Source organism: Saccoglossus kowalevskii, chromosome 2 (genome assembly GCF_978046115.1).
Source record: "Saccoglossus kowalevskii chromosome 2, keSacKowa6.1, whole genome shotgun sequence".
NCBI lineage: Eukaryota > Metazoa > Hemichordata > Enteropneusta > Harrimaniidae > Saccoglossus > Saccoglossus kowalevskii.
The window spans coordinates 16,386,334-16,508,229 of record NC_140642.1 but is presented as its reverse complement, the minus strand read 5'-3'; the positions used below and the strand labels follow the sequence as shown (position 1 = coordinate 16,508,229).

The window sequence follows — 121,896 nt, the reverse complement described above, 5'->3', positions numbered from 1 at the left end:
TAGGGAAACAACTTGGTATACAAACGCTCCTTTGGGTCGCAATACTTTGGGCGAAATTATCAAAAAAATATCATGCATGAGTTGAGCATGCTGTACATTACAGCAAGTCTCAGAAGTAATGGGGCAGCCAATTTGGAAACTCGCTAGCGATTTGGCTAACTGCCTGGGTTTTGACCAATCTGATTAAAATCTGATGTAGTGTACGGGCTTTAATTATTTTGCCTATAAACTTATTTTAATTTTATTTTTGATTACTTTTGTTATTAATGCCCTTTTATTTTATTATTTTACTTTGATTTTGATTTTGTGATTTTTTTAATTCTGCCCTACCTACCTACATCTGATCCGACGCCTATGTAAGTCCCGTTCAAATCTCGCGTAAGTAACAGCCAATCACAGCCCCCCTTTTATACAGGCTGTCGGTTGCTTACTTTTCAGTGTAGCGATACTCTACGGGCAATCTTTCTGTACATTATATTTTGCCCACTTGAATAAACCATTAATAGAAAATTGCTAGTATATTTTTATTTGCAAAAGAAATTCCTCAGCATTTTACAATTTTTGTCATTACATTGAATATTTTTTTCACTTCCAACAAATGTGTACACTTCCAGATACATCTTCGCCAGCCAAGGTTCGTTCATTCAGTCATCGCTTCAATTTTACATCACTGAGCATAATTATCTAGAATGGAAGCAAAAAAATACGTAAATCGTAATGATTAGAACACTGTAAACAGCTATAGTAAACAATGCAAACTGATTTTAAATTGTATAACGGTCACCGGCCCACGGCATCGACGCAGAAAATTGGAGCAAACAAATATTTCCTGATCGATTGCGATGTGTTCCAAATAAAAAATATTTTATTCCAGTCCAAATCAGCTCAATTACTTTAATAAAGAGTTATTGTATAATGTACAAAATGTTGATACAATTTGATGAATATTTACAGCTACGGCTTCAATACCGTAGACGATGTTGGCCCGATCTTCAACAAAACATCACCCGTCTCCAGGGCAGGCGACTGGAAAAAGACACTGGTGTTCGGTCGAAACGATGGAAAAAAAATCGTCACTCCCAGAATAACTATGCAAAATAACGATCTAAAGTCGAACCATTCGAGCCACAATATTAACATAAAAATGACTTTCGTTGCATTTGACAATGATAAACTTACCGTAAAGCCGTGTTATTCTCGGTCGCTAACGTCGGTATAATCCGCTATTTTATTTGAGTTATAAATAAATAAACGCTGCTCAGACTGATAAGTATGATATATTGAAGATAATATTTGGTAATCGTAGTCCTAAATAACTATTAAAAATAGCTAGACACACTTGCTTCTATGCTATCCATAAAGAGTGGTACGTTATCACACTTGCTTCTATGTTATCGATAAAGAGCCATTGCTCGAAACGTCTAGCTATTTTTAATAGTTATTTAGAACTACGATTACCAAATATTATCTTCAATTTTATTTGAGTGTTTGCCACCCGACTCCGCCCGGTGACGTCATCATGTGCGCTATAGAAGGAGGTCTGTGATTCGTTGACTAAAATCGTCGATAGTGGGTCTCGTTGAAATCTCGTTACATAGGCATCGGCTCAGATGTAGGTAGGGCGGAATTAAAAAAATCACAAAATCAAAATCAAAGTAAAATAATAAAATAAAATAAAATAAAATAAAATAAAAGGGCATTAATAACAAAAGTAATAAAAAATAAAATTAAAATAAGTTTATAGCCAAAATAATTAAAGCCCGTACACTACATCAGATTTTAATCAGATTGGGTTTTGACTAAATAGTTGGGTTTCGAATCTCGCTGGCGCCGACTCGTGGTCCCGTCCACTCTGGGCTAGTCTATATTGCATTAGGGAACATAGAATGCTTTTGCGTAGCCCCAGTGCTACATGTCTGGATTCCCCTGAATGATTTGCTTTGCGAGGTGTGATAATGTGAAAGTAGTTTCCCTGGTCAGCCTGAGAATGGCCACAGTCAGCTGGCGTACAAGTGATAATATGATAAATGTTATTAATCCACCGATATTTACTATATGGGGGTAGCCATCTTGAACACTGGTTGAAACTTAATAAAGCGACCAGCTGAGAAATAGTTGCCTACATTAAACATTAAACCAACCTCTAATAAAATTCGACTTCATTCATCGTTTTTGCGTGGACAATCTCTTGTATACGAACACCTCATTACATGAAGAAAATATAACACTTTCCCTTGTATACTTGAAAGCGAAATCGCCATCCAACTAAGGTATGACGACCCCCTACTGTTATATAGATTCACCCAGAGTGGGCGTGACCACATGACGGCGCCAGCGAGAGATTCGAAAGCCAACCGTTCAGTCAAAACCAAAGCAGTTAGCCAATTCGCTAGCGAGTTTGCAAATTGGCTGCCCCAATACTTCTTAGAAAGCAACTACTATAAAATCATTGAACGACGCTAGAATATCAATACGGATAATCATGAATTTAAGTGGCCATCAGAATGAAGGAAGTATCAGGAGTTACTGTCGCGACAGTTCTAGTGAACAAAAACGTCAGTGTAGTGACATTTTAATGTCAAAAGTTAGTGTTCCTACCGTCGATGAGCGTGGTAACAATGACCTTCCGATGGCCCCCAGTTCCAGTGTCGTTCGGCCGTTAACATCGGGCATGGCTCAAGTAGTGTCAGAGAAATATCTCCACAAGTGAAACGGTATGCTCAAGCTCAGTCGCCACAGAAAATCTGTTCAAAACTGCAATTTATATTTCTCCAAAACCAAACTAAAATCCTCAAAAACGACAACTTGAAAAATGTCAAACCACCATGTTCAAATTTACCACTCTTAACATTTGTTAATGTACTATTCCGCGATATTTATAATGTCGATTCGTGTGTATATTTTTTCTGTTTTATATTTGTATCAACCTTTTCTATTTATTGACGATGTATTTTAAGTAATAAACTTGAACATTTGCAATTTTATAATAATCTGTTTCATCATTTTATCTTGGAATTACATGCCTGTGCGAACGTGTCTCGGAGTGATTTCTATTCTCGGGGCGGACATCCAGGCATTTTCACCGCATGGCAACCATCACGGTGAAACAAAGGTCGAAAACTCTCAGAAAACGGTACATTGGGATAGTTGTTGAGACTCCCTTGAACAGTCAAACAAGATTACCCCTGCTAGTGTAACGCATATAAATTTGATTGTTCGGGATTATTTCAAAGTTGAGTTCCTGTTGTTTTCTCAAATTTGCACCGGCTCTTCGCTCGGCGTTCCGCATTCCTCAGCGGCAGCGCGCGCAGAGCCCGTAGAAATACTTGGTACAGTGGTGCGCGTCTTAGCAACATGGGACGTCTTGCGACGTAGCTCCGCCCCGAGGATTGAAAGAGTGTATGACGAGGCCCCAGAACGTGGTTATTCATCCCTCGGTGATTATTTCCCGCCAAATATGCTAATTTTGCCCTGAGAGGTTTTATATCCGCTACCAAATACCCTCGCGTGCCGTTTACATCCTCTAATTATATCATGATGAAATTAAAAAGGGCATTTTACGTTTTTACAGGAAATAAAATGAAAGTTTCATTTACAGTGAAAAATAGGTTTTTACACTTTACAGAATCTTCGCCAGCCAAGGACCAATAATTCGGCCGAAGCCTCAACATTAACCCTTGGCAGATTTCACCACGATATACTGTATGTCGCACGACCTCAACGTGTTGCTAGCTTTTTCTCCACTGTGTTTCTAAGGGAACCGGAATTCTCCAATGGTGTGTTAGTTGCAACGAAGGCCGGATCGGACAAGTTGACATGTTATCTGTTTCGACAGTTTTGTCAGTTTACTAAAACACGGATTGCACAAATATTTAAACATTCCATAGTCTTCATTATCTTGCCCATAAACAATTTTCAACGTTGGAATAAACAAAATTGGAAATGTGTCAACGAACGTAGACCTGTTCTTGACTCCCGGTGAATCAGCGCATAGCGTGATTGGTGGCGCCAGCTCCTTGGCGCGCCCAATCAAATGACTCAATTTAACTGCAGTAAAATACAGCTTTTCCTAACACGATCACGCATGGGTTCGTGGGCCGGTTATGATTGGCCGTCCTTAGCGAAACCGTGCGATTCGTACGATGACTTTACAGATAAAGCAAACTTAATTTGTGTATAAGAATCAAAATTGAAAATTGCATATAAATTACGAAAATACTTTATACGCTTACAAAAAAATAAGATCTTTGTACAAATTACGAATAAATAAAATAATTGATTACATTTTACACCTTGTGTACGAATTCACGTTTTTGTATTTACACTCCTAGCAGCCGACCCTCACCACTGGGTGACTGCTTATAGTTCCATGGTGACTGGAACTGTTCTCACCAGGTCATGTAGACTACCCTCAATGAAACATGCTCTTTAAATATTTGAATAAATTTAAACAACGATAGATTAAGTGATGTTCAAGGACAACATGCTTGAGATAAGTTCATTTTGAGTTTGTAGATAACCTACGACCACTACCCTTCCTGTGTTTTTCGTTGTTTTCGTGTTTTCACTACTCGACCGGCCCGGCTTACTCATACCTGAACCAGATAAAACAAATAATTCTATAAATGTATTATAACTATTCCAAATCCATGCAGTATACCTAAATGTCACAGTGTAAGAAACAAACAGATGTCAACTTGAAACGATATCCGTATTTCACTTGACCTCGATCAACACGGCCTTGATGATTATCATACACGTAGCTCAGATACTTTTGTGCATGTTTCATCGGCAATTTGAAATTGAGTGTTTACGTATAAACTTAACTTACCTTGAATGAAAGTCGAGAAAATCGCATCAAATCAAACGAACAGCACGGTATGACTTGTCCGCTTTAAAAGAGCCGCGAGTACAGCTGGGCTAATGTTTACATAGCAACGCTTACCCGTTTTACGTTCGTCGCTAACGCTAACGTTTTACGTTCGTCGCTAGATTTGCATAATTTGTCAAAAAATAATATACTCATAAAAATTAGTATAATGTATAATTGAAAAAAGAAGGTCTATGTTGGTTGTTTGGCATATTTATTTACTATGTCGTAAATGCTGCTATTTTACGTCATTCACCTGCGCACAAACATGCGCAATCGACGACAACGATGAGTAGGCTAGTATTAAAGGCCAGATTTGCATGTAATATTGTATTTGTGCGGGTTTAGTAGTCGTGCACTCATTTAATTTGTGATTTGTACACAACATGTCGGCGGAGTGCTGCTGCATTGGTGTAGACGTCGGGTACACCAACACTGACGCCGTTATTCTGAGAGGGAACACGGTGATAGGATGGGCAAAGACCACCACTACTGAAGATGTTACAGGCGGTGTCGTCGCCGCCATAACTACGGCATTGCGGGACATGCAGTCACAAGGTACAATACATTTCGATTCAGATTTAGACTGAGAAATAACATAAGCGTATATCATCGTCGGAATTTACCTTAACCAAACAATAGCAAGGAAATATAGTAACTTGTTTACATCGTGTGTGAACATATTGTAAACTATAAATAACTCAGACAAGATGGTGTCCGGTTGGAAAGTGTCTTTATTGCGCATGTACAAAAATGAATACATATACATTACAAGTATAAACTGTAGCTGGCGCTATAACACTATGACATCCCCTGTTGTTTGAAGATAAATAAAAAGTGACTGACAGTTTAAGAGTCTTATTGTTTGATGTTTCATATAAAGTTTTCATATAGTTTTGGAATTCTTTGTATTTAAACTTGAACTCGAAATTTATAATTTTGGAAACATCTTAACTCTATCAACTTAATAATAAACTGGTCTATGTAGTAACACGTAATATGTTTAAACATGACTTGGAGATACGGGTAGACTGCCATTATGACTCCACGTGACTCAGTAAGGGATTATTCTGTCCTGTTATGACTAAGTCAACTTCTATTTTACAAAATCGTGATATTTTCTGTTTGGTTTCACAATTCTACCAGACTTAGTTATAATTGCCGGTTTTGCAATTTCTCTAGGACTGTGCTTCTGAACATTTATAGTGTTTCGATTGGGTTCAATATTTTCTTCTATGGGAACTGGTGGTAATTGTTCACTGCTCGTTTTCTCACTACTGTCTGGAATTTTATTAATGTGACTTCTGTTTCTCCTGAGTACTTTTCCATTGGGTGTTAGGATCTGGTATGATCTGGGTTGTTCTGCTGCTGCTACTACCTCTCCTGGTGTCCAGATTTTGTCATTTTGGACACGAACTTGGTCACCTGGTTTTAATGGTTGGTATGGCAACTGCTGGAATGATGGTCATGCATTTTCTTTATAATGTTTTTGCGATCTAGTAGTTTCTTGTGCACTATATCGCTATTTGGGTGTTTTGGTTGTAATTTCTCAGCGAGTATGGGTAGTTGTGATCTCAATCAGCGACCTAGGAGTAGTTGTGCTGGTGACTCTAAATCACTCTCACGAGGTGTGTCGCGGTATGTTAATAAAGCAAGATAGGGGTCCTGACCAGCCTCCTTAGCTTTCTTTAACAAATTCTTAACTGTTTGAACGGTTCTTTCAGCAAGACCGTTTGATCTTGGGTAGTTGGGACTTGACGTTTTATGGGTAAATGTCCACTTTCTACTAAAATCCTTGAATTTACGACTTGTAAATTGTGGACCGTTGTCTGTTAGGAGTGTTTCCGGGATACCGTGACGGGCAAATGACCGTTTATTGTGTTTTATGACGGTTTCTGAGCTTGTGTCTTCTAACATGTCGACTTTGAAAAAGCCTGAGTATGCATCTACTATTAACAAATAGTCTTTGCAATGAAAATAGAACAGATCACTGGCTGTATGTTGCCATGGTCTAGTTGGTGTTTCTTGGGGTTTCAATGGCTCTTTCTGTTGTTTTCGTGAGTATTTTTGACAAACTCCACATTTTGTTATCTTGTCGGTAAGATCGGTCAGTATGCCTGGCCAAAATAACAAACTTTTCGCTCAACGTTTGCACATTTCGATACCTAAGTGTCCCTGATGAACAATATCTATCATTTCAGATCTGCGAGATCGTGGTATGACGATGCGGTTTCCTTTGAATATCAGTCCCTCTGACTCGTGGTATTCGTCTTGATCTTGCCAGTATGGTCCTAGCAAACTATCAAGGTTTCGTCTATGTGATGGAAATCCGTTTCTAATTACATCCTTGAGTTTCTGTAGTTCAGTGTCTTGTTTTGTTGCGGTCTGAAGTTCTTTTAATTTCGCTTCAGATACTGCAAGTGAGCTTGTGAGTAAGTGTACTTGGCAGTTCACTTCCTTTTCCATGTCACTTTCCTCTTGGCTTGGAAGATTAGCTCTGGATAGCGCATCGGCAACAATGAGCTGTTTCCCTGGCACATGCACTAGTGTATTTCTGTACTTCTGTAGACGGAGTAGAAAGCGTTGTGTGCGTGGTGGCGCTTTGAAAAGTGGTTTCTTAGCAATTGTTTCTAATGGTTTGTGGTCCGATTCCAATCTGAAATCTCTCCCATACACGTACATATGAAATTTTTCACATGCAAAAGTGGCTGCCAAAGCTTCCTTTTCTATTTGCGCACAGTTTTGTTCACATGGGGTCAATGCCCTTGAAGCAAATGCAATCGGATGATTTTCTTGAAGTAATGCTGCTCCGATTCCGTCTTTGGACGCATCAGCTGTAACAGTTAACTCCTTGTGTGGATCATAATAACTAAGCACTGGTGTTTCTGTTAATTTTGTCTTGAGAATTTCTGTTGCTTTCTTTTGCGATTCATCCCAATGCCAACTCGTGTCTTTCTGTAGTAGTTCATGTAGTGGCGCGCTTATTTGAGACAAGTTTGGTATAAATTTGCCAAAATACTGTATCATGCCCATGAATCTCATTAGCGAATGTTTGTCTTGTGGGTGTGGCATTTTGATAATCACCTCCACCTTCGCTGGGTTGGGTTTGACGCCTTGTTGTGTTAGCAGTAGACCCACATACACTACTTCTGTTGTACCAACGACGCATTTCGTTCGTTTTAGACGTAATCCAATTTTACGAAGACGATCAAGAACTTTCCGAAGTCTCTTATTGTGTTCTTCCTTTGTTTTTGCATATACTAAGATATCATCTACTGAGTTGCAGCAACCTTCTAAATTTTGTGCTAACATTTTCTGGAAGACTTCTGAGGCACTTGAGATCCCAAATGGTAATCTGTTGAATCTATAACGACCAAAACAGGTGTTGAACGTAGTAAGCTTGGAACTTTCTATGTCCAGTTTTATTTGCCAAAATGAACTCGAGGCATCCAACACAGAGAAATATTGTGCACCTGCTAACTTTGCACTAATTTCATCTGCTGTTGGTTATTCGTAGTGTTCACGTTTTATTGCTTGATTAAGTTCTTTAGGATCTAGGCTGCCATCTGATTTGTCTACACACACAATTGGATTTACCCAGTCAGTGGGTTCATCCACACTACTAATGATGTCCTGTTGTTGCAATCTGGACAACTCATCCTTGAGATGCGGTTTCAATGATTCTGGCATTTTTCTAGGAGGATATATGATTGGTACTGCATTTTCTCTCACGTTAATATGATGATCTGGTGTTTTGAGACATCCAATCCCGTGAAATAGATCTTTATATTCATCAAGAATTGATTGTGATTCACTAGTGGGTTTTGTTTTACACCTAGGTTGTATGTCGTCATTTATGTTGTAAATACGCTTCAGTAGGCCTAAATCTACGCTAGATTTTGCACCTATAATAGCTTCTGTTTTCACATTGGCCACTATGAATTCTACTTTGGTAGTCACATGATTTATACGTAACTTGCAGCATACATTTTCCACAGACTTTGATTTCTGATCCATTATATGTTGATAACTTGATGTTGACCTTGGACAGTGGAGGAGTTTTACGTATTTTACGAAACATGTAGTATGGTATCACATTTGCTTGGGCTCCCGAATCTATTTTAAAAGAGATTTTGTCATGTTTGGGACCAATTGGTAATGTAACATTCCACTGTGAGTCTCCTACATTAATCGGTTCTGACTGTATTGTTCCAATAAAGAGTTGGTCAAGTTGTTGTATTTCATCATATTCGTCATCTTGTTCTACTGTGTGTACTTGCTTTTCACCTTTGGTCGTACTACTGCATTGTTTGTGGTTTGATGATCGGCAAACACGTTGATTCATTTTTACACATCCGTGACATTTTTTTCCATACGCTGGACATTGTTTTGCTGGGTGTTGCATCCCACAATTTCCACAGTTATTATGCTGATCAGAATTTGATGTATGTTTAGACCCTGTCGATTTGTTAGGCCTGGCTGCACGGTGATTGTTTACCCGATTCACATTTACAGCACTAGCACTGTCGCCTGTATTTATCATTGTCTCAAGATGCGACTTTGATAGCTCTGATGCACGGCAAATATCAATAGCTTTGTCTAAATCCAGGTTTCATTCTCTCAACAGTCTCTCTCTTATCTGATTTTACCTAATACCTTGTACTATACGGTCTTTGATCAACGAGTTAGACAGTGGCCCGTATTCATATGTTTTCACTTTGTTTCGTAAATTAACTAGTCAGTAAAATGAAATATATATTCTTGGGACTTACAGTGTATAACTCCGGTGTCGAAGCGACTAGGGGTCGAGGGGTCAGGGTGTTCAACTTGGGGTCGGTCAAGGTGTTCAACTCCAGGGTCGAACTAGACAGGGGTCGAGGTGACTTGATATCCTTCACCTGGACGCCTAATCTAAAAATTAAACATGCGACCTGAAGATGCTAACATGGAATTCTGAGATGCAGCAAGCAATTCTAAAATTTAAACACGCGATCCGACGATGTTAACTTGTAATTCTTAGATGCGAGCAAGTAATTATAAAATTTAAACATGCGATCTGACAATGTAAACATGGAATCCTGGGATGGTCAGTGGCTAATGCCAGCAAATTAAATTTCTAATATTTTCTAAATCAATTTTTTTTTTCGTAATCGATAAATGCCAGACATATGGCGACAACAATTTTATAGTCATCACATGTCAGACTAATATATTTGCCAAATTTATGCCAGGAAGTCACCCAAGTTTGCATCCTGATTTTACAATGTCGACATTGTCGTGACGTTGCACGGGTTGAATGCAATGCTATCTTGCTGCGCGTGGTTCTGAATACAAAGCGTTTTGTCTTCCATGATTGTGTTTTTATCAAAGTTTGACAGATCAAAATGTTTTAAAAAACACTTAATCTGTGTTAGAACTTCATACCACAGAAGAAATCTCCTTACTTTAAAGGTGAATATGACCCGTTAATGCATTTGGACATTAGATAGTTACCTGGATACTGAAGCATGCTCGGCACTCGCACGAAACGGGATCTTTATGGTAATAAATATCTGAGATAAACTATGCATTCAGCTAGTATGCAACAATGTGACAACATTCATTCCAAAAAACAATGTAAACGTGTAATCAATAGATCATTAACTATTAACTACTATAGTGTATCGAATATAGGACTCCTGTTATAATAATGGCATTCTTGACGGATAATACATGACATTAATTAGGTGCCATCGGGCACGTATGCTGCATTGTCTTGTTATTTTCGCAACACAAAATGTTGTCAACACAGACAAATGATTACAAGAAATAAAATGCCAATACGAATGGAGTATAATTTATGTTTAGCAGCAGAGTTACTAGATTAGTTCGGTGTGTACTACATGTTCCAATGCACAAATAAATTACTATATAAATACGACTCGATCAGACTCTGGTGCTGGAACTTTATAATTTCATAGATTATATTTGTACGCATACAACGCTTTGTATTAACATGTAATACCGTTTCAGTTGTAATTTCATGTTCTAAGTGGTGATCTCCGAATAAAAAAAACGTTTAGCAATCAACCATTTTATTGTAAATCATTGAAAAATTCCAATGAGAATTTCTTAAAATTGGGGTTTCCAGTAAGTATCTATTAATGTACATAAAGGTTAGGAATAATGTATTAAATTTATAGAGCATATATAATATGAATAATGAAGCGATATTTTATAGTCGAAGGAAATTCGCAAATTCAAGAACACAAAACAGATATTTGACAATCCACAATCATTCAAACAAACTGACAATCAATGAGGACAAATTCTCTTTAACTTAATGTAATTAACCGCTTGAAATGCGTGTTACTGCTAGCAAATCATTTCGTTTGACACTATACACCCCATTCTTATCCATTCCAAGCAAAGGTTTAAACCAACAAAAAGAGGAAATTGTAAATATACATTATAATCAATTATTAAAATAATCTTCTTTAAAATTTGTTGTTTTTAAAATAATGCAGATACTAATTATATGTTTTTATTTTGCTTAGTCTGTGTTTTGTTACATTTGCAGTCTAATATTTTAAATTATAAATCTGTATTTGCAGGTCATATGGATAGTATATCGCAGGTCAATATTGGCACGAACCAGTTTGAAAATGCTGTAATTAAAAGAAGAAATCTGGCTAAGGTATCAGTAATAAGATTATGTGGGCCGGCTTCAACCAGTTTACCACCATGCATTGACATGCCCGCAGATCTTCGCAAGGTAAATGCCTTCCCAACAAAATAAAATGCCCATGATACGAAATGGATGATCTGGTCAATATATTTGAAAGCTTTTTTTTTTAACTTCAACTAAATCCTTCTTCTTAAATATATTCTTAGATTAGATTAGGCACAACACATTTTCATCTATTTCTAGGAACAAATGCAAGCCGCAAATTATTTCACTGTCGTATTGCCCTAGGCTTAGCAGCAAGGTTCTACAAAACATTTTCAAAACAACAAACAATAATTGGTGGCTTTGAGATAATATGATTACGATAGTTCACTGTCATATTGCAATGGACATACTCTTGTTGTATTCAGGTAGTATGTGCTTCAACACATTTACTGCAAGGCGGAAATGAATACGACGGAACCGAGATAACATCTGTAGATATAGCGGAGGTCAAAGGTTGCATTCAACAGATCAAAGAAAAGGGAATCGAAAACGTGGTAGTCTGTGGAATATTTTCCCCGGTTAATTCAGCTCAAGAATTAGAGGTACATAATAATAATAATAATAATAATAATAATAATAATAATTCAGCATCACTGAATTATAAACACCCAATTATAAAGTTTGATCGTTATTTTTGAGTCAGTATTGTTTCATACTATATTCGGCAGTCATTTCGTCACATTCTAATCTGTAGGTTGCAGCGATTTTAAAAGAAGAGTACCCTGGCGTCAGTCTGACGTTGTCCCATACAGTGAGTGGCATTGGTTTACTGGAGAGAGAAAATGCAGCAGTATTGAATGAAAGTTTGAAACCGTACTTTTTAAAAACCACCAGTGACTTTGATATAGCCCTGCAGAGTCTTGGTCTTGATTGTTCTCTTTACCTTACGCAGAATGATGGTACAATTCTCAGGTAAAACAGTTCACATTGAATTTAAAAAACAATAATAAACCAAAAATATGGCGAAATTATTCTGCACCTATGATATAATAAGGGTAATAGTTGAGCTGGTATAATTAGCAAATGTGTTATATACTGAAACAAATTAGAATTTTGATATATCAAATATACCAGTGTATACTGGAACAGGAACTGTAGCAGTCATTGAGGAAAATAGAATGATGCTCCGTACAGCGTCCCTTTGTGCGTCGTGTACTATTAAGTATGTTTCTGGGTGGCACAAACAATATACAACCGTTACTTAGTGCAATATCTGTAACCTGTTTTTAAAAATACGCTGTATCAAATATATTCGCAACAAAATAGTTAATGTTTTAGACACCGTTATTCATTTACTGTTGTGTAGACTTGTTTTTAGACTTGTTTGAAAACCGATGGACAGAGATGGCGTAATAACGTTGACTTGCACAAAGTAGATGTGAAGTCACAAAGTAAATGTTCTGCCAACTGCTAACCCCCAGACCGTATTGTCAAATTCATTTCAATGCTTATAGATTATGTCCTACATGAGTTTGTATTGTACACTCGAAAAATGTAATTAATATTGCCGCGGGATTTGTACGTGTGTGATACAACTTTCATGGAATATTGAACGTAATATTTCACGTAGAATAATCGAAATCGCGTGTGAATCCCAAGAGACATCAAAGAAAACGATTACAGTTTCCTGTCCATGTATTCACTAGTGTCTGATCCTGTATGAAATATATATGTGCATCATTGTAAATAGACAAAAATATTTAAATCAACACTGTATTCACAACATAGTATTATTGTATGTGTATTTCTAGTAACAAACATATCAAATTCTTTCCATTCAGTGCTAAAGATTTTTTAGAATTTCCCGTGCGTACATTTGTATGTGGAACCTCTAACATTGTGAGAGGAGCATCACATTTAGCTTGCATCGAAGATGCTACAGTTATAGACATCGGTGGTACATATACTCATGTGTGTGGTATGGCAGGAGGATTTCCCAGGTTAACTTCATCTATCGTAGAGGTACATTGAAATAAAAAAATATATTCCAATTGAGGTTTGGTTGTGGTAATACCAGCAAACCATATCTTATGAGTTGGAATTAGATACTGGCTAAATAAAACCACTTTAGTAGTTACATTATATCGTATTGTCGATATTATTGTCTGCACGCGATCTGATGCAAGCAGCGGACAATACTTAGCTTAGTTTTGCAGCAGAATTTACATTACTATATGTTCGTGACATTGATCATTTATCTCAAGTATATTATTATAGTTTTTTTTATGAACTATATATATTAATATGTTGTGTATAACAAACACGATATTGTTACTATACTCTGATGTTCCAGACCTTATATATTATTATTGTTTTATTTAACTGTCTGACTACTACTGACGTATTCCAGAGATAGTGTAATAATCTCTAACATTACACTGTCAGTTTATTATTTATGCTTAATGTTAATATAAATACTTTTTAAGATGGGTGGAGTGAGAACCAGCCTCAGAATTCCTGCTGAGAAGAGAATATGTCTGGGCGGAGGATCGCATGTAAATTTTGTGCAACTTCCCGACGCCAAGGTAGGTTAAAATGTTATAGTACCTTACAACATTATAATAATTTGTGTATAACTTGTCTGAAAACCTGTATTGCTGTTAATTATCTGTAATTAATATTTCAATGTATTAACCACAATAGTTATCACCTTTTCCCACAAAGAAATCTGTAAAAGTCGGACCGTTGAGTTGTGGAAACAAGCTTACTATCCAAGGGATGGTTTTTGGTGAACTGGTTGAAAATCAGGTATTGACGGCGACGGACACTGCTGTTGCAGCAGGAGTAGCAAACGTAGGAAAACCTGAGAAAGCAAACCAATTAGACGAACAGTTATTTGCCTCTGCGGTTAAAGAAATGCGCTTGATGGTGGAGGCTGCACTTGACCAAGTTAAGGTGACAAGATATGCTTTAGATCATACCACAAAAAACAAAACTTGTTTAGATCATTATTTAACAAATTATTTCTGGTGTCTCAACTTTCACATCTTTAATCTGTTGTTTGCAGATGGAACCAAGAGACCAACCCGTAATATTACTTGGTGGCGGGAGTATTCTAATTGATGACAAACAGAAGCTACAAGGAGCATCCAGTGTCATCAGGCCACCACTCTTCGAGGTACGTTCCTTTCAGTTCACCAATACAACCAGTCAGCCTTCAGAGAATATTAAGGTTGATCAATACGGTTTCCCGAACTCTGGTGCTTCCGAAGTTGACGGGTTTTCACGCGAGATCACGTTTTATTCCCCATGTACTAGCATAGGGAAAACTACAGAAACTGTCGTAATAATAGTAGAAAAAGAAAGATAGTCACTATGCTTATCCCTAGCATAGGAAAACAGAAAGGTATAAAAGAAAAAAATGGATTGAAAACTGATACTGATTCGTTTGTATGAATTTTGTATGAATATCCCCAGCATTATTATGAATGAAACCAAATAAATGTATAATTTACACCATTGCAAACATTCCCCTGGGTTATTCTACTGTACTATATTATAGAGTAGTATAAGCATACCCTCTTATAATTGTCTACGATTACAATTGAGAAACCTATCCACTGTTATTTAAGGTTGCAAATGCCGTGGGAGCAGCTCTTGCACAGGTCGGTACCGAATATAGTAAGATAGTCAAAATGGACAAGAAGGTCAAACAAATAATACAAGAACACACTGCTGGAAAATCTGTATTTGATACTGGAGTGAGAGACGTCATACATATGACTATGAGTGATGTAGCTGATGAGAGCAAGGTGGGAGTGAATAGTGTTATTGTTATTCCAGTCACTGATGTCTAATAGGTTTAATATTGTAACTTTTTATTCAAATCTTTAAAATTATATATTTCTTTGTTTCGAGCTTATGTTTATGTTGATGACACGCTTACTCAATTCCATACATGCTATGGTAGACTCACATGTTATGTTCACAAGTGTATGCGGTTATACAGTAGTCATGGTAATTAATATTTATCAATTTGATGCAGTCATGAAGATACACAAAAATGTGCATTAGTATTTTGTCAAACAGTAAATAGTTGGCGGAAATATGTGATCTCCTGAAATATCTCATATCTTTCAAATTATTCAGCCATTTACCTCTTCCGTAAACTTTGGGAAAGTTTTCAGACAATCCATACATGGTGATGTATCTAAGAATGACATAAAAGGTATGTACTAAACAAAATGCCATCGCCAAACATTGCGTTTTTTTCAAACAGTTTGAAGTCCAAAAAACGAAATAAACCTGGGATAATCTATGTGTTGAGACGTAATTGCAGCTCAAAATGAGCTACGTGCAACATTGTGTGTTAGTGAATAAATAAAACAATAATTGGTGGCTTATCAAATATACAGACGGTATTATTTTGAATCAACAAGGATCTGTCAGTCAGACTGGTGGGGGTGTTTATAAAAGCAGGCAACGACTAGTGTGACTAATGTAGTTAGAGTAGTCAACATATATCATGTCTAGAATAATTCATGGATTACCTTTTTCTGACTTTCTGTAACATTTTGGATCATTTAACGACAAATTAAAACACTGTCACTATCCAATTGTCGAACTTCACTGATTTCCACTGTTACGAAGTGCAACTGAATCAAGAAAAAGACGGCATGTAGAGGAATTGTGTAAAAACTGTATATTTATTACTGACACTAAAATTTGCAATTGAACTTGCACACTCCCCGCCGATGTAAGACAGTGTGTTTGTTTCCTTGGCTCGAGTCACTACATACATTTATTCACAGTATTTACATAAACTGTTTCTAGATGCAGGTTTTAGCGATGCATCGGCAGAACAAGAACAAACCACAATGGGAGACATTGATGGCCAACCACGTATAGATACTTCAACAGGGGAATGGCTATTGTCAGAGTGGGACGTAGATTGTATTGCTCTCGGTGCTTCTATACTCGGCTGCGGTGGAGGGGGTGAGCCTTATTTACAGAAACTGCAATGCAAACTTATACTGCGAGATGGCAAGAAGATACGAATTATAACACCAGAAAGGTATGATTTTCTACTTTGCACAGTCATGCGTCTGTAGACTTGCTGATAATATTATTATTTTTCTAACAATTCTGTGTTTACTTTCAGTATTAACAATACTGGATTCGTTTCTTGTGTTGCCGCTTTGGGTGCACCATTGATTGAAATAGAAAAACCGGCTGTGGACACCATAATAGAACCTGTTGTATGCCTACAACAAATAATCACATCAAACAATATTCTGGATGAAGGTAAGACGTGCCTATTTCCCTTAGATTTGCATAAGCTTTGTAGATGATTGCCAGTACATATATCATATACAAAAATGATCTCAAATGCCATCAGTGTCATATAGAAACTACTTGATTGTTTCTCAGGATGGTATATGGCGGGTGCCACATGTAAAACAGGGTGGCTCACTCTTTTTGAAACACATTACATTCATTCATGTATAGCATGGAGTCCGAAACCTCTTTATTGTACTGAAACGACTATATGGTGTAGTTATTTTGTTTTGTTCTTGTGGATAATTTTGTCATTTCTTTTGTGTCCTTGGAATTGCCCTATTCAAATGTTGTTTTGGGGATCTAAGGTTGGCTATGTTATTTCCACTTTACAGTAAAAGAACGTATTCTTGATTTCTAAAAAGTCGTTTCGTAATTTCGTATTTGGCACATCCAGTTTAAAAGGATAATTAAAAAATATATGTTAATTTCTCCCCATCAACAGCAGTCGACATTGAAGAGGACTTAAATGGACTTAAATATATTGACGACTTTCATGGCCAATTGGTGAAAAACGTGGATACACCAGGATTGAGTGCTATAATGAGTGCTGAGATTGGTGGTGTAAATTCATTGATACCATTATATGTTGGTGGTCTCTTGGATCTCCCAGTTGTGGATGCAGATTTCATGGGCAGAGCTTTTCCGGAGTTCCAGGTTTGTACAAATCTTGTACAAATTCTTAAATTGATTTTATATTAATTGATATTTGCATTCAACAACACACAAGTCCATGTTTACCTTCAACACTCTATATGGCACCTGTAATCTATAATTACTACAGCTACTAGTAACTTCAAGCAGACATATCACTTTAGCCACGTTGTAAATTACAAAGTTTGTGACAATAAAGTAACTTCACAAACATTATCACAAACAGAATCAAAGAAAGCTTAGAAAGAACTCCCGTGTGCTGAGAGTATTGAAGACACATCAAAAATTAATTCAAAATTACTTGTACATGAGATATTGATGGAAAAGCTGAAAACTAATTATGTAAATCAGGTAACTAATATGAACAGAACAGAACAAAAAAATTATGAATTATTATGCTAATTAGAGAATTAATATTAATCAAAATTAATCAGGTCTGTCTATTGTCCTAGAGCATTTATGTACCAAATTTTATTCAAATGTGATGATCAGTAATTGAGATATCAGTGGAACATTATGCAAATTAGGTAATCAATATCCAATTAAAACTAATCAGGTGTCTGCATAATCCTAGAAGATCTATGTAGCAAGTCTCATTGAAATATGATGATTACTACTTGATAAATCAAAAGCTGAAAATTAATTAATTATGCAAATTAGGTAATCAATATGTACTCATATTACCCTAAAAACTATCAGATCTATGCAGTGTTCTATGACATCTATGTACCAAGTGTCATTGAAATATAATGATTACTACTTGAAATATCAAAAGCTGAAAATTAATTAATTATGCAAATTAGCTAATTAATATATACTGATATTACCCTAAAAACTATCAGGTCTGTGCAGTGCCCTATGACATCCATGTACCAAGTTTCATTGAAATGTTATGATTACTACTTGAAATATCAAAAGCTGAAAATTAATTAATTATGCAAATTAGCTAATTAATATATACTGATATTACCCTAAAAACTATCAGGTCTGTGCAGTGTCCTATGACATCTATGTACCAAATTTCATTGAAATGTGATGATTACTACTTGAAATATCAAAAGCTGAAAATTAATTAATTATGCAAATTAGCTAATTAATATATACTGATATTATCCTAAAAACTATCAGCTTTGTGCAGTGTCCTATGACATCTATGTACCAAGTTTTATTGAAATGTGATGATTAGTACTTGAGATATCAGTGGAAAAGCCGAAAATTGATTAATCATTATGCAAATTAGGTAATTAATATTGCATAGATTTTTACCCAAACTATTCAAATCTGCGCATTAGTTTGGAGCATCTATGTGCCAAGTTTCATCTAAATCCAATGAGTGATTCTTTAGATATCAGTGGAAGAGTCATGGAACAGCTAAAAATCAGCTAATTATCATGCAAATTAGGTAATTAATATGCATGGCTTTTTACCAAAACCTAATCAAATCTGCGCATTGGCCCAGAGCATCTATGCACAAAGTTTCATCAAAAACTGATGTATGGTTCTTAAGATATCAGTGGAACAGTCGGACACACATACACACACATACACCCACACACACACATACACCCACACACACACACACACACACACACAGACAGACACAGACACACTAACTGCAAAAACTCCCTTTTTGTGCTTCGTACACGGGAGTCGAAAATCATCCTCTGTTTGAATAATATGAGATTGTCACAAGATAAACCGCAAAATAGTCAAGTAGGCACAGCGTTCCCGAGCAGCAATACGACAATCGTATCGACTGATCCGATCTCGCACTGCACCAGTGTACACGCTGCGGTATTCTAATATTGTACTTATTTTTCCTGATTGTATTAATAATTTAAAGTGAGATAATATCCCCTCGTGTGTGTTTCTGTAACATGCTTCTGCGTTCGATGTTAGTTCTCATTTTCTCGTGATGGTTGCTAGTTAATGTTAAATTGTCCCCTGGTGAATTGGTTTCACGTGTGAGCTCATCTCATCTCAATTGACATTTCTGTTCACGCATTTCTATGTCCAATACGACACATAGTAGTAGCATGTCAATAGGACAACGCGTTTCTAGAATAGCGTGCCGTTTTGAATGAACCCATTCAAATTGTGAACTACATAGGTCAAATAGAACCACTCCATAATGAAATTGTTATGACTTCACGAGTAGTGCATAATAGATTCTTGACAGTGACGGTGATTTGCACAGTGATCACGTGATTACACGGCAATTTTTTGATGGGATGTTTTTTTCATATTATTTGAGAAATAAGCTTTTCAAAAGTATATAACGTGATGGGATTCGAAAAATATGTTACTTGAGAAATATGCAATATAATTACAATAGCAAAAACCTCTATAATTAAATCCTTAAGTGGACAGAATGTAGTGATTTCTCAGAATCCATTCTTTATTACAGTTGTCGAGTTTAATCGTCAAGTTCGTTCCCTGTATATTATCCCTGTATACAGTATATTAAATTGATTTTGCTGCTGTTTTAATATTCTGATTATTTACCATCTTCAGATGTGTATACCCAATATGTTTGATGTGCCAGCGTATCCGTGCTGCATGTCTGATGTCAAAGGAAGAAAAGCAGTAGTGTTGAAGGCGAAGAAGGCACAAGATATTGAAAATCACTTGCGAAAAGTTGCCCAAGAAATGGGGTAAATACTTTCCTGATACAGTCGGATATAATGCGCACATATATGCAAAGTCTGGGAAGTGAATTTATCAGATAATTACTCAATAAAATCATTTAAAACTCCCCAATTGCGAATACACCTATATAATTATTTTTCATATGAGCTACAGGTAATACTTATTTGTTGTATTGGCTTCTGTTGCCTAAATACAGGTTGTGCCCAAATAAACACTTCTAACTTTTCATCACAGGTGCCAAGCTGGACTTTGTTTTGGTTCGTACAGTAAATCGGATATCATGAACTATAGTGTGAAGTATACGTTCAGCAGAGTTTGGCGACTCGGTCAGGCTGTACTACAGGCAAGGCGTGGCAGGACAGATCCCATACAAGCAATACTACAATGGGAGAATGGAAAAACCCTGATTGTTGGAAAGGTATGGGTTATTATTACCTATATTCTGATACAGTACATAATAATAATATTGATATCAAATGGGTATGACTCATATGATATATAAACACATATTAATCTTGTTTTATTGTGGACGCAATTATCATTTTCGCTCACAAGTGCAATACTTATTTGAATATTTCATGTATAATATTAATACGCAGTACTTGCAATTAAAAATACGCAGTGGAAAAACAATGACTTGTTTATCCATACATTCCAAAGGGTTTTGTCTTAAAGAATACATTTTTTTTCTATCAGAATATAAATATTATTTTCAGTTATCTCGTTAATTATCAATGAGGTTCATTCACACATCGCTGGTAGAGTACATATGACACGCACATTAAATGGTAGTTGTATAATAAACATTATAAACCATGTTATTCATGTGGATTTAAATACTAAATGTGTTCACCCGAAACGAAATAATAGGGTTAACCATTAGACAAAAAAATGCCACTTGGTACTTGTATTAAAACAATTTTGAACCAAATTCCCACAGATATCGGATGTTAAAACGAAACTGTCAGGCGCATTCTCAAAAGCAAAAGTGATCATTGATGGTTATAACGCATATGCTGGTCAGTCACTTCGTGTCGAATGCCGGAACGAAAATCTGACTGCAACTCTTCACTGCATGACAGGAGAATCTAAGGTAAGATGGCAGTTTTTTGCTGTGAATGTGCATTACAAGTATTATAGTATTGCCATTACTGCCACCATAAGAAACTTGCATAGTTTCATTGCATCTGTACCTTAGCAAACATACAACTAACATACTACTGGTGTAACATCGTATTCAACTTAAATATTACTGTTATTTCCTCATATTCATTCGATTAAACATATCGCTACGTTAAATTACATTGTACTCATGCTTGTTCAATTGTCAACAGGTTGTAGCATGTGTTCCTGACTTGATCGCTATCGTTGACACTGACACTGGGGAGGCTATTCATTTTGATGAGTTACGAAATAATCTACGTGTCACTGTGCTTGTGTTCGCATCACCGCATATTCTAAGAACACCGACAGCATTGAAGGTCGTTGGTCCACAAGCGTTTGGATATCCAGAAGATGTTCAGTACCATCCTGTGGCGGATTACACAGAATATAAACCTGTTCATCAATGTGCAGCAAATAGTTTTTAAATATTATAATTATATTATAATAGCGTAGATTCGACTCTGAATCCAATATTACCCTGCTGGAGAATCATTATTTTTATTATGATATATAATTAATTTTTACATATATAGCGACCAGTTTTTAGAGAACTGCTGAAAATTGTAAATAATAATTAAAACGTGCATGTCGAGGTTTATTTTCTTTTAGATAGTAACGTACTAGATAGGACAGGGACTCGATAGTAAGTTCTGTATCCTTATTAAATATATAAGGCTAAAAGCCTGATGGCGTGTAGTAGCAGTGACGTAACTCATTGACCAAATATGGACAATGATATGCTATTAATTATAATATAGTATAATATAGTATAGTATGCTTAGTGAAACTGTTATACTACGGATATAATACTGTAGATATATACTACATACCCAGGATAAGTTATTCAGAATTTAAGATTTGCACCTCCAAGATGTTCAACATTCATAATGATAGCTCATGTATATAATATTAAAACAATTGATAAATGATGGATAGCATAACATAACTATTTTCCATACTAATAGCGTATGAATAAAGTAGTATTGGTCAAATGGCATATGGAAGTCAAATTTGTCTTGAGTGAGTGGTACTAGCTAGTAATTTGAAAGCCATAGATAATGTTGCATATGTGACTTGGGAGCTATTAATTATGAAACATTTCGATATGATTAAGGTTCTGCTAAAGTTTTTTTTTTTTATTTTACCAAATATACACACATGCGAGTATGTACAGGAATTTTGCTATTCAAACACACACAATTGTAATTTAGTATGAATCGCTATTAAAAGCATGGAGAGATGTTTCACAGCGGGTAATCTAAAGAAAAACAAGAACATACAACCTCAATTATACAATATTATAGACATTTGAACATGTACATTTTTTGTCGTGAATACTGATGGTTGTCGGTATAGATGTGTGTATCACATACATTCGTACCAATGTAACAAGAACCACTGAGTGGATTTGGATAAAGTTTAATACACATATACTTTGTAAGGTGCCCCAGCCCTGATTAGATTTTGTCCAAAATCCATACATAATAATTAGCTACTAATTAACTATTTTTAACATTTCTTATTAATATCCTAAAAACTGTTTTTCTTAATAAGTTAAAACTTGGCACATGTATACCGTGTATGTCGTTCAATGTCTTATACTATTAAGTATATAATCTACGGTAATTAATTTGCTAAAATGGGATAAAATTTGGTGAATTCATATTGTTAGTGCAGTTTAATGTCTAACACTACCCATTTCAGCATGTTCAATTGTCACCATGTCTAAATTAGCTAAAGCATCAAACGATAACGCAGCATGAGCATACTGGGGCAGAGAACTGTTGTATAACCAAGAATAATTAATTAACTTCACATGGGTGCACTTTTTAGAATATCAAACTGTCAATGCTATATTTATGGTAGTTATATTATTATATGGTATGTATTTATTTACAATATTTATGGTATGTGATAATGCACTATTCAATGAATTGTGAAGATGGTTAGAAAAAATACTTTACTTCGCGACCAGAAGCTTTATCTGTTTCGACAGCATGTTGGTTTTATAGGTAAAACTCAGTTTTATTTTCTCGTTCAGTTCATTAAAAACCTGGCACTAGAAAACTGGATTTAAATACAGGAACGATATGACCCGTTTTAAATGATAAAACACGCCAGATCGCACGTGTTTTGAAATACATACGTATAACTTTCTCAGGTCCTCAGTTGGGGTTTAAATTTCTTAAAACAGTTGTCACTGTCAACGGCAAGAAAAATACGATGTAACAATTTCCTCAAATTATTATTATAGCTAATCAAAAAACGTCAGAGGGTATTTGAGAACATTGAGAAACATGTGAAGAGTAAGGTGATTGAAGGTTTGGGAATGACCGTATTTCACTTATGTTGACAAGTGTGTTTTAAGAAGACGAGGAGTGTGGCAATAACAGATATTGAACATGTGCTGTATGATTGATCACAAAAGTTACAGTCGTCTAGGGTTGGTTTAACTTGGTATTGGATCGGACACATTTGGTATATTATCACAATAGTCTAGGAATGGCCTAGTTTAGTTTATGATTGGACACATTTGATATATGATTTATCACAATAGTCTAGGATTGGCCAAGTTTGGTTTATGATTTGGCACATTTGATATATGATTTATCACAATAGTCTAGGATTGGGCAAGTTTAGTTTATGATTTGGCACATTTGGTATATGATTTATCACAATAGTCTAGGATTGGCCAAGTTTAGTTCATGATTTGGCACATTCGGTATATGATTTATCACAATAGTCTAGGATTGGCCAAGTTTAGTTTATGATTTGGCACATTTGGTATATGATTTATCACAATAGTCTAGGATTGGCCAAGTTTAGTTTATGATTTGGCACATTTGGTATATGATTTATCACAATAGTCTAGGATTGGCCAAGTTTGGTTTATGATTTGGCACATTTGGTATATGATTTATCACAATAGTCTAGGATTGGCCAAGTTTGGTTTATTATTTGGTATATGATTTATCACAATAGTCTAGGATTGGCCAAGTTTAGTTCATGATTTGGCACATTCGGTATATGATTTATCACAATATTCTAGGATTGGCCAAGTTTGGTTTATTATTTGGCACATTCGGTATATGATTTATCACAATATTCTAGGATTGGCCAAGTTTGGTTTATTATTTGGCACATTTGGTATATGATTTATCACAATATTCTAGGATTGGCCAAGTTTGGTTTATTATTTGGCACATTTGGTATATGATTTATCACAATAGTCTAGGATTGGCCAAGTTTAGTTCATGATTTGGCACATTCGGTATATGATTTATCACAATAGTCTAGGATTGGCCAAGTTTAGTTTATGATTTGGCACATTCGGTATATGATTTATCATTATAGTCTTGGGTTGGCCAAGTTTAGTTTATGATTTGGCACATTTGGTATATGATTTATCACAATGGTCTACGAATGGTTAGGTTTGATATATGATTTATCACAATGGTCTAGGATTGGCTAAGTTTAGTAAATGATTGGAGATATTTGGTATATGAATTGGACTTGTAGGTCATTGTTAATTACCTAATAATGACTCACACCGCTAACCAGACCATGCAAGTTGATGGTGCACTACGGAGCTGGATGGTCCAACGACAGTCTGGGTTCTTTAAACGTTTTCAGTAATATCTTAAACATGTCTGCTTTTGAGTATTGTGCACTGCCACAATGCAATACAATACAACAATGTAGGTAAATATACACAACAATGACGTTTTGTAAAGCTTTAAGAGAATATGTACATCTAATAATTTCTTCTTCATTCCATGCATACTTCATTATTCTTTATTTATTGTCACACTTAGTTAACCTACCAATGTGACATTGTTCTATGTGGAGTAAATTAATCAAATACCGTTATAGTCCATAACCCAAATCTCTCATATAATGTTTGTATTTATTCTCCCATGAACCCATCTAATTATTGACACGTACAATTTGTGAACATTGTTCACCGTCACCACCATATTGTTGTGAACACCGCAACAGCAACATTGCCAGTTACTTTGCTGAGTAGTTCGCTATGTGCGACTGGACATTGTTGCGATTAAAATAATTTGGGTCAAACCAACCTCAAAAAGAGACGTCAAACTAACAGTGGGGGACTCGGACACGTCAAATATAAATAGAAGACCATGATCCGATTGCCTTTCAATTGGTTTTCATTTGATCACAGAATTTTTTATATAAAATATGTTATTCAAAAAAGTGTATGCACTGACACTATATGAAATGCAGGACACAGTCTATGGTGTGTCTTGTGCGTGTCCTAACGTAATAAATAAGCGCATTTAGCCAAATGGCGCACCCTTGGTTTGAACAAACCAGTTATAATCATGCAACGATCCTGAGACGCGCATAACAAACCAGTCAGCAACTTTGTTGGAAATCTTGCTGTTTTGGTGTTCAGAACAATATGGCTACGAGAGTAACCCTATTGAGCGCCATCGATATTTGTTCGCACCATCGACAAAATGATTGTTTACAGATTGATAAGAATTGACAAATATTTTGGTCCGAAACTTAAACAATATCTGAAACTGTCCATATGGAACAAAATGGAGATAAAATTGAGTGAAAATTTCTCAAAATGTGAAAATATTTGCAATGCATTTTGGATGGAAAAATAGCACTCAAAGAGTTTATTAAAATGTCTGCATATATCATATGTATTCATAATTATGCATTATTCATTGAAACGCTAATAAAAACATTAATAAAAAACATTCATAATAAAAACATTCTTGACTGTGAATTTAAATGTAAACATTGTGCGTCTCCATTGATCACTATTTACCAGACATCTCTCTTTCACAGAAGTTGTCAAAACACTTTAACCATATGTTGATTTATATTATCGACATGTGTGTGGTGTTAAATTGCAAAAGGAAAGATAGTGTAATTGTATTACTTGCAGCAGGGCATCACCTTCCGGTTGGTTTCCAGGGGGACCATTTATCTCTCCCTGAATTGTTATTATCTCGAGTCTGTTCGATTCGGCAAGTTTTGCGTTCTATAGTACAAAACACACATAGTGTACAATGTTTTGCACAGAATGGTAAAAGAAAATGCAATGAACCGTCACTTCCGCCATCATAGAAGTAGTGCCATGTCTGCCATTCTGTGTTGTGCATTTTCACTAAAATAAAATTATACAAAAAAACATGTTTTGATGTTAAAAGTGTCACATCTATTCAAACTTGTGTTGTCTAATGTTGTACACGCTATTGGAGCACAACATCAAAATATATAAAATTGGTTGACCAATATTTTAAACCCCAAAACATACCAGTAATATTAGGAATACAGTTCTTACTGCCTTCGTTCAAATTATAATACGAATTGGCAACTATTTCCTTATTTAAACCTATTTTTCTAGGATTTTTTTGTAATTCAGCATTCTGTTTTATAATGTGTCAGTTCAGATATGGAATCAAGTTCAGACCATGCCCATTACTTATATTTTGTCACGCAGTGAAAACGTTTCTATGACACACATGTTGTATTCGAGGTACATGTACAGAGTGTTTTTTCACCTTCCGGAATTGTGAAATTGCTTGTGAATTCTGATGTTGTTAGAGTGTTCTTATATTTTTTGTGAGTATTAAAAGATATGTATTAAAGATTCTCACACCAATTAAAGGGATATTATATATACCATGATATACAGTATATGATATTTACTGTATGAATAGGAACTACATTGGTGGTATTGGATCATAAGCAGAGCTGTCACACACTGGATGGTACTGTACTTCTTCTGAGTATCCAAATGCCTGTGGACCAATCACCTCTAATGCTGTAGGTGTTCTTAGAACATGCGCTGATGGTAACACAAGCACAGTGACACGTAGTCCATATCGTACTTCATCAGTGGGAATACACTCCCCAGTGTCGGTGTCAATGATAGTGATCAAGTCAGGAACACATGCTAAAACCTGTTGAGTGGAGGGATAATGCCATAATTATGTCAAATAAACATAATGAAGTAAATACTAAATTCACAGTGGGTTTGCTTACAGTGCAAAGAACGTATCTCAACATTTGATCAGAGCCAGTTAAAAGCTATTCATACTTTTACACAATTAAGTTTACCTTAGGTTTCTCCATCTCGCTGTGAAGAGTAGCAATCAGATTTTCATTCTGGAACTCAATATGAAGTGTCTTTCCAGCATTTTCATCGAATCCATCTATGATCACTTTCCCGGTATTGAACCCACGTTCTGTGGTCCTGGCAACATCTGATATCTGAGTGAATAGCAAAAACATTTACAGATAATCACAAATTTGCATTCACTATTATGTACATTTTAATGTGTTAGTTAAATACCGACATATGGACCTTTCCAAAGGGAAAATGTCATTGAAATACCATTAGCTCATCAAAATTGACTATCGCCAATTGTGCATAACACGATATTAAAATACGTTTGTCTAATCTCAAACAGTGTTTTGATAGATCTTTATTGCTATGAGCTTTGTTTGTTCTGTGTCTATGATTCACATATAATGCAGGATCTAAATTTTATTTTTATTATACAAGAGATAGTAAGCGTCCAAGACCTGTTTATTAATTTTTCTATATGTGTCATATCGTGTATTTTCATTTCTATATGCGTATCATGTTTGGAAAAAATTGTATGTGCATTTGTGTCACATTACACATATTATGGAGTTATATACTATGTTATAACCAATATAAATGGTCGTGTAAGAGACGCATGTTATTACAAATAATAAGAAACTCCAGTCAACCATCTTGAATAAAACTGTAAAACAAAAGTGTGACATGATCAGATTTATTTGTGTATGAACATGATTTCTTCTGGTAAAAGAGTGTTACCTTTCCATTAATTAAAAGTTTTCCATTTTCACACTTCAATATTGCTTGTATCGGGTCTGCCTTGATACTCTTAGCATGAATTACAGCTTGACCGAGACGCCAAGCTCTACTGATAGAATACTTCACACTGTGGGACATGATGTCTTCTTTATTGAATGTACAACAAGAAAGGGCTCCTTTGCATCTGTAAGAGAACATAGTGAATACGGACATCACTATACATTTCATACCTGACTTTATTTTGTATGCCATTTTGTATTGTCTGGGAGATGATATATGTTAGGAAAACTATTATCATCTCAAGTACAAGACAATCCATTTTAGTGTTAAAGAGTAGGTTAAAGTAAATAGAAAAACTACAAATAAAATTCATGTTGTTATTGTTTGATTCAAAATCAAATTGTATACTACTAAGCAGGGCACTATGTATATATGCATTGCATTATGGGAAAGTACTTTGCATTCCATATAATAGAAAATTACTATCACACTGAAAACTCACTATATTAAAAACCAATTTTTTTAAATGTTTTCATAATATCAATAATACATGACTTTTGTCATCTCATCTCACCAAGCAAAATGTAAAGATATGAAGGAATAATTTTACCATGAAAACTGGTGCAAGTATTTTTGAAATTCTGTTTCTTGAAAGTGACCTCAATTTTTGCTTACATTTTTGATATATTTAAAGCCAATAATAATGAAAAAGTAAGAAATAGATTACATACAATGTTTAACTTGGTCTGAACCTGACTAATTCAAGTAAAGAAACATATAAACACGAATTGAATTTAGCCATTTTGCCTCACTCATGTAGTCAGCATATATGCATGGTAAATTCATAACCATATTTACCCCATTTCTACCACAACTTTACGCATATAATCTTCAATATCTTTCGCAGTGTTTGCCTTTAACACAACAGCTCTTCTACCTTTCTCATCTGACAAGCAGCATGGATGCATAGGTAGACCACAAATATTTGGAACAAACATCTGAAAAAATAGAGCCCAAATATTATTGGGCTGAAATTTTATAACAGTAATTTACAGCATATTCTGCACCGACAGAAATCATGATACAGGTTGCAAACCCAAATGTAAGAAAGCTTCATTAGGGGTACCTGCATGTAAAATTAGAGGTTTTGACACTAAGTCTGAGAGATCCACAAAACATTTGTTTCACCAAATATTTATATACATTTTTATCATGATCTGGATCTGGATCAATGAATACAGAAGTGTTTTCTTTTATGCATTTCACTCTTAATGTGCTTTTACTGTTATTCATAGTATGGGATTTTTTTCACAAATTTCAGAGGTTTAAAGTGGAATCCATTTTACCCAGAGTACTGATGTTGATGATATCATTTTTTTACTAAAAACGATAACAATATTCTTCAAAGTTAGAAAATTGCTCACTTGCAGCAAGCAAGAAAGACTTTAGATAAGTATAGATGTTCTCAGGAGGGATATATGCAATTAATTTGAGTGGGCAATAGAAAGTGGTGTCAGGTTAGGATTAGAGGTAGGGGTACATTGGAAAGTCTTTCTAGCAAGCATGGTATTATGTTTACATTATTCCAACTAACAAGAGAAATATTAGATTGCTTTTTCACTTTGGATAATAAGCTGCTAGAGGTTTACATAATAAAATGTGTATAAATGCATACTTGTAACTCAGGAAATGCCCTTCCCATACCATCGGCATCTACAACTGGAATATCTAGAACACTGCCAACGTACAACGGTGCCATTGAATTAAGACCACCTATCTCAGCACTCATTAGAGCAGTCAAAGTATTTGTCGCATCCGGTTTCATTACTGATGTACAGTCACTGTGATAGTCATCAATATATCTGAGTCCATCTATCTCTTTGACATTAATTCCATCTGGGAGAAAGAATCATTAGGTTATTATATCTGTGACCATTTATCGTCTTCACCATTTCATCTAAATGTGAAATGCTGTTTTTAGGACAAAGTTTACCAAAACATTACAATATTCACTAAAATAATGAAGAAGAACCATCTCCCTGGAAAGAATCAGAGACATACAGTTATCATTTTTTCGGAGGAATTATAAAGTAGAGTACAAGCAAGTTAGGAATAGCTCCACTCTGTCAGGATGGCGCTAATATTCTCTTCTAAAAACATATTTTTATTTGGTAATTCCAATCAAGAAATTTATAAGGTTTGAACATGAAAAGGCAAAGCATATCAGAGATATAAATTCAGAACATCATTCTTTAAAATAAAATGGCCACCAATCACCTGTTTTTTAACTTGATCTGAAAAAACAAAAGACATGCATCAAGGTCCAATAATGTCTAATGCTTGAACTTGCAGAAAATCTGACCAAAATCTGGTTCCAGAATGGCAGAAGGACATAATTTTAATGATTATTTTAGCACAAAAATGGCCAATATACACCCATCTTGAAACCAAACGCAACAGGAAAAACATATATCCCAAGATATATAATATATGTGTGAAGTTTGAATGTGATAGGTATTTAAATGCAGCAATGTAATGTATGATCTCGAGAATAGAAATAAAGAAGCATTTTTGAATCGCACAATCTTTAAGTCTATTAAAAACTAAAAATGAATCAACTAAAATTGTTACTCAGGAGTGGACATCCATGCATTTTCACTGCCTGACAAACATCATCGTTGAAAACAAAGCCCCAAAACTCTCAAAAGAACTAACTTTTGGGTTAGTTGTTGAGGCTCTCTTGAACAGTTTAACAAGACCACTGCAACACATAACAGTTAATTGGGACGTTTTGGATTGTCTCTAAGTTGAGTTTGTTTTGTTTTCTCGACATTAGCTGTTTTTACTGGTTCTGAGACTACATGCTGTTCGACAGCAGCTCACACAGAGCCCATAAAAACCCATGGTACAGTGGTACATGTCCAAGCAACATAAAACATTCTGTGATATAGCTCTAGCTCAAGAATAAAACATAAACAGCAGTATTTATCACAGCCAAGGGAACACAGTGAGATAAAAAATCCAGATAAATTATCAGTAAATTGTTTCACCTTCATCCTGAATATAGCCATCACTGTAACCAGACTTCAGTATATTTTGCATGCATAAAACAGAGCCAACTAATTCACTATCGCAAGTCAGTTTTTCTATCGTTATCATCGGAGCTCCCATATAGGCAATACAAGAAACAATACCATTATCATTAATTCTGAAAGTAAAAACATGTACTTGCAATGAATATTATTGCAGAAGTACATATCTAGAGAAAGTTTTTAAAATATATAAAATAAATATAGAATACAATCATCTTTCAACTTGTGTAGAAACTTGTGTCTGAACCACAAGATTCTAATAACGAGTACGTGTGTACCCTCTAGCTACTTTATTAGATGAAAGGTCAAAACAATATTACAAGTACCTGATTAATACAACTTGGCTAAAAAGTTATATTCAATAAACTTATTTATGAAATCCATGAAAGCTTAAAGAGGGGGAGTTGTCATCTGCACATGTCTACCCATGAGCCTTTGTGTTTAAGCGTGTGTTGTTATGGTCGTTTGGGACTCAATTCTCGCGCATGTGTAGGTGACGACCCTCTCGCTTTAAATCAGTCTTATGCAGCCTTTCAGAAAACAAAAAGTGAAAACATTGTGTATAACTGGGGGAAATCAGACCATAAAATAAGAATTGTGGGGATAAGATGCTAGACAGTTTAATACAAAAAACCAATACTTTTTTTGAATTTTGATGTACCACATATTTTGAAGGGTCTCGCTAAAAGTAAAAATGACGGACATTTTAGATTGTGCAATGTATTCTGTGAAATATACTGTTTCCTTTGTGAGTTTAAAACAAGGTGAGCAAACTGAGACTACTAATTATTATATTGAGCTACCATACCTCTCAGGTGTTATAACTCTTATTCTTTTACCATCTTGAATTTGACGTTTGGTTTGCAGTTTTAAAAAATACGGATTCCCTCCTCCACCACATCCAAGAATAGTAGCACCTATAGAAATACAGTCGATGTCTCGCTCTGATAGCAACCATTCCCCTGTGACAGTATCAATGTGTGGATCATCACTGGCATTGTCTTTCGCCGCCAATGGTTCTACTGTCACTGATGCCTCTTCTGATGGTGCAGGTGCATTCCCTACTTTAAACAGATCACAAGCTGAAAATCAGAGATGCAATTGTTGTTACAAATGCAAATTGTTGACTAATAAGTGTTTTGAGTTCCATAGTTGCTATATATAATATTTTCACAAGTTAAATTTTGAAATAAATATGGTTCCATGGTCACTATCTTTCAGAAATATTGGATTCAATGTATATAAGGATACCAAGGTGTTATATTTTGTCCCATTTCAATGTGTGTGCATGAATGAATATTTGAATGATTACAAACTTTTATATATATATACATTTTAAGCAAAGCCCTATAGCTTTGTGTCTTTCACTGTAACACACACTGACTCAAATGACGTTGGACACAATGTAACCATTGAATATTATAAACATGGTTGATGGTAAATACTCTAAATGCAAGAAGTCACACTAGTCGTTGCCTGGTACTGATAAAAATGGCTAACCAGTTTGACTGATCCTTATTGATACAATATCATACCTCCTCTACTTTTAAGCTTCTATTTGTTTTAGTAAATCACCAAACAAAACATTACACACTGCTCATTTTGAACTGCTGAGCTGAATCAATTTCCACCATAATGTTGGCAGTTAAAAATAAGATTCTTCCATGCATTGAACCAAATTTGATAAAATAGTAGGTGACTATTTTCAAAGCATCAATAATAATTTGTGATTTTCTTTTATTCTTATGGTCTTGGGGCAGTACTAGCAGGCCCATCATCATCATCACCATCATCATCATCATCACAAAATAAAAGTTTGGTTAGGAGCTCAGATAACAGTACTGAGTCAATTGAAAGAGTTACAGTGTAACGGACTGCTCACTGTACATACTAACCTTGACTTTGTAATACTTCCTGAGGAGCTTCATCTTTCTCTGGTTGCTTGACAACCACATCAACAGTAGCAGAATGACTTTGTTGATCAGTTAACTTGAGAGATCCTATGGCCTGTACTTTGTATCTCACTGCATTACCAGTCAGGTAGGTCAACGGTATTTCTTCAAAATCTGTAATCTGTGCATTAAAAGTTTATTAAAAGTCAAATTTTGTCACCTTCCACAATAGATCTATTTGCGATCTTAAAGTTCCCTGGTTGCTAAGCTACACTGCCTGCAAATGTTGGGGGAATGCATAAACAGGGCTTCACTTCCAGGCAGTTATTATACAAGCTTCAGTTTTGTACCGCATAATTGATTCTAGATTGTTGACAGTACCTTTGACGTGTTTTTACATTTTTATACACTCAAAATGAATGAAGACAAAATAACATTTATATCCCCATATTGCTAAACATTTTTCTGGGGGACAAGTTACAAGCATGTATATCCAACATACCCCCCCCCCCTTTCTGTTACAAATGTGGTCAGTAACATAACAACCATGAAACATGCCCAGCAACTCTAAACTTGTCTATTATACACCTGTAGCCACATGGTCCAAAATTAACAAAGATATCAGGGATTTTTTTAAACAAGGGAACAGGGGTGCAGCACCCTCATGTCATGGCCATGCGCCCCCTTATCCTGGGGAGCAGATCCTCTGGCAACCATAAAATTCTGATTGACCAGGGATCACATGTGGCCAGTCTTCAACTATTACCTGTCTGATAGTAATTTTGGCCTAAAGGAAGCCATAGCATGCTTAACTTAGAATTATCAAAAACTCCACACCCTCGTAGAGAGAACCCTATCTCCCCCCACTTGGTGGCGCCACTAAATTGCAGTGCTCCCTCCTTTGTTCTAGAAAAAAAAACTTGATATTGTAAATGTACAAGTGTTTTGGCAAAGAAAATGTATAATACCTCATAAGTGACAGTGAAACACATGCAAGCATCACAAACGTTAGGTGATAAATACAGTCCGAAAACCTGCAGGTTTACATGAATGCGCAAGAGAACGTTGTGTTGTCAATGTAATAGCATACAGAAAACTGTCATATATTAATAAAAAGGTCAGTGACAACCTTTTGTTATTTATATATTTGATAAAATGTAGTTCTCAACACATTAAACAAAAAATTGATTTTTTTATAATTCAACAGGAGGTGTTTTACTTTTCCCCTCATAGAGTCCCATGTATTAATTTCATAGTCTAGTTGAAATAATAATTTGCTTGTTCTTGAAATTTGTCTGTAACAAATTTGGCCAGCATTCATGTGTTTGTGAGTACTACTTGAAACCGTATATATTTCAACATTTATTGAGTGAGTTATTTAGTGTCACTCTGTGTTTCTACTAATCCTTAGTTGCCAATACTGCATTTCATTTAGATTTCCTTACAAAAAATTATGTCACTAATTTACCCGTAACAGAAACTCAGTCACTATAACAAAACCCATCATGCACTTCTGTTAGAATTTGTCTTCAGGAGTGCACTAGTAAAAACAACTAAACTAAGAAGAAGGTAATGTTCAACATTTGCTTTAATGCTGTAACATGAGTAAAACATTTGTCCTACAAATTAAAAATGGAGGGACCTCATGACCATTCAGAAACGACGCAAGAGTGAGGTGTGTATACCAAACTAATCTTAATGAAAAATTCTTCCCATTGAATATGGATTTTGTAATATAGTCCATTTTTAATCGCTGAACTGAGAATCTTCCATGCAATTTTTGGACTTGATAACGATGCTGAAAAAATAACAGCTAAGTTATGCTCGACTATTGGCATATGATAAATTTTAAATGATAAATGCCAATCCCATAGATGTTGTATTTATTACAGTACACATATCACTTAAGATGTCAAATTCTTCAAACACAATGTTGACAAGAATAAGACTTAAGTGTCATGCTTGTACAGAGAATTTGGCATTTTATCCACATTGTATGTTGCATGTTGCTATGACTATGGGAGTTTTATTCACCTCTATTGTGCTCTCATCAGCTCCAGCATTCACTGCCTCCTGGATTGCCTTTTTCTTTGCCGCATCGATAGCATGTTGTCTTGCAATTTCTTTGGCCTTTTTGATCTCATCGTCTGTTGAATTTTCATTCAGCATATCTTGGACTGCCTTGTCCATTCTCACCACCACATCTTTTTCACCACTCACTTGGCTCAGGGCTGCCCCTACAGCATTTGCAACCTATGTGATGATTGACAACTGATAAAACCTAGACATCTGCAATAACTTGAGCTGTTCACAAATTGAAATTCAAAAAATGTTCACAATAATTACAATTTCAAAAATTTGCTTTTATTTTTGTCACCCTCCCTCAGTACATTTAGAAAATCAGACGTCATATATTTAGATCACATACATCAAACTACAGTATTTATGTGATTTCTCTTATTCAATACTTTAGAAAATAGTATTGATAGAATGTAGTGATGTAATGTGAGAGGCCCCCTTAGGTGCATGTACATGGTATATTTGTTGCATTCCAAGATGGCCGCTGGGCAGGCATAACTAACAGCAGTGAATAAAGTTGTTTCTACCATCATCTCTTGGTTCTGAATGAACAGAACCACATAATTCCAAGAAACAGGAATGCAACATTCTTACCCACAATTCACCCAAATAAACAGACATACAGTTGATGAGTGCAATACAGACATTCATGAAAATTAGGTTGTTACCTCAAAGTGTGGCGGCTTGATAACAGTAGATACCCCTTGTAACTGTCTCCTTTCATCAACTAGAATGCTGCCCCCACCGACCAGTATTATGGGTTGGTCCATGGATTTCAACTACAAATACAAGAAATCAAAAGTCAAAATATCAACTGAAACACATGCTATTTATATCAAATTTAACACTTTGAGTTTTGGGGCTACTACATATATGTGACATATTTGGTGCATGTGCTTCTCATACATACATGTATATATCTAGTGATCAAAATAAAAAACATGTCTTTGTAAATCCATGCATTAAAACATATTTTAAAAGCAAATGATATTGAAACAAACAAGCCATGCATGACACAGTCCCCGTTAGTTATCAAATTTAAGATATATAGTTTTGTATATAGCAATATAGCTGGAATATAAACATGTCAGGAATATGATTATGATGATTGTTTACATTCAAATGATTGACATTTGTATCTGATCGTCAAACGAGTATTGAGAGATATAGCTCTGGAACAGCATTAATTAAAACAAAATCATGCAGCCATTTTGAATACATGTATAATGAATATATAAAATTTGAACATAGTCAGTCAAAGCATGTCAGAGATATGGCTCTAGAGGCCCAATCATTAAAACAAAATGGCCACTAATCAGTCATTCTGAACCTGATCTAAATAATAAAATATCGTGCATCAGGAACCCATAATGTCTAATGTATGTACCAAGTTTGAACAAAATCCATCCATAAATGCCAGAAATGCTTGATATTTGATGATTTTTTAGCACAAAAATGGCCACCATTCGGCCATTTTTAATAGGATCGTCAAAACAATATATCTGTATATCTATGACATGATGTATAATGAATATTTAACATTTGAACATAATCAGTCACAGCAAGTCAGAGATATGGCACTAGAACCACATTCATTAAAACAAAATAGCCGTCAGTCGGCCATTTTGAATTTTATCTGAAAAACAAAATGATGTGCATCAAGGTCCTATAATGTCCAACATATATACCAAGTTTGAACAAAATCCATCTGTAAACAGCTGAGAAATGCTTGATTTTGATGATTTTTTAGCACAAAAATGGCTACCATTCGGCCATTGTTAATAGGATCGTCAAAACAATATATCTGTATATCTATGACATGATGTATAATGAATATTTAACATTTGAACATAATCAGTCACAGCAAGTCAGAGATATGCCACTAGAACCACATTCATTAAAACAAAATAGCCGTCAGTCGGCCATTTTGAATTTTATCTGAAAAACAAAATGATGTGCATCAAGGTCCTATAATGTCCAACATATATACCAAGTTTGAACAAAATCCATCTGTAAACAGCTGAGGAATGCTTGATTTTGATGATTTTCAGAACAAAAATAGCTGCCATTCGGCCATCTTGAATCAGATTGTGAAACAAATTGATGTGCATATGTATAATATCATGTTTGATGTATGTGTGAAGTTTGATTGTGATTGGTCCAGGAATTTTGAAGATACAGGTCCGGACGCATGCACGCACAGACGGAAGCATGGACACACAGACGCATGGACGCACAGAGGGCAAAACATAAGTCCCTGTTTTCGGACTGCAAAATAGTGTTGCGTAAATAATTGTGAGTATTTTTCTGTCAGTCTAACAATAGCAAAATATTCTTAATTATTTTTAATAGAACAGTTTGGTTGCATGCGCGCAACACTATCCTCATAGCCTATTAGCAAAAATGGTTGCTAACATTTGCTGAAAATCATTAAAATGTGAAATTTAAGAGAACTGAAATATGACCATAGCAAAGCATAATGTATTTATCCGATACACCGCAGGTGGGTGATCTTTTGGTTGGAAAAAAAAAATGCTGTCAATTTATTTATCAGTTACAGAAAATATGAGTATTCTAATTGCGGATTCATTTTAATCTAAACTAGTCAAATGACATAGTTTCAGGTCAACTTGTGCATGTAACTAACATAGACGATAATATTTTGCATTGCATTACATGCATGTAACAATTATGGAATGAACAGGATCTTCTTCCAGGTTAGAAAAGTCTGAAACTTCAAGTAGAATTTATTATTGAGCATTAAGAACCCAAATCAGTATGAAAATAAGTTAGATAAAATATGTGCACAAAATATAATAAAATGAAATGAAAGTTTATTCACCTTAACTTTGTCAATTGCAGACTCTACCATGAAATGCATTTCTTCAACTGCACTGTCAATTAACTGCTTGTCTAAGTGTGCCACTTTGCTAGGGTCCCCTAAGTTTACAAGTCCTGCTGCAACTGCAATGTCTGTTGCTGTCAACACCTTTTCACCAACTGGTTCACCAAAGACCATCCCTTGGACAGTAAGATTGTTGCCACAACTCAGTGGGCCGACTTTGACAGACTTCTGAAATAAAAGTTTGATTTTTTTATTAAAGAAACTGAAACTGTTGAAAATGAAACTCATACACAGTATTCATTGCTAAATAATCATGCAGAAATATGGTTTGGAATTTTGTAAAACTCAAAAATTTTACTGGATAGTAAACATATGAGTAAATTTCTTTAGCTACGATTGATATCACACACTGAATATAGACTGTTGACAGTTCCTCTGGCCTAATGTTTTTTTTGCACTAACATGATTTAATCAAATGCCGCAATGCTTTTGCGAAATCAAGCAAATAACGCAAAGCACGAGGGACTTTTATTGATCGCCATCACTTGCCACTGTAGAGAAATATTCCTGTAGTGTATCAGTGTGACTGACGAGTGGAATGACGTCATGAAATTGCTAACCAATCACATTTCAGTTTTTAAAAACGTCTAGCTGCATATAGCTGGTATAGTTCTCTATAACGAGTATTTTTTGTTCACAAAACAACATTATAACATACTTTGCCATCATTACTCTATACAGTGTTTACAAGTGTTCCTTGACCAAGATAAGCACCATATTTTCTCTATTAGCAGCGCATCTCCAAAAATATAATACACTGAATCATAAAATGCTTCTTATTTTGCCCATACAAGCACCTCTGCAATTTTCAACAAGGGCAAGTTGTACTACTAATGGAGCGTATAATAATGTAATTATTTCAACTTACTTTTCCATTGTTACTCTGTACCATATTTACATGTGAACCTCCGCCAAGTCCTATACATAGCACATCAGGCATCCTAAAGTTGGTTCTCACTCCACCCAACTAAATATTTTTTTTATAATTTGAAGGAAAATGTGCTACATTAGTATATGTTTTTATCTGCTTTAGAATTAGTACATTTTCTATCAGTGATACAGCCACTGTCAAAATCAGTGCAAAACGCTGTCGACCATTTTTAGAATTTACCGTCAAAATCTGTAAAATAAATATTTGAGCAAAAATATCTTGTCAAAAATTAGCCAGCTTAAAAACACAATTCATGTACGATCACTTAGATCAGATCTCACTACCAGAAGATCATCAGTGTATTATTTTGAAGATATCGGTAAAAGAATGTCATATCTCTATAGAAAAGTTGAATTAAACAATAAATATGTTTAAGATGCAGACATGCAGGTGCTCACACAAATAATGGACTGAAATCAGACAATATACAACAAATAATTATTTTTGGAGCTGGGATACTGGAATAAAAAAAAATATATTTCATCAGAGGTACCGGAAACTTGATTGTAGAAGTAAAAATATCCATTGATTTAATTTCAAATAGAACATATTTAAAAAATGGAAACAAAACACAAAAAACTCACAGATTAACTACGGTAGTTTTAATCCTTGTCAATAAAAAATCAAAGAAAGCTTGGAAAGAACTCCTGTGTGCTGAGAGTATTTCAAACACATTAAAAATTAATTCAAAATTACTTGTACTTGAGATATTGATGGAATAGCTGAAAACTAATTATGTAAATCAGGTAACTGATATGAACAGATTTGAGTGTAAAACTAATAAGGCCTGCATAATGTAATATCTATGTACCAAGTTCCATTGAAATGTGATTAGAACAAAAAATTTATGAATTATTATTAGAGAATTAATATGAACAAATTTCAACCCAAAATTATATCGGGCCTGTCTATTGTCCTAAAGCATTTATGTACCAAATTTTATTCAAATGTGATGATCAGTAATTGAGATATCAGTGTTAATTAATTATCTTAATTAGGTGATTAATAAGCATAAATATTTACCAAAAACTAATTTGGTCTCTGCTTAGTCCTAGGTTCATTAAAATGTGATGATGAATACTCTTTAAAAGTTTCATTAAAATCTAATTAGTGGTTCTTTATTTATCAATGGAACATTCATTGGGGGAAAATAACTAATTATGAAAATTAGGTAATTAATATGCACAAATATTGATCCCAAAACCCAGGTCTCTGCACAGTCCTTAAGTAAATATGTACCAAGTTTCAGTGAAATGTGATGATCACTACTTAAAATATCAAAAGCTGAAAATTAATTAATTATGCAAATAGGTAATTAATATGTACTGATATCACCCTAAAAACTATCAGGTCTGTGCAGTGTTCTATGATATCTACATACCAAGTTTTATTGAAATGTGATGAGTAGTACTTGAGATATCAGTGAAAAAGCCAAAAATTGATTAATCATTATGCAAATTAGGTAATTAATGTTTGCAGAGATTTTTACCCAAAACTAATCAAATCTGCACATTAGTTCAGAGCATATATGTGCCAAGTTTCATCAAAATCGAATGAGTGGTTCTTTAGATATCAGTGGAACAGTCATGGAACAGCTAAAAATCAGCTAATTATCATGCAAATTAGGTAATTAATATGCATGGCTTTTTACCAAAACCTAATCAAATCTGCGCATTGGCCCAGAGCATCTATGCACCAAGTTTCATCAAAAAACGATGTATGGTTCTCGAGATAGCAGTGGAACAAACACAGACAGACACACAGACAGACACACTAACTGCAAACTTTGCAAACGAGAGTCAAAAACCTCACAGATTAACTACGGTATCGATAGTTTTAATCCTTGTCAATAGTAAAAAAAACTTCTACTGAGGCAGAAAGGTCACACTGAATGCATTCATCAGAACAGGTTCAGATTGCTGAACGAAAATTTAAAAATTATTGTTTCAGCAAAAGTGATAGAATGATTACGGTACTCATTGTCAACTAGTAGTGGACTAGATAATGGTTTCACTCTGCAAAATGGATCAGTCATAAAAGAAGGAAGCTCAATAAATTTTTGTAATTCACAATAATGTTATTTCACTACACTTGAAAATGTGAAGATTCATACCTCTACATGTGTTGAAGCAAGCCTTGGAAGTCCTTTATTCAGACAACCCACATCAGTAGACGTCCCACCAATGTCTAAAACAATAGCATCTTTAACTCCAGATAAATGTGCTGCTCCTCGCATACTGTTTGTTGGCCCAGATGAAAATGTACGCACTGGAAACTCTAAGACGTGTTTAGCACTGAGCAGAGGGAATAGAAAGTATCTTATTAAGTACAAGGAGTACTGTAAACTATTTACCTACAGTAATTTTCACTGTTACGTATTTTCACGATTTGATGATTTTATCGCAATTGTTGTTAGCGTTTGCACGTTCATCGTTTGTATGCTTGCGCATATTGCGCCAGAAGGTTGGACAGATTTTGAATGGTCCAAATGCTCTGAGCATCAATGTTTCCAACTTGCAACGTAAAAACAATTTAGCAATTTACACATGATTCAGTTTGGACAGGTTTACAATAGGGGCAAATATGGCGTGTGATTAATTTCTGTCTTATGTAAATCATAGCTATGTCTTTAACTAGCTAATGGCAACAAATAATGGTTGCATTACAAGATTTATACACATGAAATCTATTATGACTGGTTAGTGGAAGAGCAAACTGCTATGCAGGTAACATCCACACAATAGAATATTATACATAAACATGACATTAAATGTAACAATGTTTTGTATTTCACATGTGTTGCGTACGTTGTTATTAGTCCCATTTTGAACACGACACGGCACGACGACCACCTCCCTTTAATACTGTAAAGCTTCTCTATGTTAGATGTATATTAAACCGTGTATACCGGTATTACCTGAGAATTGTGCCATTATTCTGGGTCAGGTAAAAAGGACAATCAAGTCCCAGCTGTTGCAGGGCAGTCTGAAAGGCACTGATGGTTTGTAAACAGAGTGGCTTTAAACTCTCATTCAATATTGCTGCGCTTTCCCTTTCCAGCAAACCAATTTGGCTTATTGTGTGTGACAAAGTTAGACTGACATCAGGGTACTCTTCTTTAAATATGGAGGCCACCTAAACATCAGGTGAATGAATGAGTAAATGAATGAATGAATGAATGAATGATTTTTGCATAGGATATACCAATAATTAATGATCACAATATATATATTTATCACATCTCACTGCTTTTTTGCCTGTTATGATTGGTTGAATAAAAATGTATATTACATCCCTGGTATATTGCCCGCCAAGGGGATATTACACGGGTATATCACATGGATGACGTCACTGAAACTACTGCGCATAACAAATTGTCGTTCGCTGCACTGGTGCTTGCCCGGCTGGTGCTTGTTGTTGCTTTCAGGGTTGCTTTCAAGGTTTTAAAGAAATTTTAGACGTTCAAAAAAGACAGCGAACATGCCAAAATGGATATTAAGTAAGATACTCTGTTTTAATGTTTAGGGTATTCTTTATATGAAGCAAAAATGTACGTCAAAGCCACCACTGAAACGTCGCAGCCGAATCGCTGCAGCAGTGTTCTATGCTGTGAGCATTTCTACGCGCTCCACGCCGATGCTAATCGAAAACACTCTAAACTGTGTGATTTGTGACTAGAAGGTGTAGTATGTTCATGAGAAAGTAATTTCAAACACTTCTACGGCACTCTGACATTTTTATCTTGCGAGTGGTTAAATAACTTGCGTTTGAAATTTTCTCAGTTCATTTCAAAAATGTTATACTCGATAAATTGAGTGGTTCACTTTTAGTATCCGTGACTGAAAATAGTGTTTACTGTGTGTATTTCGCAGTTTTTTCAGCAAACAATGTATGTATGACATTGAGTAATGTGGCACTTGTTATAATACATGAAAATAAAATATTGCCTACTTTAAATATTCCATACTTTAAATATAAGTGTTGTTATTTTGTGGGAGAGTGGGTGTGAGTGGTGTATGGCTAGATGTATTTGTGCATGGTGGATGTCTTCTCGATGTGATAATATAAATAACACATGGTTATTCGGGCAATATCACGATTTGCATGACCATAATATTGATGATGCCCTCGTCTTTGGCTCTGGCATTATCAATATTATGGTCATGACCACCATCCCTTGGGCAGGCAACAAATCATGATATTACCTTTACATACATGTGTTATTATTTAAATATATATTATTATATACTGGTCATATAACTGAATAATGGTCTTGTATGATATGTACTTATACTCGTATATCATTATCACATCTCAATGCCTGCTAAGTAGAAAACACTTGGTATATCACACAAATGACATCTGCATTACCGCTGTCCCAGTCGATGTTGCTTTCAATGTTTTGAAGAAACTTTAGCCCTCCAAAATAGACTGTGAATATGCCGGAATGGATATTAAATAAGATACATCGTTTAGATGTTTAGGATATTCTTTATATGAAACAACTATAAACAGCAAAGCTGCCACTGATACAGTGTATCTGGGATCACTACGGTGGATTCCAAACTGTAGATTTGGTTTAAATAAGAGGACAATATAATTTATTCACCCTGTGTGAGTTTTTTCTAAGTTAAACTGTGTATCACTGCCTAAAATTCAGATAATCTATAGTTGTGACGACATCAGGGATGAGGAGTGTCCTCACTTCTCGCACTTTGTGTTTGTGGTAGGGGATTTGCCGTCAGTTGACAAGCCCCTGGGCTGTTGGTTATGACCATAATATTGATGATATCCATGCCTTTGGCTCAATCAATATTATAATCATGACCACCATCCCTTGAACAGGCAACAAATAATGATATTGCCCTCCCAAACATTTAAAAATATGTACTGGTTCAATATTGTAAAGCATATAATATATTTCAGGATTTTATGGCATTCATGTAAATTTTTTTCACCCCCACAAAATTTCATGATGTTGACTTTTTATGAAGAATCCAAGATATGTTATGATAATCTATAATGCACATACCTTTAATTCTTGGGTTGGATTAACTGGAGAGAATATACCACAAACAACCACATTTCTAATTCCTTGCTCTTTCAATAATTGAATACAACTTTTAACTTCCTGTACATCCACAGATGTTATTTCTCTACCGTCGTATTCATATCCACCTTGCAGTAAATGTGTAGATGCACATATTACCTAATGTAAAGAAAAAAACAAATACCTGACATGAATTACAAAAATTCCTTGACTAAACTTATGTTATGTAAGATGACCTAGCTTTGACATTCAATGGTCATATAATATATTTCAGTTGAAAACTTACGCTTGAATGGCACTCAATTTTTAAGCAATTGTAAGAGTACAAGTTGGACCTTAATTGTGAGCTAAGTAAATAAATAAATAATGCCTATTTGATCTAATAATTAAAAACACACAACTACGTAGGTATACTCCTATGTATGACTTTCACCTTTGACAGATCTGATGGGATATCAATGCATGGTGGCAGGCTGGTTGAAGCTGGTCCACATAATCTGATTACTGATACCTTTGCCAGATTTTTTCTCTGAATTACTGCGTTGAGAAAATGTGTAGTGCCAATATTGACCTGCGATATTTGACCTTGGTGACCTGAAAATAAAAGTTTTTAAGCCAATAACTCAATCAAGTGATCTGAAACAGTAATGGCAATCTGATTAAAATCAATAGTTTTATAGTCTCCAATTTATTATACTAACATTTTTATTGTTATTTTTGTTTATGACTTTTTTGTTGCTTTCATTTTAGTTTTTTAAAGACGACTGAGATATGAAATATAGAAAAACTTAATAATTAATACACAGTCCCATTACAATCATACAAATTAATTATTAACAAGAAATAAATTTATATTACAAAATATGTATGATAATGGCAAGTAAAACCAAAGAAATATTCAGAAATAAATAAATAAGAATAACAATGAAAAAATGAAAATAAATGGGGGGAGGAGCTATACATACATCAGATTTTAATCAGAGTGACATAATAGGCATACCAATAAAATATGTTATGCTGACGGTGAATAAATGTTTGACCTTATCTGGTTCTCCACTGCGAAGGACGATCTGCAGGAATTATTGCTTAAACAGTTTGAGGCACGGATAACATTCCTACCTTCAGACAATAGTCATGCATATCTGAACACGCAACTGCACAGAAAAAGTGACCATGGCATCGTCATGCAGTAAGGAACTTGAAAACATTTAGTGGCAGATATTTTAAATCGGAATTCAACTTGAACTAGCCCACCATATTACACCTACTACTAGCTATCAGACAATAGCTCCAAATCTTGATGTTTCTTTTTGCTGTGTGTGGAGTGAAATGGAGGGGAACAGTTACAAGGTAGATTTTTAGATATTGCATAATATCTCTGCCATAGGAACATATGGTAAAAGTGTTATAATAGTGCCAAAATGGCGACTTTCCACTAAAATACAACCATCATTTTCTTGAGAAAAAAAAAAGACTGGTGACCCCCAACTTTTTTTAGGTCAATATCCTCGTATTGCCTTGGAGTACAGTTTATTGCAAAATGAATAAATTCTGGGTATTTTAATTTATGAGTAGACTTCTACATTAAAGCAATCAAATAACCATTCCTGACATTGGTATCATCACGGTTCTTTTTTAGTAACCGTGGTATCATTGTAGGTAACAATGGTATTTTTATTCAACCTTCAATGCATTATTATGACACCACCATGCTCCATATCATGCTAATTAACAGCATAGTGATAAACCCGTGTGTTTACCAATACCCAAGTCTTATAAATAAAAGAAAGTTATTAAAGATATTCTTTTCTATTCCTAAGATGTGCCAATATTCACATTTGTCACAGATAGAGGGTCGGCAAGGGGTATTTTCGTAAGCTGTAATCAATTGTTTTTATTTTCGTAATAATGTAATTTAAATTAAAATTTTAATTACTGTAAATGAAACTTTCATTTTATTTTCTGTAAAAACTTAAAATGCCTTTTTTATTTCCTGTAACCTGTACCAGCTACCCCTCCCTTGCCCCCCCCCCCCACACACAGTACAATGCTAAACTTGACCTGACATGTAGGCGTGAGTGGCGCCCTTGCCAGCTGAACAGCATCAGACCCTACTAACGCCTGACAGAATAGGGTATGTCTTGTCGCAAGATCAATACTGCAAATTCGCAAAGTTCATGCCTTCTTGCCAATGAGATTCAATGAATATTCATTTTGGTGGTCATGGATTCATCGTTAATCAAAGCCGTGAATGGTACTCTTTGATGGTTGTCACTATCTGACATTCCTGCAATTTGGTTGATACCAACAAAAAATTGTCGGGGAAGAGAAAAACTACATCGTTTGTGTTGGTGTGTTTGGTTTGGAGCACTGCAGAGGACGCAACTCACACAACCTTGTCAGGCTAAGCTAAACTGTGCTTGTGATACTGCAATGATACAACATTTGACAGGTCATTGTTTACTTTTTGGCTATTCAAATTTTTAAATTATTAAAATAATCTGTAATTAATAATTTAATTTAGTAATTATTCTGATTATTTTCTAACCACAAAATTGACCCATTTTATGTAGCTGCACAGTAGCTTTGTTGGGTTGGGGTTTAAAAGTTTTAAGTCTTCAGTTATATTAAATAATAAAATTTTTAAAAAAATGTAATTTCAATGGACAACGAATATATAGTGATAAGTCCACTTCCGACTGGCCCACTTCTCTCATGGGTCCACCATAGAGGGACTGTGGGTCTACTTATAAACAGGTCCACTTCTCTTGTATTCCTTTTTTGCAACCCAACAAGACTTAAAGCGCGGTGGTCGTCGCGCAGCGCGTGTTCGAATTTCATGTGAATAAACACAGTCCCTCTATCATGGACCCATGAGATAGAGGGACTGTGGAATAAACAATGTATTTTACACGCGTTGTATACGTCGCTATGAGTCCCATATCGAACAGGACGCGACACGACGACTGCCGCCCTTTAAACATGACTTTACATAGCCCTGCGCTGGATATACGGGAACGCGTTCGGTTGATAGATGTCCCCCACCACAGCCCTGTGTACCTCCATAGACAAAGTCGGGGACTTTTTAATGGATAGCCCAGGTACCAAAAACAATGATTGATTAACTCTCCATACACACAGCATTACATTACCTTGGGATTTCATGTCCTGCAGAGCCCCCATTATTGCCATTGTTATACCACTTGTGATATCTTTGGTAGTGGCAGTTTTCGCCCATCCTGTCACTTTATCTCCGCTCAACACTACAGCGTCAGTGTTGGTACCACCAACGTCAACACCCAGGTACAACGAAGACACCGCCATATTTAGCAAACCACTGACTTCGTTCTCGCCTAGGGGCCTTTGCGGTCAGTCGACGAGTCCCTGCGCTATACCTACTGAGGGCGGTTACAAGTGTATGCGTGCTTCGATCATTGTCACCGCTTCCTGAAAAGTCCGGAGATTAGATCTCAGTAATATGTTTTAGGTTCCTTTTTTTAATCAAATAATCAATTTTATCAACAATTTTACTGTTAATATTTTTTAGAACATGTTTCAAACTACGTTTTGTTTTAAATTTGAATAATACGGTGGCGTTGTCGTGAACTGGCCGGTTAGCTCAGTTGGTTAGAGCGCGGTGCTAATAACGCTGAGGTCGTGGGTTCGATCCCCATATCGGCCACTCAAACTTTTGTTTCAATATTTCACATTTCCTGTCGTTTGAAATAAAAGATTTCCATAAGTTCTCGTAGGAATAAATGTGTAAATAATAAAAAAAATTTCTGTTACATTTTTTGGTATATTTTATGACTGACCAATACGTAACGCAATTTGATGTATATATTTTGCGAAATATCAGAGAAAATGGTATCTGTTCCAGTGGTTATGATTCAACAATCCGTGACACCTGGCGACCATTCATTGTATAAAATACATGGCACATAAAGTAAATATGATTATGCCAAAAAATCATTTCTCAATATTGAAAACGACAACGGAAATTGAATTTTACCCATATTTTCAAATGCGCATTTGTCGAATTGAAATACAAAATACGTTATAGAAAATTACATTAGCTGCGGTACATAACGTCATTTATTATTTATTTACGAACGTCCCCATGAACATATCACAATATGTGATGAATTCAACATTGTCGATGCGCACAAATCTAAATTGAAAATTGATATATTGAAATCAACATTTCAATATTCAATGTGTATTGGTAGGGCCCGACATAGTTTAGATGTATACCACAGGGAGTTGGACAAACTTATGTATTTTAATAAATTATTAAATAATATAATGTTATATAACTTTTCTTTACCACCACCCCCCCCCTTCCTGGTATCGATTTCAAGAAACCACCGTGACTGATCTTTGTTTATACCACTCTTTCCTTTATCACAATCTTTGTTATCTGCTAATGCTATATGCACATTTTATTGGAGCCCTACGGCTCGAGCCAGCAAAAATGGCCGTGTATACGCGTTCGGCTCCAATAAACACTCGGGGTTGAACTCCGATAGGGTTGAGCCCATTCTCCTTCCCAGACTTCTTTGCGGTTAGATCACCGAAAGTATCTCTGCCACCACACACCGCCATTTTGTGGTGAAACACCACAAGACTTTTACTACGCGTACCATTTGCGTATTTCTGTTGTTAGAGTGTTCTCGTATTGATTTATTCCTACTGGAAAATAAGTTTTAAAATATTTTATCGATTGCTGATAACGATTTTTCCGTAAATGCACTGTCAAGAATGAAATAATTATAATTATATACCCTATATATAAAATATGTCCACAGGGAACCCAGGAACTATAATCAACTGTAATACGCAGTCTCTATGAGCGGGGGGGGGGGGGGTATCGGCTGGTATCTAGTGTAAGAAATAGACAAGGGATGAAGGCTCCAGCCAGCTCACATTTTTAAACTCGAAAAAACAGACGAAAAAAATAAAAAATAAAATCTAAAAAAAATACCAGGTTAAAGAATATTAGTTGCTCCTTCGAATTTCGCCAAAGCCTTACCTACATTTTACCGATATCTGCAGAATAAATCAAGAAAACTACACAAATTGACTCCATTTAGGAATTCCTAACGGTTAGTCCGAACGCACAAAATTTTGGAGTATGGGTACCAGCTTCACATTCACACATACAATGTACCTTTCATGCTGAGTGTTAACGGAATTAATGCATTTTTCATCGTGAATTCTCCAAACAGTCACCGTTGAACCCAATGCGTACGTGTATGGGGTGGGTGGAAACACACACACTCACACTCGTTTAACAGTGATCATGAACGTTGTATTGAATGAAACAACGCAATTACGTACATATGATATATACATTCCCGGCTATCGATATTGTTATCGAAGTCAATACAGCTTTAAATGCGAATGTTGGTATGTATGCACGCATTGCGTCTATTTGTTGTCCTGTCTTAGCAGAAAGTTGTGATGAATAACGTTGTTTTACTCTGAGTATCAGTTAACGACTGACTATTGGTCTTTCTCGCAGTTTTTGAACTAGATTTAGTTTTTAAATCTTTAACAGTGTAGCTATATTTCCGTGAACTGGCCGGTTAGCTCAGTTGGTTAGAGCGCGGTGCTAATAACGCTGAGGTCGTGGGTTCGATCCCCATATCGGCCACTCAATATTTTGTTTCAATATAAGGTTTTCTGTCGTTTGAAATAGGGGACAACTTATCACGAGGGTAACAAACTGACCTTCAAAAATGACTAACAAACTATATACAAATGCAACCTAAAATTGGATGTAGTTAAATTGCATTAAATATCTTTAAATCAAGTGCGCATGATACTCATTTCAGTCAATCGGGTAACAGCGAGAATTTCCTTGATTTACTCAGACCTCTGTGCAAATCCCCCTCGATTCTGGCTGCTGGCCATTTTCGTTGATGAAATCGTCGGATATCATCAGAAAACGCGGGATTAGTGCAGTTTTGAATAAAATCAAGTTAGCGATTATGAACAATGGTTATTAACGTAACACCCGATCCCCTCTAAAATTTTTGTTTCGCGTTTTAAGGTAAAAAATCGAAATTTGAAACCGACAAGGTGTCGATTTACTAGGTGCCATGTTTCATAACTTGTTTATTTATCTGCGTATAGCGGATGATTTTTTTTAATTAGTATTTATTAATGTTCACCCCAAAGTGACTGTGACTTATAATCACGGTCTGTCAAACTGCACAACGTAGTGTTTGTCATAGTATTTATCTGGTGTAGTCCGAGGGTTAGATCTCAGTAAAAATGTTTTAGTGTTCTTTTTTATCAAATAGGTATGTATCAGGCAATAATTTTACTGTTATTATTCTTTAGAAATGTACGTTTTGTTTTTAAATTTGAATAATACAATAGCGTCGTCGTGAACTGGCCGGTTAGCTCAGTTGGTTAGAGCGCGGTGCTAATAACGCTGAGGTCGTGGGTTCGATCCCCATATCGGCCACTCAGATATTTTAGTTATATCTATGTTGTGTCCCGTGTAGTTTGAATGGGTGATTTTCATCTTCTCAATGTCGAAGTTTATATGAAATTTGTTGTTTTAACTACACTTTCTTTCGAAAACGTGTCCTTCATGCAAAACGCAACTTCTTTTGATAACTGCACATAGTGCGGTTGAATTAACGCTATGAACCATGACCCTTTGACCACGGTCATCTTCGGCCGCCCCTGTCCAGCTGTAAACGTGTAACCAAGTTAATAATTATTGGCGAATAGCCCGCTCGGTAGTCTTCCATTAAAGATTGACAATGGTGATAAACATTGTAGCCATTGTTTACTTATACGTCAATAACCGCCCAAGTAAGCAGCCACGAAAAAAACACAGAAATACCTTGCTTTCACAATATACGCATACATCTGTATCATGTGGAGAATATAAAGATTCAAGTCAAGTATTAAAAAATAATTAGAAATGATTGTTTCAACAGAAAAAAAACACAGTAAAATGTATCAACTGCAGGGCATTCTGGGAAATGATGTGGATTCGGAGTCGCTCATTTTCACCAACTCCCAATGCATAAATTTAAAAAAGAATAGATATGAAGTACAATACTGTAAAATGACTAATTTTCACTGGGTTTAAATTTCACTGATTTACCATTTCAGGCATATTCAGTGGGTTTTAAATTCACGGTTTTGTCATTTAGATAATGTGTTCTATGCTAAATTTTATATATTCACTGGGTTTTAATTTAGCGCATTTTCCAGTCAGCGAAATAAGCTAATTTAAAACCCAGTGAATAATTACCCCCTTTACAGTAATTCCTTTACCATACTCTCAATGCATAGTTATACAATTCATAGTTTTATTATGCTTTTAAGACGGCACGACGTCGTGAATCTAGACAAAAGAAAGGCGACAAATCAATAAAAAGTCCGCCGTTAACCCTCAAATGTGTGGGTCTGCCAGAAGTCTGTTTCATGGGCAAGGTGTTGCAACTTTATTTTATGTGTGGTATTATTGTGACATGGTCGTGGAGTTTGCAGTTAAACAAACCAGAGCTTACCCTACCATAAATGTGTAGTTTTTGCCTTGTATTTCAAGGCAGACAATCAAATTTAGTAACTACATTTGTTGTCGTAAATACCCATGAATATATCCCCTATATTATAGTTATGTTAAATTTAAGTGAGAAAGTAAGTTGTTATGAAGTGGCTGGACAGCAGTGACTGCTGGTGTCAAACTTCAAATGACGGCATTGCATATTTAAACAATGTTTTATCCGGAATGTCTTTTTAATTATGTCACCTGCAAACCGCTGTCAGTGGATTGATTCTAATGAGACCAATTTTGTACACTGGGCAGTCCGGCACCCAGTCCGACAAGCAATACTATTAAAATATATAATTATTAATTTGATTTTTACAATTCAAAATTGTGTTTTTTTAAATTTTATTTTATTTCAATAAAAACAGTTATTTTTTTAAATTCATACTAGTATTCTACTTATCTTACGCAATGATGATTGAAAATTTCACGTTATTTTTATGTCAATTCATGTTTATTCCATTACGCCGAATTGTGTTTAGCATACTACATGTACATGTTGCATCTGTGAAGCCAAAATGTCGTTTATGAAATGTCATTCGTTTGTATCGTAACTTTCCGTTTGGTGCTGTAAGTTCCCCCTCCCCGACAAATTTCTATTTCATTTGGAAAATCGTGAGTGGTGGCGCTGTCTATCACCATAATCAGTATGACGTCATATCAGGTATATGGCATTGTTATCTTCCTATTGTTTCGTAGGTCCGTGGGTCTTCTCCGCAATAATCTGAAAACTAAATAGACACTAACTCGAACTATTACTAACTCAAAGTTAGGTTAACTGTTAATAAAACTTAGAGTTACTAAATGTGATTTGTGATTACGTACAGAGAAAAGTGTGTACATAGGAAGCCCAGTAAATACGGGTGAATGTAGAGGAATGAATAGTGTTTAGTGTATTGAGTGATTCTATGAAATATATTATGTACAACGTAACTTTATTTTATTACTTAGTTTTATTGCATCCTTCTAGTCATCGCAATCAAATAGCTGTATATACAAAGCAGGTTTTGTCATTTGCATAGTTTGGTTTCCAGGCCTCGTGTCAAGATGTTTAATTAGCATCTTCCATATTTTATTATAGACACCTTTCTATTTCAAATTATATATCAAACCAAAATATTAATTCACGAAAAACGAAACAAAAGTTTGAATATGCCGGCAGAGGGCGCACATTTTATCCCTATCACATTCTTTTGTTTTTGTCTGCAGCATATTCCTGTGACAGTTATACATGAAATAGCTCCAATGAGTGTACATGTAGTTAAAACAACTGAAAGTAGAATCTACCATTTATATGCTCTATCCCATATATTTAAGTAACGTATGTACAACAATATAAATAAAGATATATATATGGAAATCGACAACAATCGACAATACGGTACACTGACATCACGTGAACTGACATTGGAGTTAAATTATTGCACGGAAAAAAGACAACAATATAAACATAAATATATTGTATAAACCGTAGTCTCACGGGCACCATAAAGGAGAGGAAGTACTGCTCTTGGTAGACAAGACCGAATCAGTTTTCTGATCAAGCGGTGCTTTTGAAGAGATACGCTAGTAGTTTGGCATCTCGGTGTCGGGAGTGCCGGGTGAGTTTTGTTCAAATCATGGCAGTTCGTTGTTGAACTCCTTGTTGCCATTGGGGTTGATTCCTCCATAACATCCCATTCCCTCGAGCGAAACCAGGGGAGGTCTCCTCCTCGTGTGAAGATGGCATTTTGTTTAACGGGAAATCGTCTCCTGTGTTCGCATTGTCAACAAATCCACTGTCGCCACTTCTGTCAGTGCCTATCGGATAGTGGGTGGATAGCGAGTGGCCGTCTAACGAGGAGAGACGCGAAGAATTTTGGATTCGTTTGTTCTGAAAAAGCAAAGTTAATTGGAAGGCGTATAATTTGAAACTTGTATATTTTAATTGTAAAGTCAAAAAAGTCTTCGACAAAATCGTCTTTAAGCGTGTATGGACAGTTGTAAATGTTTGCTGGAAAGTCGAGAAGGTAAAATATTACATCCGGGAATATTACATCCGGGAATTCCATCAAGACTGCACATCATAACGAATATCTAGATCTAGAAAGAGGCCAATGCATGTGCAAGCTTTGCAATATGAATTCTATTGAAAATAAGTTGCATTTTTTATTAGTGTGTAACTTTTATAATCATATTAGATGTCTCTATATCCCACACTACTACTGCGTCCCACCCAACTCTAAATAATTTTATTGAATTAGTTAAAACTCAAAATGCGTTTAGCTGCTTTTGTATTCAAGTTCAATGCTATGAAACTTAGGAGGGAAATCCGCTGAAATATTGTAAACAATTTAAATGTTTCGTATTTACTGTCTTCGGTCGATGGCCATGTATCAGTTAATAAAAATCAATATGTCATAATAGGAAAACGAATATTACATGAAGCTTGATACTTTAAATATATCAATGTAATTGTGATGTGATGAATACCAGCACGTATATGGAAGAAAAGGTCGTAAATATGCCGCATATATACTACACTATCTGGGTATTTGGGATTACTCATATGCGAATTACCCATAGTACAATGTGATGACTATGTCATGATAGTAATGTTTGAAGTTCATATGATCACAACCTGTAACAACCACATGCGGACGTAGATGGCGTGTTCGTTAGCAACACATGATTACAAAGAATGGTACGTCACATTCGGATTATATTGTCTTTTCCGGAGTACACGAACACTATTCTAGAAAGCGCAAATGAGTCACGGTGTCGGGAGAGAAGCAAACCGTGTCTGTGTAATACGTTTGCTGCTCGTATTCAATTTAATATGTCACAAATAAGGCCACGTTCACCAACTTGCTCTGTTCATGAACTAGAGGAGACCAACAGAAATTAAATTGCACGGAAGACCGCTGAAACAGTCTCAGCTGCATCGTTTATACTGGATAACATTAACTTTATTTCGTGACGCGTACCTGTGCCTCGCTGTCCAAATCCCTCTCATATACTGGGTTGTCTGTCCTGTCCATATTATACCGAGGTTGCGCACTTGACTGACTGTTCGTTATTGGTCTGGAGGCATTCAACATCACTGACGTGTCGTCTTTCCTGTAAAACAACGGGGTAGAAAATTGAGATACAGCTGTGAGATATGTAGCATTAACGGAAATTTATTTCAATTTGATTCAATATTAGCAAAGGGTACTTAGAAAGAGGCATTAAAATGTGAAGTCTCAAAAAATCGTCGGGGAAGTGGAAAACTACATCGTTCGTGTTCGTGTGTTGGGTTTGGAGCACCGCGGAGGGCACAACTCACGCGACTTTGTCAGGCTAGATTACCATAGTGGCATCATGTATTACAATCCGTCATCACTGTGTATACTGCTGCTTCTATAATTTGTCACACTTATTCACGTTTTGTGCGCGTGCAATCGGTCGTTCGGTATCCGAAGATAAAATAACTGCGATGTTTGTTGCTGTTGATATTACATCATGATATGCACGTGTCCCTGTTTATGAATAAGCCTGCGGACAATATTGTCACTGCAGATCGGTAACCAACAGTTGTTATCAGATATTCGCATGCTGATTGGCACGATGGTATAAACACGTGTGTATCTTACCTCTGATTTTGTCTTTTTTTTACCATTACGACAATCACTATGATGATTATTATGAAAAGTACGGCCAAGACGATGCATGCGATGAGGAGATTCTGCGAATCTGAAATAAAATAAAAACACATTTGAGGAGAGAGTGGATATATACACATACATATATATAATTTATTTGTTTGTTTTTTTCTTTAATTATTAATACATTAATGACTCACCGTGAAGTCACAGAGAATTAAGAAAAAAAAGTCAATCCCACATCGTATCTGTGATAAACAAATCTTACCCATTTGCGTAGCGTTGCCTCCGTGACAGTACTGCGGCTTTGGTAATTTGAATTCCGGAGGCTTGTCGCTACATTCACATGAGAGACTGGTTACATTGCCACGGCCGCGATAACAGAACTCGGTATTCATAACTTAATTTGGGACAGCAAACCTCCACTGCGGTTCCTGTGATAAATAATGATTATTGGTGTGAAGATTGGTTTTATTTTATAATACGAGTTGTGTCCCAAAATTCCGACGTATCCATACACAGTCCCTCAACATTGTCATATTCAGGGACTGTGGTCTATAACAGATTCTGGGGCCTGATGAGGTCGAGGCCGGGGTGGGTTAACTTCCATAACCAATATTTGGGCCAAAAAGCGTCCTTTCTATTTTATTTTTTCAATTGGATGTGAAGTACCCCAGGCTTCACCCAGGAGAGAAGGGACGGGTATTGGTAGGTGATATTATAGATGTGCTCAAGCACATTTCTGGAAATGTAATTTTTTTTCTTAATCTTAAAAATATAAAAATTATGAATTAGGCTAATCTGACGGAAGACATGTCCGATTTCATTCAGCGTACATATCGGCACATTGATGTATGTCATGATTTCTCCTTACATCCATCCATCGTCCCGGGCCATCGCGGTCCCTTCCCTTGCACAATGAACGGGGAATGCGCATACACCCGGAGCTTGACACCGAAGTTGACCACATGACTGCTTAGACAACATACTGCCATATATACGGTACGTATTGTTATTGAATATTCTAAATTAAACATGGATGATGCGTCCGACTGGGTAAAAAACAACGCAGTGCGCATGCGGGCGATACAATAAATACATCATATGAAAACGCACTGGTACATACAATCTCATTGTATATATTTAGAAGTCGAGTTCAAATTATACACCATACGAGGTATTAACCATATATTGCTATGAATGTAGCCGATAAGAGGATAGTCTATAGTATAGTTCACCACCCTAACCCACCCCACCCCAGGGTCGTTTGGCAATAACCTACTTCAGCACGAACGACATACACCATGTCAGCAGTTTAATGTTAATATTATTGAAACATACGAAAAGAACATGCGCATGAATATGCGTGTGGCTAATTTAACTGAATTAATAGTCTTGCATTTCAATATAATTCTACAGTCTAACATGAAATGATGCTTTCAAGCCAGGTAACATTTCCCCTCTCGCATCATATACATAGCATACAATGGCGATTAAGCAATCAGACACACCCAGTCGCCAGTACCCTACTACATGGAGACGTAGACCCATGAGTCGACGTAGGAATGAATTGATTGGAGGTTGACGCTTACCTTGTGATGATTTACGAATGTGTTCGCCAGTGTCAACGTTCAAAGACACGTGCGCCAGAGACTGTTATTGACAAATACTAGTAACCACAGGTCACTTGTGTTAGAACATCGATATGAACACAATTACAACACCGAGAGGCTCTGTGTACTAGTAATCGTTCAGATGGTAGGCTTTTCTTAGCTGTCGCTACGAAATCGCTCATTCCAAATAGATGTTCCCTGTTTATAGTGGTGTAATAAACCTACCTTTACACAAACGCTAGTTTCACAGGTCACGTGACGTCGCAGCTGCGTTTTGTGTATTCGACCGATTGGAGTAATGTGGGCGAGAGTCACACAAATGCAAGAGAAATGACGCCAGCCAGCGCCACCATAGTCAGCTGACTGAAATCCTTTATTCTCAGAAACGCAATTAGTTCGCCATCATTTGTTTCCATGATTCAAGTTCCAGGTAAATTTTGTGAGGAAATGTAATGAGAATGTACTCTGACTACGTATCCAGCGAAGCGGTACGCGGTGTGTGTAAGCGTTTTGTTTTCATTGGTGTCCTTGGGCCGAGCAACGGGGTCGCATGGTGATGGGAATAATATGAAGCAGAACAGAGCCATACCGATTACTAATTTCTCAATATTCAGTTTCAGTGCAACTGTCATTACACGTAATGGTTATTTGATTCTGAGAAATGTCAGACAATGAACATTTTTGGCACTGTATCAAATATTCTAGATTTTTCATATCTCGGTACTATAGTTGAAATCAATTAGGGAAAGATATTAATATCTCACCAACATGCAACTATTAATATGTTGTATTATACAGTGGTCCTACGGTGTGAAATACAAATCGTGAAACTTATACTTTGTGGTATTAAATCCCAGTCAGGAGTACTGTAATATCACTGTGGTCCGTCTTGGAGGTCCCATTGCATAGCTCTATGGACATGCCGCCTAATGAGACCAGTCAGACCAGTTTAGAAGTCTGAAATAAAGTGAATGATGACCAACTAGCAATATGACGTTGAAGCCATGATCGAAAGTGGAGAAACATAAATAATACGTAACCCATACCAAACTAAGGACTATAGCATTTGAAAGGGTTAATGCTATGTTTCACTTAATCGTATAACGAGTTTTCAATCCGACCTGTCACGTGTAATTATCATTAGAGTATTCGTCATAACTAAGATTTTTTTATAGCCCACACCGGATTTTAAAGAGAGGGAATTGAAATGGAAGTGACTGAGGAACTGCCTACATTTGGATTATTTTCACCTTACGTTTTGAACTATTTGTTTACCAGTTTAAAATTGTTCACTTTCATGCATCTACTTGTGTATTTAGAAGATTTACTGTTTTGGCACAAATTAAACAGTGCGACCCATTATGTGGTGGAGGTGTTGTGTCGCGAAAACCTCTATAACAGTGTACCCATTCTTATGCAGCCAGTTTCGACAACAAGTACAATACGTCCCTATTGTCAAAAAGAATGTACATTCAAGTCACCGGATGTTTATGACTCGTGGTCACGTCATGGTACCAGTGCAGCGCACGCTTCTTGATGACTGAACCGACACATGATCACATCTTAGCAGCGGACTTGAAGCACTTGGTCGATTGCCACAAACAAAACATACTCACAGCGTCCTAAAAGTAAAACGAGCCTTCTGACAGGCTGTTAACGAGCACTATACATAAAGCACACACACTGCAATACAAATTTGGTTTCAAAAGAACGAAACATACATAAATAAATCAACGTTATTATTATTATAAAATGATTTATTGTCATAGAAAAAATGTACGAAACACAAACTTCCGTAGAGGGCAGTATTCATCCACATCACTGTAAAAGTGGTGGCTTTAGATAAAAACAAACCTTATTATCAGTACGAAAACATAAGAACATAAACATATTAGTAAAGAAGTCTGAATGTGAAATCATTGATAAACACCGAACCAACAAATAATGTACACATTACAATGGAAGGATTAATGAGTCTGGGAAAATACTCAGATATCAGGTAGACTGCAGCATTATTACGTCAGCAAATCGGACGAGCTTATCCAACATATCACGGACGTGTCTACGTACAACAATAGAATACAATAAAACTGTAATATTTACCGCCGAAAACATTTTTTATGTGTTTTTCTTCATTTTTTAACCAAATAAACACAATTCACTATTCCCTACACATTAAGTAACATTTTTTTGAATAAAATTATGAATACAACAATTTTTTTTCCTGAAACATGAGGTAAAAGTTAATAAAAGGTCAAATTTGAAGCATCATAATATGGAAACAAACAAAGAAAGCAAAGAAAACATGGCAGCAAGCAGTATTGACGAGATGAACATGGATACAACTAGGTACACACAGCATATGAATCACCACTTTCGAACTTATAGAGTCTGTATTTTAAAATGTGAATTTTCTATTTCTGGAAGTTTATTTACATTTGTTATAATTGTAATTGTTAAATGTAATAGCACTATTAATATTATAAACAGTCTAAAGCCATTTTAATAATATGTAATGTAATATTAAAAAGTCTTGTTCAATCCGGAAATGAACGTATAAATAATATATATATTTCAGTTTTTATTTCTAAAAATTTTTGAACCGTTTCTTTTGCCAGAGAAGGCGTGAACCGGTAGTGTTATTGAGACAGGGATTTGTAACGGGAAAACCTCCGTTCACGGTGAGCGCTTGTCCGGCTTCGTAAAGATCCGCCACATTATGATGTCCACGCTGCAGCGACGAGTTGTGTAGGTTACCGTCCGATTTAGAGTGAATCCCACGTATAGGGTGGAACATATTAAAATCAAATTCTGCGTCTGCTTCTGACGTATTCATGTGTACACCTCCCCACGTGTTTTTGTCCAAAATTGATAGCTTATTTTTATAGCCATCTTCTAAGTTTTCCGGTGTGAATGAGTAGTTCGAACCAGTCTCAGACACCTCTTTGCCTTCTTCAAAATCACCGTCAAATTCTCTGGCGAGGTCAACGGGCACCGATGGCAAGCCGTTCTGAAAACACAAAAAACAAAGCAATAAGTACTAGTTTATTAATCCCTCGTATTTATCTAAAAAAAACTACATATTATTGCATTGCATATGATAGTTCGAGTTTTAAACTGTGATAATGTTAAGACAGCATCAATGACAATGCTCTCTCTCTCTCTCTCTCTCTCTCTTAAAACCAAGTCAATGACCGGAGACGCTGAGGGCCTAAGGCTCTAAACTATGGGCACGAGTTGTGGCGGATCTCTCGACCATACAGCTAAAAATGGGATTCATAGAACATTATTTCGTCGGCTTAATATATTCATCACTGGACTAGGTTCAAAACCACCACTTCGCCCACTGTCGGGTGGAAATGACGAAATGTCACGGTATTGCAACGGATGTGAAACAACACGTGTCATTTACCTCAGCTTCTACGAGATCTTCTTTACCGTAAGCTGGGTTTGAAGTTATAGTGTGTTCGTGTTTTCCGACTTCTGCTCTGATGACAGCGTCTACCTCGTCCACGTCCGTCACATGCTGAATTTCGTCAACTTCTTTGTTCCTGAATGAATGAACGAAGGATGATCAATATGGGTTGTCGAGAACTGGCACTCTTGTGACAAGATTATGTAAACTAATAGTTACCCCCTAAGTGCAGCCGACCACACTGTGTCAACTGAACACTGAATCAGATAAAAAGAGGGTACGCAACCTTGAAAATAAGATTTCAATTAAGCACATTTATTAACTCCACTTTTTGTGTACAGGTGTATTTCACTACTAAACTACAAGGTACTAGTACTCCGAAAAAACAGACCTATGCTCACAATACAAATTTCTTATTCTCACTAACACTTACGCTGCCCTTCTGTATTAATATTTCTTTTCACCAAGAATAGATATTAACACAAGTTCTAATTTCTTTTTGAAATAATGTCCTGAATAGTTTATTCACTCAAAGAATCAGAATGATCCTAATTGACAATGGTGAAGTATGTTTGAAAATATACTATCGTCATAGCAACTGGATCCAGGTCATTCACACACTTCAGAATCAATGAGTTATCTGGCATGGAATAGTCATTGCAAACATTTTTATTTCTATGGTATTACTTGTTTTTAAGAGCAAGCTCTTCTGAAAATGTGACTGGGTAAATCGATGGAAAATCATTTTCTACATTGTTGTTTATATGCCATTCCGACCAAAACATAGTCGACTGATCCTTGTGCCCCCCCCCTCCTTGAATTGTCATTAGCACTCATCCATAACGTTTCAAGTTGGAAATGAAAAATCATTCCCCCAAATTGCTAGCAACCAGATCCACATCCGTTTTTTCAGAGCCGTTTAATAAAGAGCAACTAACAAATTAGTGTATCCGGGAGTCTATGCACTCAAGGTATATGTAGAAACAGTCTCTGTGACGTGTGTGTTTTACTCTAGTAGTCTGTCAGAGTGTGGCCCAAGTTCAGTATTCTGGTAGTAGATCAATAGAGAGATGGCCTGTCATTCACTGGCAGAGTTCCCGTTGCACACATTTAAAAATTCGAATGCATCTATAGAGTGGTGGAAATAAAACCTAAACAGCTATCTGATTCAAGCAAAACAGACTTAGTCGCGAGAGGGCGCTATATAATTGAAAATGTGCCCATCTGTCGTGTCGGATCAAAAAAAGAAAAGGATGGGAACATGCACACAGAGCAAAAGTAAATAAATCTAAAATCACATGCTTATACGTACCTTGCCTTTTTTTGTCTGTTGAAATAAAATGTTGAAGAAGTTTATGTATTACGTTATGAAATTATGGCCGAGGGGAATAATATATTATTATAAAATACTCCTTGATCCCACGTGAAATGTACACCATAGGCATTGCATGCAATCATATATTTGTTAATTGAGAAATTAAACACCACTATATATAGCACCTGTCACACAAGCCTCTTGTAGAATGCGCCCTCAATGAATATTGACCGATTGTATTTCTTACCTTCGTTTAATTACATGCCATGCCACGACGAGAAATACGACCAATATAACGAAGACCACTATACAGGCCACCGTAATAATAACTATCATGATAGTGTCTTTATCCATTTTACCTGAAAATCAAAACGACGTAAACAGCTAAAATTATATAATATGTCAGTGGTATGTTTTTTTAGCGGACTTCAAAGTTTTAAATACATCTGCAAACATGATTCAATATCTAAATTAGAGATCGAATAGATCTGGTAGGCTTGGCTGTTAGTTTAGAGTGAGGGAAAGGGATAACAATCGGCCCAACCTAAAAGACGGAGATCAAAGGAATAACCGCGGCGCATAGCTTTTTAATGTGACCACACCCCCTGGTATATGAACGTCCAGGCAATGACACAACATAACACTCACGATACAACAAATGCAAAACAACACAACGGGCGTGTTTCGATGTATAGAAATTATAACGGACACACAGATGTATCTATCGCAGTGTCGTGTTTCTGGCTCGTATCTATACCAACGTATTGGCATTGATAATTTTTGAGTCCATTCACAGTACTCATGACGTGGCATTTCGACCACCTTAACAAGTCCACAATTGTTCGGGCTTGTCAGGTTCCTGACTGATGGTTGTTGACAGCGACCAACCCAATATTGCTACAACACCACATTGAAATTTAAATACAGCCAACGTGTCATTCGCGTGGTTCTGCAATGTCATAAAATCTATCACGATTATTGATGGATTCATTGAATAGCTAGACCTAGTTTACCCTCCCTCCCCACCACCACCACCACCACCACCACCATCATCGGTGGACGACAAACGACCGCGTCGTACTCTATGGTTTAGAGTACCTGGTAAAATTATGTGTTTACACAATTGTATAAAACGACAGTGACAATACTTAGTACTAGTAAATAATAATATATATGCACATGTGTAGAGATAAAAAGGAAACAGTCCGGATGCTTCTTTTAAAAAGCCACTGAAGACGAAAGTCAAAATGTAATTATACCGAATTTGAAAAGATGCAAATGTCCCAGTCAGTGAACGTCCATGCCGAATCAATTTCCCTCCAATGATCGACGGCAGTTTTTTCAACGAAGACAGGCAAGTAAATTGCTCCTCACTGGCTACACATTACCACAGACCGTGACGAACGTCAGGTGTATTATTTGACCAGGCACAGAGAATCCTTGCCGCCGATAAAATTGTATGTGTATAGGCCAACTCGTACACATCTATTTCTGAACCAGTATTTGCGAGTAATGATAAAATTAATTTGAGTACCATAATAATTACACAATACAGACCAAGAAAAGGTGGTCACGTGGTCGATAAAGGGATATTAATTATTTAAATCGTCAGGAATCGATGCATGATAAAAAAGAAACTACCTTACCTGCTGCTGTTGTTGTAAAATATATTCTAAATTTTAAAATTTGACGTCATCGCCCGATCTCCTGGAATAAAACGAAACCAGAACGTATAAATCATGCGATGTGCCCAGTGTTTAAAATCAAAATTTAGATAGTTTTAAAAGGGATTCACACTGCATTATTTTCTAAGGACTGTTTCTGAGATGTCGTGTTTCTTGTATAAGGGGTCTCATTAGAACTCGGGGAAGCTATTACGCTGAATATCGTAATGGGATTATAGCGTGTTATAGTATCTGCGTACATCATTCACGCATGTAAATACATCATGGGCGTTTTCTATTTACAACAAAAACCCAGACAGACATTCACTGTTTCTGAGGAGCAGAACAAATGAAATCTGCGCTGTTCGAATAAGATTACTGTACGAAGTGTGATGTTACCATGGACACGCTTTACTTTACCGTTGAATGTGTGCAACTCATACGAGGCAGGCTAAATTAGCACGGGGTGTCAATGAAACAAATTAATACATTATCATCGATGTTACGTGTCTTCAATACTTAAGGATAACTTGTTTATTATCAGAGGATGACACTCAAGTTCAATTAGAGAGAAATTATGTGAAAATCCCGCCCAATAGTTCACTTCTTCCCAAAGAGTTCGCTGACACGACGCGTTCTAGTGACCGCAGGCCGGTTGCCATGGTTAGGTTATTTTTTAAAACATAATATCAGTTTTTCACCACGAATGTTTGACGATTTACATGTATTTTGTAGTCGAAATTGTGGATTCATTTAAACAGTAACTATAACAGCAATAGACGTTGCGACACACGTGGTACAGTAGGTGTAAAATTCAAATGACTTATCAATGTTGTAAACAACCGTCTATAAAAGGCGTTAACTTCTCGCGTCATTGGGTATAGTTCTATTGTGTCCAAACAGTTCAAATGCGTTCATATAATTAAGTTCAATGTCAGCTATTGTCGTGACATTCCACAATTGTGTGTCTGGCTGCGCCGCTGAACGACACGGGGAACCGCGATTTGGATTACCGGCGGGGTGTTATGTATTGGTTAGGGGGCACAAGGTATACTAGTATTTGTTCGGGCGTCCACTTTTCACTCGGGACCTTCAGTCATCCAATTTTTCTTATCCAAACATTTAAACAATCCTACTTGGAGAAATCTTTTCACACACCCTCACTAAAATGCGTCATGTTTTCATACAAAGGTTTTTAGTTTTATCTAGGTAATTCGCATGTCTCAGAGTACACAGCACATCATGACGTGTGTTGGTAAAAAACGTGAAAACACGCCGGTCAGTTCAATGACCCACTCATATCTCGAAAACTACACACCGATTCCAATAGTTATCTGAGCTAAGATAAAGTCAGGTACCTACAGTAAAACCTATTATAGCATATACATTTGAAATGCGTGTTATGTATCTAGGTCAAGCAGAAGTATTATATAAAACAGAAAAAAAGACAGAAAAGTAAAGGTACAAACAAAATACATGACACGTTGAGTCAGTAAATTACTACATAATTCAAAAGTGATAAATTGAAATCACAAGAAAATTGATGTTATTTGAATCTAATGTTTTGTATCTTTTGTTTCAGGTTATTGGAATCACTAAACGCAGCTGTGTTTATTTTGTTTATTTTTGAATAATAACTAAATTTACAGAGAAATCCAAATTACCTATCATTGTTTATCGTTACCTAGTAACTACGTAAAGTGTCCGAGTCCATACATCCTGTTTTGTATTTTATCCATTAACAAAACGTGACCAAAAACTCTAATGCAATCGTGAAATAAAGTTATGTTATTTCCAGTCCCGACTGGCAGAATGTGCACAACGCCGATATAGTTTTCCTCATTTTAATTAAATTATAGTTTGTAGCTAAAAAGAAACTTAATTATTTTATATTGAAAGCCTTTAAATTGAAAGTTGGTGTCCTTGGTTATTTTGAACGGCCTAGCAAATATATATAACATTAAAATACAACATCACAGAATTGGTTTGCCTTTGCAGTCACCATAGCTCGAGTAGTCTCCAAAAGAATTGTCGGCATTGATGGCATTCGTCTGTTTTTTTTCTCTCTAGAAAATCCGATTAAGAATGACATTAATATTGAATATCATAGTCGTCCCAGGCAATCATATGGCCATTCCAGCCAACCACTCAACCACCCACCTGGTCAGAGGCGGATCCAGAGGGGGCGAGGGGGGCCATGCCCCCCCCCCCAAACGCATGACGATTCGTATCATCTGGATAACGCACAGCTTCTCTGCGATTTACGATCCGTATATCTGAAGCGTAGCTTGGACCCCCCCCCCCCCAAATACATTTTGCTGGATCCGCCACTGCACCTGGTCATCGTCGACCATGTTAAATCTTTGAAACCAATCATACATGTATATGATAGTTGATTACAAAACGGAGGTCAATTTCTATCGTCTCTGATAATATCAACTTGAAGTGTACTGTGTAGTAGTACGACTATGTGCACCTAAACTAACAATGTTACCCTTGGCTTGTTTCAAATAACGATTATGTAAAATATCATATGCGACAACCACGTCATTTACAGACAGTTATATTAGCTGTCATGTGACATAAAAGAATAAAATAGAACCGTGGAAAGAATTGACGCTTTATTTCTAAAGCTAGTGCAGTATACATTGTTGTCAGTGTACCGTTTCGTAATGTTGGGCGCGGTGAGGTCACACACGCCTTGCAATTATACTTATTCTTACGTACATTCATTCACTATAACGATTTCTCTTGTATTGTGTGTAGCACCGGTGGCTAGCCGACGCGAATCAAAGAGTATTTTAAATTACTTGTGCCAAGCGAGTAACGTGTTCGTTTTATATAGGCCATTCCTTCTAACACGGCCTACTTGCGACATAGTCGTATACACGAAACAGACACCGTGACGGCTGATGCCACTGCTCGACTAAACACCAAGGCCATCACACAATATACTGGTATTACGTTTACACCAAGCCTTTTTGGGGGGTTTATGTTATTTTTATAAATACGATGGTCGTGTCAAAGTCTTCAACAACGATTTAAATATAACGATTGAGGTAAAAAAAACAGCTGCATGCTATGACTACGAAACTAAATTGGGTCACTTTTAAAAAATATAAACACGTTGTATGCGTCCCGGCCGAATCATCAGGTGGAGGTCGACACAATTATTTTCAGCCCATATCAGAACGCGATGTAAATTCGCATGGAGAGACATTGGCAAATCGCGCGTGGTTTAACATACATACATGCGTGATTTAATAATTTTTTGACGTTTTGAGTTAACTTGGATTATAATCCACATATTTAAGTTCTGGGCGTTGACGATCGACATATGATATACGTTTCAAAATGGCGTCACTTTGTAAGCAGGCATTTTTTTTCATATAAAACGTCCAATACACGAATGAGTAGGAAAAGAAACAGTGAGAAACAAGTAACTTACCATGTCCAGACTAGCGAGTATACATTCTGTGGATTGACGAGATGTACAGATTATTTATGAAGTCCTCTTTTTCGAGGTGTGTTCGTTTACACTGCCAGTATGCCAGCGTGACTCAGTACATCACTCTCATTGTTGGGTCCGCCATTCATGCATATTTAAATACATTCCCCCCGCCATTGTCATGCAGACTATTATTCCACCTATCACGAACACAATGTGACGTCACGAAAAAAAGGGAATCGCTTTCCATTTTACAGTGGGTCAAACAAATGAACCACGCTAAACAGCGCCACCAACCTATATAGATATTTATTCTGGCATGAGGGTACAGTAATCGGTTTAAGGATATTCATGTGGGCTTTCCCCCGAATCCTCCCAAGAGAAAACGCGAACGTGAGATTGTCCATTAACTGAAATTACGGAAGTACGTAAAATACGAGTTTCAAGCTAAATTCTTCCCTGCTATTTCCGTTTGCAATCTTCATTCCCAAAAAATTCTCACCATTTTGATGTTTCAATGCAGACCTTCACTACTTGTGTCCAGTTAGTTTGAAATGCCCAGATTTTGTGTTCGTTCTACTTCCAGATAACACTGAATAATATGAGCTTTACCACCGTCGAAAGGAGGCCATACACCTGCAGCTGAAATAATTGAAGATTCCTCCCCCACGTGATAATGTACTTGTATTCGGCGTAATTGAACATGAAGATAACAAACTCTACATCACCCAGTATGGTAACGTACCCACGAAACTCAAATAGCGAACACGCACTTGAGCTCTGCGGAGTAACGAGATCCTGTGCACTATTTCCCCCGCGAAATCAACCACTGTCGAATTTGCCATAATTTTCTCAAGAACACATCTGTCAGTTTGTTAAGTGTGACAGTAAGTCACCAATTGTTTGAATAAGTCAGCGCTATAGATATATTTGCGACTAATATAAACATGAGTCCTCGTTCCCAATAACTATGTAGTTTATTTAGAAACATGCACAAGAGAGTTCACAGTATCGTTGTTTGGATTATTTACTACTGATTCGTAACACAATACACTTACACATCTAAACCCATACAATTGAAAAACTGCCTAACCTCCAAATACACGCTTTCCAGTAGATATTGAAAACAACTAGTATGATTAAGTGCCGTTGAGGGCAGTAAACTAGAAGAACAAAAAGTACACTGCGGGACACGGTCAAGAAGTCACTCGACGTGGAGGGGGTGTGAATTGCTCACCTTTGCAACCATTTGTAATCGATACCAGACGATGAAACTGAACTGAACGCGAACTTCGAGATCGAGCTTTACTTCAAGTAGCTACTCCTGAGAAATATTGGTATCAAAACATTTCAAGTTTAATTTCGAATATCGTCAAGGATTTATGAAAATAAGAATATTCAAACACGATATTTACAGCGACTGCGTGAACAGAACCGTTAGCGACGTTAGTTGCGTCAGAAGATATAAACACGTGACACACGCTTCGTGAATACTCAAACACGATCCATGGTGTATAGCATCACATACATGTGTGATATTAATTGCACCAGCACTAAGCTCCCTTCACATGCAATATTAACCAACTCAAATGCCTTCTTCCATTCGCAGGCATCAAACAACATCACTCGTCACAATGTTGCAAAGTCTCCACGCCAAAATGCCCCTAGTTGCCACAGCATTTATGACGGTTGGGAATGAGTGACAACCCCTAAAAACGCTGAAAACATACTAAAGCTGTTGAAAAGAATCAAAGCCTAAACCATATGGTTGTAACTTAAAGGGTGGTGGTCGTGTGTGACATTTGTGTTGATAAACATTGATTTTCCTATAATTCAATGTGCTCTTCTAAAGAAATCACGAGAATTAGTTTTGCTCTGGGCGCCACTTATACTAATTACCACCGGCGATTCCTTCGATACCTTCCAATCACAGTCAGCTGGCGCACACGTGATAATAAAATAAATACGACATTTACTATATGGGGGCCGACATCTTGAATGACGCATAAAACTAAATAAGAGACAAGTTTTCCTGGGGTATTTAAAACTAAAAATTGGCATTCCAGCTCAGCAGCCAATCAGCGACGGCCTAACGCTTAGATGACAATTTCGGTTTCAAATACCCCGGCTCAGTGTTTTAGGTTCTTCGCGTAATTAGGTGTTCGTATGCAAGGGATTTTTCCACACAAAAACGACGAATTAGGCCGAATTTTGTTACCGTTATTTAGTTTTATGCGTCATTCAAGATGGCGGCCCCCATATAGGAAATATCGTATTTATTTCATTATCACGTGTGAGCCAGCTGACTGTGCTTCCAATCGCCAACAAAATTACCTAGTTAAAGTTTGGTAACCTTTCAGTTTGTACTCGTTGGTCTGCGCAACTGTTAAAGTCGCCATCTTTGTTTACATGTGACCCATATATCTCGCGCATGCGTGGCGCGACGACTACCACCCTTTAAGCGTTCAGTTGAGTGATATAAAAAAGGCTTACAAATCCTGGAAGGAAAGTTTTGTTGACAAGAGGCTAATCTTCAGGCTACAGCTGATCTGCAGCAATGCGCCCTCTATGTCAGATATACCGACCCCAAAACCTAAATGATATATAGCGCTTTGAGCCAATATACCAATATTTTGTCGGAAAATAAATATTAGCTTATTGTTTAAAAAACCAAGGTTATAAATAGTTCCATAGTGCGCAAGACAGTTCCTTGACGTATCTGCGTAGTGCAAAAGGGGGTCCAATGAAAAACATTATCCTCCGAGTCGTTTTAGAGATTTTTATTTGTCTTTTTAGCACTGAGTGGGTATAACTTGAGACTATATTTGGACGTAACTTTCCGATCAAACTGTGTATTCGAGTGACATATTGTTACATTGACTCCAACTTTCGTACGCAGGTATCTCCCATAATGCATTGCATACATGTGCAGTAACATGCTCAGCAGGTACAAATTTGAATTCGGCTCAGACAGTTTAAATTATATTTAAAAGAATTCACTAATGCTACGAACGTTATTTGATGTGGTAAGTTATTTCAAATATAAGTGCCCCTGTATTTATAACGTCGTCTAAAAATCGACGTCCTGTGCCTAGTGTATATATACAATGAATTATTACGAAATGGCCGTTTAACAACGGAATGGACGCTAGCCACAAGAAGAAAATTATTCTAATAAGATGAAGCTAAGCTAGACTGAAATTTGAAATGTAACGCAGCCTCAGTAAAAATAAAGCTTTGTAAAAAGGCAACCACTTTAAGTTAGCTGAGGTTCTTCAATCTGGTGACAGCGATGCCCGACTTTTTGAGGATGTGAGAGACTTGGTCGTCCCAGCTAAAATGTTCATTTACAGTATTTTGACTCCTAATATCTTAGCATGACAATGGACGGTTTCGAGTTGTTTTTTATACGACACTTAGTTAGATTCTGGATTCTGGATATTGTATACTGTAGTGGATACTGCAGTTTTCTCTCAACGTCATCGATTTCTCTACCCGCTGAAAGCTAAATCCCTAACATGTGCACTGTACTGTAAAGCATTAATAAAAGAATAAATAATGGCCCAAAAATAGAATCATGGAGAACATCAACTGGTATATGGGCAACGGAGTCTGGGGTATGTCGTAGTAAGTCTCTGCTGGAATCCTCACCACGACTTTTGATGGAGCGTGACCCTGGCTGTACATGAATATAGCTCCTTTAACAGCCCACAACTTTATTATTATATTTTATTATATTACCTATGTTATATCCAATGCCATATTGGACGCGTTAAAGGTCCTGTCAGATAAGCCAGTAATTATATCCAATCAATCGGGTTTGATTACACTTATTTCAATACACTTTCACGTTGATTCAAGGTTATATAATGACCATTGATTCATCACTATACAACTTATAGGAAGTACAATCTGCAAAATTTGTTGGCGTTACTATAGGTAATCAGTTCAGGGTGACAAAATATATTTCACGGGTAAAAATTAACCTTTTTTGAAATTTTCGTCCACGGCATACTCTTATCATGATTTACATTCCCTGTCACACACATATATATATATATATATATATATATATATATATATATATATATATATATATATATATATATATATATATATATATATATATATATACGAAATATGTATATGTATACGAAAAATAATGTTAGTACCACAACTTTTTTCCCTCATCTACAAATAACTTAAGTTACAGTTGGATTATTTGACTATGATATTGACAACAACAAGTTTTATTGCAAGCATTACATTTTATACAATCTGGAATCCTACTAAAACAGATCAGAACAGTTTACGCCAAAATACAATGGTGCATCAATTATAGAATGTTATTCCACATTAGATCAGATCTCTTCAGTGTAGACACTTTTAAGCAAGCTTTTCAGAAAATGTGTAAATTATCATATATAAGTACTCTATATATTCAACGTACATATTTGTTTATGTTTTAATTCTATACTAGTGATCGGGTGTAGTATTTGAATATTGGTTGATTACCCCTATTTACTTTCACTTGTTGTACAAACAATTGTCAATATTTTAACACATATAAAGAACACATAAAATATGTTGCATGTGGAATGAGCGCTCAGGTAACACAATTGCAACATATAGAATGCATTCGAACTATTACATGACAAACTCTTGCATTTAGAAGCAAATGTGCTCACGATTAAGCCAAATACATAAGACACAAAATAGACACACGCCGCCGGAGAAGTTGTTACAACATTACACACTGCACTTTATGACCAGTTTGAATATAGTATGTTGTATCCAGTTCTGCAGTTAGTATTTTTTATGTAATCCAATCATAGCTTACAGCATATGGGATTTTTCCTGTAATTCTATTTCTGTGACATGGTTTGGTTCTGTATCTGACGCCATCTGGTAAGAATGTCGTCCTTTATGCTTGGACCCATTTGACCTACAACGACATGACAATTGAAACAGAAAACGGATAATAATAACTCTTAAACTAGTTCTTATACTTAACAAGTAACCTGTAGAATACTGTGTGGGTAATATTTTTTATATTGATTTTTGTTGCATTTGCAGCAAATAGTTACCAAACAATGAGAAATCCATAGGATTGAATATACCCCACAGCTGGCTTCACATGCATTGTTCATAGTTCATATGGTGCTTACACCAGGATTTAATTACAGCACCTAGGCGGTATGTGGTTACAGCTTAATGTTCGAGTAATCGCAAGAAATTGACATGACAATAGAAATTCATTAAAGACTGCCACTCCCATACAATTAACAGCGAGTGAAATTCCTGGGATTGAAACATATATTTTGAAGTCACTGGTGTAGGCAACGAATAACTGCAAGTTGACATAAAGACGAGGTAGTTTATTTAATCAGTGGTCAACTAGAGGCTGAAATTATAATTAATTTGTTTATTTCAATTTCTCCTGACGTCAAATAGAATACACTGGTGAAACATGGTAGTAACTGTGGGTGAAAGGATGTTTTGGGGTGTAGTTTACATTGTATATAGAGTGGTAGGGTCGGGTGTAATGTGTTCATTTCCAACTATTATGAAGTCACGTAGAATTTCACTTAATTTATTTTTTCTGACATGTTTCCAAGCATTACATGTGAATCCAATTTTCACTGTGCTGTGTCTCAATATAGTATGAGGGAAATGGCATATTCCCTGGAATTTATTTCAGGGGAAAAATGTTTTCAGTGATAATGAAGTATTATGACAGATACCCTCCCCGTGGCTTTCATTGCGTATGGAAGTTATTTTCACGAGTGATGCGGTGTATCCTGCTGCCGTACTTTCACGAGCGAAGCCACGGGGAGGGTGTGGGGTTCTGTTATTATACACATGTCCCATATTTGATTATTTCATATTAAAAAAAGAACGTGCAACAAACCGGGATAGAAATTTAGATCGGGGAACCCAATTGCCCATTAATATGCTCCAAGACAGTGCTGCGACCTAGCAACGCTTGTCAGTGTAGAACGCGTGTCGCTGTACGTGTGAAAATAAAATAATCAGACGTCTAATTTAAGTCATTGTCCGAATAAATAACTCGTGGATGTTTAAGCGCGGTGGTCGTAGCGCAGCGCGTGTTCGAATTTCATGTAAATAAACAATGTATTTTACACGCGTTGTATACGTCGCTATGAGTCCCATATCGAACAGGACGCAACACGACGACTGTCGCCCTTTAGTTGCGACCACGACAGAACCAGAACTTAAACTGGGCGACTACGATACACGGTTGATGTTGAAGTTAAAAGTTCCTCCACAGATCTGTGCATTGGCAAACATGCCGTGCAACTGCAATACTCCACTGACGGAATGACTTTCGTTGAAATCGGTCGTCGCTGACTCGTGAGCTGCACACTACAACCTCGTTTGTGATGTTGCTTGCTTGTCGTGGATGGACTGAGTCTTGGTTACCGGTTAAATTTTGCTAATTTGGCGTTGGTAATCTTTATTTGGAACTGAGTAACGCCGCAACGTCGCCAACAGAAACCTCATGGTATATCGATGTTGATGGTTGCGGCTCCATATTAATCGGAGATTTTACTGCGGGTCCAGGCAGCGGGTGGATCTTCCGAGAGCCCTTCAAGATTTATAAAACTCAGATTCCAGGTGGTCAACAAACATTAAGTTCTTCCAATCTTAGCATTCTATGTGATGTACATCTAACATGCCAAAAATGATGGTGAACGATTTGAACCTGACAAAAATACTTGAAATAGATACCAGGAAGGGGAGGGGGGTAAAAGAAAAGTTATATAACATTTTATTATTCAATAATTTATTAAAATACATAAGTTTGTCCAACTCCCTGTGATACAACACCTCAGACATAGCTCATTGTACTCGGCTTGAGTGTGGGCAAAAAGTTACTATTTGAATTTTTGATATCTGTTTTCATTAATGAGAAAGTTGACCCCGAAGTTAGAGTAACTGTTCAGCAGGAATGGCTTTTTAACTCTTCTGTGATTTTTTTTTGGCTTGGCTGATTTTGTCACGGTTCATACTTGACAGGCAGGTCGTACCATCACTAATTGGAAAAACAATCCTGACCCACCGCTACCATGGCAACAGCCAAAGTCTTGTAATAGCAGTGCCCAAATGATCATGCCTTTTATTGTGGCTACGTTGCGCACTGGTAAGAGATCACCGGCGCCGACATTGTTACCACTGTCAACGGAATCCCAACGCAGCTTTGAACTTTGAATAAAATGTAAATGCTGCCTCCAATCTAGAAAATACTATCGCAAAACGGTTGGAAATAATACATTTAACGGCTGAATACGTCCTAACAATAAAATAAAGTGACTTCTAATGACTGCCATGTTATTTTGCGAACCTCGTATAAGGTGCCCGGTTTTAGTTATAAACAGACGTTAGCTTCACGTTCATGTCCCTTCCATGATAACAGCCGAAAACATATTGCTTGTTTTTTACCGGTTTTCATTGGCAACCGAAGTATTTTTATTTTGTAAGCAAATTTTCGTCTGCTATTTTTATTCAGTTCAAATCGTTCAGCAACATTTTTGGCATATTAGGTGTACATCACATGGAATACTACGATTGAGAGAACTTGATGTATGTTGACTGATTTTTATCATAGTACGAAGTACCAGGAAGTTACTCAGTTCCAAATAAAGATTACCAACGTCAAATGAGCAACATTTGACTGGTAATCAAGATTCATGTAATCCATGGCTAACAAGCAACATCACAAGCGAAGTTGTAGCATGCAGTACCAGTGAGTCATCCCGTCAGTGCAGTACTGCAGTAACACGGCATGTTTGCCATCAGCATTGTATTCAAACGAATCACGTGGTGTGCCGTTCTCGTTCAAACCCGGGATTCGATCAATAGGGGAGTCCCATTAAAAAAACACATTGCAAATCATGCAAGTTCAACATTTTCAAACCAATATACTAAAACAGAAATGCTCAGAGATGCAAATGAAGGATAGATATTACTTTTCACTATACACATCTCTGTTGATACTATCCCTCACATATTCTACTCCCAATTACTCCTGCGTAAAATGGACTAGCCTCTTCATGTTGACATTCAGACTAAAATCACGTGACAGGCTGTTAAAATTGGCTGATGTATATTCTTTCGCCGGTCTGGAAAATGTGTTTAATTAGCTCACATTCAAGCAACAATGCAGATTTCCCAATGGGAGTGAGACTATTCGACTCTGCCACTAAAAAAATAGGGGTGTTTTCAGCAAAAAACGAATAACCCTGGAATACACACAATATACTGAATTTCGGAACAAATCGTGCATTACTTACAGCAGCAGAATACCACAGAAATATCAGACGAAACATGAAAACACTATATATTGTATTTCAGCTTGAACCCTCTATATTGCAATTCTAGGAATTAACCCCATAAGTGCATCCATTTCCCACCTTGGTATCACCCACCCCTGAAAACAAACTCTTAATACCACGCTGAAGCGTTTGGTAATAATACAACCCATACATATTTAGTTCAAAGTTGATGGGAGAATGTGAACATGAATTCTCTTGCCTAAGCACTCAGATATTGTTAATAGTCACAAAGCAAGGCAGTATATTGCATTACACACCATGAATATCTTGTTGTTGCTCAGGACTAACACCCCGGGATATGTTGCCTGAACACTGAATTGAATTGCTTGAATATGCGAACATCATGAATACTGAAACACCGTAAAACAGATGTCGCCTAGTCAGACTGAAGTCAGTACTGTGCTACTGGTACCATGTCCGTAAAAATGCCCTTAAATAAAACATTTACTTGATATATTCAATAAATATTGGAATCGTATATTTCCCTCTGGAAGTGAACCCCCCTCCCCCTCACCATCCAATTAAGACAGTATACTTCAGTCAGTCTTGGCCTCGAAAGAAACACAGAACAAAAACTGCATTTAGGCTGTGTCGATACCACTGAAGAAATTATTAGACCTAGCCTTAGTATTTCATCATAGAAAGCATATAGATAGTGAGAGAGAAAAATGAAATTGTGGCTGACTCGAGCCCGTAACAGGGTAGTAACAATTCATCTCGGCGACTATTCACTTCAATATTTTTACCATTAACTACGATGAACCAGACACCGAGCCCAACTACCCCCGACTTCCCGGTAACGACAATTGTATGTAGGCATACATATTGCACAACACAACTTTGGCAGTAAACTTGCGCGGCATGTCTGGATTGTATGACAAATACGGTTTTACAAATTACAAGTACAAAGTGCACGTTCCATAAATCGTTCATGTGTTTTTATCACTGGTAATTTTTACCTTAAACATGAGAGTAATAATTTGTCGTCCACTGTATGTGTTCTCAATGACGGCTGTATGCATCGAGCAATCTCGCTTACCACAACACCAATTACCACTGTAACTAACCAGTTCATAAAGGTGTACCATGTAAAGGAAATCTATTTACATATAGTGAAAGTAAAATATTTAGATAACAGAAAAAATATATAATTGCGCATTGAATCGATGTATTAATGGACACACATCTGAGAATGACATAATTTGCAGTATATACTAACCTTAAATATGGGTTTGGGATGGTATCTTCGGCTGTGGGAAACCACAGAGCCGAGGAATACGAATATCCCCCATGTCAGTCCAACGGTTACACCGGAATAAGCACCCCTGAAAGTATATGTAAGCACCTTTAAATCTCTGTGCTATTTGTTTTCACATACTCAAAAACGATTATTTATATTCATTAAAGTTAATTCATAAGTCCATGGTCACGCAACAACGGTCAAATCAGTATGAGAAATATAATGACAAACATGAAGTAATTATATCAGGTGTTTAAAAAAAGAACGGCACAGCTTACCCTAACCACATACGACATCTGCTTCCAGGTCATGGTCGCGTGAACGGGAAAATGCGAAATTACTGTTAAGGTGTGGACAATCGGTGATATTACTTTTTTCATATGCCTGGTAGAAAACCGACCAAATACTAGTAATCTGCCACTCATGAATAGACGGCGGATTTCTTTTTCTTTTTATATGGTGGAATATTCGTCTAAAATTAATGCGCAGTCCCTCAAGAAAATATGACTCCACTCTATATTTTTTCTGTGCGGCCTGGCCTATTTATTTACTAAGCAAGTTTAAAAAATTCAGTGTTGAAAATCGTTTACTTACCACGTGTTGGCTCTAGGAAAGCACATGCCCAGTGTGAACGCGCCAAGTACGGGACCTCCTGTTACACCAATTACTTTAGAGGTAATAACGATTAAGGTACCAAGGTAACGAATTCCAAATGCCAAACCAATGACAATAGTGCCAAATACAAAAGCTTTTGAAGAAACAAAAATGAATTAGTGTATTAAATCACGAAAATAACAATTCATTTATAACGATTTCCCCCCACTATTGACCAGTACGTACTAATTATTTTGGATATCACCGTGTCCTTTGCATCATTTTCGGAGAGAGTTTGTTCGGATTGTTTGCTTCTCCATTTCCGCCAGGGAAGGATCACATCTCTAAGAAGCACTGCAACAGCAGCGTTCAGACCAGAGGAGACTGAACTATGGTATATAAAACGCATTACCGTTAATTACAATGTATTCATTTTGTAATAAAACCACATGATATGTTGATCGTCGTGTCATAATTTGTTTTCCAGTTTGAATGGGTTCAGTATTATGTTATAATGCGGGCTTCAGTCTAGTGGTAAACTGCATATTGTAACTGCGGGTGAAACTCTGAGACACAACGTTTACATGTAGAGTAACAACGTAATAGTATATTGGGGTTTGTGTTCTTCTCGGATGAATTCTTTTTGTGATACCCATGCAGAAGCTTATATTGAAATCCCATCTAATTACCATAGTGTGACGTAATGACAGAAATGTAACATGTATTAGTTAAGTGAAAATACTTTTCAGTATTATAACCATCAAAAACAGGTAATCATTTGTCTACCGTAAAACCAATGGGAAGTTTGTGATTAACAGTTTACTGTCAGGCTTGTTATTTATTCATGTTATACCAAATAACCAACTACGTGCCTTAGTGATCCTGCGAATAAACATGAGACGAACAAGCCTTGTATACCGTATATATGACCCAGGTTAGCACTGACAAAGTACACCAATATCTAGTAAAAACAATACAATGTAATGATGAGTCATTATTTCACAAAAGTTGTATACAATTTGTGGAAGCGGAAACTGAAACTTGCGATGCGATGTATGAGGTTTTTTTGGACATCTACTTACCTGATCTGGGGTTGCATAGTTCGGTACATATCTGGTGTCTATCATTGTTATTGTGTTATCTAGAACATGTGAGTAATATTCATTATTGCAGTTCAGTTCTCAGTATCGGCGTCCAGATTGTTCACAGAATGTCACCATACGTTCAGTTGTTATTTAAAGTCAGTATTATAAACCAAATATTAAAATAATTATTAATTACTTACTCCAGATATATGTGCTGTTTATTGCTGGAAAAAGCGGCATGATGTCGTCTGTGCAATAAATGGGAAAACATATCATACAATACAATACAATACAATACAATACAATACAATACAATACAATACAATACAATACAATACAATACAATACACATACGAAATTCGTTGGTTAATCAATGAGACTAAATGAATGATCACATCGAGAATAAGTATATGCTTATGTATTCTCATTGATAATTTGACCATATAGTTAATAACTTACTATCGTAGTATGCGAACAGCACAAGTCCAGTGATTATCGACATAACAATAAGGAATATAAAAAACGGGATGGCTAGTAAAAATGTTCTGTGAATAGAACAAACATATCAACACCCAAAAAAAGTAATATATTTCCTGTTTGCTTTGGTCATTGTAACATTGTTTGATGTAAAAGACAATGTTATATTAGAACATGGTAACATATTAAAAAGACACTAATTTATTATAACATTCATTTAATTAAAAAGAGATATATAGATTAGCATGAAACATCCTTTGAAATTAACTTGACAATAACAGTGTTAAGTCTATCAGGGTAATATTCACGTTAATGTATTACTTTTGTGCATGTCGTGTTGACTTTGAAGCAAGAATTCTTTGCACTGCGCCTTGGTTTGTACTTCCAGCCATGTGCTTAAAAGCCTGACCAATCATCAAAGACCAAAATGAATATCGGAGAGTTGGATCAGGATCCCATCTGTAAACAAGTTCATGCATTACTGTATACAGCACTGATATCAGTAAAAACTCGCATTGGACATAACTATCCTCCTAGGTTGTCACGTAAATGCTAATGAGACGAACTGAAAGTTTAAATCATAGCTGCTGAAAAAATATACAATATGTTACTATCAATATCAAAGGTATATTTATATACCAAATGAAATTACATTTGAATCATTTTCGTTTAACTACAAAAACGGGACATATACCTAAACACATAAAATAACACATCAATCATGAAGCAACTACAGTGTGGGCTCACAGTTGAATAATGTTTGAGCTTATCATTTTATTTGTTATACTCTCCCTATTGGATACTATAGAGTATAATGTCGATGACACACATTAACATATGATACCATTCGGTTTACTTAACTCACTCAAATAAATCAAGTCTTCCATGCTCATTGTTGTACGCCATGACTTCTGCCATACCCCCAGCTTTAATCGTACCAATAACCAGGACAGCTAGAACAGATGACATCATAATGATACACTGAAACACATCTGCCCATATAACTGCCTTCATGCCACCCTGAATGAAATAAAAACAATGGTTAAGGCAAAGGTACCACACATACATATATAAATAGATAGCAATAAATGTGTAGTAATAGCTTAGATGAATGTCACAAAGCAACCGTTTTGCGTTGTATGCATAGAATAATACATATATTCATCTTGAAGGCTAGATCATCAATCATGTGAAGTTTCCCGCACACACCGAGCTGGCTTTATAAGTTATAACAACGTAATAAACTCGCTATGGTGGTGTGGAAATTAGAATCTAGACCAGTGAACAACTTGAACGGAAACTTATTTTCATTTGTATTCGACTGATTATTATTCACATTGTGGTTATTGTATAATTATACTTTATAAAAATATTATTTTTACTAAACACAAATACCAAAACTAGAAAATTATACTCACTATGGTAGTATAGAAAGTACAAATCAGACCAGTGGCTAATACTGTAATCCAGTATTCAACTCCTTGAGCTTGAAAATAAATATTTGAACTGAACACATTATCCATGCACTAGTGTTACACTGAAAGCGCGGTGGTCGTCGCGCAGCGCGTGTTCGAATTTCATGTAAATAAACAATGTATTTTACACGCGTTGTATACGTCGCCATGAGTCCCATATCGAACAGGATGCGGCACGACGGCTGCCGCCCTTGAAATATTCAGTAGTGGTGGGATTCTTGCAATAAACCACTATTCCCCAAAACTGTACTTTGGTGGTGATGTGTGCTCCAAAAATCGCAAATATATTGTTTCTCGTTGCTAGGGAGTGACAAAGGTGTATTTTAATATATATCTGTATCTAAATACCTGCTTGAAATGCAATAGCTGGTCCTACCAGTGTTGTTGCCATGTATATAATTACCCACAACAGGAACAATGAGGAAATCATGATTCGAATAATAAAGTGAAACCGTAGACTGAAATACTGAAAAAAAACCAAAACCGATTGTAGTGCACTGAATATCACATTACTATAAGTCAGACGTCTGATTCGTGTTTCTGGTCATTACATAAAATTTACCTCGTATATGCTGATAATATCAAGTCCACGGACAAGAGGCACAAAGGTGAAGGCGCAGATAACATGCCCGATAACTATACCCACTGTACTCAAAATGAACTGAATACCGAACAGGAAACTCTCTGCGGGCAATCCTAATATAGCTATCGAGGATGCTAAAGAAACAAAATAGGAAGTTGCTATCGGCAGGGCTCTCATTTTGCGATTTGCAAGTAGATATCTGAAATGATATGTATACAAGTATTTAGTAGCCAATCAACAAACTTACAAGAATGCACATGACATTGCTGAAAAAAATCATTTCAAAACACAAATGATTGAAAATATGGTCGGACTAGTTGTAGTTGTTTTTCAGATTGAAATATACGTTTTTTAAGCGTTACTGCCGTCTTTTATACTTGTTTTTGAAAAAGAAGGCTTCCGATTAGGAGGAAATCAAAATCCTTGGAAATATCAACACACGATTTATATGTACATTAGAAGTATGCAGTCAATCATAGACACATCAACCGTTGTATAAATTGCCCACTTTTGCAGATAATACTAGTAGCTTCACGGTGAGTGGCTTTCGCGGTAAGTGGGTTTCGTATCTGGTGGGTTTCGTGGCGAGTAGGGCTTTATCTCAGTACCTGGTCCTATCATCCTTGTTGAGAATTAAAGTTTAATGTTTCTTGAACAACTGGCGCTATTCTGGGAATACCATCCTGCCGGAGTTCCAAAATAAGACCCATGCTCTGATAATGCCTCTAGTTTCAAAGACCAATAAACATTACCGTTATGATCTTATAGGTGTTACAAAAGATAGTTGAATATTGTTTATTGAAATTAATAATCCCCATAACCGGTTTCCAATATAAATAAATTGTAGTACGTTACAAACTGTATAACTCAGTCTCAACAATGAAAAAAAGGAATGTATATACATATTTACATTGCTAATGCATTGCAATACAACTAATTCAAATTGAAAGAAATTGCAATATAAAATATTCCATCAGTATTACTTCTCAAAGGCATATTTTGCGGCCAGTGTTATTTACGAAAATATTTGTTTATAATTTTATAAACTTGCTTGGCAATACCCACCCCAACGGTTTTAGGTTCATGCGCTGCAAGTTACAGAGCATGTTCATTTGTACCTAAGTGGCCATCCCCCAGCAAATAATTAAGTCAATGCGTTTTTGATATTGAAATCGCGAAACTATCCGTTTTTACACAATCTGGAATATTCGAATTATTAAAGGAAGTACAGGATGTCGAAGCTGAAATAACCAAGAACCAATACATACCAAAAATCTCAAAAGTGAATTTTCGTGGTGTATTTTAAGTCTAATCGGACCGGAAGTAGGAATTTGTTAGTACCCAAAATAACATATTTTAGTATAAGTAAGTAACAACTTGTCAATAATTATGGGATTATTTGTAAGCATAAGATTGTTATGTGAACTCCGTTCATTAATGGAATACTGGGCGATGACGCGATTTTCAGGGCCTAACTGATTCAGACTCCAATATTGACTATGTCCCAGACTGTTTACTAGTACCAACCTAATTACTTCAGAATAGTACACAAATCAGCAAATGTCAGTTACCCATAACAATGAGAACCGGCCACAGAACCAAAACTGTCAGCCTTCGCCACCCACAGCATCGATATGATTTTACATTGCATAGAAATGAACACTAAATGCAGCTATCTCAGCCAGCAATCGAATCAGCAATCTTCATGATTGATGTAACTGGTATTTCTACCTATTTGCTTACTGGTCTGTAAGTGAATGTTGTCAAGTTCGAAAGTGTGTTTTAACGTACAGTGACGCGAACATTATTGCTACAATTTTGGGCTTGAACATGTTCTATATTCACCCAAAACAACAACGAACCTGAAAAAAAATCTGTGTCTATAAAAATCAAGTCATATCTCCCGTGCGTTTCCGATCGAGGTCGGGCCAATCTACCATGATTGTTTGCTTATCATCAATTCAACCAAAATATTGGACGTGAATCCCTCTGACGACGAAAACGATGATAATAACCAAGGGGTGGGAGATTTTTTACCTTGGCGATAGCGACCCAATAGATTCCGGGACACGCAGTGATCAGTGAGGATTCAAATGACACACACTAGGATTGCCCTTATAATCTCTTTTGTTGGTTCGTGCGTGTGTATGATTTCCAGTGTTTTCACATATTATTTCTTCTTTGATTTTTTTGATTTTCATTACAGAGCAAATTGACCTGAAAGTTGGGGTAACTTTTCACCAGCAACAGCTTTTAACTGCTCTGTGTTTTTTGGGGGAGCTTGGCTGATTTTGTCTATACTTGACAGGCAGATCGTACCGTCATTAATTCAAAAAGAAATTGGCCCACTGCTGCCATGGCAACAGTCAAAAACTGATTTTTTGAATACTTTTGCCCCAAATGTATTACTTCCTACCAGTCTTGCAATAGCAATAGCAAGAGATCACTGGCGCCGATATTGTTACACTGTATCAACGTAATCCCAACGCAACTTTGAACTTTGAATGAACTGTAGTAAATGCTGCCTTCAATCTAGAAAATACTATGCAAAACGGTTGGAAATAATAAATTTAACAACAGAATACGTCCTAACAATAAAATAAAGTAACTTCTAATGACTGAATGTTTTTTGCGAACATCGTATATGCGACTCAATTTTAGTTAGCCAAAAACATGTCACTTGCTTGCTTTTTGAGTGGAGCAGATCCCCAACCAGCCTACCGGCTTGTTCTGTTTATCTCTGGTGCGACTGCAGTCTTTGGAACAAACTTGAGGGACTCTAAAACGCAATTTAATGCATGTGAATTTCCCAACAAAGTTTTAAATGTTTTATCTGTCTGTGGTGTCGCACTGGTGTGGAAAGCTGTCGAATAAAATGGTGACAACCTTCGAGCGCATTGTTATGCTAATTTAATTTACGGCATGTTAGTTGACAAAGAAATAAAGATTTCTTGAATTTTCTCGGCGATACTACGTGAATTTGAACCAAGATTTTATCAGCAAGACTCAGAGTACGACAGACAGTGATAGCCACTGAAACATTATTGAAGGCAAATGAACATGTCAGGCAAAAAGACAAGTTTCGAGTCGTGGCATAAAATGGAGGCATATACTATTTTTACTCTTGAGGGGAATGGAAATCAGTTGATTTAAGGGTGTCACAATAAGTAAGAGAGTAAATCGTTTTTATGCTACCAAAACATGCCGACCTTGAACGTACGTTTTGGACTTTAGTACTATGTCATTTTTGTTTGATTACCTAACGTGTTTAGGTTCATGTGCTGCAAGTTACAGAGCACATACCAAAGCGACCGTCTTTCAGAAAATAATGAAGCAAATGCATCGAAATCGAATCGAAATCGCGAAACTCACATTTTTTACGCAAACTGGGAAGTTCGAATTACTAAACAAAGTACATGACAACAAAAGTGAAATATCCAAGAACCAACACATACGAAACATTATATCTCAAAAGTGAATATCCGTGGTGTGTTTTAAGTCTAACTGGATCATAAGTGGACATTTGTTAGTACTCTAAATATCCAAACATATTTTAGTATAAGGTAGTAACTATTACTTACTCGGAAGTGGTTTTCTGTCCACCTTTAGCAAAAGCATGGTAAACTCCTGTTGCAGTCGATACTGCCAGCATAGCAATAAACACTATCCAGTCAACCACACCAAATGAAATGACATCATTTGACGCCATATTTGATGTTAGGGTGGGGAGCGGCTACTATTGGCAGTCAACCTAATTCAATGATTAATGTCATTAATATCAGTTTTAATTGACAGACTTATCGTACGAAAACAAGTCACAACGTGACGAAAACAACGTTGCTATACGACATACATGGGACATAGGTACTAGTGTCTGTGTTGTTTACACTCGTGCGCAAAGGTGTTATCATTCCGTCTTCCATGTATCAACTGACCTGTATTCTAGACGTGAAGCGGTTAAATTGATAAGGTACTCACCACTTAATGACCACGTATAACAATACGATTCTAACTTCCTATAACATTATCCTCGAATACGCATACGTGTGAAAGACGTATAGTATTTGGCTAATAAGTATGTTATAAATGTTCCGATTTTGTATTAGGATTTGTACTTTGATCTGTATACGGGATTTATTTGGGATTCCGTCTCGTGTTTATACAGTGCTGTTTGTATAGATAACAAAATTGAACCTTGAACTGTTACACAAAGACATCATTATTAATGCAGGTTATATCTAAAGTTGAGTGTGTTTATGTAAAAAAAGTATATTTCACAATTCCATAATAATAGATTTATTGAAAAAGTATAGTATTTTTTTATTTATTATGATCCAAACGTATTATATATCGATTTCATATCTTCAAACCGCCAAGTTATATAATTATAAAAAACAAATGTTTTTCCCTCTTTAAAATCAGTGTTTTAGGGAATGAACATAAATTACAAGGGAAGTTTGACTTTTTGATAGGTTTATTTGTGTTTTTCAACTAGTTTAATGTCACGCCACGTGAAACTATGAATAGTTGCAGGTAAATAAACACCAATACAAGTATAAATTTGTGCTAGTGTAGATTAGTGAGACAAAATGTCTTTGGTTGGTGGTATTATTACAATTTTCACAAGATAACTACATTGTCATTGGCTGAAAATTATATTGTCAAATCAAGTTGAATAGTGAAGACCTGCACCGGGCTACATTCACTATAATATAGTGTTTGTTTGCATCCAGTTCCTGCATTCGAGGTGCTCCATAACAATGGAATTATAACAGCACCTTCAATTAGGAACATACATGATTGTACAGTGTCATTTGTAAGAAGACTTTACATTGGAAAAATCACAAGCGGTGTCTATCATAACTTAATTTTGCACCCCTTCTGTAAAAGGAAAGAAGATACTGATGATACTGATCATGATGATGATGATGTCACCCGAGTAGGACGTGCCATCACTGCGCTCCCGCTTTACAAGCTTTTCCGAAGTTTGTAGACATATTTTTTGGAACCCAAAAGAGAAAAATCAACCTTTTTGGCTACCGAGTGCTAACTCGGTACTGGCAAAAAGCAAAATGGCGTCCCAACCCGATGCCGAAGATAGAGCAACCCAGTCACTTGCTGGCCTAACAAGAAAACACGCCATTAAGTGTGAATCGATTGATGGGACAAGGATTGAAATTTACTTAGAGGCTATTGCCGGGATTACTGGACCTAAGAATATTGTAGCGGCATCAAGAGTGAATGGTTCCGTGATTGTTTTTTCTTAGCTCGGTCACCTGGGTGAATGACATCTGCACTAGAGGTTTAGAGGTGAGTGGATATTCAATACACGTAGAGCCACTAATTAAACCTGCAACAATAATCGTTGTCTCCAGTGTACCACCGTTTATACCTGACGCGCTTATTCATAATGAACTATCACGATTTGGTAAAGTTATAAGCACTATTTGATCTATACCACTGGGATGTAAGAACGAGGCCCTAAAACATGTATAATCTTTCCGGAGATACGCATTTGTACTACTGGATTCTGATGGGGTGAACCATATGGACAAACGGATGTACAATTTCAAGAAAAAAGCTACAAAGTTTATTTGTCAGCAGACCAAATGAGATGTTTTAAATTCCAGCAAACAGGTCACATACAAAGAAACTGTCCAAACTTACGACAGTCAATTGAAACACCTGACAACGATACTACCATTGTCGCCACTGAGCATCCGAACAACAAAACATCTGCCCACGTAGATCAACAGCCAACCAATGACCGTGTACCAACGACTGGACCCATGAGCAACAATGAGCTAACCAACAAATTAAACACCGAGCCAAGAACGAAACGATTGTTGCCAAGACTGAACGGAGGCGTAGTGAAAGAGCTTTTGTAAGTATCTTGTTGTCGCTGCAAAATAAACTAATTGGTCGCCATTTTTTTGACTAAAGTGTTGTCTCCTATCTTTGGGTGTAAGCAAATGACTGCTAGACAGTGTTTTTTCCGTTTTTAATTGTCTGGATGAGAACTTTATGTAAGTCCGTGCCTATGATAGGCCAGAAGGTTCGGTAAAATTTACACAGTAAGCTGTCGATGCCAGGACTGCGGTCTGTTGAGAGTTGGCTAAAGGCTTTGGTAAATTCGTCGTACGTAATTTCGCTTTCGGAATTTTTGCAGTCGGTTTGATCGAGTTGTGGTAATTGGTTCAAGAGTTGTGTCTGGAATGTGTCGTCAACGATATCTGGGGTGTACAAGGATTGATAAAAGTTGTATATTATATTGCGTATTTCATGTGGGTCTTCTGCCCAGTGTTAGAATGCCGTCGGAGGTTGAAGACAAATTTGTTCGAAATATCGCTGTTCTCGAGTAGTTGATGACGGGCTCGTACGGCCGCTCCTTTGCTTTCTGTTTGGATTATTTGTGTAAGAGTTCTTTTCTTTTCCTTGTATTCGTTAAGTATCTCATTGTTCAGGTGAATGTTTTTTTCAAGCTCTTGGATCTCTTCTTCGAGTTCTGTTTTTGTTCTCCTTTAAGCCAGTGTGCTTAGATGTGCAGTATTGCTGAGTAAGTAGTTTAATTTTCCACTTTCCGATTTCTCACCACGTAATTAAATTATCAAGGTTGCCTTCCTCCTTGCGCCATTGTGCCCAGAAATTTTTAATAATATCTCTGTATTCTTTGTGTTTCAAGATATGTATGTTCATGTACCAGATTGGGCTGCGGGTTTTTATTTGCTTTTGTGACAGTACTAGTTTAACAAGTGAGTGATCAGAGAAAGCGAGTGACGAGTTTTTAATTGCAACTGTCTTAATGCGCGTTTTCATCCAGGTGTTTATGTAGATTTTGTTGAGGCGTGCTATGCTATTTTCCCTATGCCAGGTATAGTTTCTGTTGTTGCCATGGTGATAGCGCCAGCTGTCCGTGAGTTTATGTTTACTTATGAGGTTAGATAAATATCGTGCTGTGCGAGGTGCGGGTTCGGTGCTGTGAATTCTGTCTTGGTTTGGTTTAATAGTGCAGTTGAAATCTCCGCCGATAATTATTAGATCTTCGTTCAAGCCGAAGAGAAGTGTAGCAAGTTTAGTGAAGCAAGCAATGCGTTCACCAGGGTCCGTAGGTGCGTATATGTTGATGATGTTAGTTTGGATATCGTTGATCTTTACATTAACGTGTATTAAGTGTCCGGGGATTGGTTCAGATTTGCTGGTTATTTCTATGTTGGATTTTAGAGCGAATAAAATAGCTGCACCCGCACTGTACGTACTGTACGTGTTGCCCTTAACTGAGGTGGTTCGGTGGTGGTTCTTCCGGTTGATTTCAGGTGGATTCTTATTTTTAGTGATCATTTTGTAGATTCGAGCTTGTTGTGATTTTATTAGTGACTGTGATGATCGGTATTTCATTAGTTGTTTGGACAGTTCTCTGAGATTTGGGCCGGGTTGTATTCAATACAATTTTCTATAAACTTTTTTGAGTGTTTGACGTCTCATGCAGAAATTCCTTAATCGATGTAATGGATGCTTCGCATGATTGTGATATTTCTGACAAGCGGACATTACTGATTCGTTGTCGTAGAGTGGCAATGTTCTGTGTCGTAAGTGGTGAGTATGGACTACTTCCGATATTGTCCGATACAATCCCAGGCTCTACCAGTGGTGGCGTAGCAGGGGGCGGTGGCGAGGGAGGCAATGGCAAAAATCATTCACGAAAGTCAAACATGCAGCATACCACGACGACAGATCACCGACAATATTTAGTACATACGTGACACCATATACTTCGCCAATACCAACTCGCAATTCTCACTTTGGATCAGAGAAAAGCCTTCGATCGTGTGTGCCACCATTACCTGTTCAATACCCTCGCAGCTTACCTAATTTTATTAATTTCATCAAGATACTGTATACAGATATAGAATCGCTCATCCACATTAATTGCTCATTTACATCGCCGCTTAACATTCATCGAGGAATACTCCAGGGATGCTCTCTCTCTTGGGCCAACTATACGTCATCGCATTGGAACCACTTCTAAACAACATAAGAAAACAAATCTCCCACCAACAATACCCTCTTTGCCTAAAGCCAACACAAGTTTAGCCGCGTATGCACACGACATTGAAGTTTTACTTACAAAATATGACCACTTCGACAAGTCAAAAGACTGCCTCAAAGTATACGAAAAAGCATCAAACGCGAAAGTCAACCTCGAAAAATCAGAAGATTTGTGGTCTGGTAGCTGGCGCAGACGCACAGACAACCCACTGGGAATATCGTGGAATACAGAAGGACTCAAAGTTCTAGGGGTTTTCCTAAGTAACAACGACACCTTTGCTCAACAAAACTGGTCACAACTATCACAAAAAAAGTAAAAAATGAAAAAATAAAAAGTTGGCCTGCGTTTGCTACATCCATGTCTTATCAACTGATTAGCCCGAAAATCCATCACCACCTTGCATATTTCTCTCCACCCAAGCCAATCATCCTGCTCCTACAGTCACTGTTTAACAATTTTGTCTGGCAGGGATGACACTGGACGCCTGCAGAAACACTCTAACTACCGTTAGACAAAGGAAGCCAAGGACTAGTTCACCTGCAATCACGCATTACGTCACTCCGTTTAGGCTTTATTCATTGATACCTGTACCTCGACTCTGACCATCTCACCTTTTACCCCATGGACTATTACTTCAGCCCGGTCAGAGACTTACACTACAAGAAAGAACTCTTGCTTACAACAGGAATAGACTACTGCAAAAATAAAATGCCTGACTATTATTTTGAATTACTACAATGCTGGAACGAGTTAGAAAAAATACATAAAAACAAACCCACCAACCTCATAGCTGCCCTTAATGAACCTCTTTTCCAAAACCCCATGATTTTACACCCAATACGTGGCTGCCCCTTTACTTAACACATCTAGCCGATGCCGGTATTACCAAAATCTGAGACCTTGTCAACAAGGGGGAAAACAGATGGCTTGGTTCTGCGGACTTCGACGGAAAAATAAGAATTAAATCCCTACGTATACTCGACATTACGCTCAAAATCACCCGCAATGCAATACCCATGGGCTTAAAAGCAATTATTAGTAATCACTTTAGACGCGAACAACCAAATGACACACCAGGTGTACGGTATACATTCCATCTACACCATTCAACGGACTTAAACCTCCCTATATACAAACTGAAAACGGGAGCCATATATAGTTACATAATCCTTGTAACACTACGCAAATCGCCTACCCGTAAGAATAGACACCGTATGGAGAGACTTGCTCAGTTTGCCGGACTGTACAACACCCATTTTAGAGCATGCTACTACCCCCCCCCCAATTACCTAGCGAGAGGGCGACCTCCAGTGGTGGATTCGTATACAACAGCTACATTTCTCTACAACGCCAGCTTCCACCCCACGGATGACTTCTTATTACATATCTTTTTTGTATGTCAGGCAATCCAACCCTTACTCACTTTTCTGACACAGCTGACGGCACACCTCATAAAGCCGGACAAAATCATACTTTATCAACCCACCACCTAAGTGCAGAACATTTGTGAACAGACATGCTCTTCGCCAATTCGTTTACAACACCAGTACAGTTAAGATGGCAATACACCTGAGCAGAAGAAAAAAAATGCAGCACCAGACAATTGTAGACCCACTTGAAATACTTAAAACCAGACTGCGATGAAGAATACAGCTGATGAATATGAATACTACAAACTTGAACAAGATATACAAAATTTCTGTGATATATGGGACATCAACAATTCACTATGCACAGTAACGAACAATGAACTTGAAATTAATTTCTAATTCTATCTTTGTACATATAATATGTAAATATATAAATACAAATACAAATCACCTTTTTTTCGACATTAACCCCCCCCCCCCCCACACACACACACACACACACACACGCGCGCGCGCGCGAACACGCCATCGTTGTTATACAAATAACACCGAATAAACGGCAAGGTAAAGACTATGTCTAAATATAGTAAATACGTACTGCGTGCGTGACTCGAACCGGCGCTCGCGTAACGAGTCACGCACGCAGTACGTATTTACTATATTTAGACATAGTCTTTACCTTGCCGTTTATTCGGTGTTATTTGCTTACTTTACTTCCTATGTCGACAGCAACTATGAGTTTAAAAATCGTTGTTATACATATCGACTTTATTGTTTTTACTTGTCCTTTTTTGCCCTCCCCCGCCCGTACACGTAATCACTGCTTGTACATAATGATTTTTGGTTTTACTCGTTTGTTTATATTTGTACATTTACTACTTTATACTTTGTAAATATTGACTTGTAATTTAGTACATTTTACGAATAAATGTTCCCTTTGAAGATGATGATGATGATGATGATGATGATGATGATGAAGATGATGATGATGATGATGTTCCGTTAAATAATATAATATAACCATGTATATTGTAGAATTTTCGACACTGGCGTTGGCATTACGTTATATATTCAGTGTGAATATGTTACTTGCAAATACTATTCAGTTGGGTTATTTTTTCTGGTGTAATTTAATTTAATTAAGTTTGTAATTTCAATTACATCATGGTAGTATATTTAAGTTTGTTTCACTTACAATCAGTTTATTATTAAGCCACATTATGACTTTGTGTTCAATAAGCAACCTATTATTACAGCACACTACATACAAATAACACTGTGAATATTCCAACCATAAGTATAGTTATTACTTCATTATTAAAAATTTAAACAAAACTAACCTTAGAAGTACGTAGTCTTTGGTGTTGGGAGTTTTCTTGGACACACATTAATAAGTGAAATCGCCATTCTATAAATTCAATGGACGGTGTCGACAACACCATACAAATGTCATATACATTCAGTGCTATGGACTAGCATTTACACGACCTGAGAAATGCATGCTGCATAAATTGTCGTACATCCCCCTAAGATATGACCTGCGTTATCAACAAATATTATAGGCAAATGCAGTTCAATTGGTGTTACAGGTGTGTACGATCATACTTTTGTTTCCGCATTTGCATTCCATTAATATTTACTTTATAACACATATTTATTAACATTTAATTGACTATACTTATGCCTGTGTATTCCCGGGAATAATATTAATGCATAGTCTGTGATAGTTGAACTATTTCAGTAATGAACCTTGATGACTAGACTCGAACCTGTCATAGACAAATAACGTTTTGTTAGAGCAATGCAATTTGTATGACATCGACCATGTTCTAACGAAACTGGTAAAAAATTGGCATTGGCCTGAGATTCTTTGATTGCGTGTTACGTAACTTCAGTAAAGGTCAACAAAATAGAACCCTGTTTTCGTATGGTTATAATTGCAGAACATGTGTGGTCTTCAATTGCTAATGTGCATAGTTCAAATTCCGAACATATTTTATAGGACGTTCTACATTCATTGAAGAAAGACAAGTATTCGCCATGCCAGCTTTTAATTAAGTAGGTCATGTAAACAGTTTGACACCAAGGCTCAATTATTATATGATTTACGTGATTAACCGGTGAAATCTTGTTTTCAAAATGTTAGGAATTTGTTTAACATCGTCGACTATAAAAAAAATGAATCATGGCTGGGTCCACTATTGGTAGATATCCAATACGAGTTGCATAATTATTGCTTGGTGGTTTACTGGTGACGACGTCATCGAAAACACTTGAATTGTCATATAACTTATAGTTGGTGTGTCTCATTTGATTTGATTTTACGGAACACATTACTATGATTTTACATACTTTCACATTTCATAGGGCCTTGTGCGATATAAGAATGACTTTATTGCTAGGAGCTGCCACTCCGTGTGTTGTTAACATGCTGAATACTGCCCAAACATCTAATTATAATCTGTCCACATCTTTAATTGCTTAATTGACAGTCATTAAAACCGAACGGGGACTATTTCATTGACAACAATTTTAATACATTAAATCTTATTTCAAATAAATTAAGGTAGAGATGTAGTTTACCTGACATGTATTTTAATTAGTTAATTAGGAAACCAAGATCACCTCCCTTGTCCACAAAACTATATATTTTCGAAAAGCTTATTGTATGAATTTTAAAATTGTGGTAGTATTTTTTTATCGACACTGTAGTTTGAAAAATGCACAAAAATGTGCTTTTTTGGTCAAAAGTGATTTGAAAAAAATAACTTCTAAACCATGCTTCTGTTTCCTGTCAAAATTGATTTACGGGTACATCTGTTTACTATGAAGAAAGTGCCGTCTTGAAAACTGTCTACCAGTTGTCAATTTTGCAGAGCAGCAGCTCAAATTTCACTACTTCAAGTTTATGCATAAATTAACACCGAGGCTAGTTGTCTGTACGCCTGTTGTAACACTGTTCAACCAAAAACAATGCCCCAACGGCGTTTTGAAGATAAACACATTGTCAATCATTTGTGAAAATTTCAAAACAAAAGCTCAAAGCGTCTAGGAGCTATTTTTTTTAAAGTTCTGGGATGTGCTGTCATGAATTTGTTTTCGCGTATCTGTTGACCGACTTAATTAACTGATTATTAGCTGAATTGCTGTGTTATGTCTGTCATCGTTTAGGTCTATTTGAAGTTTTGGACGGAACTTGGCTCAGTGGTTTGGAACTAATTACAAGATACCGTCGCTATTCTGACATCCGTAGTTATTAATGTAGTGAACGATTAATCAAAAGATATGACGTATTCAGTACTTAGTGTGATTGGCTTTATGATTGAAGGTTACGCCCTAGAGTCTTTTACTGCTTTGTAATTGGTTAGAGTTTTGAAAATGAATAAAGAGAGTTTGAGTTGGTCTTGGCGAATACAGCACGATAGACGCAGTAGAGAGAGGGTGCAGTCCTAGAGAGTCGAGAGTCGAGTCGAGTCCGAGAGAGTCCAGGGGCGAGCCTTGAGGCAGTCCAGTCTTGGGCGAGTCTTGGTTCAGCCTTGCGAGAGTCTTGGGGATTTTTCCCCAGGGCGCTGTGTCTTATAGAGTGCTCGATTGACCGACTAAGACGAGAGCTGAAACGTATTTCGTTGTGTGTGCCTTATTTGACTGTAAAGTATAAGTGACTTTCCCGATCCCGTACCTCAAGGGGACGAGATAGAGAGACGAGACGAGATTCCCCCCGACAGTGTGGAGAACCCGAGAGAAAGAGAATTTACCCCTGATAGTGCACTAAAAAGAAGCTGAGATAATTGCTAATTTGCATAAAAATTCACTCAATAAGAAGTTTGCTAATGCTCATGTTTAAAATGGCTGTAACAGTTCCAAATTTAAATGTATTATCATTTTGTAAAATGTTAAATATAGTGCATAATATGGAGATCCCGTCATTTCTTTTTTTTTACCATGTTTCTTTTTTATTAGTTAAATCTTGCCAAGCATTCAAAAAAAGAGAGTGTTTGCACCTGTTATCTATATTTTAAAATCGACTTTTGAGTATGTTCCACTATTCACAATTCTACAAAATTTTAACAGTCTATAGCCAAGACTGTTTGGATAATAACAAGAAAAAAAAAATTACTCCCAAGTGCCCACGAACCTGCATCTCTACCTTAATGTAGCTAAATAAAGTTTGATTAGAATCAGTGTTTGGCTCAGATGAAGTTGATACATGGCTTATTTGTAAATACTCGGTGTTAGGTAGTAGTAGTAGTAGTGTGAGTAACAGTATCTCAAACATTATTGCTCAAGTTATGATGTGTGTATTACAATCTCCTGTTTGTAAAAGAGAAATGTACGGTCCCATCCAGATGGAAAATTTGACTAATTCTACATGCACGGAATTTGAATGTTTGGCAGATGTTTTAGCAAAACACAATATTATTATCACCGTAAAGTAAAATAGTATTAATACAAGCATAACGAGAGACGCGCAGTGACTATATTTTTTCATTTCGCTAAAACCATAAACCTTAGAAAAGTGTTTGGAGATTATAACAAAGGTTACATAAAAGGAATGCCTGATGCATATTTGCCGCGTATCCCTGTCTGTGCTAAAAGCAGACACAGTACAATGCAACAGGGTGCATTTTCATGTATAACTTCTCAGTATATACAGTGTTTTTCTCTGGCTTTATAAATACATGTGGTAAATGGTAGTTTTCATTGACATAACAGACACAGAACTCTTTATTCAAAGATTTCATTGAAGCCCTCTCACAACATTACAAACACAACTGGTAAATCTATTAGTCATGTGTCAGATTGAAACAAAATCCAGCCACAAATGTCTGAAATTCGGTTCCACAATTGCTTGATTTCCGTGCATTTTTACTACTACGATGGTTATAAATTAAATTCGTGTAGTGGGTACATGATATATTTTTAATATTTTAATCAAATCAGAGCGAGCATTTCTAGTCAACATATTGTAACACTTTTCACTTCGTGCATTAGTTTCAAGTCCAATGATGATCAATGTATGTCAACTTAACATCAAAGTTAAGTTCACTTTCTTCATACATTTGTAGCTTTCAAGTCCAAGTCGGCCATCTTGATTAGATAGTGAAATCAGTCAGATATAGCAGAACAGAATTCGTTATAAAGGAAATGTCCAGCAGTCGGCCCTTTTATTTCTAATCAAAGTTAGGTGAATCAAGGTCTCATGATGACCAATGTGTTTGCGAATTGTCTCAAAATATGTTTATGCATAACCGAGATCCTATTATGGGGAAGGCAACAATGCTTGTTTAACAGTAAAATGGTCACCAGCAGTCCTTCTTGAATTGGCTCTTAAAACAAATGTTTGTAAATATATCTACTATATAATAACTAGATTCATTTGGCCACTTTTTAGTCCGATTTGCGAAACAAATTGACCTGCATTAATGGTCAAGGATGTAAATGAGATCCGTAGAAACATACCGTGGAAACGATTTTTATGAGTTTTCAGCTCAAAGACGGCTGCAATTGAACCATCTTTCATTGGATTACTAAACATATGCGTTCCCGTCTATCCTCGGAAAATCTTAAAGGTATACGGTCCAAGTTGTTGATGCTTCTTTAACGAACATGCCACCTGTCCACAGTATAATCCACTCGTTGAATGAGCGTGCGCACGGCGGACACACTTACCAACATATATGTGGTAATCACCATTAGATTCAACATTGAGGTTCCGCCAATACAATAATCCCTATGAAGAAAATGAATCCATTGATTAGATCGTAGAAAATTTGCATTGAGCATTGATGACAACACTGTGCATGTTTGATTTCATTGTCACTGAACTTATGACAGGTGCATGGTAACCACACACGCAAAATACATGTATAGTCGAAGCTGTTTATTATTGATATAATGAACAAATGTATTGTTACGTGCACAATATGTCTGCTGAAGATGGTGACGTGTGTGGGCATTCTTTCCAAAGAATATGTTGTAAACATTCGATAAAAAGCATTTTGGCTATTATAAGTTACATACAAAAGTGTACTGTGCATAAACACGTTATGAAGCATGCATAGTCGGGGTTTTAGGTAGAAACAGTGCATGTGTGTGTGTTTGTTTGTTTTCCGAAGTTCTTAAAAAAGCAGTTTGGAAGGAAAGTGTTTTAGCTACTCTCGTGAACACAATTGTATCTTATACATTAGAACTTCGAGAAACATTTATAGCCTGTTTTTGGTGATTTTTGTCTCTATTTCCAGTTCTACCTGAGGATTGATAAGGCCATATAAGAGAATTTTATTTTTCCCACAATCTGGTGCGGCCTTGGGAGTTACTGATATTATTTTTTCAATCAATTTGTTTAGTACTGCTTGCATAAAGTTGGTTACATTAATCTTATCAATAAACACTTTGCACATAAGTCCCCATAATGTAGCGTTTTTGTTTTGGAAAAGTGTATTTTTATTTGTTTAAATGTGCTTTATTATCAGCAAAAATTGTTTAAATTACTCTGACAAACACTTTTACAAAAATACTACAGGTGTTTTATAATACAATACATATGTTCTTAAATCAATTACATGTAGTGTGTGAAAATCATGAAAGGGCTCCAAGAATTTACAGTGTGTTGTGTATTGCAGATTGGGCGATTAAATTCACTGGTCAAGTGCCGGGCAAGTTTTCGATTCACTGCATGGAGTCTTGTTGACGCCGCGACGGGATATTAACATCAGTACCTTCATCTCTGGCACTGACATCGTTAATATTCAGCGTCGGGAACTGTGTGGGTGATATTCGCTCACATTCGATCAGGTTCAAACTGCATGCATTGGATCGTTGAGTTACAATAAAAGAAGGGTAATGTACATTTAAACAATACACTGTTTATTATGGCGATGTTACAACAAAGAAAGTACAATGTAACAAGAAGGCAACTGATGAATACATGATAGAATGCCCCTTTTATAGGGTTCAGTAGGATTCACACCTATGGATTAAAATAGGAGTGAGACACAGTGATAGGTTTTCAATATTGATACATCGTCTTAAAATCGACCTTGCAACTGATTCCTATTGCGTTCGTGCTGTCTGTTGATTATTATTAAATGGCTTATGTAAACCGAATCTGTGTTTCTTTACAATAGAGATACATGCATTACGGTATAGTTTCAGGCATGTAACAACTTTCAATTGTTGTATCTCAGCTAATATAGCATGTAATTGAACAAAATAAAGACGAATAGATAAAGCAAAACATGATCTAATAATAAAACTAAATTACGAATACGAAAGAATAAAACTGAATAAACAACAACAAATATGAATCAATGAGGAAAAACAGAAGTGGATAAGCATCCACGACATACTCGGGGGGGGGGGGACTTGCTCCATAACGATGAATGTGTTTATGTTGATTCAAATAAGTAAATATTACGAAAAAAGAGTTCGTTTCAATATAGCCAAAGGGAAAAAAATACATATAATTCACGTAAGGTGTGACCTGAAATAGTTCATAACGGTAAGTTAAATAATTTACACACTAGGTCTTATTTGGCGACCTTAGACAGTTCATAAATGACAGCTGATGAATCCTTTCTTGAGTCTGTATAGCGGCTTTGCGCGTAGTTCGTCTAAGGTAGAATGAATGGCTGTCTGGAGTAGGAGTTTGCGTTGTGTTTTGAAGTTGTAGATGGGGTCGGAGAATGCGCCTTTGGCGACGTTTTCTCTTTGGTGACGTCATTGGTATGTTTGTTGACTCGAAGTCACTTATCTCCAGTGGATATAACTTGGTGATCGGCCGATTTGTGAGTCCGAATTTGGTCTTAATTGGCACATGCGTATTGTTCGTTAGCAAATGATTGACGGTTGCGTCCGATTTGACAGACTTGTTAGCAGTGAGATGAAAAGTCTGCACTCGATTAGCACTAGATTTACCACTGTAAATTGGCCATGACAGTAGGTATCCAAAAGATGAACTGACAGCTGTAGGACCGTGTCCTCGGACTACATGATTTCCGACGAAATCCCAATATCGGTCTGCGCCGATTAGTATGTCAATTGTCATAGCAGGCGCGTCAGAGATTGGGTGTGCTAGCTTGAGTTTACGTAGATATGGAAGTTGGTTGATATCGGTATTTACGTTGTTCGCAAGATTGTCCGAAATTTCGTGTACATAAAGAAGGTATATTGGAGTCAGGTTACCATCTCGTTGATGTAGTTGTAGGGTTGTACATGGGATCGACTTGAATCCGGTGCGTTGGTTTGCGAACGACTTCACGTTAAGAATTTCTGAGCTGTGTGCTTCAGCGTTAACAATCCGGGCAAACCGTTCAGTTATAATTAGTTTCGTCTTCGCCGAGATTCTTCAAGCCCCGAATTATTGTTTCCAATTCGTCGTGAAAACGTCGTAAGCTGGTCGGGTTGTTTTCTGGCGGTACTTGCTGCCATAGAGATGTCATGTACGCATTGATGATAGATTGTTTGTTGCCATACCGTTTTTCGAGTAGGTCCATGGCAGTGGTGTAGTTGACGTCGGTAGTGGCTAACCCGTCAATCAGTCTCTTTGCTTCACCTCCAAGAAAACTGTGGAGATAGGTAAATTTCTGCACATTCGATAACTGATTGTCTGAATGATTGGCAGCGTTGTACGTGTCGTAAAACTCAGTCCAGAGGAGAGTATCTCCGTGAAACGTAGGGATCTCAAGTTTTGGCAGTTGTATGGACTTGAATCTGGTTGGTTGTTGCGTTAATTCAACTTGTGTAGGGTGGCTTACTTGTTGTGCGGTATCGTCTCTTGAATTTCCCGTGTTAGCTGTAGTAAACTTCTTTAGGAAGTAAGACACTTCTAGATGACGAGTCGAAGCTTCGATTTCATATAGATCGGTCTCGTCGAATTCTGGGTGTTCGGGTGGAACTGCGTTGAATATCTCGGCGTCGGCAGCGAGAAGTCGTTCCATGCGTATCTTTGAGACATCGTATAGTCGTTGAATTTGTTGGAAAGCCAGTTCTTTGTTTTCTTGTTGTTCGAAGTCTCGGATCAGCAGTTCTATAAAATTGCATTAAACATAAAAAAGAAAAATATGCCATATTTAAACAGTGTTTTAATGAGTATTTAAGTCGTGCACAGTTCTATGTCAGAGATTTGCTATACAAGGAAATATTCCCTATCCCAGACAGTAAGGGAAACATGACTGGCTGAACAGTTCTCTATACTAACTGTGATGGTGCCTAAAGACGACCGGTATACGATATAAAAACAAAACAAATAGAACCAACAAATATTCATAACTAAACAAAAATAACAGTAAAAAATACTAAATTAGGAGCCTATATCTACATCGGATTCTATTCAGATTGGCATCACTTGGTGTAGACATCAGCAGCCCCGGGTTGCACCAGTAATGTAGCTTACAACAAGTGCAATATCTAAATTTATTACGTTATCGGGTGGTTTCACGTATTACACTAACGGTAAAAAATGCTACAAAAAGGTGACATCTTGGTTTGATTCTCTCGGTGTTAGTTTAAAAGGACGGTGGTCGTCACGCCGCGTATGTTCGACATTTGTGTTCGACATCGATTTTCCCATAATCCATTGCGCTCTTCGCCGTCAATGGAAGATAATATTAAACGCTTGTTCTGTTGAACAACTCAACCAACTCATAAACATCCAGTTCCTGCCATGTAAAGATTAATATCGGGAATTATGTTCATCTTCTAGTTTTAATAGGGAAAAAACTTTGCGTACCAACATGCTGACATCGCTAAACAAATGTTGCCAAACTGGTGTCGTTCATTTTAACGTGGTCGATCGAAAAACCTGTGATATTTCTGATTCTTGGGGGTTCATTACAGTTCAAGTCATCTGTACAAAAACTATGACTTCGAAGGTGCACTAAATATACCAGGCCACAATTCGCTTCGAGAATACGAACGTATGGTCGTCGATGCGTGCACTTCTGGTCGCGATGTTTTTGTGAGTGCGTTCCAAATTTTTGAATTGCGCCTTTCTGCCTGAACTACAAACTTTACAGGAATTTCAATGAATATCTAAGAACCATCGTATCTCCATTGGTGGCTCTTATGAAAGAGCAAGTACAGAAAACTTGATTACGGAACTTGGTGGTCTGCAAACCAGAAATTTCAAATATATAACCATAACCACAATGAGCTGGTGTACAAATTATAATCAAATTATTGCGATCAATCTATCGTTAGACTATTTACTGCGTTTGCGAACATCATTTTAACACGGACTAAGAAACGCTAAGCACGGATTAGATGCTTAGCATTGGCTAAAAAAACGGAAAAAATGTCAAAAGGCGTAGTTCATGTACAATATTACATCAATTGCTGTTTTGCTTAATCAACGGTATCTTCGAATAATAAGAGTCGCGCGACGCAAGAGAATGTAATTATATGTCGCCGCCAGCACAATGAGCGGTTACCATGGCAATACAGTGATTATCCGAGATACTATTAGCAATAGGCCATACCGAGGCCATAAACATTAATTGAAATAAATTTACAGTGATGCAAACGCACCCAAGGCGTTACCCTCGCAACACTAAGACTTCTTTAGTTACCATGGCAATGACCCATATAAATCAAAGTGTCGTCTGCGCGCGCACTCCACTACAATTTCAGTGTTCAATGCTTTGCCTTGCAATCAGAACGTCCCGAACGAGAATCGTTGACCTGTTGTCGCCCTCTAGTGTACAAGTCTGTTTAATACCATGGCAACCAAATGTTTCCAATATTATGAATAACACATTTTCATAAAATCGGGTAGACTTACTTTGCTAATCAAAAATACCGGTACGGTATGTGATTTTAAAACGAACTGCATCTACATTGTTGCTTCTCGAGAGTTCAACTTTGAGGGGGTCCTCCTAACGACCTTGAGACGATGCTATATCAATTACACGTTTAATATCAGTAAACACTTTTATTGGCTGTTGTCGCGGTAATGCTGACAGCGATCGGAACCACATGTGTGTACATGGTAGCGTATATCGTAATCGATACCGCAATATATGATATAGTGGACATTGTACAGTAATATTTACAGTGGTCTAGTGTAGTTAAAATGATAATTGATCTCTAAAACCATTTTCTCGTCATTGTGCATTAGTATGCTGACTGCTGTGGCCATTATCTATGCATTTGAATGTACTAGTATATGATATAACTTGATATACTTTATATAAAACGACAATTTTGTTCTAAATAATTTAAAATGTAAAACCGCTAATGCAGGAAGCGATTTAAAATACATTCTCAGCTTTCTTCCCCGCGTGATATTTTTTTTCTCTAACCTTAACATAACAACACGATTCCCCCAAGATATTAGAAGCAGTATCAAATGAAATGCTGTATGTCAACATGCGCGGCAAGATTCGTGACAGCTGTGTGTTAATATTGTGTCTCGTTCTTGGGTGCAGTAAACTAGACGACTGAGACCCGACACGCAGTTGCTTTGTAATTTGCGGTATGATTGATGTGTCGTTTGCGTGATTCGTTCAGACGACAGTCGTGATTTAACATATCCAACTTATCGAGCATACAAGCGTTGTTTTTTTCGGGAGCCGAGCGTTGATAAACTACATTTTAGCTATTCATTCATCGATGTCAGCCTATTTTGACTGATCATGGACACAACAGCGATCACAACTCAACCAAAAGCAGGGGAACCTAAAGAAGACGTGGTAGGTTTCATTATGGGGGTTACACATGGGGTGAAGTTCGGGTGATATTCCACGCTATGATGCATGCAAATATAGAGTGAATTTAGCTTTTCTTCGTAAAATAAGTGCTATAAATGTAATTTGAACCAAACATTGGATAAGTTTGGTATCAATGGGAATTTGGAATTCACCTCAATGCCAAAATCCAGATAATACATGATGGCGTTTATCTTAACTCGGAGTACTGTCTCTATAAACTAGTCTGCGTATTTTACGAGACTTGTCTGCGTATCACAGCTTTGTAACGGCATTTGCTGCGTTCCTTCCACAGGATAATAAAAGTGCCTGGTGGAGCAGTGACCTATTTTACTGCGTCGGAGAAATGCGAAGTTGTAAGTCGTTTTAAGTTTTCTTTACTCATATACATGTACTTTGTTGTCGCTGTCTTATATACATGTTCCGTGCATTCACGTATGCGTCATTTGACAATATCATACGTGAAGAAATGTATGTTTACTTATAAGTGCACTCATTAGTAACTGTGAACATAAACCAGCTAGTGGTCAGTTTAGAAATAAATTAACGTAGTCACATCACGTCAAATTCTTCTTCTGGTGATATATTACGTCTCAACTGCTAGATTACGTCATGAAAATGCACCCCCGTTGAATGTAGCAACACTTATGACCAATATGCAAACCGGAGGATGATAGTACAATATTTAATTTGGATTTTAAAATAAGCGAATGAACCCGTTTGCATCCGAGATTATTCAGTGGTTTTATTGCAATGTTTGAGCACTGAATTCATCTGATTCGGGTGACTGATATTTGAGATATTTAAGAAACATGATTTGAGCACTTGAACATGAACTATATATAGGATACCTATGCTAATTTAAACACAGCCTTAGTAAATACATATTGTACGATGATTGTTATGTTGTGTTTATTGGTGATTAATTTAAACAAATTGTGACATATGTTATTCGTGGCTGTGTGCTAAGAATATTAATCACAGGATTCTGATTGATGATTGATGATGGATGCAAATGTGACGTCATAACATTCAAATTAATTTGATTGCTTTTGTGGTAACGTTCATTGAAAGGGAAATTTGCTAACTCTGTAATTTCCATCAATAGTCAGCTAAAATCAACCAATCTAGTGAAACTTAGTCGATGACTCCGATAACCGCTTTTCTGCAATAAATGCATCCAAGATACAATTGCCCCACTGAGATCTCGTTGAAAGCTCGAGCCACGAGACTTGTTGTTTGCCTCTCGAAGAGTGTTTCTTTTCTTTCCAGAATTATGAAAACCAGAACTAGAAATTGATGAAGAAAGATCACTGAAGTAGACATGGGTTTTTTGATACGTGTTGAAGATAAAGTTCAATGAACCCTCTCACTATTATTTGGCAGTCTGTGACAAAAAGCTGTTTTTGTATAATCTATCACCGATGCCATACATATCAATTGAAATCAATTTACAGTGATGCAAACGTACCAATGGCGTTACCTTCGCAACACTAAGCCTTCTAGTTACCATGACAATGACACATATAAACAAAAAAAGTTAAATGTCATAATGATCATTATATGGTCTGTAACTCCACACTTAGTATTTTGTCTCTATGTACATTCATAATTTTGTCATGAGCATTGGTAATTGTCGCAGTTGTTTTGAACATGCAGATTATTAATCGTCGCAGATTTGTTTCATACAGAAGTCGGATTGTTGCGGCATAAGTCGACAGCATTGATCATAAAACACCACAGCCACATAGTTTCGACCTCGATTTGGAGCTTGTCTATTACGGTAATCAAAAGACTGTTCACGCTTCCTGTCACACTGAACTGATCACTAGATTTTAAAACTCTGTTTTCGCCTTAAACACTAGCAGATATTTGCGTGAGCCCACAGAGACTTCGGAATTGTATACTACCCCCCAACGATGGATGTCCCGGGATTTATGCACCAAGAATCTAAAATGTAAATAACTTTTCAACTTTCAGGTTTGTGTGGTTGTTTTTTCTTCCCGTGTTTCCAGTGTGAAATTGCCCAGAGGATGAACGAAGCCCCCTGTAATGGTTGTTGTTGGCCATGTGCTTTATCTTCTATGAGAACCAAGCTTAGAATATATCAAAACATAGAGGTAAGGACTTTGTAGTGGAATCGAAGTTCGCGAATGTTGATGTTAAATATTTGAAAATATTGGAGGTGGCTGCAATTTCTGTTCACGGTGTCTTGTCTGGACAACAACCTTTCCTGAAACACCTTACATACAATATGTTTTCTCTCTCAATGTCCTGCTTGCAATTTTGAAAATCTTCCAGGCAGCCATCCCATCATTACTAATGATCGACGTTAGCTCTGGATCCGCGGCGTCTGGGCGTTATTTATAATAGTTTGTCGGCTGCCCACCCAACATCGGTTTGCTGAGCATCTACGACAAACTACTAGTAGACATGAAAATCGTTTTTATCCGGTTTCACTTCTTTTTAATTCTAGTGGACATTACAGATATGTCCATTTATGGTGTATGTGTTGTCAATGGCAACGATAATCAGCTCAGGCGTGTCGAGGAGGAAACTATATTCCGCCTTGGAACTAAAGAACCCCATGGAATTAACAAACAGTTTAAAGGCAATGCTATGGCGTAACTTCCGGTTTAAACGGTATTATATGCGCGCGCATTGCCTTTAACTCCTTCATTGAGCTTACTACTTAATGCGCGTAACATTTTCTATTGTGAAATATATTAGTGATTCAATTTTATAGTTGTGTGTGTTCTTACGTTCTTATGTTCTACCTATACGTGTTCTTCTATGCTATCGATAAAGAGCCATTGCTCGAAACATCTAGCTGTTTCCAATAGTTACTTAGTACAACGATTACCAAATATTATCCACTCAACGCCGTCATTGATACTGCGGCTATAGAGAAATTAGGTACACGCGCAGAAACATTATTAATGCGCGCTGTTTTAATGAAACAGATGATCCAAACACAAACTAATAACTTCCAGAACTCGTAATTACTCGTGCGAGGGAAATTAAAGCGCGGCGGTCGTCGCGCAGCGCGTGTTCGAGTTTCATGTAAATAAACAATGTATTTTGCACGCGTTGTATACGTCGCTATGAGTCCCATATCGAACAGGACGCGACACGACGACTGCCGCTCTTTAAGCTTAGGTTATTGCTAGTGTACACATGCACATTCAGAGTATTGTGTCTCACGCATCTACCTAATTTTGCTTTAGCAGGGCCCATGGCGGTGTTGAGTGGCCAGCCGACGACCGATCTTTTTATAAATAACGCCTACGACGACGACGCCGCGGATCCAAGACTAGGTAGTAACAATCCAGGCAAAACTTGCGGAATACAGTGGTATTTATTTGGCGCAATTCATTTAAATAGTCATTCCACAGGCAATCTTGTTATTTTTTTTTATTTTTATCTCTACAGGGTAGTATTTTAACCGATGCGTTGTGCAGTACATGCTGTGGTCCGTGCGTGGCTTGTCAGATCTCGCGAGAGTTGGACATCCTCGAAACGCAAAAATATCACGAGAGTCTTTGAAGTGATGGTCAGTTATGTATAGGTTGCTGTAGTTGTCCATGCATATCGCGACGAGAACGTAGATGGAGACAATAGAATAGAATAGCAATGCGCATGCATAATTACATTTAGTGCGGTTTTTGAGCGTCAAGTATTTGTTTACGAGCTGATAGCGCCCACTACGGCGATGTTAGATTTAAATGCGAATGCGGACGAAATACAAGTTAATAATATTGTTGATATTACCTATCATAACGGTTACCAAAAAAAGGTTATTGTTGTATCACACAGTTGTTAGGTTTACAGGACGACTTCCCACCAATCGATGGATTCATTTGTTGTCGTCAAATGAAAGGTTACTTAAGGTAGAAGCCTACTCATAATTTTTGAAAAAGTTGGTCATAAAAAAAATGGTTCCAAAAAACTGGGATCCCAAAGCAAAACACATTGATTGTTGTTGAGTCTCAGTCAAGACAAACATTTCATCCGTTTCATTCCGAATGAGTCCGCATTCGCTACCGACAGAGGTCGCTCTTCGTGGATATTTACCTTAGCCACATCACCTGTTCAATGATTCATTTTTTTTCAATTATGAATGTTATGTGTGCGTGTTTTATCATTATTATAAATCCGAGAGTTAATCAATAAAGCACAATTTCTATATCAAACGTACTCTGTCGGTCTTATCTAAACAAATAGACTCGAGCCGATATTTACATTATACATGCGAGTGTTTTTTTTTTTCCGTGGAGTGTGTGTGATCATCACAAATACCTTATTAATATGCATGATCGGGCATAAGTCACTCAGAGGCCTCGACAGTTACACACAGTAGACGAAGCGGGAGGTTTATGGTCGTTCGTCACAGTACATAGAGTAAGTCCAATTTAACACAATTTTCTTTACTCAACTGCTACATTCATGGAAAATTATGTTTGTAATAACCGACAGTAATTTATTTTAAATGTAGTATTACGCGAGTAATCAACGTAATCATCACCCCGCGCGCCTGTTACGGATATTTTATGATTCACTCTTGATTGGTACATTTACAACAATTATTTCTGTTCCATGTAGTCCCTAATTTCAAGAATTTTCAGAACGACGCCTCAACAAATGCCCGCGACTGAAATCAGCCGCTCCCCTTTGATGACGCATGCCTGATTGGAAATTTGTCAGTAGCTGAAACATTGTATTTTTTTTAATAAAGCCTGCGTTCACATATACATACACAGCAACAATGACGATGGCAAATATTGTTTGTTTGTTTTGTTTTTCCAATACGGACTTAACATGTAGATCATGGCAGTAGAAATGATTGTATGGCTAAATGTGGCGATACATTTCACCGTGGCGGCCAGAAGCGGCATTCATCAACTGTTGACAGTATAAACAGTCATCTGTCGGGTTTTTAATCTGTAATATTTATTAGAAAAGGAAAAAATAATTAAAATCAAATTTTCAAAACAGGATAAATAGGAAAACGCGATAATTATATTAATATATGCAATTAATAATACTACAGAAACACGACATGGGAATACCGTCGCTTTAATTTGCGAAGCATTTCCCGTAGTGCGCTGTATACATATATATGCGTTAGGGGGCCGACGTTTCCAGCAGATGGGGTCAATATAACAACGAAGGTGTGTTATTTATTTATAGCGTGCCAGTTTTTGTTTTGCCGGGTATGCAACATGCATTCGTCGATTATAGCTCTATATTATGTGAGAGAAACAGCTTGGATTACACCGTGACCAAAACCACTAGAAGCGACGACGTTTAGTGATATGCTCGAGATATCGTGTGTTTTTTTCTGTGCCTCGTCTCAAATTTCCGATCTAATTTTCTTAGCTCATATTTTAATCTATGCATAATTCATGTATTCAGGCAACACGAGGTTTTTATTACTACGCCCAGTGACAACAACGTATTCCTAAATAATATCTACAGAGGCAGTCAGTGACTATGAATACAAAAATAATATAAAATCGGTTCTACTCCATGATGAATACTATTTGAAATTTGGATTTCCAATACAATAAATTAACCAAATCCGCCAAATGTACGTTCATATGTTAACACTACCTGTCTTGGTGTACAAATATTGTCAGTCACAAGATGATTCATTAATTGTAACGTGTCATTTATGCCAGTGTTGTGAATACAATCTTCACCGAGGTCACGTTTAAATCTATTATTAGGACAGAGGCAGATTCACAGTTAATCTTTGTTAATCTATCAGCTATCGTTCGATGGTCACAATTTTTCAGAATATATTACATTGCACGATTTGTATATGCAATGTACGGGGTTAACCTAAGAATAGTGCAATTAACGTCACTAGTTGAGTGGTCTGTGTTCTGCTCAGGGTACGGTAAAAGATTTGAATTGAACACGTAAAGCCACCGGGATTTACTTTGAATAGGTAGTACTTAGTATCCAGTCTCACTGCGTCGTGCGTCTATAGTCATTATTTTATAATGCGTCACAACCGACAACGAGCACCGTGGGCTTTTAACTCTGCGTAACATCAGGATAAATTCGGAATGGTAACTGCGCATTTATTTTGGCTTGTTGAAATTATCTTTATATGTATATTTAACTTCACTTATAATCTTACAATAGCAACAATTTTGATATAATCTGTCGTTCTCTTCCCATGATAACAGCCCTGATCCCAACGCTCTCGCGAGATCTTGGGGGTCTAAGTGATTGTGCGAAGACGTCACGTGGTCTGCATTACAACATCAACGGATGCAGTAAAGATTATGCATAATTTCAACACGTCACTAGTAATGGATTTGTGACACAGAGGTCACAACCTCAATGATAAGAATCCCTACTTTGCATTCTCCGCTGGTATTCTTGAATCGTGTCACTTCAATAGTACCGAGACATAATATAATGAAAGAAATCCGCCTTTCTTTCCTTTTTTCAAATATATGAAGCGACGAGTTTTAATTGCGACGTTTCGTATCTCTCTAATTAAATATGAAGGGTTCTGTGAACGCACGTCAACAACAGACTGCTCTCCCTTGCATCTATAATAATCTTAGAAAACCGGCTTAAACCAGAGACGATCTCATTACGAGGTCATTGCTTTATATGTCTCTCAGAATATATACATCGCCCAGTATCGCTTTATCGGGTCTCCCTTCGTTGTTACAGAACGTCCTTAAACAATAAATGAGGCGGAAATTAACAATTTAAGACTGCAATTCAAGGCTTAGCGTGGTTGATGGTGAAAAATGAGAAAATTGACACAAATAGAATAACCGCTCATCGACTATGAATGCTAATATTTGTTCATATTTTAACCAATAACATAATTCACGGAATAAGTCACATATCGATTTCATGCCATGTGACCTGTATTGTCTGCTTCATCTATTTTCGAATAGAAAAATTGAAGAATTGTAATTACAGGACCGTATTTTGTTTGTGTCCTGGATATTTTAATTTTTCAAAATCGCTCATTCGGATATAACATCATTAGGAACGATAAATGTAATTTTTGCTTCAATTTAAATACTACACTAGAATTGGTTCAAGCATCAGCGTCACTCAAATTGACTAAAAAAGCCCGGCGTCGTTTTGTAATTTCGTAATTTTGTGGATGTTATTCAGATCCAAGCTGTTTCAACTCACCGAGCACACTCAGGCTGTAAAATGACTAATTTTCACTGGGTCTAAATTTTGCTGATTTACCATTTACTCATTCAGTGGGTTTTAAATTCACGGTTTTATCATTTAGGTGATGTGCTCTATGCTAAATTTTACATATTCACTGGGTTTTATTTCAGCGCATTTTCCAGTCAGCGAAATAAGCAAAATTAAAACCCAGTGAATAATTAACCCTTTTACAGTACTATGAAAACCGAGCTTGCCTGTGTGAACAGAATATGTTCATTGTATTGATAGTTACGACTCAAGCATGACACTGTATATGTTCTGTGATTTCGAGTTGATCATCACAACAAGGAATGTCAACACGTGATGGAAATGTGTCAGTTAATAGTTATCGTTTAAATATCAATCGATTTTCAACTCACTAAGAGGAAATGAAGATGAAGATTTGCATACGAAAATTATAGACAGTTGTTTAAAGCGGGGGAGTCACCATCTACGCATGCGTCAGGTGGCCATAGCGTGTTGTCAGCGTCTACCCATGAGCCTTTGCGTTCTTAGCGTATATGGTTATCATCGCTTGGGACTCGGCGCAGGTAACGACCCCCCCCCCCCCGCTTTAATGTACATAACAACGACCAACTTCAAAGCAGCTGTGTTAACGTTGTCAGATACGTCCGTTCGTTATTGCACAAACATTACTGAAATGCACAGGGGAAATCACCGGAACACGTGCACTACGTTATTTATGAATACAGGTGTAATTCCATGAAGGACGGCACTTGATTCTATTACTGAGCAGGTGTAAAAAATGCAACAGTCAGTTGTAATCTAACATTCTCAAAATTAAAAAAAATATGCATTTGGAAGGAAATTCCACACATGTTTTATGGGGAATCTGTTTTGTTATGTTACTCCGAGAACCTATTAGTCTAAGATTCAAATACTAGCTTTACACCGGTGTTTTTGGAGTATTTTGACAGCGGTATTGCAAGGACGCTGGCACACGAAAGCCCGGATGTAACATCGCTACGCCTGCATGTAATCTCACGTGTTTCGATACACGTTTCACTTCACTCATGGTGTCAACATCATGATTTTTTGTTTTTGTTTCTACGATAATGTTATTAATCTATTACTAATTAATCACCAAATAAACGTTATTTCCACCGGTGTATATTACACATGGAGACATCAGACAACAAGCTTTAGATATGTATTACTGGAATGACGTCACATGTTGATGTTTCAGTCATGCCGTGACATATGTAGTCATTCCATATGCAAATTAAACATCAGCTTCTCTGAATATGGTCCACATCAGCCAATGAGAATGCTTATAGTCTGTCATTTGACAAGTACGTCCGAAATCGTCGACAAAAGCATCTCTCTTCTAATGGGATGCTGTGAATATCCTTAAAAAAATCCGCCGGGAAACCTTTCTCCGTTAAATGCGTGAAGGAGGGGTCGATATGTATTCCCTATTTGAGAACTTACATCCGGGGGTTTTAAGTTCACGGGTGACTAACTTGAATACATATAAAAATACGTTTAAAGAGGTATTAAATTGGTATTCTACGCAGACTTGGTGATAAAACGTCTGCAAGTGTTTTGAACACTATCAATCACTGTCAGTATGCGAAGTAATGGTTGCCATGGTTATTTCACATCCATCTCAGTCGTCGTATAACTAGATATTAAATATTGTGCGTACATTCAATTAGCAAAACGATAAGTAGTGAGTCAACAATTCAATATTATTGACAAATTTGATGGCAAAAACTCTACTTATTTTCCATAGTTCTTATTTATCATGAGAGGCGGAGCACATGAAAACACAACTACCAATTACGCTAGTTATAATTAGTTTTTTTTTTCGTTTTTTTTAGGTTGTTGTAGTATTTTAGTGTAGTCGCCGTCAACTTGCTAACCATATTTACACCATTACGATGGAAAAACACAAGGAAAACATGACACCAACAACGGAACAACCGAGAAGAGCAAGTCAGAGTCCCATTCCTGAGAGTCCAGGTGGAAGCGAGGCAGAAGTAAGTACACATGCAGACAGGGAGATAGGGTCTGATTCGACCACCACATTAAAAAATGATCTAACGATTGTTTATTCAGATAAGTAAACTCAGACCTATGTGCACTGGCCACTGTACTAAATGTTCTAGCTATTAAATCCAGAAAAGTTACACTAAAGACCGGAGTTCCCAAATATATCATGAAAGTTCATTGTAACTAAACCATGCACCGGTAGAATGTTGAAAATAGGATAATTAGTTGAAATTCAAAAGTGTAGGCGTTGTTACTTCCGAAACAATTCGAAGGTTGAAGTGACTAACTTCAAGACAGACAGACAGACAAACAGACAAACAGACAGACAGAAAGACACTACTTCATGTCTATATCACTATTATGAAGGTAGAAAGTGCGTGGAACATCGTGTGTTCAATGGCATGTGCAGAGGATTTCAATGTTTAACAAACTTAAGACTCTTTTTGCATAAGTGTTGCTTTGCTTTTTGAAAACCCCAAATAATTGTGTTCGCTTTCGCATTTCATTGACCTTTATTTTAGTTTCAGCTAAGATTTGTTTGTTTTCCAGCATAGCTTGCAGAACCGATTTTACCTTAATCATTGTAACTTGTCTCACACAGGAATTAGAAAAATGAATATTATAAAAAATGAAACAGTGCAAGTGTCTTGTAGCCTGTATTTTAGAAGTTGTAGAATATAAAACAGCGTCATGTCAGTCTCTCAGAAATGAAGTAAATCACCTAAAATGGCAACATTTTAATAGTTTGATGAGCTGGGTGAATATACATCATATGGCTTGATTATTGATTAACAATACAGTATATCTGAGAGTATATTCACAGAAGCAAGTGGATTGTAAGATATAAATGTTGATAACAACAAACACGAGCTCGTTAAAAAAAGCCTTAAAAATGCTCTTGGATGCGTTGTAGTCGATAAATGTTTGGTTTTATGAATGGTAATAATTTGAATGGATGCTTATTTTTAACAGCTGGTTTTGGCGAATGAGTTTGTTGCACCATGAGGTCCAGATTATTCCACATGTAGGCTGTGTAGTGACAGTGCTATTCTATCTGAATTTAATTGACTGCAATAAATATGATTTATATGCATATTAATACTAACCGCGCATGCGTTGATTTTATATTTACTTCGTTCAGGTGCCTGTGTAGACTGGCGCAGTCGAGGCGATTAATTTGTTTTTGTAGTTTAAATAAAATTTAAAAAATCGCGAAATGGAGGTGTTAGCGCGAAATCACCCCGACTGGTTTATTCTGCAGGAAATTCATTGCACGTATTATAATGAGGTGGACGCGGAAATACGTGCATAATGAGGTCAACATGGTAAAGGTCACACTGCAGACCCAACATGGCGGCACGTTGAAATTCGAGTTTGTCGTAGTCGTCGTTTCTAATTCATCACAATGTGTAAACAAATAACTCGTACTGGATGTAGAATAAAAAAAAATTGGCTGCTACAATCAGCCAACGTCTTCTCGATCAGAGGTAAGTTGAAGAGACGTTGTGATTGGCCTAGATGATTGTCAATTAAAACACTCATTAACATAATTACCCGTTGAAAAATCGACGGGTTCCTGCAGTGTCGATAGAGGGCCATGCAGAATAAACCAGTCGGGGTGATTTCGCAGTTACAGGTGATTTTGCAGTTACAGGTGATTTTTTTTTTATTTTATTTAAACTACAAAAATAAATTAATCGCCCTGACTGCGCCAGGAGTGATTTCGCGCTAACACCTCCATTTCGCGATTTTTTAAATTTTATTTAAACTACAAAAACAAATTAATCGCCTCGACTGCGCCAGTCTAGTGCCTGTGATACATCATAACATATTACTTATATGTGCATGAGATGTGAGAGCAGTAGATTTGATCACAACAAACCAGAACGACAAATATGTCGATTTTAATAAACCACGTGGCCCCGTGACCAGATTCACTGACTATCGGATTCTTGGGCAATGGACTTTATACTTGTCTTCATTCTTAGTTAAGTGGGACCCCCTCCGAAGTTCACGTTAATTCAGGGGCGTGAGCTGTTCCGTCGCTGACAACATCATGAATATAATCATTTCAAGTAGTTTGACAATTATTACGACAGTCTCCATATTTTCGTGCGATGCTTCTTTTACGCTGCCATAATTCGTTCCGTCTTTCTCTGTGTATGTGCATGCGCGCGTATCTGTATTGGTGTGTGCGTGCGTGTGTTGTACTGACGTAAATGTACTATTTATGCCGCATCATGGTTAAAATGTACCACATTGTACTTGCATGGTTTACAACGTCTTTAACATGACTATCAACTTAAATTTGTGATAGGTGACATTTTTATTTGTTCTTTTTTCTTTCTTTCTTTTTCGTTTTTTTTTTTTTTTTTTCTGTTCGGTTATTTTCAGTTGCTGTTGAAGTTCGACGGAGAAGGTACACTGCCCAGAAATCTTACAATCCTTACAAAAAAGAAGAACAACCCAACAAAGAATGGGAAGGCGAGCTGTGTAGGTCAAAATGTTGACTATCTGCCATTTTGTTGCGTGCAACACGAGTGATAAAATAAAAAAATACACCATTCAATTTGCGAGCTGTCTTGAGTGTTAACACCAACTTCACCTGCACCCAGGTTTTTGTGTGAATTTAATTTTATACTGACACGTAGAATAAATTTATTAACACCAAATTGTAAAAAAAAATAATACGCTGTTTTTTCTTTATTAATATTAATATTATTATTAACATCACTAGTTTATTTGTATTTTTCAGACACGTTTTCATTCGTGCATTGCATTGGTTGTTCATCGTATTTGTGTTCTTTCTTTTTGCTTCTTTCAGTATGGTGACATCACGTTGCATGACGTCACAGTGCAGTGCGTTCGTTTTCATTAACGTTAGTATACGCATGCGCCATGGTAAACTGCATGACTACATCACACGGAGTTAACTTTGTACGACTAACTGTACTGACGTGGTAGATTAAGTTGTAGCGATGTGATGTGACACTGTCCTAATCGGTAGTAGTTGTTGTTCGTAGTAGTAGTAGTATTAACAATAATTATAGAATAGACGTAGTATCAGTCATCGTAGTTGTCAGTCACATGAACACCCACAGTATACGTCAGGCCTGTAGAACCTCTTTTCTCCAGATTAACAGATTAGGTTATTATGCATATGATCGGTGTCGGGAATTTCACGTTATTCTGGGGTCTGTGATATGATAATGACATATGCGTTGGGCTTAATGTGGTTGTATCATTCCATATCATATAACATTTTCCTCATGATTTTTTTCTCGGTTAATGATTGAATTATACTATACAACCATTCTTTGAACATCATAAGCTGAATTCCTCGCCACAGTCACTATAAAGAATCATATCCAGCTTACTCATTTCGTATTCATCAAAACAGCTATTTACATCGTGTCAAGATGGAATACACGTCTTGTCGTAGTTACGTCATGGCACTCTAGTGAATCATGAATATATTATTATTGCATTTCACAGAAAAAACATCCTCGCGAGTGGACGTCTGATATATGGCATTGTGCAGGCGAACCCAGAAGTTGTAAGTGTTTCTTTTATTCTCTACCAATTCTCCCCAAATTTCGATGCCTTCAACCATTGAGTTTTGTATCCAAGGCAAGTATGTCTGGACTGTACCTTGAATACCTCACCCCGGGATACTTCGTGGAGACAGGCAAGTGACAGATATGACGTCATCGTACAACGCAAATAATTATATCGAGGCCTGATCGAGGTAGTCACATTCCATTGACACATTTATGTATCAATTCGAGTAACTTATTTATGCGCACGTTTATCCAAATTTTTCGCTGTAGCTAAAAATCGTGTATAGAGTTGCGTTGGAATTAATTCGGTAGAATGAATTAGTCAGCGTGGGTGTTATAAATATAAACATTCAGACGTGTTATCTTTGTTTAATAACAGGTATGTGTGGTTCCTGCTTCTTCCCCTGCTTCATGTGTGAGCTTTCTGCGCGTCTGGAGGAGCCGTTCTGTGCTGGTTTCTGGTGGCCATGTGGTCTCACGGGGCTTAGAACCAAAATGAGATTGCAGCATAAAATACGGGTAAGTTTAACAAGCTAGAACATTTTTTGTAAATATTGCCAAACATGTTAAACTATTTTAACAATATATATTTGTTATATTTTACGATCAATGTTAAGATATGGGATGAGAAATGGTGTTTTTCGTGAATAATAAATATTTCATAATTGGAAAATAAATTGACAGTAAATTATATAAATGTGACGTCACAATGTCGCGGCCAGTGTGCGCAATTTTCCGAACGAATATAACTATAAAAATGAGAAAAAGAAGCCGCGAACTTAAATACCCAAGATATAATGTAACAGCTCACTGCTTCCATATATTCGTGGAGAGAGAGAGGTGAACAGATATAAACGGATACATAGTAGTGATTATAAAGATGCAAAAATATCGATATTTTCTTTCACTCTACAGGGTGACGTGTTTAATGACGTGCTGTGCGCTACATGTTGCGGACCCTGTGCTGCCTGTCAGATGGCCCGAGAACTCGACTACATCGACGTGCAACTTACCGATTGATATGGCTCGATACGGGCGTGTTTTATTCATCACGATTCCAGTGAATTCTATCACATAAGAACTCTCTTTATTCGTCGCGCTATGCAACCTATATTATGAAGCCAAAATTCACAAAAATGGGCAGTAATTTTACAGGTTATCAATGTCAACACTGTCGTCGATCGACGGTAGATGCTCTGAACCGTGATTTGCGCAGGATGGCGGTATTCATAACGATTTGGTGAGTCGTACATCCACGTACATCGCAACCAGATTAGTGGTTTAGAATGATTGCCGCCACCAACGACCGGTAACGGAAGTTTTGTTGTAATGATAATATTGCTTTGCCGAGTCAGACTGAGCATTACATCGTAAAAAGCAGCTGTGACTATTAACGTAAGAGTAACACGTAATGCAGCTATAGTCGCGCCCTCTATCGACAAATTGCTTCTATGACGCAAATGAATGAAGACATTGTATTGCGGTTGTTCGTCAATACAAATGGTTCGTGAGATCTACTCTACATGAAGACAGCATAACTAAAAGGAGTTGAAGTTTTGAACGGCATTGCTTTCACTCATTTACATCATTTTTAAATAACATTAGCGCTTCGTCACTAGATGGCGCTCTTTACCAGAACGGCGTATTGATGTGCGTACGGTACGGATACGGTATCCAGAACCTGTGCAGAAAATCTTACCATTATCAAAAGTATCGATGTGCTCTTCTCTTCAATATTTCCATTTTCAAATTAAACGTGATTTTCAAATATTTTTCATCTATTTCCACATTTTTGTTCTCTTTTCTCGTTTAAAAGTATTTTACAAAACACAACGCGAACCATTCACTTTCGAGTCGAATTAATACGTGTACGTGCAATAAGATCTGAGCTTTAGATTAGATTATTTTTTACCAAAGTTAGGCGAATTTTAAAATCAATTTAAAGTCTGTAGCATATATATCCCATTTCAGTACATTTACACCTCCAAGTGTGCGTAAACGTGTGTATAATTTTGTGTTGTATATTTCTGATTTGCAATTAAGTCTAGATTTGGAATTTATATACGTGCGTTATTTTTCTTTTACTAAGAATGTGTCAGTATTGGCTTTGAGCATGCGTGAATCTGGTTGTTAATACCTACGTTGTCGTTTTCTAAATATTGTGGAATACTTTATTTTTCACTTGGAAATTATTCTCACTCATGGGTTAAGAATGTGTATTTTTTATGTAAACACAACACATCAGTGAAATGTAATTGCATGTGTTCATTTAATAGGGGTTAAAGTAATTCACAGTATTTCATGTGGGCGTATGCTGCACCCATAATGTGTGGGAAATCGGCATCGTTGATTTAAGTGGAGTACTATGCAGTTTATTTGATACCTACTCGAATGCATTATGTCGACTTGTTTGGCGCCTAGGTTTGGTCAACAGCCCGAATATGTGACACAGTTTCTCCTGCAGTCACGTAATGCACACACACACACATATGGTATGCGGTTCAATGGCCTCACTGAACATTTAACTGCGGTGAGTTATGTCAAGCCAATGACGGACTGTTTGTCGCTTAGAAACCATTACTTTGTTTATTTTTGTCTTGTATTTTGTGAGTGGGCGAATGCGACATGCTCCGTCGAGTCAAACTGCGCAGACTTATTTGACCACGTCTAATCAGCCAAGAAAAGTGTTTTGCGTGAATTGTTATACGACTTACTGTCTTTAATATGCCATGTATTGAACTAGTTTTGTATGTGTTCTGAACTGATAACCCCCATCACTGACTTGGTACTTGAGACAGTCTTAACGATCAGTAGGGACTATCACCCAGGTGATAATAACAAATACACTTGTTATTGTTATTTTCAGACCCGAAATTAGAAAATACGATTCCAAGTGAAACATAACACGCCTGAGGGGTTTACCTGTTTAAAAAGTAGGGGCTTTGGAATTTGTTTTTCCGCAAATGTTGTACTCAAAACTCTCTTGTACATTTATTTTACACGCAGTTTATTTTTGTGTTTTTGCTTTTCACCATCAACATTTTTACTCCATATATTCCGCCACCATGGGCCCGGTTTTTAAACGGAGAAGCCCTGCATCATTGGCATGATGTATGAGAGGGAATCCACGCCATGCTGCATTAGTTCAAACTCAATCTATCACGTGACATATAACAATATGTTTTGAATGGTTTATTTACGTTGCACTGTCTCAGTATGTTGCGTATACGATATTTTATGAAGCCCATAGAAGAACGCGCCATTAAATGTATCTTGATATTTTTTCACTTTTATATTTTATGGATTATCTGACTATATACTTTATTATTAATTTATGTAACATCAATTATTATTATTAATATTATAATTAATTAATAAATAAATAATAAAGCTGTGCCATTATGGATTTTTTTGTGTGGTCAATATTTCTTACAAAATAAACATTCATCGTCGACAATCTATTTTATATATCAGATATATAAATGATTATGCACGCACAAATTTATTTAGTTTTTATCTAAAAGTAAGCACTACACACTTTCCGTACACTCTCGGGAATATATTAAACAGGACTTCCAGATTTCGACTAGTAAGATTTTGGAAAAATGCAACTGTATAAGAACTAAACACATTTTGGGGAACTTGTTTTGACATAATTGGAGGGTGTGGAGTTCGAATTTGCTGTATACCGATCTGAACTTTTATCCTGTGACCCCTAAAAACTAAATGGTCGCCATACAACACCAACACAAATCAACAATTGCCATCTGATTTGTAAGTTGCAAATGAACCTAAATTGTTTCTGACTTTGACTTTTGACCTTTAAAATCCCAGAAAACAAAATGGCCGTCATTTATTCAATACGGACGATATGTTTTATAGCACCTAGTGGCGTATGCTAATTCCATTTTGTGTGGGAAATCGGCATCGTTGATTTAAAATGGAGTACTATGTAGTTTATTTGATAACTACTCGAATGCATTATGTCGACGTGTTTGGCGCCTGGTATCGGTCAACAGCCTGAATCTGTGACACAGTTTCTCCTGCGGTCGTGTAATGCACACACACATACACACATTCATATACAGTAGGTGGTTCACGGACCTCACTGGGCATTCAGCTGAGGTGAATTATGCCAAGCCATTGAACGCCATGACACACTGTTTGTCGCTTAGAAACCATTGATGCGTTTCCAGCGAGTCGATTATTATTTGTCTTGTATTTTGTGAGTGAGCGAATGCGACATGCTCTGTCTAGCCAAACTGCGCAGACTTACTTGACTATATCTAATCAGCCAAGAAAAGTGTTTTGCGTGAATTGTTATACGACTTACTGTCTTTATTATGCCAATATGTTACCTGTATTGAACTAGTCTTGTATGTGTTCTGAACTGATGACCCCCATCACTGACTTGGTACTTGAGACAGTTAACGATCTTATTGCAAATAGAGACTTGTAGTGCTTAGTTACAATCAGTAGGGACTATCACCCAGGTGATAATAACAAATACAATTGTTATTGTTATTGTTATTTTCAGACCCAAAATTAGAAAATACGAATCTAAGTGTAACAATGTGCCCGAAAACAAGCCTGAGGGGTTTACCTGTTTAACAAGTAGGGACTTTAGGAATTTGTTTTTTCGTAAATGTTGTACTCACACTCTTTTGTACATCATACATTCATTGTACACACAATTTTTTGTTTGTGTTTTTGCTTTTCACCATCGACATTTTTACTCCACACATTCCGCCACCCGCCGGTTTTAAAACCGAGAAGCCCTGCATCATTGACATAATCCACGCCATGCTGTATTATTGCAAACTCTGTCACGTGACATATAACAATATGACGAAATGTATACTTCTAAACTTCTGCGACCAATACTCGCGGAAACAGTTCAATGCTTGTTTGTTTTATGGGTTTAATTTATCCACCGTCATCTTTGTTGGAACATGGACACGATCATAGCACGTTTTTAATGGTTTATTTACGTTTCACTGTCTCAGTATGTTGCGTATGCCATAATTTATAAAGCTCATAGAAGGACGCGCCATTAAATGTATGTTGATATTTTTTCACTTTTATATTTTATGGATTATCTGACTATATACTTTATTATTAATTTATGTAACATCAATTATTGTTATTGATATTATAATTAATAAATAATTAATAAAGCTTGCCATTATTTTTGTGTGGCCAATAAACAAAATAAACATTCATCATCGACAATCTATTTATAGAAAAAGTAAGCACTACACACTGTTTCGGTAGACTCTCAGGAATATTAAATAGGATTTTGGAAAAATGCAACTGTTCAACCCCTAAACACATTTTGGGAAATTTGTTTTGACATAATTGGAGGGTGCGGAATTCGAAACTGCTGTAAAACAATCTGAACTTTGACCCCTTGACCCCTAACAAAATAAATGGTCGCCATACAACACCAACGCAAATCCACAATTGTCATCTGATTTGTAAGTTGCAAATGAACCTAAATTGTTTCTGACTTTGACTTTTGACCTTTAAAATCCAAGAAAACAAAATGGCCGTCATTTATTTAATACGGACCCTATGTTTCATAACACATGGTTATGGATTTTAGAGGGAAGGGAAAAGTAGGAAATTCCGATACTTTTGTTAATTCGAGGTTACTGAATCCGAATTCATTGTATAGCAAGCTGAATTTTAACTACTTGACCTCCAACTCTACAAAATGGACGCCTGATAATACATCATCATCGCACAATTAGCAATTTGGGTGTAATAGGCAATTCAAATTTTCATCTGTATTTTTGTTCTAAATAAACTTGTGAACATGATAAACAATAACATATTTGAGTTTTGAGCGATTGGCTTGAAACCCCAAGAACACAAAGTGGTAACAATATTGTGAGTTGTTTTTTTTTTACGGAAACCTAGATGCATGCAGTCTGGGGAAACAGCGCCTCAGTTTCGATAACTTTTGGTTGGGAATCTACATCTTGTATTTGTTAAGGTAAATGTTGATGACCAATGATTTTGTGAATGAGGAAAAAAGAAAACGACCGCCCAAAAATCACAAAAAAATAAGTCACAATCAACAATGTTGGTGTTAGTGGAAAATTCAAATTTTAAGCTGATTTACAAGTTGCAAATAAGTAAGATACTCTATCAGAAAATTCTATTTCATAAATGTCTCATTATTTACATTAACATCTCAAATATTTCTAAGATGACAATATCATTGCAAATATTCAATATTTCCATGATTAATCAGTATAATTTACCGTATAGAACAGTGGAATATAAAAATACTAAAGAAATGTCATATGACCTATACACCAGCCAAGTGTTTGATAGTGTGAGTAACCAATCATCGACCGCGTTGCAGCTACTAATTTCTTGCATTGATGAGAGACGAGTGACGGCGTTACTGCACATAATTCCACATTGGAAATTTCAAAGTAGCTGGCCTGAACATTTCAGTGTGGTGTTGCATACGTGCAGTTATTTTAAGTCGTAAAGCAGGTGTGGTCCTAGCGTCTGAGTGGCGAGTGTTAACATATGGTAGTAATTAGAGAATGATTTATAAAAAAGGAATTTCTTACATTTAAATTGTTTTGTTTTTTTCGTTTTGTTTTCGTGTTATTAAGTGGTCATTTTGTTTTCTTGGATTTTCAAGACTATTGATCATGTCAGAAGCAATTTTAATTATTAATTAGGTTCCTAGATTCATTTGTAACTTACAAATAAGATTATAATTAGAATTTCTTACATTCAAATTATTTATTTTGTGATACACGGAAGCCGTTTCATTTTCTGTAAGTTCAAGGTCAAGGGTCAGAGTTAAGATTAGCGTATAGCAGAATCGGATTCAGCACCTGGCAACAAAGTTAAAACAGCTTTTCTCTGATACCTAAAGAAGTGCTGATAATTATGCTATGGAATCGCACATTAAGGTATATTGTTATTTCTTGCAGAGAAGTGCAACACGGGTATGTGCCGCCCGACTGGGGTGTCTAAATTTCACGTTATTTTGTTTAGAAGTGGGTGGTAATTTATCAATGGTTTGGTTTAGTGTGTAGCATCTATTTACTTTTTCACAGGTTCTTATATTCAAAGTCACATACCAGAAAAGGCTGAATAAAATGCATCGCCCGGATGCGCTCTCTGGTTGCAAAAGTTGTGAACTGCGTTTTTTGTTTTCGGGTATATAAATGGAAAAATGGTTTAGAAGTGAGTATGGTTTACTAGAGGTGGGTTGCACACCCTTACACACTGGAAGTAGTCCCTCGGGGCTTGTTGGTAGATTTGTATCATTCCTTCACTGTTTAACACTTTAACATGATTGAATATAATTGTTAATTGAGGCATTGGTCTTGTTCGATCTCCTTCTAGATCGAGAGGCTTGAGCCTCTAC

The 121,896-nt window shown here is 36.6% G+C and overlaps 7 protein-coding genes, 1 long non-coding RNA gene and 3 other non-coding genes across 15 annotated transcripts; 6 read left to right on the top strand and 5 right to left on the bottom strand.

Moving 5' to 3' along the window:
- Positions 1 to 510: 510 nt before the first annotated feature.
- Positions 511 to 1,424, bottom strand: LOC144349710 (uncharacterized). The gene is made up of 2 exons (XR_014931261.1): positions 1,180 to 1,424; positions 511 to 684 (listed from the first exon to the last, which is right to left on the bottom strand). It is a non-coding gene; the product is annotated as an uncharacterized LOC144349710 (long non-coding RNA).
- A 3,722-nt stretch (positions 1,425 to 5,146) lies between these two features.
- Positions 5,147 to 22,323, top strand: LOC100376092 (uncharacterized). The gene is made up of 17 exons (XM_085492243.1): positions 5,147 to 5,428; positions 11,464 to 11,624; positions 11,948 to 12,124; positions 12,277 to 12,494; positions 13,364 to 13,544; positions 14,009 to 14,107; positions 14,247 to 14,477; positions 14,590 to 14,700; positions 15,155 to 15,334; positions 15,672 to 15,750; positions 16,356 to 16,596; positions 16,684 to 16,826; positions 17,305 to 17,516; positions 20,028 to 20,167; positions 20,397 to 20,580; positions 21,103 to 21,255; positions 21,497 to 22,323. Exons 1-17 carry the CDS (start codon positions 5,257 to 5,259, stop codon positions 21,749 to 21,751), a joined length of 2,937 nt encoding a protein of 978 aa, XP_085348369.1. The 5' UTR covers positions 5,147 to 5,256; the 3' UTR covers positions 21,752 to 22,323.
- A 2,764-nt stretch (positions 22,324 to 25,087) lies between these two features.
- On the bottom strand, positions 25,088 to 47,510 carry LOC100375797 (uncharacterized). Of its 3 annotated transcripts, XM_085492236.1 has the most exons (18): positions 47,281 to 47,510; positions 44,562 to 44,722; positions 44,111 to 44,287; positions 41,996 to 42,213; positions 41,192 to 41,372; positions 39,016 to 39,114; positions 38,085 to 38,315; positions 35,911 to 36,021; positions 35,198 to 35,416; positions 33,167 to 33,344; positions 32,080 to 32,353; positions 31,230 to 31,387; positions 29,855 to 30,075; positions 29,038 to 29,177; positions 28,180 to 28,363; positions 27,432 to 27,584; positions 27,021 to 27,274; positions 25,088 to 26,475 (listed from the first exon to the last, which is right to left on the bottom strand). In XM_085492236.1, the coding sequence occupies exons 1-17, from the start codon at positions 47,450 to 47,452 to the stop codon at positions 27,035 to 27,037; spliced, it is 3,117 nt and encodes a 1,038-aa protein (XP_085348362.1). In that variant the 5' UTR covers positions 47,453 to 47,510; the 3' UTR covers positions 25,088 to 26,475; positions 27,021 to 27,034. The 3 variants fall into 3 exon arrangements, with proteins under 3 accessions (XP_085348362.1, XP_077864315.2, XP_085348364.1); XM_078008189.2 differs by lacking the exon at positions 25,088 to 26,475 and having other exon boundaries at positions 26,504 to 27,274; XM_085492238.1 differs by lacking the exon at positions 25,088 to 26,475 and having other exon boundaries at positions 26,504 to 27,274; positions 32,080 to 32,335.
- A 226-nt stretch (positions 47,511 to 47,736) lies between these two features.
- Positions 47,737 to 47,810, top strand: TRNAI-AAU (transfer RNA isoleucine (anticodon AAU)). The gene has a single exon. It is a non-coding gene; the product is annotated as a tRNA-Ile (tRNA).
- Positions 47,811 to 49,710: 1,900 nt separating this feature from the next.
- TRNAI-AAU (transfer RNA isoleucine (anticodon AAU)) lies at positions 49,711 to 49,784 on the top strand. The gene has a single exon. It is a non-coding gene; the product is annotated as a tRNA-Ile (tRNA).
- Positions 49,785 to 50,529: 745 nt separating this feature from the next.
- Positions 50,530 to 50,603, top strand: TRNAI-AAU (transfer RNA isoleucine (anticodon AAU)). The gene has a single exon. It is a non-coding gene; the product is annotated as a tRNA-Ile (tRNA).
- A 2,542-nt stretch (positions 50,604 to 53,145) lies between these two features.
- Positions 53,146 to 57,256, bottom strand: LOC100375653 (uncharacterized). 2 transcript variants are annotated; one of them, XM_002730682.4, is made up of 5 exons: positions 57,169 to 57,256; positions 55,599 to 55,764; positions 55,322 to 55,421; positions 54,674 to 54,806; positions 53,146 to 53,580 (listed from the first exon to the last, which is right to left on the bottom strand). In XM_002730682.4, exons 2-5 carry the CDS (start codon positions 55,726 to 55,728, stop codon positions 53,320 to 53,322), a joined length of 624 nt encoding a protein of 207 aa, XP_002730728.2. In that variant the 5' UTR covers positions 55,729 to 55,764; positions 57,169 to 57,256; the 3' UTR covers positions 53,146 to 53,319. The 2 variants fall into 2 exon arrangements, with proteins under 2 accessions (XP_002730728.2, XP_077864355.2); XM_078008229.2 differs by lacking the exon at positions 57,169 to 57,256 and adding an exon at positions 56,923 to 57,063.
- Positions 57,257 to 58,679: 1,423 nt separating this feature from the next.
- LOC100374208 (uncharacterized) lies at positions 58,680 to 66,967 on the bottom strand. 2 transcript variants are annotated; one of them, XM_002730672.4, is made up of 6 exons: positions 66,786 to 66,967; positions 63,320 to 63,380; positions 61,921 to 62,032; positions 61,671 to 61,685; positions 60,356 to 60,494; positions 58,680 to 59,953 (listed from the first exon to the last, which is right to left on the bottom strand). In XM_002730672.4, exons 3-6 carry the CDS (start codon positions 62,025 to 62,027, stop codon positions 59,531 to 59,533), a joined length of 684 nt encoding a protein of 227 aa, XP_002730718.1. In that variant the 5' UTR covers positions 62,028 to 62,032; positions 63,320 to 63,380; positions 66,786 to 66,967; the 3' UTR covers positions 58,680 to 59,530. The 2 variants fall into 2 exon arrangements, with proteins under 2 accessions (XP_002730718.1, XP_002730719.1); XM_002730673.4 differs by lacking the exon at positions 61,671 to 61,685.
- A 9,907-nt stretch (positions 66,968 to 76,874) lies between these two features.
- On the bottom strand, positions 76,875 to 84,305 carry LOC102809387 (sodium-dependent multivitamin transporter-like). Its single transcript, XM_078008147.2, has 11 exons — positions 84,178 to 84,305; positions 80,576 to 80,795; positions 80,362 to 80,479; positions 79,957 to 80,024; positions 79,404 to 79,558; positions 78,860 to 78,997; positions 78,521 to 78,606; positions 78,059 to 78,117; positions 77,849 to 77,937; positions 77,223 to 77,365; positions 76,875 to 77,130 (listed from the first exon to the last, which is right to left on the bottom strand). The coding sequence occupies exons 1-11, from the start codon at positions 84,303 to 84,305 to the stop codon at positions 76,973 to 76,975; spliced, it is 1,362 nt and encodes a 453-aa protein (XP_077864273.2). The 3' UTR covers positions 76,875 to 76,972.
- A 17,221-nt stretch (positions 84,306 to 101,526) lies between these two features.
- Positions 101,527 to 105,456, top strand: LOC144349586 (cornifelin homolog A-like). The gene is made up of 4 exons (XM_078008146.2): positions 101,527 to 101,703; positions 102,014 to 102,074; positions 103,699 to 103,838; positions 105,151 to 105,456. The coding sequence occupies exons 1-4, from the start codon at positions 101,647 to 101,649 to the stop codon at positions 105,262 to 105,264; spliced, it is 372 nt and encodes a 123-aa protein (XP_077864272.1). The 5' UTR covers positions 101,527 to 101,646; the 3' UTR covers positions 105,265 to 105,456.
- A 575-nt stretch (positions 105,457 to 106,031) lies between these two features.
- On the top strand, positions 106,032 to 115,933 carry LOC100373901 (cornifelin-like). The gene is made up of 6 exons (XM_085492207.1): positions 106,032 to 106,119; positions 110,763 to 110,921; positions 113,329 to 113,427; positions 114,430 to 114,490; positions 114,874 to 115,013; positions 115,410 to 115,933. The coding sequence occupies exons 2-6, from the start codon at positions 110,823 to 110,825 to the stop codon at positions 115,512 to 115,514; spliced, it is 504 nt and encodes a 167-aa protein (XP_085348333.1). The 5' UTR covers positions 106,032 to 106,119; positions 110,763 to 110,822; the 3' UTR covers positions 115,515 to 115,933.
- The last annotated feature ends 5,963 nt before the right edge of the window (positions 115,934 to 121,896 follow it).

What these genes read in the sequence shown, in the direction of transcription:
- LOC100376092 (XM_085492243.1), top strand. Translation starts at nt 5,257, where the DNA reads ATGTCGGCGGAGTGCTGCTGCATTGGTGTAGACGTCGGGTACACCAAC. An exon ending in CGAATTATAACACCAGAAAG is followed by an intron (nt 16,597 to 16,683) that starts GTATGATTTTCT and finishes GTTTACTTTCAG; the next exon opens with TATTAACAATACTGGATTCG. An exon ending in GCATGACAGGAGAATCTAAG is followed by an intron (nt 21,256 to 21,496) that starts GTAAGATGGCAG and finishes AATTGTCAACAG; the next exon opens with GTTGTAGCATGTGTTCCTGA.
- LOC100375797 (XM_085492236.1), bottom strand. Translation starts at nt 47,452, where the DNA reads ATGGCGGTGTCTTCGTTGTACCTGGGTGTTGACGTTGGTGGTACCAAC. An exon ending in TACAGAGTAACAATGGAAAA is followed by an intron (nt 38,316 to 39,015) that starts GTAAGTTGAAAT and finishes CTTTTATTTCAG; the next exon opens with AAGTCTGTCAAAGTCGGCCC. An exon ending in GCGAGATGGAGAAACCTAAG is followed by an intron (nt 27,275 to 27,431) that starts GTAAACTTAATT and finishes TCCACTCAACAG; the next exon opens with GTTTTAGCATGTGTTCCTGA.
- LOC100375653 (XM_002730682.4), bottom strand. Translation starts at nt 55,728, where the DNA reads ATGAATACCGAGTTCTGTTATCGCGGCCGTGGCAATGTAACCAGTCTC. An exon ending in AGGCAACGCTACGCAAATGG is followed by an intron (nt 55,422 to 55,598) that starts GTAAGATTTGTT and finishes ATTTTATTTCAG; the next exon opens with ATTCGCAGAATCTCCTCATC. An exon ending in AAAAAAAGACAAAATCAGAG is followed by an intron (nt 54,807 to 55,321) that starts GTAAGATACACA and finishes GTTGTTTTACAG; the next exon opens with GAAAGACGACACGTCAGTGA.
- LOC100374208 (XM_002730672.4), bottom strand. Translation starts at nt 62,027, where the DNA reads ATGGATAAAGACACTATCATGATAGTTATTATTACGGTGGCCTGTATA. An exon ending in AAGATCTCGTAGAAGCTGAG is followed by an intron (nt 59,954 to 60,355) that starts GTAAATGACACG and finishes TTGTGTTTTCAG; the next exon opens with AACGGCTTGCCATCGGTGCC.
- LOC102809387 (XM_078008147.2), bottom strand. Translation starts at nt 84,305, where the DNA reads ATGGCGTCAAATGATGTCATTTCATTTGGTGTGGTTGACTGGATAGTG. An exon ending in ATATTATCAGCATATACGAG is followed by an intron (nt 80,480 to 80,575) that starts GTAAATTTTATG and finishes GTTTTTTTTCAG; the next exon opens with TATTTCAGTCTACGGTTTCA. An exon ending in GGTGATATCCAAAATAATTA is followed by an intron (nt 77,131 to 77,222) that starts GTACGTACTGGT and finishes TTTCTTCAAAAG; the next exon opens with CTTTTGTATTTGGCACTATT.
- LOC144349586 (XM_078008146.2), top strand. Translation starts at nt 101,647, where the DNA reads ATGGACACAACAGCGATCACAACTCAACCAAAAGCAGGGGAACCTAAA. An exon ending in GGGAACCTAAAGAAGACGTG is followed by an intron (nt 101,704 to 102,013) that starts GTAGGTTTCATT and finishes TTCCTTCCACAG; the next exon opens with GATAATAAAAGTGCCTGGTG. An exon ending in GAATATATCAAAACATAGAG is followed by an intron (nt 103,839 to 105,150) that starts GTAAGGACTTTG and finishes TTATCTCTACAG; the next exon opens with GGTAGTATTTTAACCGATGC.
- LOC100373901 (XM_085492207.1), top strand. Translation starts at nt 110,823, where the DNA reads ATGGAAAAACACAAGGAAAACATGACACCAACAACGGAACAACCGAGA. An exon ending in CAGGTGGAAGCGAGGCAGAA is followed by an intron (nt 110,922 to 113,328) that starts GTAAGTACACAT and finishes GGTTATTTTCAG; the next exon opens with TTGCTGTTGAAGTTCGACGG. An exon ending in AGAATGGGAAGGCGAGCTGT is followed by an intron (nt 113,428 to 114,429) that starts GTAGGTCAAAAT and finishes TGCATTTCACAG; the next exon opens with AAAAAACATCCTCGCGAGTG.